General features: G+C 49.4%; 2 protein-coding genes and 1 long non-coding RNA gene across 8 annotated transcripts; 2 read left to right on the top strand and 1 right to left on the bottom strand.

Moving 5' to 3' along the window:
- Positions 1 to 8,756: 8,756 nt before the first annotated feature.
- ZDHHC3 (zDHHC palmitoyltransferase 3) lies at positions 8,757 to 62,068 on the bottom strand. 5 transcript variants are annotated; one of them, XM_077859201.1, is made up of 8 exons: positions 61,837 to 62,068; positions 44,826 to 45,155; positions 32,286 to 32,410; positions 25,786 to 25,882; positions 25,042 to 25,123; positions 24,836 to 24,931; positions 22,084 to 22,214; positions 8,757 to 10,968 (listed from the first exon to the last, which is right to left on the bottom strand). In XM_077859201.1, exons 2-8 carry the CDS (start codon positions 45,129 to 45,131, stop codon positions 10,711 to 10,713), a joined length of 1,095 nt encoding a protein of 364 aa, XP_077715327.1. In that variant the 5' UTR covers positions 45,132 to 45,155; positions 61,837 to 62,068; the 3' UTR covers positions 8,757 to 10,710. The 5 variants fall into 5 exon arrangements, with proteins under 5 accessions (XP_077715327.1, XP_077715326.1, XP_077715328.1 ...); XM_077859200.1 differs by lacking the exon at positions 61,837 to 62,068 and adding an exon at positions 56,185 to 56,537; XM_077859203.1 differs by lacking the exons at positions 8,757 to 10,968; positions 61,837 to 62,068 and adding exons at positions 17,894 to 19,538; positions 56,185 to 56,537.
- LOC144290215 (uncharacterized) lies at positions 12,137 to 19,454 on the top strand. Of its 2 annotated transcripts, XR_013358000.1 has the most exons (3): positions 12,172 to 12,412; positions 12,640 to 12,774; positions 16,209 to 19,454. It is a non-coding gene; the product is annotated as an uncharacterized LOC144290215 (long non-coding RNA). The 2 variants fall into 2 exon arrangements; XR_013357999.1 differs by having other exon boundaries at positions 12,137 to 12,774.
- Positions 62,069 to 62,126: 58 nt separating the features above from the next.
- EXOSC7 (exosome component 7) lies at positions 62,127 to 97,478 on the top strand. The gene is made up of 8 exons (XM_077859199.1): positions 62,127 to 62,232; positions 70,580 to 70,681; positions 70,984 to 71,078; positions 79,886 to 80,051; positions 86,294 to 86,364; positions 92,449 to 92,572; positions 94,061 to 94,216; positions 97,238 to 97,478. Exons 1-8 carry the CDS (start codon positions 62,176 to 62,178, stop codon positions 97,340 to 97,342), a joined length of 876 nt encoding a protein of 291 aa, XP_077715325.1. The 5' UTR covers positions 62,127 to 62,175; the 3' UTR covers positions 97,343 to 97,478.
- The last annotated feature ends 4,754 nt before the right edge of the window (positions 97,479 to 102,232 follow it).

The following is a 102,232-nucleotide window of genomic DNA, read 5'->3' as shown; positions in this document are numbered from 1 at the left end:
TGCCAGGGCCGAGCGGGTGTCACGGGAGGCAGGGGCACACACCAGAGGTACCATCCACGTGGTCCTCTGGACACAGAGTTTGTAGTGTCCGGGCAGCCAAGCAGGACCTGCACCGGGCAGGATAGGCCGACACTGCGTGGCCGCCCGCCGTGAAGCCCCCTGCCCTGGAAAACTCAGTCCAGACCCAGGACTTCAGGGCAGATGCTGCGGATGTGGTTTACACAATCTCTCACTGTTTGTGCCGCTCATTTACCCAGTGAGCTGCCTGGAAAGGATCGACCCCTTTTGCATTAATGGGGACAGCTGCATTAATGAGCCGATGGTCTTCCCAACGTGTGCGGACCAGGAGGAAGATGAGGGGGAGAGGGGCAGGCTGTCAGTGTGCTGTGGCGAACTGCGAGGACTCTGGAAAGCCGGTGGTACCCTGACATCCCTCTGGGGTCCCGAGTGGCCTGAGCTGGCAGGAGCATGTGGGCCCCCGCGATGGGCCTCCCCAGCCCGCAGCTTTGGGCTGGAACCACAAATGAGGAACACAGCCTTGGCGTCAGAAACTCGCTGGATTTCACATGGTCTCAGCGGAGCACAGGCTCCTTCCTGTGGGCATGTGTTCGTGACCCGGCAGGGCCAGCCTAGGATGTCGTCATAGTTCAGGGGCTGCACGGAGGGGTGTCCTCAATCAGCCCAGGTCCTGTGTGCTGAGCCCGAGCTGTGCTGCTGACAGGTCTGCAGGTTCTTGTCACCGACGTCCTGAGAGAGGAGCACGCCGTTTCTCACCTCGCTGCGGTGTTCCAGGCAACCAAAGGTGTGCCAAGGGCAGGTGCTTTACCTGCGGCTGCTGCTCGATCCGGGCCCGAGGGCCTGGGCCCACCTGGAGCCCCGCTCGTGGGGGTCTGCGGGGGTGGCCGGTACGCAGAGCACGCGGGTTCCGATCGGCCCTTCCAGAGCAGCCAGAGTCAGGGGTGCCCTCGCCTCCTTGATCCTGTCTCCCCACCTGGAATGTAGGAATGATGTGGGGACAGTGAGGATGGAGTGGGGGACCGAGGGACGAGGCGGGGCCCGGCCCACGGGGTGGGAGGCCCTCCATCCTCAAATGCCCGGGTTCCTTAGCCAGGAGCAGGGCTGGGCTGGGAGGGGACAGAGCAGGGAGAGGAGACAGCGGGGCGGGGGGGGCCCTCTGCCTGAGGCGGGCTGCCGCCGCAGCTGTGTGGAGTGGAGGCAAGCCAGCCACGGGGGAAAAGTACCATATTTGGGGCGCAAAGATCATAGGACATGGCTCATCCACTGCTCATGGGGAGGTAAACACATGGGTGCAAGTGCAATCAGGGGACCAGACAGAAAATCTATTAGCTCTCATGACAGGTAGTGGGTAAGGGGAGGGGGGCGGTCTTGCTGCTTTAATGTTGTTTTCGAGTTTTTTTTTTATATATTTTATTTATTTATTCATGAGAGACAAAGAGAGAGAGGCAGAAACACAGGCAGAGGGAGAAGCAGGCTCCCTGTGGCGAGCCTGATGTGGGACTCGATCCCGGATCTCCAGGATCATGCCCTGGGCCGAAGGCGACGCTTAACCACTGAGCCACCCAGGCATCCCAGAACCAATGGTTTTATTTTTTTTATTTTTTATTTTTTATTTTTTTATTTTTTTTTAGAACCAATGGTTTTAAACAGGGACTCCGAGGGGCGCTGGGTGGCTCAGTCGGTTAAGCCTCTCCCTTCGGCTCAGGTCATGATCCCAGGGTCCTGGGATCGAGCCCTATGTAGGGCTCTCCACTCAGTGGGGAGCCTGCTTCTCCCTCTGCACCCCCACCTTACTCATGTTCTCTCTTTCTCTCTCAAATAAATAAGTAAAACCCTTAAAAATTTGAAAAATAAGAAATAAATATAAAGGGCCTCTAAGCGATGGCAGGGTTGGCAGTGGCGTCTGCTGGTGGGAGAAACAGGTGAAGCTGGTTGCGCCGGATTGCCTGGAGGACATCACAAGGCAGATGGGGACATGTGACATGCGTGGAGTCCTGCTTCCCTTGTGGGGGGACCAAGGAGGGCATGGAGAACAGGGGGACAGGAGGTCTGGAGGCCCTGGAGCAGGAGGCAGCTGGCAGGGGAAAGGCTGCGGGGCTCTGGGGCTGGGCCCGGGGCCCCAGGAGCCAGGGGGCAGGTGAGGAGCCACACGATGCTGATGCTGCCTTGTACTCGCCCCCAGCGGCTCGGCGCGTTTCAGGCTCTTTACCTGAGCTGGGCTCTGAACCACAGCACTGTGCCGGGTCACCCCGTCACCCCGTCACCCCATCAAAGTCATCAAGAAACACACGTTTGCCCATAATTGTTCTGAGCGCAGGTTTTCAAGTCGGATCTGAGTTCCAAACCCAGCCTCTCCTGGAGGCTTCCAGGCCCAGCCTCGGCCTCCGGGCTGCCAGTGGTCCCACGGTCCTCCTCCCACCTGCCGCTGGGGCCTCGGGCTGGGTGAGCGGACAGTCTGCCCGGGGTGCTCCTGGGTGCAGGACTGGGGGCCCTGTCCTCCCAGGAACTCCACTTGCCCAGAGCAGAAAGTTCTCAGGCAGCTGGGTCTCAGGTCCCCTCTCTGCTCTTACAGGTTATTGGAGACCCCGGTCAGCCGGTGGTTAGGACGTTTCTATCTGCAAATGGTTACCATTTCGGAAAGCTGAACTGAGAAGTTTAAAAAATATTTGTTTTATTCTGAATGAAGAATCCTACATTCTCCACACGTTACATAGATAACATATTTTTGTGAAAAAGAGCTATATTTTTTGGAAGCCTAAAATGTGGGGAAGAGAGTGCCGTTGTTTTGCATTTCTGTAAATCTCAGTGTCTGCCTTAGTAGAAATCAGCCGGATTTCCCCAGTTGCTTCTGTATTCAATTGTTGAGATGCATTTTGTTGTTGTTGTTGTTGTTGTTGTTGTTGTTGTTGTTGAAATAGATTAAGAAAATCTGCCTTCAGCCAGATACATAGATGAAAAAGGCAGGCATATTTCCTTTTTTTGTTTAAGATTTTATTTTTAAAAATATTTTATTTATTTATTCATGAGAGGCACAGAGAGAAAGAGAGAGGCAGAGACACAGGCAGAGAGAGAAGCAGGCTCCATGCAGGGAGCCCGACATGGGACTCGATCCCGGGTCTCCAGGATCACGCCCTGGGCCGAAGCAGGCGCTGAACCGCTGAGCCACCCAGGGATCCCAGTATTTCCATAGGCTCTTCAGATGATGGTGGATGTCCTTGTTTGAGTCTATACTTGTGCGCTACAAGTGGTAGTTTCTTCATGTTGACGGGAGTGTGGACTCTGAAACTGCATCACTGAGCTTGTCCTATATCCTATGAGGGAATCACAGCGGAGAGGCGAAGAGCGTCTTGGGATTATTGTGCAGATACTTGCTGACCTCTGGACTCCCAGGGGCTCCCAGCCACACTGAGAACGCTGTCCCGGGGCCCACCCAGACGGTAGCCGTATGGTCGTGTTTGCACATGGGTGGTAGGCAGACGTGTGTTCATCGCTGGGTGAGTCTGAAATGCTCCCTGTGCTGGGTGGCTCTGAGCGTGTGCCTGGCACACAGGGGACACTCTGTGAATGGCGGGGGGCTCCTGATCCCTCGTGGCCCACCTGCTCATCCCAAGTTAGTGGCTGGTAGCATTACCACGGGGCCCCCACCCTGACCTCTGGGGTCCAGGCACAGAGCCCACCATGTCCATGGAAAGAAGTGCCTGCTTCTTCCCCTTTGCCCCCATGCTGGCACCTTCTGGCCTGGGAGAAAGAAAGAAACACTGAGGAAGCCTGGGCCATGGGCAGACAGAGCCGGCGACTGGAGGCCCTGGTGCTCAGGGGTGCAGGTGGACTTGAATGCACCTGGCCACTTCCTTTCAAGCTCTGTGATTCTGGGCAAGACTCTGACCCCTCCGGGTTTCCATCGTCTCATTGTCAGGGGTTATTATGAGGATTCAGTAGCACATAACCAGTACCCAGTGCAATGCTTGGCACGGCCAGGGCCTGCTGGAAGGCTGTTTGTTCCCAGGGGAGTCTTGCTGGTGTTGGAGTTTGGGACGCAGTGGGCTGAGCCACTGCCCATTCAGGAGATGAGGAAACCAGCCCAGAGAGATGGGGCCGGGAGCCCAAGGCTGCACAGCAAGGTGGTGCAGTGCTCCCTCCTGACATCCACCAAGCTGTGAGCCAAGCAGGGGCAACCAGAACTCCCAGGTGTTGCGAGGGTCACATCCAAGTTTAGGTGATGAAAGATGAGGTCCCATGTTTGGGAATCTCAGAAACGCAGCTGGCTTTAGGAGGTCCTCTGCTGGAGGCCTGCGACCTTCCCCTCTCCGGCGCCCTGTTACTATTTCTCCTTCACCGCTAGAGATACGTGGCCCTCTGTGGGCCTGCTGGTCCACTAGGAATCCATGACTCCCGGGGGGGCTGCTGGCCGGGGCTGTCTAACTAGGGCTCCGACGTCGGGCAGTTAGAGTATTCGTTACCTGCTGCTGTGCCACATATTACCCCACCACCACCATGCAGTGCTTTCAAACCACAACCGTGTGTCTGTGTCATCTGCAGCCAGGGCGGCCAGCTGGCATCACCCAGGGCAGAGGCCGCAGGCCCCTTGTAACCTCAGAGGTGACATCCCATCGCTTTTCCTCCATTCTTAATTTTATTTCTTAATATTTTATTTGTCAGAGAGAGAGAGAGTGAGAGAGAGTGAGAGAGAGAGAGCGCACAAGCAAGGGGAGCAGCAGGCAGAGGGAGAAGCAAGCTCCCTGCTAAGCAAGGAGCCTGATGCAGGACTTGATCCCAGGACCCCAAGATCATGACCTGAGCCCAAGGCAGCCGCTCAACCAACTGAGCCACCCAGGTGCCTCCTGCATTCTCTTTTTAGAAGCGAGTCACCAGGTCCGGCACACACTCTAGGAGAGGGGGTTCCACAAGGCACGAGGTGTGCATCACTGCCCAGCACACTTGGAAGAGGAATTTGCTTTGTTCCACAGGAATGAGAATCGTCCTTTGGGATTTTTGCAACTGTGAGTAGCCTTGGGGGCTCAGCATCACTCCACCCTCCCCTTCCTTTAATTACTCTATAGCCAGCATGGGTGGGCCCGAAGGCACGAGGCATGAATAGGCTGGGGCCACGAGGCAGGACAGGAGGACAGGACAGGAGGACACTGCAGCCCGGAGCAGAGAGGCGGCAGGGCCCAGCGCTAAGAGTCTCTATGTCCCTCTTCAGCCAGACCCTTCACCTCTTTTCCATGTATTTGCGTTCCTCCTGGCCGCTCCAGGGCCTGGGGGTGGCCTTTGTTCTCTCTGATGGGAGAGGTCGCTAGAGGCCCGGGCCACACTGTCTTTTGCGACTCCTTATAAATTAAAACTGAACAGCGTCCAAAACAGGCCTTGGAAATCGTGACATATTGTAAAGCCCCAATCTAACAAACTGCTATCTTTCCTGTTCAGGATACAGGGGGTGTGACTGTCTTTCACCAGGCCTGATGGAGTTTGCAAAGAACCATCCTGTGCCGGCCAGGAGGGGGCGGGCTGGGGGTGGAACCCAGGCCACCGGTTCAGAGATTTGTGACAAGTGTCATCTTTATCCCATACCTGCCTCTACAGCCTTTTATAGAAATTACATCAAAAGTCTAAATTAGGGCCCTTTGCTAATTTATTTTTACATGATTTACAAGCGCTTGTTGTAAGTGCTTTAAAAGAGGAATTTAAGGGGCTTTGCCCTTTCTCTGGTTTCAATAAAGTGGAACGATTGTCCAGCTGGGGCTCGTCAGAGGTTGAGAGATGCAGGCCACTCCCAATTAATTCCAAAGCAGGAGATGCCCCAAACAGGCCTAAACATATCGTCTGCAAAACAACCCCAAAGGTAGGTGTTCTAACGCTCCCATTTCACAGAAGAGGAAACAGAAGCCCAGACAGGTGGGTGTCCGTCCCAGGCCACATGGTGGGTAGGTGCCCTGGGCCCTCTGCGCTCCCTGCCTGTCTAGACAGGCCATGGCCTCCGTGTGTTCTGCTACGCACGAGGCGTGTGGCCGGGCCGGGCTGGCCTGGGCTGGCACCACCTTGTTCCACTGGGTGTGGACACGGATGCCTCCCCCTCCCCGCCTTCCCCGTGCCACGTGTGTGTCAGATGAACGTGCAGGACGCGCAGGGCGTGCTCGCTGGGAATTGGTCAGGGAGCTCCCAGAGGGGCAGGCCCGGACCTGCACCCCCATCCATGCCGGGGCAGCCCCGCAGCCCGTGCTGGGTGTTCTCCGGGCCCCTGACCACAGGTAGGCAGGACACCAGGGACGAGAGGGGAAAGGCCCCCTGGCCCTCGGTCGCTGCTCGCTCCCTGCCCCCCGCATCATTTCTTGGCCGAGAGCCTGGGGGAGCCCAGCACCCAGAGGCTACGATTCAGATGGTGACACGAGAACCTCAGCGAGGACGTGTGCCTGAGCGAGATGGGCGACACCAGAGACTCTGGGCTGGTAGGGGCAGCCCCCTCCCCCGCCTCCCTCTCCCAGGAATCTTCTAGCAGGAGCCCAGTTGCCAGACCCCCCCAGCCCCAAGACTCCACAGTGGGGACTCTCCAACCTTTCAGAAACTGGTCCGAGCCACAGGCAGGTGTCCATTGCTCCTGAAATCCAGTAATTTTCAAAACGTGGCCCTGGACCCTCTGCACTGGATTCAGCTGGGGGTGCGTGTAAAAGCAGTCCCGGACTGGCGCCCTGGCCCCTAGCTAGGGGTGCCCCTAGGGCCATCTACATTTAGGAGCCACACCTCCCTCTGTAGCAAGGCCTCACTTGGGAACCACAGGGGACGGGGCCTTTGGCTGGTTTATGAATTTGCTGGATCTGCTGCGTCAGTTCTGTCTTCTCCACTCCAGCTCTCGAGGCCAAGCAAGTCCCAGGTCCCCCAAGACCCCTCTGTCCTCCCCATCCCCTGCTCCCCAGCAATCAAGCTGCCTTTGGGGCTTCCTGACCAAGGGGCACCTCACTTGGAGCCTCCGGCCCTCCCGCCTCACCCACCACCTCATCTTGCCAGCGCTGGTGGCCCCGAGACACCCCAGGCCTGGAGACAGGCTCCTGGCAGGGACACAGGCTGCCCCGGGTAGAGGCTGGCCCAGCTCGGGAGGGGTGGCTTCCCGGGCTCAGAAGCCTCGGGCAGGCCCAGGGGAGAGAGACCTTCCCTCGAGGGGAGTTGGTTCCCCGGGGGGGCAGTCTTCCGGGAGGGGGTGCCTCCTCCTGGCAGCTCCTGGCGCTGAAAGCCCGGCTTTGTTAGCTGAAGCCTCTGCTTCTGGTTCGGCCCTCCGGAGACTTGCTCAAATGATCAATATGCTTTTAATTAAACTCTGACTGCTTCACGAGGACTGCGTGGTCCCCTGGGTCACGTTTTTCTTTCTGCGAACAGGCTTCTTAAAGAACCTCGAGCGGCGGATCTCGTGGGCCCTTGAGGAGCCATCTGATCCTCGGAACTTCCCAGGTCAAGGGCCTCTCCGGGGTCCGCTTCCTCACTGGGCCTTGGGCCGCACTCAGGACGCTGGCGGGGGGAGGGGATGGAGGGTCGGGGGAGCTTCTCAAAGGCTTTAACCCCAGGGACGAGCTTTGGCAGAGGCCTGGGTTGAGTGGGCGTTATTCTAGGTGTGATTGGCATGACATTCAAGGGCAGTGGCCTGGCTTTAGTCAAAATCCTGGGCACCTGGGTGGCTCAGATGGTTAAGCATCTGCCTTTGGCTCAGGTCATGATCCCAGGATCTTGGGATCCAGTCCCGCCTCAGACTCCCTGCTCAGTAGGGAGCCTGCTTCCTCCCTCTGCCTCTCCCCTCTGCTCTTAGTCTGTCTCTCTCAAATAAAATTAAAAAGTCAACCCCCTCAATCCCGCCCCAAATGCCCACCTCCCTGGCCTGTGGAGGCCGAGAAAATTAAGGCCATTCCACTTTAAGTTCAGTGTTAGCACAAGTGCAGCCATCCCAGGCCCCTGGGAATAAGAGCTGAAATTTACAGTACTTCAGTTACAGGAAGAAAACAGTTTACAGCTTAAGTCCTAGAAAGTCCCATATTAGAATGAGAACAGAGCTCAATGCCCTTGAAAGCCCCATATCAGAATGTAAACAGAACTTGAGAAATTCCTCCACCCCTTCTGAAAATCCCCTAGACCAGCCTATAAAAAAACCCAGCTTTGGACAGCCCCGGGTGGCCCAGCGGTTTAGCGCTGCCTGCAGCCCGGGGTGTGATCCTGGAGACCCGGGATCGAGTCCCACGTCGGGCTCCCTGCATGGAGCCTGCTTCTCCCTCTGCCTGTGTCTCTGCCTCTCTCCTTCTCTGTCTTTCATGAATAAATAAATAAAATTGCTCTCATTCTGAATGAATAAATAAATCTTAAAAAAAAAAAAAAAACACCCAGCTTTAACCCACTTCGGGGTCCAAGTCCTGCTCCGCGGTGTCGGGTATACTGTAAATAACCCCTCGTGTGTTTGCATCGGTGTCGGCTCCTTGTGGTTTCTCGGATACGTAATCTTGGGCGCAACAGGCCTACGGGAGGTGTGCAATAAGTGCTCTGATGAAATGAAAGGTGAGTTTTCCATCTGCTGGAAACACCCGCTGGGAGATGACCCGGAGAGGTCTGGTTAGTTACTCTCCACCCACATCCTGGACGTTCGCTTGTCCTTCTCCACCCGCGGGGACAGAGGTGCCCTTGAGGTGACTAAGCCCAAGGACCCTGCTGCCCAGGGGTCTGGACTGGGATTTCTTGCTGAAGACAGGAGACTCCAGCCGCCGAAGTCAAGCAAAGAGCTTTTTATTCAGAGCCCGGAGGTGGAGTGTGCGCCCAGCCTCCCTCCCCGCAGCCCTCCTTGGGTTTTGACAGCGGTTACAGTCCAGTGTGAGGCAAGCACAGTGTTATGCTGTCGCCGTGCAGTGAGGACAGGAAGCTCAGGGTTGGACGGGGCCCCAGAACCCGGTGGGCTGCGCTGAGCTCCAGTGCAAGATGAGCCCACTGTGCGGGGGGAGCCCCGAGCAGGAGCGTCAGCCCCCCTCCGACCAGGGCCCGAAATCCATGGAGACGGACATTGCCAGTGGTGACCCTAACTCTACGTGCGGCCTCCTCGGGGCCTCCAGGGGCGGCACTGCTTCCCCCCGCGTGCGGAGTCTTTGGTATACAGTCGCCGTGCTGCACCCCTCTGAGCCCCCCTGCCTCCCGGCTGCCTCCCGGGTTAGGACAACAAACCACAGGCCTCTGTGATCCGAGAACGGCTCTCCCAGAGGGGCCAGCGGCCGCGTCCTGCCCAGACTGCGAGTCCACAGGCTCGGAGCCGACCAGCCCCCCTGCCCTCGTCATGAATAAATATTAAAGCTGATATAGGGACGCCTGGGTGGCTCAGCGGTTGAGCGTCTGCCTTTGGCCCAGGGCGTGATCCCAGTCCCGGGATCGAGTCCCACGTCGGGCTCCCCACATGGAGCCTGCTTCTCCCTCTGCCTGTGTCTCTGCCTCTCTCCTCTGTCTTTCATGAATAAATAAATAAAATCTTAAAAAAAAAGCTGATATGGACCAAGATGGGCCTACGGCCTGGCTGCTCTGTCCCTGTTAGAGCCTCACCATCAGCCCCTCGTGGGATGTCCTCCGGGGGCTCTGAGCAGGGCTTAGCACAGGTGGCTCTGTGAACACCGGCCCTGCTGGGTAGTTAACCCTGGGGTTCAACCAGGCTCATCCTGGCAGAGTGTGTGTGTGTGTGTGTGTGTGTGTCTTTCTGGCTCGTCAATCTGTAGTCCCCGGCCACCACCCATCCTCTCAGAGAAACACAACAGGCCCTATCTTGTGAGAAGTGGCTTAAAACACAGGCCAGATTTCTGGTCGGTTCTGCTGCCCACGTGGGTTGTGAGACTCTCTCCAGAGGGATAGTTAATTAAGCTATGGGGCAGGGGCGGGGCCGGGGGGCGCTCAGAAGGTCCCCAGCAGCTCTAAATAGGTCCTCTCCCCCATCCCTACCTGTGAATGGACAGACCTGGAGCCACCAGGCAGGACGGCTCCAAGCTCTCCGACTCAGTGACAGTTCTCGTATCCCTGGGACGGGATGGGAGCTCAGCTTTGGCACCACTGCCACGACAGTTACGGTCATAACCCGCTTTTTGAGCCTGGGCATGTCCCTCATGTATGCGTGTGTCCAGCCCAGTGAAGGGCCTCCTCAAGCCAAGCCTGACCCTCAGGTCTGACCTTGCAGGTGGCTGTGGCAGCCGTGCCCCTGTCCTAGGTCAGACAAGCCTTCCTGGGGAGCAGCCGGGATCCTGAGACCTTTCCAGGCTGGTCTCTTCTGATGTCACTGTCCCAGCCCGGGGTCCCCGCGGCCAGCCCTGCTCTGTCCTTCCATCATAACATCATGGCCTTCGTTCTCCAAGAGAAGACAGACATCCCAAGAAAGGCCAAAGGCAAGTTCTTTCCTGACCCTGGGCTGCCCTGTTCGGAGCTTCCTTTGCTGGCGAGGCTGTGCCAGATGCCGAGGACGCCCGGTCTTGGAGGGACGTCCAGGCCCGCTCTGGGCAGACCCTTCCTGATGGACTCCGAGTCTCGTCCTCTCGTCACCCCTAGTCCATCCCCCCAAGACCCGGCCCGACCCGGGGAGAGGATGAGGCGGTGCAGGGGATGGCAGTGGCAGCGGGCGGTCTGCGGGCGGCAGCGGGGTGCAGGGGTGCGTCCAGGTTGCCTGAGGCTTTCGGGTGACGGGCTCCCCCCATGGCAGCCTCACTCATCTATCACCTCCACGGAGTCCTCGTCCTTCCTCTCCTCCGACTGCTCCTCCGTGGTCTCCGTGTTGTCCGTGTCGGACAGCGAGGCCGCCTGCCGCACCCAGGCCCTGTCACTGAGAGGCTCGGGGTCGCACGGTCCGGAGAAGGGGTTGAACCAGTTCGGGGAGAAGTCCCCGCCGAAGGTCTCCTTCACGGACTTCCAGCTGCCCCTGCGCTCCCTGGGCTGGTGCTTTCGTTTGAGGCGCTCGATGCCCTGGAGGGACAACGGGATGAAGAGGGTCAGTGGGGTTTGGGCTGCGCGCCCCCCGGCACACCCCCAGCGGGGCGGGTGAGGTGAGGGGTGGAGGAGCCGGGACACAGCCAGCCTGGGCCAGGTCAGGGCTCCGGGGGCCCCCGAGGGCCGGAGGGGCCCAGTGGGGAGCGGCGGGGAGCGGCACAGCAAGCGGGGCCTTCATGGGGATCTGGCCTGTGTCCCCCCAGCCCGGGACCCCAGGCCTCTGCCCTTTCCCCCTGCTGCTGCCGGGGTTCCCCAGCCTCACTAAGTCAGGCCAGGCTGCCAAGGGGTCCCGGGTTGGGGAGTAACATCGCAGCTGCCCTGAGAGCTCTGAGAAGACGAACCCGCCCCCCTCCAGGCTTCTGGGCCATGCCCCCCAGCAGGTGCAGCAGACTTAGCACGAAGAAGGGGTGCGGGCGGTAGCAGGGGAGCATGGGGTACAAACAACACCAGGGCCAAGGAAGCAGATCGCGTGCACAGCCAGTGCCAGCATGCGGCGGGCAGCCGGGGGCGCACAGGGTCGGGGAGGCCTGGGTGGGCGTCAGGCCCCGCTCGGGGGGGCAGACTGCCCTGTGGCTTCTCCCAAGCTGCCCACTCACCTGCCTCTGGGCATCGGCCACCAGGCCACAGAAAGAGGGTGTGGGAGGGGGAGAGGCCCACGGGAGTTAGAGGCACAGCCGGGTCAGCTCTCCAGGCCACAGCACCCTCCAAAAGGCTTTTAGCCCCACTGGGGCCTCTTCCGGAAGCCAAGGGACATTGCTGTGGGTTTGCCCGGCACGGGCACTGCTCATTCACACGACCCATTCCACCTCAGAACGATCTCTGAGGACCTTGTCCTAGGTTTTCTCTTCTTTTCCACACAAGAGCCTTACATAACTGGTATGATCCCTTGTGTTATGCAGAGAGAGAAACTGAGGCACACACACCAACTGAGGTCTGCCCCGTCCTCCGGGCCAGGTCGTCTCCAGCACTGTTTCTTCCCCCTCCATCTCAGAGATTTACGTTTCTTGGCTCTTGAAAAAATTGTAGGAGTCAAGAATCTGATCTCAAAGTACGTCCCTTGTAAGGTACTAATTACAAAGGTCAAACCAGCGTGGGAGCTTCGCAGGCATCGCCTTAACCAGCTCGGAAGTAACATCGCCGATAATGAGATGTGTTAACGTCGCACGACCTCAGGATGTGACGCGCCCAGGACACCACCTCAGTGGTTTTCCTGCCAGAAACGCGTAATCTAGATCTAATTGCCAGAAAACAGCAAACGCAAATTGAAGGGTAGACACTCCACTGAATACCTGGCCTCTGATCTTCAAAAGGGTCAGAGTCTGATGAACACACTTTGGAACCGGACAGAGGTGGAGGTGGCACGGCCTTACGTCCGGACTCCATGCCACTGAACGGCACGCACCAAAGTGGTGGATTTTATGTTATGTGAATTTCATCTCAATTCTTAAAAAAGATTCTATTTATTTATTCACGAGAGACACACAGAGAGGCAGAGACACAGGCAGAGGGAGAAGCAGGCTCCTCGCACAGAGCCTGCGGCGGAACTCGATCCCAGCACCCTGGGATCATACCCTGAGCCAAAGGCAAATGCTCAACCGCTGAGCCACCCAGGTGCCCTTCATCTTACTTTTTTTTTTTTTTTTAAAGGGGGTCAAATTCATGAAAGGCGAAGAAGGACCGGACAGCACTGCAGATTGGAGCAGACTCCAGAGAAGTGACAAGCGACACAATGAGACAGAGGAGGGTCTCAGCGGGACAACCGGACAAGTCTGAATAAAGCAGGTAGACCCGTTAATGGTATCGTATTGATAAGTTCCCAGGTTATGTCTTGTGGCCATATAAAATGTTTACGTTTAGAAAGACCGATGGAGGGGGGATATAGGAGCGCTTTGTGCTATTTTTGCTGCTTCTCTGTAAGTCGGAAGTTATTTCACAGTGAAAGATGAAAAAAATAATCTGAGACACAAAAATGTGAGCGATACGGTCTTGAACACCGAGTTACAAGGTGACAAGCTGGAAACAATCAAAATGCCCACAGTGACAGCCAAGTCAGCGATCCTACAAACCGAACCACAACACAGCTGTGACAAATGGTGTCCACAGTTTTACAGCGCACCGGAAGATCCTGTCCAACGGTGTCAAAGGAAGACAGCATAGTTAGTTGCACACGACATCACGGGACCCGAGATTACCTCTGGGGAGGGATTTGGGATGATTCGTATTTATATCTGTGGACTTCCCGTACGTTCCAAGCTTTCCCCACTTTTGAGCGGGTGTTACTGTCGTAATCAGAACAGAGGAGCCGTTTCAGGAAACAGACCTTGCTGACAACTTCTGCGGGAGCCTCATGTACTTAGGTCAAGAGCACCGGATGCTGTGCCGCCCACAGACTGGCCCCTCGCCAGGCGCCCCCTACTTAGCAGAAGCAGCGGTGGCCAACTGAGGGGACTTGCTTTGGGGATCCTGCATTCCCTTCCTGGGCAACCCTTAGCAGCCTGTCAAGAGAGAGGCATTTTAAGAACATGATTTCAGGGAAGCTGTGACATCATGAGGTGGCAGGGCAGGCCACAGAGGGGACACCCAGAAATGGCAGACTGTATCCACACTGACTGGGCTCACTCAGAGCCATGATTTTGGGTCCTCGCACCACCCTGAGAGGAGGCAGGTGTTGGTACTGACACTTGGAAGATGAGAAAACAGAGGGTCTGAGAGGCCACTGCGGTAGCCAAAACTTGTCCTGCTGGTCGTCAGAACCGGGGCGAGAACCAGTGTCTCCCCTCTTCCCAGTGCATTTTCAATCCTCCTACAAATTCTCCCTCTACCCGTGCCGATCACAAAGGCAGAGGGAAGCCAGAGCCTGCAGGATTGCTGTGTCCATGCCAGTGGCGTGGGCCCAGTGAGCACCAACTTCTTCACCAAGCTCATAAGAACATTCTGGAAGGAGCCCATCCCGTCCACCAGATAAAGTTCCTGAGCAGAGAGATGGACAAACATCCAGGTGTATCAACTCTGAGTCTGGACAGAAGCAAATGTTCCGAATGCATCTGAGGCATAAGAGAGGCCTGAGAGTCTGAACCGCAGGTTCAGGAGGATCCAGTGGGGTTCGTTTCTCCTGGTAGGACTCAATTTTGAGTTTCGTGTGGATTTAAAGACGTGCTGAAGGCAACCTTCTTGAGCAGGAGGTTTGTGGCGGCAGCAGTAATACCCACTTCAGGCCCAGGTGAACGAGAATGGTTGATTCCTGGGTAGGAGGCAGTGGCTGGAACCAACGTCTCTTGTAAGGTGTGGTGTGTGTGATGGGGGCTTTGGGGCCCCTGTGCCAGGGTGGCACAGGAGCTGTGATCTGCAAACGGACCCACCCAAGTCCCTAAATGAACATACTAGGACTAAGGCGTCCGAGGGAGCACAGGCTTTGTAAGGCTCGGCTGAGACCCTCGGAGCAAGAGATCATTGCCCCTGTCCCCCCACTCTGCTCCCCACATCACTGGAGGGAGAGTTGGAGAGGCTGCCACCCACGTCACCTGCCCTCCTCCTTAGAGGGCCAGAGAACACTCTCGCAGCTTTTTACTACAACCCACAAAGGGCGATACTTTTCTGTGCAACCTGGCACCGCCCCCCACAAAGTTCCATGAAACCATAGTTACTCTACAATTGTGGCGCATTTTTATTTATGTACTTTTTTTAAAAGGCCACAGCACACCAACAAGCATCTCACTAATCGTGAACCGTTGTGAGTGGTTTGGGAAGCGGAGGTCTAGCAGAGCTAACGTGGGCTGAAGCCACGCCGTGCGCCAGACGCCACCCTCACTGCCGGTCACGATGCCCCTTTAATCCTCGCTCAGCCTTGTGATTTAGATGAACCTCTCTGGTTTGACACATGAGGTCGTGGAGGCTTAAGTCAGCCGGGGCCCAAAGTCACACACACAACGAAGCAGCCGAGCAGGGACTTGAACCAGAGCCTGGGAGAAGCCAGGGCCTAAGTGCCGGGTCGCCGGGCTGCGTAACCTCAGCAGGAGGGGGACTCAGGGCATCCTTGCGTCCGGAGCGGGTGCCACCCAGGGGCTTCTGCAAACTCCTGTGCGTGCGGATGGACCCGGGGCCACTCCGACTTCTAGGGTACCCACGGGGGTCATGCCACCGAGGACTTCCTCCTGAGGGAGAAGGTGGGAAAATGAAGTCTCCGTGTGGGGAGGGCAGAGCGGCCAGCGGCTTGTATCCGTGTCACCGTGAAGCCTTTAATCCGGTGAACCCCTTGGTGCAGAGCCCAGGCGGACAGACTGAACTGTGCAGGCAGATGGACAGACAGATAACGGTCTGGCTCCCCCTTCACGCGAACAGACCTTTCTTGTTTGCTCAGCGTTCATTTGTCGGGGAGGCTGTGGGTTGGGGAAGGGGGCGCCCAGTCGGCACACCGGCAGCACCACGCGGGAGACCCCTGCACACCCCGTGGGGCTCCAGGCCTTGAGAGACGGCGTGTCAGTCACCTGGGACCCAAGGTGCGCCCCGAGAGTTTGGGGTTGGGCTGCTCTGCCGTGCCCTGGGTGATGCTGACGCTGCTGCTCCGGGGACCCCTCGGAGGTGCGCTGCCTCTGGGGGAGAGGGATTCCAGCAGAATCGTCCTCTCTTCACACTTCTTTGGTATTTAAGGGCCCCTCCTACGGTGAGACCCCTGGCTCACCCTTTGGGCGATGCACCTATAAGCCACGAGGGGGGAGGAGCTGAAGGGCCATTGCCTGGCTGGGGGAGCCCAACGCAGCCTCCCCAAGCCCGGGTTTCTGCGCGATGCCCACCTGACACAGGTGGTCCAGAAACACTTCCTAATCCGCCTCATCTGAAAGATCCCTGAAACAGGACGGTGGACGGGGACTTTCTCAGCAGCCGAGGCACGGTGAATGGAAGCTGGTCATTGCAGGTGGCTCACTTGGTTCTCCAGAAACAAACTATTTCAGAGAGGGATCAGTGCGACTAGCAGAAGACGGGAACACGCATTGCTACCCACGCTCACTTTGTGGGGCATGAGGTCCCCAAGCCCGGGCACAGGGGCAGAGGTTTGCTGGGATGTGGGCCTTTTGCGTGTTCAGCACAGTTGCTGGGATCCCCTGCCTGAGGCCGACAGGCCGGCAGGAGTCACCTGATCCAGCTCCCTGTGTCACCTTCCTCTTTAAAAAAATTTTTTTGTCACCTTCCTCTTTATCCTCCCTCCCCCCACTCTCCAGGGACCCATCTTTGGAAGACGGAAGCCGCTATAGGCTCACTTCCCAGGCGCACAGCTTCAGGGCTGCAGACAAAAGCTGGGGCCGCCCTGGTGCAGACGGTCCTCTCTCCCCATCTCTCCCCAGCCGTGTGTGAAGCCGGTTTCTTCCCGTGTGGACGCCAGGCCCGGAACCAATCACTTTACTGCAAAGACAGCCACATCCCTAGTCACTGAACTCCAGGCAAAATGCCTTCCATTTCAATGGAAGTGATCTAAGAAAGCCTCGGGGATCTTGGGGTATTCCCATCTTCCGAGGGCCTGAAGAGCTGGGGAGCATTCCTTCTTTCAGCCAAAGGGCTCCGTAAAAGCCCGGAGGTGGAATCACGCAGGAGGCCGAGAGCAACCTTTTTTCTCTGGGAAGGATATGCATAGTATGCGCGGGTTTAAACGATGAATTTCTATTTTTAGGGCTTACCAAAAAAAGAAATCAATACATTTTCAAAACTCTCTACTGCATTCCTCAGAAATTCCACGGGAAAAAGAACCAAACTGGGTCACTTAAAAAAAAAAACAACAAAAAACCCCACAAAACCTTGGAGTGTTTGGAGGGCATCCAAATACTTAAAAAATATTCCCCGGCAGGACCAGAGGGCAGCGCTGCCTCCCAAGGGATGGATCCCTGACGGGCGGGAGCGGGCCAGAGCCTGTGACAACTGTTCTAAAGTCACTGTACGGTCACTGTGGCCTTCACATACCTCAGTGAACTGTTGAAAAGGAAAACAAAAATCAAAAAACCTATGGGAAACACACAGTATTAAAAAAAATAAACCAACACTTCGGGGGCGCCTGGGTGGTTCAGTCGGTTAAGTGTCTGCCTTCAGCTCAGGTCCGGATCCCGGGGTCCTGGGATCCAGCCCACATGGGGCTCCCGGCTCAGCAGGGGGTGTTTCTCCCTCTGCCCCCTGCTCGTGCTGCCTCTCAAATAAATAAAAATACAATCTTAAAAAAGTAAAAACCACTTGAGGTCTCAGGCTAGACTTAGGGCATGAAGAGCCCGGTCTCAAGAGGCGAGCCTCAGGAAGGGTCCTGGAGTTTTCTGGTTACACGGGAGGGATGAGAAGGAGCGCCTCAAAGGACTGGAACGTTCTAGCGACTTCCTCTGGCTCCACGCCGCTTTCTGCTGGGTGGGGAGAGGGAAAGGGACCTTTCTCTCCCCCGTGGCCGGCGCTAGAGGCCACGCTGCGGACTTGAAGGCTTTTCTGTAGCCGGGAGCTCCCGAGGGGGTTTCAGGCAGCAGAATCCCTGCAGCAGAGGCAGGGGTGGGGGGCAGGCTCCGTCGAGGGCATGTGGCTGACGCGTCCTTTAAAATCAACACAACTGGGAATCCCTGGGTGGCTCAGGGGTTTGGCTCCTGCCTTTGGCCCGGGGTGTGATCCTGGAGACCTGGGATCCAGTCCCACGTCGGGCTCCCTGCATGGAGCCTGCTTCTCCCTCTGCCTGTGTCTCTGCCTCTCTCTGTGTGTCTTTCATGAATAAATAAAAAATAAATAAATAAAATCAACACAACTGATGCCTCAGTCAAGAGGAGGAACGGAAATAAATGTCGTTTAAGGGCAGTGGAGCAAGGGCCCTACCACCACACGCTCGCCTCGCCCGGACCCTCAGCTCTCCCCGAGGGTAGCGCTGTGAGAGAGCACGGCTCAAGGACAGGTTTTGGAAAAATTTTATTGCATTTTGTTTCCATGTGGAAGCACGGACAGAATCGAAAAGAGGCAGCATGTTCCACGTACTGTTCATGGAGAATCACATGGCTAGATGAATTTCCTCCATCCTGCACTGAGCTTCACAAACCTTCCCCACCCCACCCGCAGCACAAGCTAAAAAAGGAGGTTTGTGGTGATCATTTAAAAAACCTCAAATCCACGTGTACAAATTCACAGATGCTCAGCACTCCGAGGTCTGTGATGTCTGCATCCCTGTCCGTCTCCTCATCTCCCCACTCTCTTCAGGCCTCGTGCCTCCGAATGGCAAGGCCACTCTGTCCCCGCGCTGCCCGTTCCCGTGAGCGGGACGGCCACCTGCCAGCTTGCAGAGGCCTGCGGGCCGCGATGTCCACCTTACACCCCGGTCAGCCCTGGGCCAGATGACGGCCTCCCAGGTTAAAATACAGATAAGACATGGCTACGTGCACATTTAGGTGTCTAAAACATCAGAAAGGGTACCCACTTTGGAGATTTACAAAATGGGGCAGAGGGGGGTGATGATGGGCTGTGCGCCTTGGGGGCTGTGGTTGTGTCACTCAGCATTAATGCAGCTGACTGGCCACCTTGCTGGGAGAGGGAGAGAGAGGGGGAGTGAGGGGGGGGGGAGAGGGCAGGAGGAGATGGAGGGGGAGGGGTGCTAAGAGTAAGCAAAGAAAACCTGAAATAGCGTGATTTTTTTTTTCTCCTTTTGACTGTGTAAGGCATTTTGAGCTGAAAAACTCTCCTTCATACTGTTCCAAATAATCAGTGGGAATATAATTGGTGATTCAGAATACAAATAAGACCCCTTTGATCCCACCCCACCCTCCAGAAGTCACTCTACACACCCAAGCCCATGGAGTACAAGGAGGCAAACCGTGTCCACATGGGGGATGAGGCCACTGGGCCAAGGGCCCTTCTTAGGGCTCTGGCCCTGGTCCCGTCCCTCTTGGTCACAAGGTGGTAAGCATCTGTCTTCGGTGACGCTTTAAGTCCCATTGGGGTGCCTGCCACTGCCTCCTGGGCAGCGGGAGGTCACGGCCCCCCTTGCCTCTCCCACGCATCCCTAACCAGCGTCCAGGCCGGTCCATCTGCGCACCGGCCAACGGCTCCCTGTTAGTAGAGGCGGGCCGGGAGACAGCACCCTCCACGTTAGTCAGGCCAGACAGACAGCAGAGAGGAAATCAGAGGCCAGAGGAGTGATTTTAAAAAAGGAAAAAAAAGAAGAACAGCTTCGGTCACCAAAAAATAGATAGGATGATCTTTTAAAAATAAAACATGGGGACATTTTTTTTTCTCTGCAACGCTCAGCCATTTTACTGGAGACATTAAAAAAAAAAGTTTTAGAGTAGTTGGTTTGCTTTTTCTCGATTTAAACATTCGTGAGAACGGACAGGACGGTAGTGCTGTGATGTGGTTTGTGTCTGAGTGGCAATGCTGGTCAGGGTCCTTCAGACCACATACTGGTACGGGTCTGCCTTCCCTTGGTCTGGCGTGGCAAAGGGGCTGGCCCAGCCTAGAGAGAAGGGGTGGCCAAAAACGGCTTTCATGTTCATCCATTTTGTTTTTTTAGCCCATCTTCTCTCTTCCTTTTTCAATTGTTCTATTCCCTGAAAACAAGAACAATCATACTTTCAGTCAAGCACTTTATTGCTGTGGATTTTGGGGACGAATGTCCGTTAGCTTGAGATGAATGGAGTAAATGCTTCCTTGTCAAGCCACAGAGCTACCTATATGATACATGTTTCTTCTCTTTCTCTTATAAAAAGTGTCAAAGGAAAAAAAAAAGCGTGGTTTTTTGTTTTGTTTTGTTTTTGTTTTTTGGTGGTAGTAGCGGTGGGGTGGGCACATATTTACAGGTCCCTCCAGGGAGGGAAAAGTGAGCAAATCCACAGGCCGCTGAGCCAGGATTCCTGGGCATGCTGATCCAGTGTGTTTCACTAAGTGGAGGAGCACGTCTACCCAGACTGGGCTCTGCGGAGGCGCTTCCGGCCTGGTGCTGGGCCCGGCTGTGTGCAGGAATGCTGTGAAGGCTTGGATGCACAAAGCCTCAGGGCTGGCAGGGGCTCGTGATCATGACAGCCAATGTTGGCCTTCGATTTGGGTTGGTTCAAGTCTGGCACTACTATGACCACTTTGCAGACAAAAAAAAAAAGGGAACAAATCAAATGACTGCTCTGGCATCGTTAGTCTCACCAGCCCAGGAGGTCAAAGAAGCACCCTGCTCAGTGGGGCTGGCGAGGCCAACCTGAGGAGGCCAGACAGGAGTAGGAGACCGTGGGTGAGGGGAGAAGCCACCACAGAGGAGGAAGGAAAGGGATTAGTATAGGTTAGAGGGGCTGCCTGGACAGACAGCCAGCCCCAGGCATGGCAAAGGGCTTCCCGGTGCTCCTCAGGGAAGAAGCAGGAGCAGAGGCCATCTTGGTGGTTGTCTACAGGCTGGACTACTCCCCTACTAAGCCTCACGGGAAAAGTAGGCTAGGGAGGAAGCCAGTTCCCTCCCTTCGCCCCTCTTCCGATGGAGCTGGTCAGTGGGCAGGGCCTGAGGATGTGGCGCTGCCCAGAGGAACAGGAGGGAAGCAGCCTGGCAGGAGCCTGGCTGAGGGTCTGTCTGCCGTGGTCTCTGGTGAGGAGGAGGAGCGGGGAGGAGCCGGAGGGGCCAGCCTAAATGGAGTCTCTGTTCACGGAGAGGGAGCTGGGAGGGTCCAGGCGGAGGGTCCATGCGCTTTCCCAAGACACGCCCTTCCTTCTTTTCTGCTTTCCTTTCCAACACAATTCCCTTTAGGAATGGCCTTGAAGGGGGAGGACAGCTAGGACAGGGCTGTGTGAGTTTTCCTTCTGGCTCCCTGAGCCCAAGGCCTGTGTGGCCTGGCCGTATGCAACAGTGGGCGGGGCCAGACGGTCACCCATGGGTTCCCTGCGGGTCTTAGGCAGAGAAGCTGGTCACATTTATGGCTTGGACACATAGCCAGATCTACACCATTGACTACTATTGTTACAGAAACTCTTACAATGATGTTACTTCTTAAAAAAGGTATAAAAGTTGCTGAGAGACCCCCCAACATTCTAAACCATCGGGAATTCCCATGGATCCAAAAGATGGCGCCTTGCTGCTGAGAAGCGCCAAACCCGTTTTTCCACACCCCCAGGGAAGGGCCTGGGGGGCAGTGACAAGGAGTCTGTCTTCCTACGAGCCTCCATCTGAGGCTAAGTAATCAGCAGGCCCGAAGCCGTCCCACAGAGCCCCTGGATGACTGAGATTTGCCACCTGAGGGGGACCTTGGGAAGCCAGGACCTCATGCCTCTGCTCCCCAAACTAAGTGCTACCTCTTCCTCTTGGGGCTCCTCACCTGGAACCCAAAGCCAAAAAGAAGAAATGCCCACATCACAGCAATGGATTGACCACCTTGAGGCTTCTGGACACTTGGGGCAGCCAGACAATGGTGGTGGCAGTGGCACCAGGGGAGTGGGCTCCAGTCCTCCCAGCCAGCAGCCTCGAAGTCTACAGAGAAGGAACTGTGGGTATGGGTAGGGGCGGGGGTAGGGGCGGGGGTGGGGGTGGGGGGAAGGCAATGGACGAGAACCAGAGCTGGGCCAAGCGGAGGGATCTAGTGGCCAGGTGAGGGCTTGATGCCCACAGCTCGGGGCTGCCTCCTGATTCTGCCCTCTGGACCTACTCATGCGGCCACCTCCTTCAGGATGTTGACCCTGCCCATTTCAGCTGGATTAAGGCACCCTTTGTCCATCATCCTCTCTCCAGGCCTCTAGTCCTTGGAGGGGAAGGAAAGGGTGTCCCTGTGCCCGGTAGAGTGCCTAACATGGCAGTGCGTAGAAGATAGAACCAAAATGGGAGGATGGAAGGATTTTGGCAAAGGGCACCCTTCACCAAGGCTGCTAGGCCCCATTCCTGCTGTGACCTGCTGGGCCTGCCCCAAGGGAAGACTCAAATATGTGGGTGGGTGTGGGCCTGTGTGTGTGTGTGTGTGTGTGTGTGTGTGTAAGATCCAGTGTCACTGTAATGGAGGCGTGCGCCCTGCACACCTCACACCTGGCCCTGGTCACAGGTCTGCCTGCACACACCCCTCCCAGCAACACCTGCCCCAGGGCCTCCCCCCAAGCCCAGGAGTGGATGGGGTGGGCAGGCCGCCCACGTACCGTTTCATCTGTACAGATGGAGTGCACTTGGGTCCCAAACATCACTGATGTGAATATGAGGAAGAGCAGCCCCTCGAAGCACAGGAGGATGAGGAGGATCACTGTGGTAGGTGGCGAGAAGGAGCTGCACTCTGAAAGGAAAGGGACATGTGAGACTTGGGGCTGCTGGCCGCTGCCCACTGCATGCCACTCAATGCCCCCAGCCCCGCATGGCCTGGCACCTCCCAGGTGCCACACGTTGTCTGGCGTCTAGGCCCAGGCGGCCACTGTCCTGCCCCACACCTGGTTGCACAGCTTGCCCTCGGGCAGGTTCTCCAAGGGCCAGGCCCCTCCTGGGGCCTCCCCTCCTCACACCTGTTACCCCTGGCTCTTTTCTCAGCCAGCATCTGTATCCTGGTGCCAAGCATAGTGCCAGGCACATGGAAGGCCCCAGAAAGGCCTCAGGGCTGAGGCATGAAGACAGGGAGACCCTCCTCTCCACAGAGAGCACAACATGGTTGCACAGGTGGAGGGGCCTCGGTGTGGTTCTGGTTTGGCCATGAATTTTCTGGACATTCCTACACCTCTGTCTGCTTCTGGGTGACAGGAAGGGGCCAGGTCCAGAGAATCGCTCAGGGGTTTTGGGATTCGAAGTTTATGAGGGGTTCAGCTGCTGGCCTTGGGCCTGAGCTGGGGGTGAAATAAGCCCCAGTGGAAATGCCCTTCCCAGGAGCATTTGCATCACAAGACGGTCAGTCCAACCAGAGAGCTGCAGGACCCAGAGCAGGTGCTCTCCCTCTCCTGGCCTCTCTGGGCCCAGGCTGCCAGGGGTGTGACCTGATACAAGTCCCTGTCCCCGCCCAGGCCTCTGCCCCCTCCTCAGTAGAGCAGGGAGGTTGGACGAAATGGGTGGTTCTGTTTTAAGCAGTAGAAACCTCCGTCTGGGCCAAGTCTAAATCAGAAGCACCTCCAAATGGAGAGCAAAGCAGAGGTGCTGTGGGTAATGGTGGTGGAGGGCAGCGGGGCTGCCTGGGGGAATGTGGACAACACTGGGAGATGGGGGTCCCAGCTGATGATACTCACTATCCCAGGACCCTGGACCCCACTGACGGCCACCTCGACCCATTAGTCTGGTTGTGCATGTTTCTCATTGCCCCAGTTCTCGGGCCCCTTGCCCTGGTTGGAGGGGTCTGATTGGCGGGGGAGGGTTGGGCTTCACTGGGCTTTGGGAACTCAGAACCTGGGGGTTCAGTGCTCCCCTGAGCAGCCCTGCATGGGGGGTGGTGGTGAGGACCATCTCATCCAAATGCCTTTATCACCTCATGCCTCCCTTGGGACTTAATGCCTGTAAATGCCTTCCCTTCTGGGTTCCTTGCTGGCAGGGCCTGGTGGGGCCAGCTCGGGAGGCTCTGGGTATGGCAGCTGCCTTCCTGGGTGCTGGGCAGGGTGGGCAGGATGAGGGTTCCACAGTCAGGCAGCCACAGCAGGGTGAGGATCCTGGAGCCAACTCGCCACCACGGGCTCTTGCTAAGAAGCCCCCACTAGTATTGTCTCGCCCCTGCATCCTTCCCACCCCACACGCCATGGAATCACGTTTGTTCCCGTCCTTGCGTGCTGACTGCCTTGCTCACGACACCTCCAGCCCCAGAAGGTCGGGACTTTGGCTCCCTGCTGGACTATCAGACTTGGAGTAGTGCCTGGTAACAAAGGAATGTGGGCACAAGGCCGGGGCTCTCTGAACTTTAGTTCTCCCTTACGTTGGGTGGCATGGTTGAGAACACGCGAGAACATCTGCACAGGTCATCCCGGGGCCCTGCATGTGCACACGGCAGGTGCCCACTGGAAAGAGGCGCCTTGCTCCTTCTGTCCTCACCTTGGCTGCCCCGGGGCCGGGCAGGAGGCGGAGCCCAGCACCATGGCGTGCTCTCCATCCTCACACAGCTACACATACCCTTCTCCTCCTCGACTGGCCCCGGGAACTATGTGAATGGAGTTGGGGAGGCAGGAGCCAGGGCCCAGGAGTGTAGAACTACCCCTCTACCCTTCTTCAAACCTCAAGTCAAAGTGCCCTGATTCTGGGGACACCCCCTCCCCTTCTTACACAAGCTGGATGTGAGGCTGAGCAGTGATGGTAGGCGTTTGTCTCACAGACTGTGTGTGTCAGAGATCTTGCCCAGCATGTGGCCTCTCAATTCCTCCAGCATCTACTTAAAATTTTTTTCTTCCCTCTTATTTTTATTCTTGTTTAAAATCATAAAACTGCATTCATTTTTCACAGCAGCTATTTTTTTCCCTCAGGATTTGTGTGGCCTTCTGGCTGGGGTTCCTTCCTCAGTGCCTGTGCACTGAAATGGATACCACTACAGCAGGGAGAGCTGCTCTATCACCTTAATGTAGATCGGTAATTAAGCAGTTAAGAAACCATCACACACACAAAAAATCAAAAGTTCAGAATGGATTTCTGTGAGACTGGAATGAAATGACTTTTGATTAAAGTGCCTCTTCTTCCTTTTTTTCCTTCTAAAGTAGACTCCACACCCAGCATGGAGCACAATGTGGGGCTTGAATTCATGAGACCTGAGCTGAGATCAAGAGTCGGATGCTCAACCGACTAAGCCACCCAGGTGCCCCTAAAGTGCCTCTTCCTAAAGACAAGGAGACAAAGGTTCTCTCCATGGCAGGGCTCCCGTGCCCTGGGATGTGCTTCCTGTGGGGGCCTGCATTTCCCCTGGGGACCCTCAGGCTAGAGGGTCTGTCCCACTCACTACTTTACCTGTGGAACTGACTTTAAGGGGCTGCTTTTTTTCATGAAGAGAGAGTCGGGCCTCTGCTGTCCCTTCCCTGGTCAGTCCGTAGGCTTGCAGCAGATCTAATAAAATGGGGTTGGCCCCTGGCACCATGACACAAACCAAGAGCCCGCCCTGCTTGGGTCGCACACCGCCCCTTGGAGCAGGGAGGCAGGCTCCGGCACATACTCACTTGTCCAGTCTTCTTCAAAGCAATGCAGAAAGTGGAATCCCACCATGATGAGGGCGTGCAAGGAAATGAGAGCTATGTACATCTGAAACAGGAAAGCAGTGCAGACGCCATTGTTGTGAGAACCTTCTGACCGTGCAGGCTCCCGGGACAGGGGCGCTCAGAACCTCCCGTTCCGGAACACTCTGGCTGAGGGCTGACCAGGAGAGAGCCAGAGAGGCACCTGGTGATTCCTCTACTGGTCTCCCATCCCAGTTCTGGGACTGGGGTGAGCAGCACTTACTAGGAGTATGTGGAATAAGATAGAAACCAGCGCCTGTCGCCAGGCGTGACCTGGGCCCTAGGTGGGCCAGGGTGCTCCAGGCCTGTGGCTTCCCTTCACTTGAAAAGTCTGGGCGCTGACTGCCAAGGGCTCTTGCAGCCCTTGTGCTAAATATTATCTATATCTACTCGCAGGGAGGGCTTGCAATCACCACCCAAACGGGCTTCTGTAGCTACTTCGACTGGACTCTTGGGAGGGGAGCTCAGTACAAGGCCCTTGCTTATAACCAATCAACTTGAGCCAGTTTTCTAGAAGCTCAAGTGGAGGGCATAGGAACAAGCAGGAGTGCTCTGGGAGGAAGGCAGAGGAAGGCCAGGCTATATTCCGCACAGCAGCAAAAAACACCGTGAGTGCCGAGAATTTCCAAAGGACCACAGCACTCCATGGCTCCGCGGAGGTGGGGCGCGATTCGGAAGCTGACTTACTGTAAACAGGACGAAGTACTTCTGGTTGTTCTCGCCAACACAGTTATTGACCCACGGACAATGGTGGTCCATCTTCCGAATACACCGCTTGCAAACGCTGAAAGGGCCCACAAGGCAGACCTTTAGGGGTGTCCTCACAGCAGCAGGGGCCCGAGGGGAGCAAAGAACCCACCCCCTAGCTCTACTCCGTGCACGGGGCCTCCTGGGCACTACCTGCTGTCCCACTGGGCGTGTTGCAAGGGTCCTAGAAGGCGGGTCAGGACCCCCATGGTCACACTTATTCCAAACAGGGGATAGTCCTACGTCAACGAGGCCCCTTCTCGTTTAACATGAAACAGGGTGGAACTGAGGGGCTGAGCAAGAGGCTGCTCTCCGGTGCTAACGGAGAGCTGTGAATCCGGTTTACTGACAGGATGGAGCGAAGAAGCAGTTTCCACAACGTGACAGTCTGAGATAGGATACAGAAAACAGTTGCTCCCAACATCCCCCGAACACCCAAAACCCAAGGGCCAGGCGCTAGCAGGGAGGGTGTGGCTGACCGCAGAGGGCGCCGGAATAGGCAAAGCGGAATAGGCAAAGCGGGCTCAAGTGCAGGATGTCTAGGACGATGGGAAGTGCCCCTCAAGAACCTTCCAGCTCTAAGATAACAACCTCTTAGCTGCAGAAGCAGAATATATTTGAGCTTAAGTGTTGATCAGAAATTCCATTAATTTGCAAATTACTAACTTGTAATTGGGCTCATATTGGGACTGAGACTGTTTCAAGTTTATTGATTACCAAACACCCTCCTCGCCCCTTTTTTGGAAGAAATAATCTGAAACAGGAATACAGGCTCACAGGGCCTTGAAAGCACCTACCCCCAAAACTCAGGTTTAGAAACACTCCTTTGCCAATAGATGGGCTCGCCAGAAATTGGTCCTTTCTCAATTTGCTAACATAGGCTCCTTGACATTATTTTGAGGTTGTTATCTGCTCAGAACAGTTTAAAATACTGTAAATAGAAGCTTGGAAAGAATACAATTAGGAACTTTACTTTTTTGGAAGCCCCTTAGTTGACACTAGCTTTTCTTTCCATCCGTTTCCACAACTAACTTTACCTTGGGTTCTTAATTTTTTTAAAAAAATATTTTATTTATTTATTAGAGACACACACAGAGAGAGAGGGGCAGAGACTGGCAGAAGGAGAAGCAGGCTCTGTGTGGGGAGCCTGATGTGGGACTCGATCCCGGGTCTCCAGGATCACGTCCTGGGCTGAAGGCAGCGCTAAACCGCTGAGCCACCAGGGCTGCCCTACCTTGGGGAGAGAACTTAGGTGCACTGTGGGCCATGACAGGTGGATGCTGGTGGAAGGGCTGTGTCACATTCACACGTGGTGAGCTCACACTCACTGAGCTCTGATGACTGTCAGGGCAGGGAAAGCACAGGAGGAGCTCTTCTGGGAATGGAGTTTAGGTGCTCCCCAGACTGCAGGCCAGGAAGCACAGATCACTCTGAATGAGAGCCCCATGGCGAGGCCATGGCTGACTTGGGGCTGTGGGCTCATCCACACCCAAAGGAGGACCTGTGACCTTTTCTGAGCATGGTGTGAGCTTCGGTGGCAAGGTAGGCCTGGGTCTGAGCTACCTTGGTCAGACTGACCAAACTTGGAGCCTCAAGTTCCCCACTCACAGGAAGTAAGTGTTGGAAGCACAAGGTGAGAACTGATCATGGGGGCCTGGCCAGTCTTCACCTTGTTCTTCTCCACAACTTCGAAGGTCCTCACTAGCATAGGGGGAATGAGCACATCTTAGAGATGCGGCCCAGCTCTATAATCTTCCTGGGAGCCAGGAGGACAGGGGAAGAAAGAGGCATGAAAGGGACACGGAGGGATATAAAGAGAAAGTCAGGTATCCATCTCTCTCTGTATGCATGTGTTACCAATTAAAACTACATATGAATATGCATACTACAGATTTCAGTTGATAACACTTGTTCCCAGGATAGAATTTTAAGAGTACAGACAAGTAGACAGTGAAGACTGAGCTGCTCCCTCCACCAGGCCCCACATTCCCTCTGCAGAGTCACCTTGCATGTCCTTCCTCAGCTCTGGGGTCTTAGCTCCCTCCCAATCTAGGGACCATACTCCAAGGGTCACTCCTTCCCTGCTCTGGGCTCCTGACTGGTTTCTCTTCCACCTGTGCTTCCTCCTGCAAGGGGGTTCTAAGTGGGTGCTCTAAAGCAGTGTTTGGTCAGCAGCACAGATGTGCCAAGTGGCCTGACATCCTCTAAAGGCTGCCCAAGTTTCAACAAGCTCTTAAGCAAATCCATCCTGTGCTCTCCTCTCAGCCTCTAAAGAGACCCAATGGGCACCCCAGGAAGTGAGTTTCACAACGGGCTACGTGTCACTGGGCGGCCATGCCAGAACACTCCTCTTCCTCCTCCAGGGAGCAGCAGGGACAAGCAAGCACAGCTGCTGAGAGCTGCAGAAGCTGGCCCAGAGTGCCAGGCTCTGAGCTACCTGCCTGCAAAGACATGGAATGCCCGGGTGGTCCTCCCTGCAGCGTGTGGAGCTGTTCAGAAGCAGGCTGTGGGGTCAGGCGAGGGTGCATGTGGGTGGGGGGTCCATCCATGAACATGGCGAGAGGTCCTGACCAGGGGCTGTCTCACCTACGGCTTACAAAACCACCAGCTGCAACGGTTCTGCATTTGAGACCTGGAGTACACCAGAGGTGAGGCCAGCCCCGCAGCCCATCCAGCTGCCTCATCTTGGGCACCAACCGTCACGAGGAAGAAAAGCTTCCCTCGACCCCCAGATACCCTGGTGGGGAATCCCGTCATCTCAGAGCCAGCCCTTTTCCTGTTCCACGCGGCTACGTGGGCAGGACGGCTCTGCGGTCCCCTCCCCAGACACAGGAGCTGAGGGCGCTTTCCCCACTCTTGCCACTGGGGAGAACCTCTTCTCTCTGACCTCCTTGCGCTCCTCCCTGAGTGCGCTGGCCCTCTTCTGGGACTCCTCTCAGGCACCACTCGCTGCCCCTCATGTGAGAGCTGTGGGCCAGTAAGCTCCTGGGGCCACGGGCACCGGGGGCCTGGTAGCATGTCCTAAGCCTGCGGGAACAGTTGCTGCACAGCCCTAAGGTCTTCAATGCAGGCATCTGTTGATGTCCCTGACTTTGGAGTTTCCCAAGCCCTTTCTGTGTTTTTTAATCAATGTTCTAGAAGAGGGCAGTGCCTCTCCTTCCCTCTTCCTCCAGGTTCCCTGCCATTTTTCAGGCCCGGAAGTGCTTCCTTCAAAAGCTTGGTGGATTCCAACGAGCTCATCGGCTCACAGGCGCTTGGGCCCGTGGCTCTTAGCCCCCAGAGTTGCTGGCTGAGGCCCTGGGCCAAGCCGGGGTGATGGCCCACCATGGAAACATAGCTGTATCTGTGAGGGCCTGTGTATCTCCTTACAGAGCACTTACCAAACAGTATCAGGGTGGGAAAGTGCATCGGCCCCACCTGAGTGGGAAGCCCCAAGGTCAGGGCCATGTCTAATCCACCACTACAGCCCAGGGCCAAGCCTGGGACCCCTTTGCAGAGAAGAGCCAGCCTGGGAAGTGGCTCCACCACATCAGATTGGGAGGCCCAGCAGGGCAAGAGAAAAAGGCACACACAGCAAGAGGACACCAAGTGGACCATACTCTGTACACAGGTTTTCATCCCACATCTCCTTCACTGTGATTAACAAATTATAAGCAAAAAAGTATCTACCACATCTTGGTCCCAGCTCAGCAACAATTCTGGGTAAGGAAGTCCAGTGTAGCAGTAAGAACACTGCTCTTAGATCCCCATGTTGGGCCCTGGGCAGAGAAACTTAGCTTCTCTGAATCGCCCTCTGCAGAATTAGTCCTGATCTCTCAAGATTAGAGATGATGCAGGTGAAATGCTTTAAAAATACTGCTAGTGCTATATAAATTTTATCGGTGGTAACAACCATGAGAGAGACAAAGTGAGAATCTAGCAGGGACCCTAAGCACCCCATGACCATCTCAGCCTCAGTGTGTATGTGTGTGTGAGGGGTGGGGAGTGTGGAGGGTGTGAGGCTTTTCCAGGGTCATGGTTTCCACCTCCTTGTGCAAGAGGAACCTAGTGCATAAGCCTTGCTGTCTTCATTAGCAAGAATAGCTCCCTCTACAGGGTTTCCACATTCCTCCATGGTTCTCAATGCCAGGACAAAAGCAGCCTGGAGTTCCAGAGTGCCTCTTGGTGGAAAGAGGATCCATCCACACACCAACCACCAGGCTGGAAAGAACATCTACCCATCCAGGGTCAGGGAGCGTCTGTGGTACCCATCAGAGCTCAGGGAATGGGGATAGTTTTAAATTCCATGGGACTCTGTTGGGAGGACAAGATCCAAAGAGCCAGGTGCGTGCTCATGCACGCAGACATGCACCTTCGCCCCAGCAGGGACACAGACACTGACTCTCTCAAGCCTGGCAGCAGGCCCCTTGGCTCCAGCAGTCACAAACCTAGCTCTGTTTGGCATGCTGGGGATCGGCTTATCCCAAACCGCGGGTTCCCAGATGGCCTGGGCCGCCACGAGCCCTCACAGAGGAGCAGTTGTCAGCACACACTTCCTGATGCAGGAGCAGGCGACACACAGGCATCCTCACTCAACTGCATCTGAATCAGCAGCTCTTGTTTTGCTGAAGCTGATTTGTTTACTAGCACTCAAGAATACCTCCCTCGGATCATCCTGGGGAGAGAGGCGAGGAGGAGGCGGTGAGCAAAATGCCAGGCAGTGGAGGCAGCCCGGGGTTCAGGGAGGAAAGAGAAAGAACCACTGTGGTGACCAGAAAGTTCTTTCCTGCAAAGCTCGCACCTCCCTGTTGCTAGTCCAGCCTATAAACCCATCTCGCTCTGCCACATGCACACACTTCTACTAACCAATGGCTTCTCCTGGGGGAGCCAGTTGACTCATATAGTTATTCATGTCTAACCCTCACAACAAGCTGCCAGGCAACAACTCCCTTCGCAGAGGACAGCGCGGAGCTCAGAGGGAGCCTGGTCCACGTCTCACAGCGTGGTGGGAGCACTGGTGGACTCTGAGCGCTGACCTCTCCAACTCTGAGTGAAGTGGGAGCCTGCTCCACCACACTGGGCTGCCCGGAGTTGGGTCCTCTTTACTCAGGGGATGACAACATCTCGGGTGGCAGAAAAGGCAAGACAGGTGCCTCCACCTCAGGCACAAGCAAGCCTTGAGTTTGTCTGTAACACAGACCTCAGAGGTAAACTGACCCCATGGTGGGCTCTGTGCAAAGAAACTCTGCTTCTCCAAACTGCTGGACACCTCATGGGAGACAGCAATCAGCACAGGCTCTGTCCAAGCTGCTCAGCCCTCACTCTCACTAGGGGCCAACTAGTTGAGGGGGTCACCACCTTTCTCTCTCTCTCTCTGATAGCAAGACATACATATAATTACATCAGGCCACACAAGTCACCCCCAAACTGGAGTTCTAGTGGGAAGAGCCCTGGAAAGGAGCGCACACACTGGGCCCCAAGTCTGTCTGTGGCACTCACTAGCTGTGAGCTCCTCCCACTACCCACTCCCCCCACCAGCCTGAGAGAAGGACCAAGTAACATGTTTGTCTTTCTGTAATGTAGTGTTTAAAATTCCCTTGTAATAAAATGCAGTTTTTAGCTAGATGTCTTCTTGTTGAGAAGACTCAAAACAATGAAGAAATCTGAAAACCAAAGGGAAAAACCACCACAGATGAGATGAGGAAATGGCTTTTTTTGGCCGGACTCTACAACTGTCAGTCACAACCTCCAGTTTTGTTTTAAAGAAACATCTTCATTCAGGCACAGCCCTTTCATTTCCCTCTGAAAGTTAAGGGAATAGGGCCCACCTCTTAAATGGGTCAAGTACTGAACACTCTGAACGATTTTTCCAAAGCTCTGTCTCTTGTGACCTAAAGTAATAAAACTGTGAGGCAGAAAGAGCAGGAAGCCCCTTAATTTTATAGATACGGAAAAAGAGCTGGAGACAATCAAGGGCCTGGCAGGGTCCTTCGTCAGGTGTGGGACATTCAAGTCTTAGGACAGGTGTCCTGAGCCCGAACCAAATGCCCTCTCCAATCTTTTTTTTTTTTTTAAAGGTTTTATTTATTTATTCATGAGAGACACACAGAGAGAGAGAGGCAGAGACACTGGCAGAGGGAGAAGCAGGCTCCATGCAGGAAGCCCGACGTGGGACTCGATCCCGGGTCCCCAGGATCACGACCTGGGCTGAAGGTGGCGCTAAACCACTGAGCCACCCGGGCTGCCCTGCCCTCTCCAATCTAAGTGAGCTCCCTGGGGGTTGGGGTTGGGGGATAGTCACAGCAGCCACTCTGTGCCCAGAACAGGGGACATTCAGAAGTCCTGTTGCTGATGGCACCCGAGTGAGAAGCAGGTGCGGGAGCATGTGAGAGGTGAGGGAAGGGAGGAAGCAAGCTGGGGGTGCATGTAGGGGGCGATGAGGAGTGGGGACCCATGTGTACCTGCAGTGGTGGGCTCGGTCAGGCTTGATGCTGCAGCATTTGGGACACTTGTACACCACCTGTCCAGGCTTCAGCTGTAAACTCTCGATGAATTCTTTAGTGGCATTTCCTTTGGGTACCGCCCCCTGTCAGAAAGAAGAAAGGTGTCAGGGCAGGGCAAGGAGTTCCAGCAGTTCTGACACTGCAGTAGAGACGGTCACTTGGAAGCAGTGACTGTACACATGGACAGGACATTTTCACCCCAACAACGTATGTGTTCTGAATTATGCCAATACTGATGGACACTTAATGACAGAATTTTCCTGAAGAAAGTAAATGATTTTTCTGAAGTGAACAGTTACATTGTTCCTGATGATTTTTTAGAAGATTATTTATTTGAGAGAGTGAGAGAAAGACAGGGAGAGAGCACGAGTGGGGGTAGGGGCAGAAGGAGAAGCAGGCTCCCTGATGAGTTCGGGAGCCTGACTCAGGGCTTGATCCCAGGACCCTGGGATCATGACCTGAGCTGATGGCAGATGCTTAGTCAACTGAGCCACCCAGGCACCCCATGTTCCTGATGATTTGCTAGCTAGTCAAATAGTTTTCATTGAGTCCATTCTTTCCTATGTAAATACTACAGTGAGGATTTGACTCACAGATTACTTTTTGGTTTGCATTAAAATTTCCCAGTAATAGCTTTGGCCTTTTCAAATTATTTTTTGGCAGGCATCACACCCAACAGTTCAGTTTTCCCAGGTCAAACTTTGCAGCTCTCAATGTTACTGGCTACTGTTTTTTGTTTTTTATTTTTTTGTTTTTGTTTTTGTTTTTTTTTTTTGGCTACTGTTTAAACTAGAATCGAGTTTTATTTACGTTGTTTTTTTTTTTTTAACCAATCCTATTGTTATGAAGCATTGGTAATCTATATTCGGTTCTCATAAATCCAAAAGCAACTGGGAGGGACACTGGGTGGCTCAGTGGTTGAGCATCTGCCTTTGGCTCAGGTCGTGATCCTAGGGTCCGGGGATCGAGTCCCGCATCAGGCTCCCCTCAGGGATCCTGCTTCTTCCTCTGCCTACATCTTTGCCTCTCTCTCTCTGTGTCTCTAATGAATAAATAAAGAAAATCTTAAAAAAACAAAACAAAACAAAACAAAACAACTGACTGGAAGCTGCTGCCCTCAGATTTGACTTGCCTCTCGACTAGAACTCCAACTCGCTATCCCATCCTTTTCTTATGCTTGTGGATACTTTGTGATTTGTTTTAGCTGTCAACACCTTGGGGTGACAGACCCAAAGTGCCACCAGAGTTTACTGGGGCTGTGTGCCTGTCTGAGCAGAAGGAAAACAGGCCATGCTCAGGCCTAAGCCAGGTCCCAATAATTGATCTTCAGCAGGCGCCTACTGGGTACTTAGCCTGTGCTCTGGTGCACACTGCTATAGATTCAGGAACCAAACGAGGTCTCTGTCTCAGGAGGCTCCTGGTCTTTTGGAGGCTAACAACAATTCTAGAAGACAGCTGTGTTGCAGGAGCACAGAAAAGCCACTGCCAACTAGCCAGGGGAACCAGAGAAGTTTCAAGAGGTTAGGGTTGTTTTTATGTTTTTAAAGTAGGCTCCATGCTCAGTGTGGAGCCCAATGTGGGGCTTGAACTCAAGACCCTAAGATCAAGACCTGAGCTGAGACCAAGAGTCAGATGCTTAACTGACTGAGCCTCTCAGGTGCCCCTGAAGAGGTGAGGTTTACAGGTGGTCCTGAGGCATGCACAGAGGTTTGCCAGGTGGACCTGAGAGAGAAAAGTGATTCTGGCCAGCAGAGGGGCATAGGTAGAGACATAAAAGTGAGAGTGAGCACAGGACATCTGGGGCACGGTGAGAAAACCAGCATGGCAGAGCCCAGGGTATGCAGTGTCAGCAGAAACGCTGGATAGAAGGGCAGGGGCCAGCTTGAGAGAAAATGCCTAAAGGCTGGGACAGGATTTTTCTTCATAGGCCACCCAGAGCCATCAGGTAACATCTTTAGGATGAGAACTCAGTTGCCTGTATGTGTGGGTCAGATCAGAAGTGGGAGAGAAGAGAAGCCAAAGACCAGTGAGGAGGTTACTGCTGATGGCCCAGTAAGCTAACAATCAGCTAATGAGGCTGAAGGAGAAGTGGGGAGGAAATTCAGATCTAAACTAAAAGTGTAGGGAACCAGATTTATCCTGTGGTAGTAGAGAGGGTATGAGACGGGAGGAGATGAACAAGCTCCACGCAGAGCAGCTGGTCAATGGCAGCATCTTTCACCACTTAAGAGCACAGGAGAAGCAAGGTCTGGGGAAGAGCTGATAGGCTCACTATTGGATATGGGAAGTCTGAAGCGCCTGGGGGACCCCCAGGAGAAGGCATTCAGGAAGGTGGTTGGGAATATGGGCCCAAGAAATAGGAGAGAAGAATGGTCAGTGGCACAGCAGTAAGGGCTAAGAGGCTGGCTTGAAAGTTGGCTGGCCCTGCTTTAAATCTGGGTTCCACATTTGTGGGGTTTTGGTGTTTTGGTCTTTTTAAAAAGATTTCATTTATTTGAGAGAGAGAAAGAGAGAGAGAACAAGCAGGCAGAACAAGCAGGCAGAGAGGGAGAAGCAGATGCCCCACCAAGTGGGGAGCCTGATGTAGGGCTGGATCCTAGGACCCCCCTGGGATCATGACCCATGCCGAAGGCCGATGCTTAATTGTTGAGCCACCCAGGAGCCCCTGGGTTCTACGTTGGTAAGTGGAGTGCCCATTGAAAAGTTGCCTCTCTGTACCTTACTTAGTTCCCTAACCGGTGAGCCAGGACCCATTTTATCCAGTTCTTAGCACCACTGTGAGCGTTAAACTAGACATAGATGCAGACAACTCATAGAAAGGGCTCAGATGATGCTCCCCACAGAGACAGTGCTCAGCACATGGCAGTGCAGCAAACTGAATGTTTTGTCTCCCCCAAATTCATAGGCTGAGGTCCTAACCCACCGTGTGTGGTATTCAGAGGTGGGGGCCTCTGTGAGGTGATTAGGTTATGGGGTTAGCACCTTACAACAAGCCCTCAGAGAGCTCCCTTACCCTTTCTACCATGTGAGGACACAACGAGAAAATGTCCATCTATGAACTAGGAAGTGAGCCCCTCCCCAGACACTGAAGCTGCCAGGACGCTGATCTCGGACGTCCCAGACTCCACAGCCAGGCTGTACCCTTGGTCATGCGCTGGAGGCAACAGAGCAGCTTTAACAAGCTACGGATGCCTAGACTCTGATGTGGTGCTGCTACCATGCAAGAACCATCAGTGGTGGGGCCCAGGTACTAGAATTAAAAAACAAAAACAAAAAACAAAAAACAAAACTCTCAGCAGGGCTGAGAACTTCTATATTATTGGACCAGGAGCTCCATGACTAGGTCTACCTTGTTCAGCACCAGAGCCCCTGGCCTGGAAAAGGTTTATTGGTTTCCAGCACGGGGTGAAAAGCGCAGTGAAAGTAAGTGGAACAAGCAAGAAGGGAGCAGAGTGTGCCAGCCTGGGGGCTTCCAGCAGCATGGCCCGGCTCCCTATCAAGAACTGGGCCAACACTGAGTCAAATCATGTTATGGGATGGGCCTGCTCCATGCCCTCCATCCAAGGTCTGGGCGACACCAGGCCACACTCATAGGTGGGTAGCCACTAGATGCCACCATCAGGGAAGCTGATGTAACGGCTGAATAACAGAAGCTGGGACACGCCCAAGTCCCGGAGGGGCCCGAGGTGAGGGACTGTGGTCTACTAGGGTGGGTAAAAGGGGGAGTTCAGGGCTGACAGAGCATTCCTGGTCTCCTTAGAGCGGGGGTCATGGCTTCTAGCAGGCCAAGGGAGGGGGTCCCAGGGTAGAAGGGGTGAAAACTGGGTGTCAGAACCCTTCTCACAAAGGAGAAATTCTGGGATGCGAAGAGCTACTGAAGAAACAGTAAGAATTTGAAATGCCACAACTGGACATCACTCTTGTCTCACGTACAAAGGAAAAACCCTGAGGAACGCCACTGTCCAAGGAGATAAAGCAATGGAGCTGACTTTTCCTAAATGAAGGCCCCGGTTGTTTTTCACCCTCTACATCCGTTTTTAAGGTCCCAGCCACCAGAGCTTGCTGGAAACCTGGGAAGACCACACATAAAGGGCTACAAGAGGGAACCCCGATACTGCCAAGAGCATCGGGGCTCTCATTTGGTACCCTCATTATCACCTGCTATTCCAGACCACGAGGGGAACCTAACAATGCAGCCTTTTAGAGGTCTGTCCCTCCAGCAGCACCGCATGTACATAAGCCCCAGGAAAGGCTCATTTCCTTCCCCAGCGAGTCTCCATCTGCCTAGGGAGTCCATCTCGCAGAGCCAGAGACCAGCCGGGCCAGTCCCTGAGACTGACCAGCCTGTGACACAGGCCCTTCCCAAGCCTCTGGCTCAGAGGTCTCTTGTCTCTTTCTTTTTTTTTTTCAAAAGAATATTCTCTTCTGTGCTTATCTCCACAGATTTCAGAATTTCCTGTTATTAGTTCACGGTAAGGAGTTTTGTTCTGTACAATTCTGGACAGACGGCAGGGAGTCGGAAGGCCTGCTGAGACATTTCTGCCAGTGTTGTCACACTGGCGTTACTGAGAACCGCCTACTCCTCATTCTTACGCATCTCACAGGGATGTCTTGAAGCTTCCATGCTACTGCAGCCCGGGAGACCACAGCATACCGATTATTTTTTTCTCATTTCCACAATAATACTTGTTCATGATTTAAAAAAATAGAGAGAGAGGAGAAAATTGAAAAGGAAAACCCACCCTTTGATTTCACCACCCATAGATCTGTACAATTAACATTTCGGTGTATATCCTTCCAGTCTTTTCTCTGTGCACTTGGCAAGCTAAAAACACTGAAGAATTTATAGGTCCGTCATGCTCATATATTTCTAAAATATGTATTTGGCCCTGTAGTGGCATCTGTTTAAATCTGGAGCAGGGAGGTGTGATACGTTTCTATCAACCATTCCCCTCAGGGGTTAGTCCAAACTTCCAGTACCTTCCTTGACCCCTACCCACTTCCTTTCCTATTTCAGAAAAAACTGAGGCTGCCAGGATAGGCCACCAGCTTGGAGGATGAGGGTCCCAGCTAATCCTGGTCTTCAGGGGCTGCAGACTTTTACCTCAAAGCTTCTCCTGGGTGTTGTGCCCACACTCCAGGCTCTCCCTTGCAACGAAGGTTCTCAAGTTTGTGCATACTTCTGTCTCTGCTACCTCTCTCTTACCCTAGAGTTCACTGCTCTGTGGCACCCAACGTCCACACCAGGAACACCTCTCACCAGGTCACTGTACAACTTCCTGTGACCAAACTGAAGATTGATTCTATGCCCTCATCTCCCTCGAATCTCCTGTGACCACCAGTCCCTCCTGTCACTCTCTCCTGAGGCTGCTCTGCACCCCTCTGGGTGTCCTCCTGCCTCTGGGGCTGGGCCACTTGCCCTCCCTTAGGGTGCTGCCCACCCTGGGCCCTAGGGTTCCTCAGGGATCCCCCTACTGGTCCTCTCTCCTCATTCTGCTTCTCCCTACCCCTGCCAGTCCTCCCTGTCACACCCAGTGGTGATGCTCAATTGGCAGCTCCAACTCAGACCTCTTTTCGAGCTGTAGACATCTCCACCTGGTTGTTCAAGAGGCATTAAAGCCAAAGAAAACCAGCCCCCTAAATTCACCATGCTAGAACTGAATCTGTTCCTTTTGCCCCAGTTCACCCCTCCCATTCTCCCATTCTCCCTTCTCTGGCCTGTGGTTCATCCGTTTACTGTGCATTCAGGGTAGAAATCCAGCAGTCATCCCCAGCACTCTGAACCCTCTACCCCACATACTGGCTCCAAACTGTGCCTCAAATCTCACGTCCTCCCCTCCATGCTGCCATCATGGCCTTCATTCTGGCCCATCCTCACTTCCCCCAGATGTTAGAGCATCTCCTGCCTCTGCCCATCCTCCTTAACTATTTCCCAGAGTAAACTTTCTAAAAATGGAATCTGGCCATATTATTCTCCCTGTCTGGATGCCTTCACAGGCTTTGCAGAGCCTTCACAAGGCCCAGCGTCCAAGCGTCCACACAGGGCTACCACAACCCAGGCCTGGACCATTGATCCAGTGCCCCCTGGTACCCCACCGCCAGCAGTCCCACCCTGTGGACTACCTGCAGTTTCCAAAGGCACTGTGCTTTCCAAGTCTTCCTCTTGTGCTTCTAGGGACTCTGCGTCGGCATGTCCGTCCAGCCTGTCAGATACCTGCTTGCCTCTTGCCCTGGAACCAAACCCACTCAGAGGGATCACCTCCTCTGCCTTCTTCCTCACAGCCCCCAGGCGGCACCCAAGGCAGAAGCCATCACTTGGCCTTTGCTGCCCCGGCCTGTTTTTATTTGTCTTAGAACACCTATCATTTAAGTACATGGCTGTAAATTTCTGGAGGACAGCAACAATGTCTTTCAACCTGCATTGCCCAGGGCCTGGCACAGAGCATGTATTCAGTAAACCCAAGTGAAGGATAATGATGATACAACAGACATTTATTGAGTGCTCCTATGCCAGGCACAATTCCAAGAGCTTTACTGTATTTTCTCAGTTAATTCTACCAATGAACTTGTGAGGTGGAAACTCTATTGTTCCCCATTTTACAGATGAGGTAACTAAAGCAGAGAAATCAGGCAATGTCCCAAGATTATATGGCTAACAGGAAGCAGAACCAGGATTCGGACCCTGGCAGTTTGAGTCCAGAACTCTTGTCTCTACCAGAAGGCAACTTAAGTATTTACCAGATGTTGCTGTTAAGTGACTTGAAGAGGCTTTTTAAAATTGCCTTAAAAAAAATTGCCTTGATGCTATAATATCATTCTCCTGCCAACAACTGCACACAACATTAAGACTGAGTCAGGCCTGTTTCAATAAGTACTTAGGATAACAACAGTGTAAAAAGGACACAATGGAAAAGCACCAGAGAAGGTTCCGGAGAAATACCAACAAGTCCAAGGACTCAACATCCCCATGCATTTTAAGCAACAAGGATGAAACCTGTTTAAAGTGTTTCAGGGGCCCTGGGATTGAGGCATGAGTGCACCTGCTGTCCAGGCAGAAACTCTCCCTCGATTAGTTCTGCCATGAACAGACTAGCCCCAGGCCTGTATCACAGGCCACCTATCTCCTCCACAAAAAGGTGGGAGGTAGGTAATCCCCAAATGGGTCACTTTCCTCTCTCTGGAGCCAGAAGGATTTTTCAGTCAGAGTTTCTAAGTTGTTTAGTAGCAGGTACGAGAAGTTGCCTGGCATGAAGAAGAATGTAACAGCCTGCTCAAATGACCTCCGAGGAAACTGACCTGACCTGGGGAATGGGTCAGTACTTCTGGCTGCACCCAGCCCTGGCTTATTACCCAGCATGCTGTGAGAGGGCCCAGTGGAACTGCCGTCATGCTGCCATGCTACTGGCCCAAATACTTGCTAACCTACTCTGTACACAGTGTGTAATCGATAAGGTCACCGAGAGAGGCTCCAGAAGGGAATACCAACTGCACATGGATGAGTTTTGGCAGCTGAAACTGAAATTAGTGGCCCCCAATGGTCTGGGACATCATGTGAAGTCTCTTCATGGCGAGGTGTTCACAAGATGGGACTCAAAAAGAGGGAGGAGCAGGCTGACAGATGTAAATTCTTTTCCTTAACAATGTGGTTAAATTGATTTATATGCCTCCTGTCAAATATTAGATTTGGGATTATTTACCATGAGGTTATTAATTGATTAGTTAATAAATGATCAGAAGGGTTTACAGATTACTGCAATTGTGCAGCACTTGGCTTTGAGATTCCTGGCAGCCAGGGCAAGAGACAAACTATGCCTCTTAGCTTAAGAGGCTTCCAAGAGACATACATTGTTCCAGATCCAAATTTTCTCTTATTTATTTATTTTTTAAAAGATCTTACTTATTTATTTGACAGAGAGAGCACAAGCAAGGGGAGCAGCAGGCGGAGGGAGAGGGAGAAGGAAGCTTCCTGCTACACAAGGAGCCTGATGTGGGGCTTGATCCCAGGACTCTGGAATCATGACCTGAGCCGAAGGCAGACGCTTAACCCACTGAGCCACCCAGGTGTCTCCCAGATCTAATTTTAAAGGGACTCCTTCAGGATTCCTGAGGAAGCTCACAGGATGAAGAATTAAAATGTGTCTGCAAAGGGAAAGGAAAAAATGGCGATGCTGGGGGTGGGGTGGGGAGGGAGACATGTACCACGATAAGAGTCTCCAAGTCTGGTTTGTTTTCAAGAGGCTGCCTCCTCCGGGCTCTCAGAGCCCCTCTAGACCTCTGAAGTGTTTCAGGAACACAGAAAGCTCCTTGATACCACACACCGTCAGAGTGAGTGAGGAGAGGGCGCCTAAGACCAAATACTGGTCTGACTTGGGTGCTGCCCGTGCCATGCTGCCTCTAGGCCAGGCCCCTGGTCAAGTGAGGCCCCTTTGGCCTCTTTCTCACTCCTTCTAGGCCTATCTCCTTCACACCACTTCCCACGGGAGCTTCACCTCCAACAGGGCTCCTCACACATTTTTGAGCGATTTTCCTCTTCCCTTTTCTGCTTGAGCTCTGTATGGACCCGTTTCCTACGGGACAAGAACGAGAGGAGGAACGGGGTTCCTACAGGACCCGTTGGAGGAGATGACTACTAACTGGTCCAGAAAGCTTCGGCAGTTGCAGTTGTTCCGATTGTACAACCAAGGTAAGAATTTCGACACTGGAAGTGGTCTATAATGGTTTGGAGCAGACTAAGAGATTCTTTCTTTTTTTAAATATAACCTAGTAATACTAACAAACCCAAATGATAAACAATGCATACATTGTTATACATTGTTTATAACCTGTGGAGATAGTTTTTTTCTGAAGAGCTATATAAGCAATGTGAAAGACCAAGATACAAAACATTATAATCCTGTTAAGGAGCTTCTTAGGCCGTGCAGTGACCCCTTTCTAAAAACACACTCCCCCTCTCCCCCTACATTGTTAATAAGGAACCCCTAATTGATGTGTTTTCAGTGTGAGATAGAGGCTGCCTATGCTGCTGCCCCAGGGCCTCCCACCCCTCTCTGGACACACTGCATTTTGCAGGACATGTCATGTGCAGGGAGAGGAGAAAGGCAGGTGGCTGAAGAGCTTAAGGTGGGTCATGCCTTCGGGATATGTTTGAAATGCTTCCCTTATTAATGGTAGATGTTACGTTTTGGGGCCCAGTTTTCTTTGGGGCCACCAGCAAAACACTGATGAGAAGCTGACTGGCATGTGGGGTATGGTCTACAGTTCTTACTCATTTGGGAGTAGAAGCCATGAGAATCATTGGCTCCTGCATCCAAGTGCAAGGGGCTAGCCTGAGGAGATCTCAAGAGAGGAGGCCACAGGAGTCATGTGGGATAAAAGGACGCATACATGTGAGAGCAGCTGGAATGCCAGGCCAAAAACCCTCCTGCCGCCCTCCTCTCGACATGCAATTCCCTGACTCATGTGCCTTCTAGACACCGGTGACCTCACCTGAAGCTGTCTGATCCTGACCCTCCACCAGCCCTAAACCTGGCTATCTCCTGCCCACCTGGCATTTCTGCTTACATGTGATATAGACACACCTGTCCAGAACAGAAGCCTTGATTTCTCTCCAAAATCTGTTCTCCTGGATTCTCCCATTTAATAAATGGCATCAGCAATCCCCTGGTGGCTCCAGCTAAACACTCTGGAAGGCATACTCTCTAGTCCCTCTCCATTCTGTCCACCCTTCTGAAGAGTGGTTCTTCACCCCGATACCCAGGGCTCTATCCCAAACCAATCAGAGCAGAACCTCTGGGGGTGGGGCCTCCTACTTCTTCATAGCTCTCTAAGGGGTTCTCATGTGTAGCTAGGTTGGAGAATTGGTGGCTTAAAACGTACTTCTATCCAGTTTCTCTGCTCCCACTTTGGTCTAAACCACCAACCATGTCATGTGTGGGCCACTGTCATCCCTCTAGTACTCCCAGGTCTCTGCCCCACCTTGAACCCCCCCCCATTACAAGCACAAGGCACTGATGGTTTCCCACAGCATTAGAGTAAAGAGCAAAGTTCTTGTGAGGCCCCTAGGGTCCTGCACAATCTGGCTTCTGAGGTCCTATTTACATCTCCCAGCTCCTCTTGCCCTCACTCACCACGCAGCCATCACTCTGGTTTTAGTCCTTTCCTCAAACACACCAAATACATGCCTCCCTCTGGGCCTTTGCACCTACTCTCTCCTCTTCCTGGAAGGCTCTGCCCTCAGGGTTTCATTTGCCTGACTCATAGCTACATGCCATTTAGGTCTCAGCTCGAATGCACCACTCAGAGGCCTTCTTAGATTCCCTGGAGCTGAAGCTTGCCCCCTGCACCCCCCCAGAAATCACCACTACGTCATCCTGATTGCACTCTTTCATTGTCTTTAAAATACTCATCAGTGTTCACCTTCTGTGCTCCCATCTTCACTGCCTGACCCCCTCCCTACATGAGGATGTGAGCTCCAAGAAGGCAGGGATTTTGGTCTGTCTTGTTCATGGCTGTATCCATTGTTCAGAAAGGACCTCCCATATAGTAGGCACTCAATGAGCACATCGTTTACTTTATCCCATTCATCAGTGCCCCCAGGGCCCTTCCTCCTTGCTGCCAGGGTGATTCCTATAAAATGACAGCTAGATCTTGCCATTCTTTATTCAAAATCCCCAGGGGCTCTCCATGGCCCCTTGTCATCCAACTGCTCCTCTGCTACGTTGGCACTCTGCCCACACTGCCAACCCAAACCCACTCTCCTCCTAAGTTCCCACCGTCCCACAGGGCTCCTGGGTGCCTCGAGGAGACACATGCCTGCATTCCCGTGCCTTCGTGCACGCTGCCCTCCCCTCTTCCTGGCACGCCGTCAGTGTCTTCCTGCCCTACCACTCTATGCTTCTCTTGCAAGAACTGGCCGGAGTGCCACTGAGCAGCAGCCATCATTGTCTAGCCTGGTTAGCATCCTCCTTGTTTTTCCACAGCAACCCGTGCTTTCCTCTGCCAAAGGCTTTTGTTGCATGGGGCTGGCCTCCTCTGTCTCCTCTGGGCAGAGGGCACTTCGCCTGTAACTGTGTACAGGTTTCCACTGCTTTCCTGAGTTTGTGTTCTGTCACTTTGCTTTTTTCAAATTTTTCAAAATTTTAAAAAAGATTTTATTTATCCATTCATGAGAGAGAGAGAGAGAGACAGACAGACAGACAGAGACACAGGCAGAGGGAGGAGCAGGCTCCATGCAGGGAGCCCGACGTGGGACTGGATCCCAGTTCCCCAGGATCACACCCCGGGCCAAAGGCAGGTGCTAAACTGCTGAGCCACCCAGGGATCCCTGTCACTTTGCTTTTTATGAAAGACCTGCTTAGAACCTGTTTTTGCCAACTGAGAGAAATCAGAAGAGGAAGTTTGCTTTTACAAAATGGTAACTGCTTCCTTGCTTTATGCCATTTCAGCTCACGGAAGGTTTCACAGGAACACCACTTTCAGATGGTGGGGTAGACCCATGCGGCACATCCCTCAGGTGCCAGCTGGTCCATGACCCTGTCAATGGTGCTAGCACGTGCAGAAGAGGTGCTATCCGGACTTGCTGGTGATGTGTGACTGAGCCAGGAAAGGGGCTCTCCCCGGGGCGGTTAATGATCCACCGCTGGAACCAGTGGAAGTGGAGGCCCTGGAGGAGGCAACCTAGCCCAGGACCCAGAGTCTCTATCTGGCTTTCCCTGGGGCTCTGTTTTGCTGTGTGGCCAGTGTCAATGCCAGCAGCAGAGCTTTCCCCTTTCTTAATTTAAACACACTTGTCCTACGCACTCAAACAATCAAGCTGCAGGAGGTCTTTATCGAATCATGCACTCTCACTTTTCCCATACGAGATAATGAACAGGAAGGAGGATTTAATGCCAGGGTACACGACATTCAACAGCCACTTGCACAGCTTGGTATATTTAGCTAAGTCATTGGCTAGAACGCCACTGCTTTACCCACAGATATTCACCAAAGGGCACTTGCTGCCGCCTGAAACAGGCTTGTCCAGCTTTTCAGGAAAAGATGAGCCTCGCCCAAACAAAGTGAAGGTCATTTCCGTGTAGGTTCCTGGAATTGGATATGGCTTAAATTTCAAGAGCACCTAGTCCTGTATCCACTGGGAAGCCCTGCCCCGACCCAAGCCCCCAGCATGCTTTCCACTCTGATGATCTGTCCCCCATCTCCATGGTTGCCTGACCCTGCCTTTCTAACTAGAGGCTAGGTTTCCCCCAGACCAAACTCTTCCTGTAGCAGGCTCTGTTAACATATACACCAATGTATGTATAGACTCATTCAACCAAGATAGACAGTGTCCCCTCGGGAGGGGTAGGGGGGTGGGGAGGGAGGTGAGTTCCTTTTCCCACCCCAGCCCTGGCCCTCCTGTTTTCCACGCTCCCAAGGTCTGGGGGAACATGCAGGCTGTGGCCATGCCAGGGCCAGAGGAGGAGAGTGTGGGCTGGTTAAAACAAGCCCAGACATACTCACGGGGTCCGTCAGCATGGCCCGGCAGTGAGAAGCCAGGGCCAAGAAGGCCAGCAGGTTGAACACGATTCCGTTGATGATGCTGTACACATAGTCTCGGGATGGAATCAGCATGACAAAGAGGACCACAAATTCCGCATAGAGGACCAGAAACCAGGTGACAATGGCACAGGCAATGCCACAGCCGTCGCGGATAAACCACATGGTTCCCACAGGACTGGGGTGGGGTGGTGGGACACACTTCTCCGGCTGGAGGTATTCTGGCTTCCGCTCAATGTCTCGGAAGTGGTGGGTGGGGATAAGCATCATAAGCTATTCTGTCCATACTGGCATCTGGAAGAAAGAAGAAAGGACCCAGAAAATTGGTGGTGTCTTGTTATCAAGGAGACTTGACAAAATTACCTTTCTAAAGTGAGCCATGAGTATCTATGTGTGAACTTCCTGCAGAAAAGCTGCCTAAACCTTCTGTTCCTTTAAAATGTGAGTTCTTGGGGTACCTGGGTGGCTCGGCCCATAGGTGTCTGCCTTCGGCTTAGGTCGTGATCTTGAGGTCCTGAGATGGAGCCTCACGGGCTCCCTGCTCAGTGAGGAGTCTGCTTCTCCCTATCCCTCTGCCCACCTCCGCCTCCTGCTTGTGCCTGCTGTCCCAATAAATAAAAAATATCTTACAAAAAATAAAGTAAAATAAAATGTGAGTTCTTGGGACACCTGGCTTGGTCAGTTGGTAGAGCATGTGACCCTTGATCCTGAGGTCATGAGTTCAAGCCCCACGATGGGTACAGAGTTTACTTAAAAAAAAAAAAAAAAAAAAAAAAACAACAGGTTTGTTAGTTCTGTGGCTAAAACAGTAGATTTTCTAGGAATCAGAGACTCCCTCTGTACTGCCCTCTTTGTGGGCGATGGGGTCAAGTGGAGAATGTTGGATGATGTGTCCAAAGATGTTTTTGCACCACCTGGCTGTGGGGCTTCATGAACCTTTGCGTCCTCACCTGAGGAGACACCCCCTTTTCAGCCCCAGCCTCCTCCTCCCAGGGCTGGTGAGGCTCGAGGGAGTCAGAGGTGCTTGTGATGAACGCTGTAGACTGTAACAGCCCACACACCATGGACTCCAGACTCATTCTCTCTAGGAAAGACATCCATTCCTTCTGAAACAAGTACTGAGCAACATGCCCCTTCTTCCTAACAGCTGCAGCCCGTATCTCTGGAGACCGCAATGAAATAACTCAGGATCGATAATAAAGTCTATCTGTCCACAGCACGTTCTGCAAGATGCAGAAAGTACAGATTTCCCTCCTCTGATTCCCCTTATCTTACTCAGAGGCTTGTTGCATCACCAGACCAGATTCTCAGTCAGAAACAGTGCCGGCACAGGCTAGCTCCAGATGGAGGCACCATGGAGAGACCACCAAAGCAGTCTACAGCACAGCCAGTGACATCTCAGGCTTCTGAGAGCTTCAGTCACTTTGTTGCAGAGGAAATTATTCCTAAGCACCACTGGCTATGCATGTTTTCTGAAGACGGGCTCTAAAGGGCACGGGCAAACCTTCAATGGTTGTGTTGGGCTTTCCTTACCCTTTTGCCTTCTTCCTCCCCTCCAACAGAGAAAGAGCATCTGAACTGAATATGCTATAGTCATGACAAGTAAGGACATGTCCAAAAAGCTGAATGGGCAGAGCAGTAACAGCTACTCAAAATGACAGACATTCTAGAGTCAAGAGTTGCAAAGGCTAATGATGGAAGAATAAGGCCAGGGCCTCCCCTCCCCAGGGTGGCAGAGAATTAATAGCTGAAAGGCAGTTAGATGTGTACCATGTACTTGTCCAGAGAAATGTTGACTCAATAAATAGAGTGACTATCACATGCTGGGTACACTGTGTTGGGAGCTGAGGGACGGGAAGTCATGACGTATGGAATAACCATCCCAAGTAGAGTAAAAGCAGTAGTTCCCGACAGGCCGTCAGCCAGAATCTTGGAATAAAGCAACCTTGTGCTCTCCGCAAGACAATGGTAATTGGTGCTGCCAGTTACAACCTATAGGCATTAAAGATGCAAGGACACCCTCTGAGGCAGTCCTTTCTTAGAATGGAATATTTTGTAAAAATTAAAAATTATATTGGGGAAGAATATTTAATCATATTGAAGTATATTTATTATATATTATCAAATAATGAAAGCAAATTAAAGACAAAATGTAAAATATCCTATGTTGATGGGGGAAAAATGTATATGTGTGCCCAGAATAAAAAAAGAGGGGGAAGCCAAAAAAAAAAAGCTCACCATTTTGACAAGCATTCTCTTGGTTCTTCCTGCTGCCATACAGATTTGTGGTACTTAGGCTCTAAATGCATAAGGTTTTACTGGACCACAGCCATGCCCCTCGAATACATATTGTCTGTCTGCTTTTATGTTATGATGGCACAGCTGAGCGGTTGTGATGAGGCTGTACGACCAGCAAGCCTAAAGTACGTATGCTCTTTTTTTTTTTTTTTAAGATTTATTTTATTTTTCAAGTAATCTCTACACCCAATATGGCGCTCGATCTCATGACCCCAGGATCAAGAATCACATGCTCTGGGCAGCCCCGGTGGCACAGTGGTTTAGCACCGCCTGCAGCCAGGGTGTGATCCTGAAGTCCTGGGATCGAGTCCTGCGTCAGGCTCCCTGCATGGAGCCTGCTTCTCCCTCTGCCTGTGTCTCTGCCTCTCTCCCTGTGTCTCTATGAATAAATAAATAAAATCTTAAAAAAAAAAAAAAAAAAAGAATCACATGCTCCGCTGACAGAGCCAGTCAGGCATGCCTTCCCTTTAGCTTTATATAAAAGTTTGTGGACCACTGGTCCTAGGCAGTTGTTACCTACCAGACAACTGAGATCTGTCTTGGCTCCAGCTTTCCCTTGCAGAAAAGCTCAGTGTGACTGGGATGGTTGGTTACAACTCACCCCACCCCACCCCACCCCACCCTGGTCTGTGGCAGCAAAGCCTCCTGTCATTTGCAGCCTGAGGGTCATCTCACTGAAACCCATGTACTCTGTCAAACTGTTCTTCAATTATCATAAAAGGTGTGGTTTTCTGAAATGGATGATCACTGAAAATAAATATTAGAGTAACGCTACTGTTTAGCAATTTCCAGTGATTAAATTATGCTCATGGTATATTCAGACTAGTTGACTGTATTCTCCTCTGACAATTACTCATTCTTTTTTTTTTTTTTTAAGATTTTATTTATTTATTCATGAGAGACACAGAGAGAGAGAGAGAGAGAGAGAGAGAGAGAGGCAGAGACACAGGCAGAGGGAGAAGCAGGCTCCATGCAGGGAGCCTGATGAGGGACTCGATCCCAGGACTCCAGGATCATGTCCTGGGCTGAAGGCAGGCGCTAAGCCGCTGAGCCTCTCAGGCGTCCCACTCATTCTTGATTGTACACATGGCAACAACTTGGCTAGAGTGATGCTTTGCATATGTGGTTTGCGGAGGAATAGACCCTTCCGTGTAAGTAAATTTCCCAGTAACTGTGACTTGTTCCTGAGCAGATACACATTTTAACCATTAAGATGGTTAAGATGGAGGGATCCCTGGGTGGCGCAGCGGTTTGGCGCCTGCCTTTGGCCCAGGGCGTGATCCTGGAGACCCAGGATCGAATCCCACGTCAGGCTCCCAGTGCGTGGAGCCTGCTTCTCCCTCTGCCTGTGTCTCTGCCTCTCTCTCTTTCTCTCTGTATGACTATCATAAATAAATTAAAAAAAAAAAAAAAGATGGTTAAGATGGAAATGAAAAATAAAAAATGGAAGTGAAATAAAAACCAGACCAAAAAAAAAAGAGACTATAGCTTTTCTGTCTTAAGTACAATAACCATCCATTTCTTTGGAATGATGCACAGTTATCACTGGGAACATCAGTTACTGGAGTGTGTCAGGTCATGATGTCCTCGGAGGTCATGGGGATTCACTGGGCTCTCGGCCTCACACCAACTGGCTTGTTGAGACTACTAGAATTCTAATTCCAATATTTCCTTTGTATGGTTGTCTTTCTCTTCTGTTCCTGGCTACTGTCATTTCAGTGTCTACAGTTACCAATTTCCCCGACAAATTCTCCATTTATGACTGCTAATTGGCTGTAGGCTGGAAAACAAATAAATCTACATCATGTTAGCTTTATTTGTTAAAGAAGGGTATTTATTTTAGATTATAGGCCTTTAGGGACCAGCTGCTATGCTCTCCTGCCATACAGTTCTGCAGGTTGGAAGCCCTGTCTTTTATTAGCCCTGGGCCTGGCATGTAGTAGCTGCTGACGGTGTGTGTTCATTATACAAATGCTTGAGTTAAGTAAAATGCCCGAGCTTTGTGATCCCAGATCCCCCTCTGGAGGCCCTGTATGCTTCCTTTCAGGGGTGTGGCCATATCCTAGATGGTGGATGATGTACCAAGTAGGACTCTGAAGTAGGTGGACTGTGACTCTTAATTTAAGTAACCAGAATATTCCATCCCTCAAACAATGTCAGACGGAAGAGTGTATAGAGGAGCTCTGTTTTCCCACTGCCCCTCACTGGTGAGGGAGAATCTATGATCTGGGCAAGCACTCAGACAAGGCACACCTGGCAAGATTCAGACACCAAGTACTGAACTGAAGTTCACATTCCACCCCACACTTTAGAGTTTCAAAATATCCTGTTCAAAACCAATCAAGGCATACCACTATAGAAAATTTATTTAAGCCCAAGGCCCGAGCAATGGAAGTAGCTTTCCAATAAGGATTTGTTCCTTAGTCAACTGGAAATCTGAGAAATATGAGGAAAACTCCACCTCGAACAAATTATGCACATTCCCTTCACACTGCCCCTAATGACAACAACAGCAGGAAAGGCAAATGTTGACCTCTTTTCCTTTCCTATTTTGAATTAGAGAAACTCCAATCCTTGGGGTTGAGGAGTGGCTCTTTGCCCATGACCCCACGAGTCCTTGCTTGTGACCACTGGGCAGAACTGCTTGCTTAGGCCAAGCTGTTCACATAAGGAAGCTGGTGGGTCCCAGGGCCTTTATTCCTGCCCACCAGCTCATACCCTCAGAGGGGTGGTCTCCTCTAGTCCTCCTCCACCACATCTCTTTCATTCCATTCCTTTGCCCTATTGATCCTCTCAATTCTCCTGCCTTTTTTTTTTTTTTTTTTTAAGATTTTATTTATATATTCATGAGAGGCACACAGAGAGAGGCAGAAACACCGGCAGAGGGAGAAGCAGGTTCCAGGCAGGGAGCCCGATGCGGGACTGGAGGCGGGGCCTCCAGGATCATGCCCTGGGCTGAAGGTGGCACTAAACTGCTGAGCCACTGGGGCTGCCCAATTATCCTGCATTTAATTCAATTCAAAAAACATATTCACGGAGCAGCCATTAAATATAAGGAACTGTGTAGGGGGTTCACACACAAGGGATCATGAGGACAATAATTTGTGTGTGCTGCCCAGTTCGGGTCCTCCCATTCTCCTCTCCCAGTTCCCAGTCTGCTAAGACTTGTCTTACTAGCTTTGTTCTACTAACCTGCAAGTCCTATTTTGTTTAGCATTGGAACCAGGTACCTGGCATGAATATATGCTCAGATCGTTATTTCTTGAGTGGATGGATGCAGAGACAGATCTACCTCACGATGACCCTAACACATAGGTTTCTAATGAACAGCACAACGGAGAAGCAAATCGTACCTGCTCCCTGCAAATAAACAAAGCCCAGAAGTGGGATAAATAGACTTTTTCATGGCCAGGGAATCCAAAGGGAGTGGATCTGAGCAGGGCGTGGAGCCAGGTGAAGTGTTCTGCTCTGAAAAAGGCAAGGACAGTGGTGATGCAGGTTGTGGGGCTGGATGTCCCGGGCTGTGTGCCTGCGTGTGTGCATACGTGGGCTGTGTTGGGCATAGGAGGTGGGGGCGCTAAGTGGAAATGAAGCTTTAAAGGTAGGCTTGTTACGTAGGCTATGTTTTACAAGGCCTTGAGCTTTAAGATGAGTTGGGAGTTCACCCTGGAGGTATTGGTGAGGCACCCCAGGCTCTAAGGAAAGCTATAAGGACTGTATTCGTGCTATAACAATGCTGCTCTGGCACTGACAGGCAAGACAAGATGAAGCAGACAGGAGGGCTCGGGGTCCATCAGAGGCCAACGAGCCCAGAGAGGCACTGAGGGAACAGGCCAGAGTTCCAGTTGGGTGGAATAGGATTTTCTGCTCCTCTTCCATCTTGTTTCCAAAGAAAGATCAAAAACAATGATCATTTGGCAATTTTAATCATAGTAACCTATGTTGTATTTTTTTGGCCAATGGTTCTGGAACATTAAAAAGAGTTGGCTTTTCCATATGTTAATAATCCATGCCCAAAGTAATTATTCTTCTACCCGGCAAAGGAGCACCCTGATGCCCAGAAAGGTGAAAGGACTAAGCCTTGGGGGTAAGGAAGTCGTAGGAGGATTCACAGTGCCAGAGGAGTTCTGGAGCTCCCAGGAATGAGTGATCCAGATGATAAGGAAGATGAAGTGTCATGTCAGAATGACCTTCTGAGCTCTGTGATATCTGAGTATGTGGGAATTCTAAGGAAATCATCTAGTCTTCCTTCTTTTTTTATTTTTATTTTTTTAAAATTTTTATTTATTTATGATAGTCACAGAGAGAGAGAGAGAGAGAGAGGCAGAAACACAGGCAGAGGGAGAAGCAGGCTCCATGCACCAGGAGCCCGACGTGGGATTCGATCCCGGGTCTCCAGGATCGCGCTCTGGGCCAAAGGCAGGCGCCAAACCGCTGCGCCACCCAGGGATCCCTAGTCTTCCTTCTTAAGAGTTTCAGAAGCAAAAAACTGAGAAATGACTGAAAGGAGTGATAATTTTCTAAAACAAAAGCAAAACCAAAACCCCCCTACATCTGGCCCAGAGAACTGTCTCCAGATCTATAACTCACATGCTTCATTATACCTGACCACAAATGGGTCCTTCCACTAACCCAGACAGGCAGACACAAATATATTTAGTGAAATGCAGTCTGGGGCTCTACAAACCCCAGAGTTTGGGGTACCGGGTTGGCTCTGGGGTATGAACTCATGACTCAATTTCCATGCTGCCTATCCATGGCTGAGCAACACAAATGGGTTTGAAGGGTGATGCTACGGCCAAGATCACAGGTCCCATATCAAATTGTGGCCTATCTACATGCTGGCCAGGCTGGATGCCTAGCCAAGTGTTAACAATTAGTGATGGCAAGAGTCCAGATATAGTGCCTGTAGTTATCATTTGTTGAATGAGGGGGAAATCCTCATAAATCCATCACCTGCCCTAAGAAAACTGACCCAAAGCCCAGGCTTTATGCGCAAATGTCAAAGCCACGACCTTCACATAAAACATATAAGTTCTGTATTGGATATACTGGAGCCCCCACTGCCTTCTCCGGCAAGTGTCCTCAGGAACCACAGATCCTCTCAGATTGCCAACTTCACCAGCTTTCATGAGATAAGATCCTGCCCCAAGTCACGGATTAGTTCAGCTAGATCTAAAATCCTTAAAAGCATCTCAAAGTACTTTGTGAAGATTACTTTCCTAAGACACCACACCCACTCACATTCTCACATCCACACATGCATTCATGTACAGCACAGAAGGTTTTGGGGACTGTACAGATTAAAGTAGCATTAACACATCCAACCACTAAGGCCTGTATGAAATACATAGACTGGCTGAATAAACTCAAATCAGATGTAATTATTTACCCTTGGCTTAGAGACAAAGGTCATCCAAATACTCAAAAAAAATTTTTTTTAAGGACTAAACTTTCTGGCTCCCTACTAGTAGGAACTATGCAGTTGACACTCAGTTTCATCAACTCCTTAGCTAACGTCATGAACATCAGCAAGGCAGTAGAAACCCTTAAATCAGAGGCGTTTAACTTAGGTCAACATTTGTTTCAGGTGATAGTTAACATTTTAATAATTCTAGTATTATGCCGAATTGTTGTTGCGGGGGTGGGGGAGAGGGGCTAGTCTGGTATCCTCTTGAACTTGCCCTAAACACTGAATTCTCACCTAAACGAAATTTTACTACATTAAAGAACTCAATCTATCCCTACAAAATCACTTAGAAGGACCCCTGAAAGAAGACAGCATTTTTTCTGGTACTTCTATCATCTTTCTCAATTGAAATTCATCTTAACGAGTACATCAATAACCTTGGATGGTTTAAATCCTCCTGTCTCAAGAATATGGTGTTTGCCTCTTTTAGAACTTCTCATATTTCAGAGTGATAGGACTTAAAAGCATTCAAAAGCCAGCCCTACAACTTCAAAGATGAATGAATGGTCCAGGTCCTAGACACTTTAGAAAGGTATCTGAGGAAGTAGAAAACTAAGTTATCTAAGCTACAATTCTCTTAATTTGTGAAGGATCTAAAAGGCTTGTTAATTTTATACCCATTTTTAGATGGCTCTCAGAAAAACAAAGAATGAACCATGAATTCTTATGTTTGGAATCTTTCATTAAAAAAACCAGAATGAGGGCAGCCCCAGGTGGCTCAGCGGTTTAGTGCTGCCTTCTGCCCACGGCGTGATCCTGGAGACCCAGGATCGAGTCCCACATCAGGCTCCCTGCATGGAGCCTGCTTCTCGCTCTGCCTGTGTCTCTGCCTCTCTCTCTCTCTCTCTCTCTCTCATGAATAAATAAATAAAATCTTTAAAAAAACAAAAACAGAATGAGTCACTAAACTTTTTTTCCCAAAAGGTAAGGGTGTGGTTCAAAAGAAAGGTGCCTTATCACTTGCATCACAACCTGCCAGCCAAGAAAAGCGTAGAGGCAGGCAGAGCACCCTGGCCTGTTCTGGAAGATCGTCACCAACAAGTCTACATGATTTCTCCCTCTGCAGGAATATCTGTCATGCCCTGCCTGTCTCTTATCTTCTGACATACTCAACCTTGAGCAAAACACTTACATTAAAAAAAAAAAAAAAAGTAAAACATCACACTCCCAAACTGAACCCTATGGGTGTTGAAGTTGACCGAGAAAATCAGGGAGGGGTTGGTAAGTTTAATTTACCTTCTTGCCTCCTAACTGGTCACCTTCTTATAAAACAGACTCATGTGCATACTCAGATTTCTAACAGTAGGCTTTCATTTCAGAACAAAGTCTGGGATTTGGACAGCTCACGGACGCTAACACTTCTCTCACTTACCACAATGGACTATTGTACTACACCTGGCCAGGTCACCTCCTGACTTCTAAATCTACCGAAAAAAATACATACCCACATAGAGGATGCCATAACTTATGTCACAAACAACTGGGGATTAGTAGAAACTATGTTCATCTGGGTAACACGGTCTACTCCACCCCCCCTTTTAAAGGACTGATTGATTGATTGATTGATTGATTTATGAGAGAGAGAGAGAGAGAGAGAGAGAGAGAGAGGCAGAGACACAGGAGGAGGGAGAAGCAGGCTCCACGCCAGGAGTCCGATGCGGGACTGGATCCCGGGACTCAAGGATCGCGCCCTGGGCCAAAGGTAGGCGCTAAACCACTGAGCCACCCAGGGATCCCCTACTTTCCCCTTTTATAGGTGTGCTTTATGATACGTTATAACAAGGAGGAAAATGAATGAGACTTTTAAAACAAGACCGTGCATTAAGATTCACTGGTTAAAAAAAAAAAAAAAGGTTCATTGGTTCAAAATAAAAGATCACAACCTTGAGTCAGAATTTTGGAGCTGGAAGGAGCCTTAAAGACCACCTATTAGGGACGCCTGGGTAGCTCAGCGGATCGAGCCTGCTTCTCTCTCTGCCTGTGCCTCTGCCTCTCTCTCTTCTCTCTCTCCCTCTGCGTGTCTCTCATGAATAAATAAATAAAATCTTAAAAAGAAAAAAAGACCACCTCACCTATTAGATTTTAGCCAAACTCCCTCTGTTTCATAGATGAGGACATCAAAGTCCATTTGAGATTTTGTCTAAAACAGAAGTTTTAGGGCACCGACATGAACCAAATGCCTAAGATGATTGAGGACTTAGCTGAAGCACCTCGTTGTAACTCTTACAACAACCCAGCACCTTAACCTCCTTATACCTCAACTCGATGAGGTACATTAGTCTTGGGTGATATTCCCAAGGTCATACAAAGCGAGGGAGTGGTAAGGCCAGGATTCAAAACCAGCTCTGCCTGCAACCACAGCCTGAGCACAGCACATGACTTTCTTTTCTTTCTTTCCCAGAGGGGGAGGAGAGGGATGACCAAGCAGGAAACACGAGTTCTGCTTCCTACTCCCTCACATACTTGATGGGACCTGAGGAAAAGTCACTTTAACTTCACTTTGATGGCTTCATCTCTAAAGTGCGTGGGAAGGACTCAATCTCTAAGCTTTGTGACTCCTTTTGAAAAAATCCAAGAAATGGACTCTAAACAGACTTTGCTTCCACTAGCTCCTGGAAGCCTACTGTACCCATTCTTTAAAAAAAAAAAAAATGTGTGTGTGTGTATATATATACACACACACACATTTTTTAATATATATATATATATACACGCACACACACTTTTTCTTTCTCCTCTGAGCCATTGGACTGAGTTCTAGCAGCTGTCTCTCCAGCTCTTCAACAGATCATGACACCCAACAGACCACCTTACACATGCTGGCCCTTGAACACATGGCCTTTCAGAGAGACACTGCAAGGATGACCTGACCTCTTCCAAACTCTCGTCCAGCTTGTTCTATAGATGAGTAAAGAAATGAAACTCAAGGAATGAGCTGCGGTTCCATAAAATGTTGAGAGAGGTGACTAACTTCCCCTCTTGGTTTAATGGATCCTATTTGCCACTGGCTCCTGCTGCCAGCACTCTGCATGAACTCTTCCTTCCAGATGTCTGACACCCAGCAACAAAAATCCTTCCAAAGGCAACAATGTATCACCAACCCAGCTACCTTCAATACAGCTTGTCAATGAATGTGTCACTCTCACAGTATGTGAATCCTTGCTAATCAGGGGCTCTGGTCTCATCTGACACTGAACTGCCTTCTGGCCTCTGTCAGGGTAGGTTCCATCTGGGCATTCCTTCCTGGATGTCCACTACCTGCTAGGCACTGGGGCTGCACGCTAGACGCATCTCATTCTGTGCGATCTTCACATCTACTCTACTGTGTAGATATAAATGCTGGCTTTCCCGTCCCTTTTGAGAGGAAATTGAGGCATGGAGAGATTTGCCTAAATTCATATTTCTGAGAAGCAGTGGGACAGGGTTACACTCCCCAGCCTACTCTCATTACAGGGCCTGCTTTTTATTCTTCACTACAACCATTAATTTTGCCCAGTAACTAGAAAAAAAGGGAACGGTGTGCTGGTGCTTCCACCATGATCTTGGGTTACTTACCATTTGGCTCTCATGCCCACACATGGTTATATGGAGATGGCACTAGTGGATGGGCCACGTGTGGCGGTGTTCACAGGCCACAGGCCTGAACTTAAGCATTCTGTCCTCTAAGGTGGGGCCCTGGCTGAACACCAGCCAACATTTGATCTTGTCTTAACCTAGGAAGCAGGAGGGATGTGAAGCTTCAGCTAGGACAGTCACCCTAGGACTGAATGCCTAAAATCTGCCTCTGTTGGGGAATGCTTCTTGTAGGGCTGAGTTCAAGCGTGCTGCTTTTTCGCAGAGAAAGCCCACCCATGCTAGGCAGAAGACCAGCCAGCAAAGGGTCCCACCTGAGAGTGCTGAAAATGGCACTTGACCCCACATTGTGCCATGTGCAGACATGCAGCCACTGTGACATCACCCAGGCAAGAGTTGAGCTTTTTTAGGGACTAAGAGCAAAAGCCCTTGGAGGGATCTGAGAGAAGACCAAGGGGAAAGAAAGAGAACCAGTTCCTCCAATGGCACCAGGCATAAGAAGGGAAGTCATTTAGCTTCAGATTCCTGCTGATGCCACTTATCCCTGGCACCAGTAAGTGCCACGCAAAAGTGGGGCTTTGGAAAGAGCTTGGGACCAAGGAACTACGCTGTCCATGTCCACAGCCCCGGCCTACCAGGCAACAGGCTCTCTGAAATCTATTTGAGGACTTTGAAGACAGATGGAAGCCTAGTGCTAAGTGAATACAGACTGGGCTTGGAGTCAGGAGGCCACAGTTCTACTCCTACTCCTGTGGCTCACTACCTCCTGATTTCTGGCAAGACAGTTGCCCTCCCTGGGCCTCAGTGTTCTCATCTATAAAACGAAGGAGGATTGAGCTGAATGCTAAGATCCCTTGCAGGGTTGAGATTCTGCTTCTTTTGTTCTCATGAACAAATTCAGTATTTTCTTTGCTAATTTCTTGGATTTTTTATATGTTTATCAAAAGTGTCCCTTAACTTCCTTTCCCCGTTCTTTGTTCATATACAGGAGGAAATCCTCCAATAATGTTAGCCATTTTCCTGAGCATGCTCAGTGTTTCAATCAATTACCATTTCCTTTTGTTAATTCACTTAATTTTTTTTTCAGAGTGACAAAAAGCACTAGGAAGATGCATCAAATATTACAAAGTGGTAAAAGAGAGAAATCTTTAAAGTGAAGCAGGACCATTTTTTATTGTTTAAATATATGTATATCCACATCGGTTCTGAGCTTTACCATCTGGTAAGATATATGTTTTGGGTAAAATGAGGCTCAGAACGTTTAACTGACTTGCTCAAAATTGCAAAAAATGATCTCTGGCTAAGCCCAGATTGCTGGAATAGACACCTAGTAGTCTGCACCAATAGATCATTATCTTCCTAATCATTTTGCCTTTCTAGATTTTCTGCTGCTACTTCTTGGTTTAGAAATGTACACTTTGTAGCAAAGTCAAAAGTTATTGCAACAGAACTGTGGCTAGAATTGCATTTGTCCCACTAGGCTTATTTTTCTAAGGTGAGGTATCTATCTCATCCAAAGGGATTCTGTCCCCACAGACCCTGACCAGGAGAAATTCATGTCTCAGGTAACCTAGAAAAATCAGAGTTCAACTGCCAAATTTCTACATACCAGGAAGGTTACAGTTTGGAGGAGATTATGAAAAGATGGGAGTCTTCCTGGTATTCTCTGGCATTTCTTGGATGGATAATTGAATTAAGTGGGGCATGGAACTGGAGCCTTCTTACCTTTACAGTCAAGAGCCAGGAATAACCTGGTCATTTGTCTCTGGAAATCTGCTTCCAAAGAGGAAAGCAAAGGATTAAAAACATGCAAAAACAGAAAGAAACTCGAGGGTGCATGGCCTCTGTTTCTTTTTTTCTCCCCCAGCAGGTCAATATCCAGACTTCGCTGTTCCATTTCTATTTGAATTTCTGTGGCTGTGAGCATGTGTATGTGTGTTTAACTATTTCCAGATTTGCTAATCAGAATCAGTGACCCCCTTTGTTCACACATGCCCTAGTGAAGAGACATAAGCACCCTGCTACCCTTTCAAAATGAAACACACATGAAAACCGTTCCTCTAAATGAGAATAAGCTTAACCCACATAGTTCTATCAATTTTTCTACCACTGTAATTACAAGTTGTAATTTCTAGAAAAGCAAGACAGCCCCAGACCTGCCGGCCTGACTGGATAGGTTATTTATACTGAGTGTTTCTTCAAACAAGGCACAGGGAGGACAAGTCAAAATATTTAAAGGAAACAGATCTGTAGGGAAAACAGTCGTTTGCTTCTGCTTTTCTGCCGTGCTGGGCTAATTGTGAAAATGCAAAGGTAAAGGCCTAGCACTTGGCTATCTCTCTGAGACTGGAAAGATGTTCCCTGGCTGGGCTTTTAAGAGCTCTCTGCCAACTTCAGCACCACGGACTCAGCATGGCCCCAAGCTCTTTTCTAACCAGCTTTTATTGCTTTAATTAACCAAGGTTAGGTGGGACACGGTTTACTCCACCTCTGTAATGTCATTGTTGCCTGCTAGTGGCTGGCGGCAGCTCTTTACCTCTCGCCCTTGATGCCTGGCCTGCACAATTAGCACCTTATTATAGGTTGGCCTCCCGTCTAATTACCACACTGGCTCAATTGGGCACTTTATTCCTTGTCTTGTTTATGCGCTAGTTTGAGTGCCTGGGCTCCCCAGCTACAGTAAATCCTCAACTCCTTTTAGGTAGGTGTGCTTTCAGCTTCCCATCTCTGGCTCCACAAGAACACGAGACACTCACGGGCATACAAACAAATACTTCCGGTTTGAAGAGCTTCTAGATATCTATTCTGGGAGTAAGACATAGCTGGAATCTGGATCTCTGTGCCTAGCTCCACCATCCGTTCTAGATCCATTGGCCTTCTCTGTTGCTGAGGGCTCTTCTTAGCTACTGTGAGTCAGGTTCTACTTGGCCTACATGTAATCTTTTCCCTATCTAAAAGGGTTGGCTGAAACAGACATAGGAGCATATCCTCAGCACCACGTTCAACATTCCTTTAGAGTAAGGATTCAAGGGATGTGAATTTATGCTTGAATAGACTCCCTGCTTTGGGAATAAAAAACGAACTACAGCTTACAGGGCAGCTACCAATTCCATAACAAACAAAGACTTCCTTCACCAAATACTCTGGCAAATGAAGTGGAGTCTGGTGAGGAGTCTGCACAAAGGGACTTTAGGAGTGCAAGTATGGGAGCTAGATTGCCTGGTCTTAAATCCCAGCTCTGGCACTTTCTTTCTAGTCTGTGACCTGTGACCTTGACAATCAACCTCTCCACCTCAGTTTCCCAATCTGTAAGATACGAATAACAGTACTTGCCTCATGGGCTCTTGTGAGGACTAAATCAAGTAATCTTTGGAAAGTGCTTTAGAACAGAGCTTGGCCTGTAATGAGCACATGTCAGTCAGTGTTAAGTAAAATTAATAGAGTACAGAGATTCAGAATGGATGTACCTACAAAACAATATGCTTCCCCACCCCATGAAGACCCTCACAGTGATGAAAAAATATGCTGGTTTTATAGACTAAGGTGTTGTCCTTGGCTTTTTGATTTTTCTGGCTAACATGCATTCTTTGACTTGCTTCAATAAACCAAAAAAGAACTCTGAATTTATGAGTTTTAAAAATGTCTAATGCATTACCACAACGAACGATAAAAAATGTTCCACCGGTTTTGAAATATAACGGTTAAGGTGTCATTGTTTTAATAGAGAATTTAAAATAAACATTCCGCTGTTTACACCTCTCAGACCCGCTTTGCCTAACATATCAGACATCATTCACAATAGTATTTCACAATATTATTTAACAAATATACCAACTTTTCTCCAGCAAGGAACCTTTAGTCAATTGATCAATAGTCAATTGTCAGGGGAATGGTTCAAATTTTCGTTCCATATTTTGAAGACACATTGAAAGATTTTCATGAAAGATGATTCTGTGGCATCCAACTCAGACTCTTCTGTCTTTTCTGATCTGTCCATTTACTGCCACTTTTTAAATCCTCAATCCTCTTAAATATCCTAGCCGCTAAAATTCCATGTTCAGGGTCTCCACTTTCTGGGCAATCTCTAGAACAAAATATCATTTCTAACATCAGCAGTCCCTTGTCTCATCATAAAGCTCCTCACATAGAAACCAGGTGCCCAACCACACAAAGATGCCTATGTGCCACAACAGGTGGGGCACCTGTGCTGTTATTCAGAAGGAAACCCTTCCAGCTTCATCTCTCAGTTTCCCTGGAGGGCAAAGTCCAACCCTGTAGGCTGTCAGGTGACCTATAAGAGAACTATGTAGAGATACACAAAACAACTGATGTCCAGTCTACCAAGAAGCGATCACTTATTTTGGAACTCAGCAGTTTACAGCTTAAGAATATAGGCAGGTACTTCTCTCTGTACCCCCCTCTGATCCACCTCCCCAATTCCACTGTGCTCGTGGGTGCCATCATTGTAGTTCTTAACCGTGTTCTGCGGTTATGTTGACCCTAGAGCCTTACCCTCTGCCTGGGGAGCTTCTCTGGGCAGAAGTTGTGTTTTATTTGTTCTAGCATTTCAAAGCTGGCACAAAGCCATCCACAGTAAGCTCTCAATAGTTACCTGCGAAACGAAACGGTATTGAAGCTACAAGCTGGGAAATACATTCTTTAGAGGATCGAGCTCTCAAGGGTTACTGCATTTTCACTTTTAAGAACAGGGAGGCTCCTTAAAAAGAGGGACATTTGGAAGAGTCATCAGATCCCCTTGCCTCAATCACTCAGGGTTAACCTTCCCTCATTTATCACATGGCCTCTTTAAAATCCGTACCATACCCTACCTTGCCTCACCTTAATGGGCTCCTTCAGTGACCCTATATTCACCTTGCAGGTATCCCTTCTGGATACCCAAGGCCCATACTCCCACTTGGCCACCGCCAGGACTGGCTTCTTTCTTTTCGGGGCAGCTGTCTACAGCTCCCAGCGGCCACACTCTCAAGCCGAGGCTTCCAGCCATCACCGGGAAGCGCTGGGGATGCCTGGGTACTGTGCCCCTCACCGGTGCCAGTTGCCAAGACTCGAACCCCCGTCCTCTCTTTGAGGCAATCAATGCTCCAGCGACCACCTGGGGCAAGGGGATCCTGCAAGGTTTGGGGTCAGCGTCTGGTCAGCCCCAGGGAGAGGCGGCAGGGGTGGAATCCTTGGAGGGGAGTGAGGACGCTTCGGGGCTAGTGGGCACTCACTCCCAGCCCGGACCCTTCCTACCGAGAACGAAGTTCATCACCTCTTCTTTTCAATCACCCTGGGGACTAGGGAAATGCAAGACGGAGGGCGGGGGTGGGGGGGAAGCGGGGAGGAGAGCAAGGAGACAGCCCCTCAGACCAATCACGACGTCCGCCTCCCCTCGCTCGGGGTCGGTCTCTCTTTCAGGTCTCTCTCTCTTCCTCAGGTCTCTCTCTGTCTCTGTCTTTCTTTCGCGCGCACACACGCACACGCACACACACACTCTGCTACTTCAACTCCAGCTCTGAGCAAACTGCGACGCGCGCCTCTCCCGCTGCAAGTCCTAAGCTCCGGCCCCGGCCCGCGCCTCTGGCCTCACCCCAGCCTTTTCACTCAACCCCGGTCCTCCCTCTCTCAACTGACCGTGAAGCCGGAGGCAGTTCCCCAGTCCCGGGCCCCCGGTGGGGCCCCAGCCGCCGCCGCCGTCGCCTCCCCCTGCAGCCCCCGACCCGGGACCCGGCCTCGGGCTGCAGCGATGGCTCCCCGGCACGAGGCGCCGCGGCTTCCTGGACTCGTCCAGACACGGGGCGGCGCGCAGGAGAAGCCCATCGAGCTGCCGGCGGTGGCGGCAGCAGCAGCGGTGGCTGCAGGAGCGGCCGCGGCGCAGGCTGATGACACACGGGCGCGCGGGGCGGGGGGGGCGTGGTCGGCGCGGGGGCGACGCGGGTGGATGACGTGTGGCGAGCGGGGCGGCTCGGCAGCATGGCGTCCGTAGCGCTGAGCGAGGCGGAGAAGGTGTACATCGTGCACGGCGTCCAGGTAGCTACGCCGCGGCGCCGACCACCGCGTCCCCCTGGCGCTGCGGGTGGCGCTGCGGGTGGCGCTGCGGGTGGCGCCGCGCCCTAGGCCCGCTCGGAAGGAGGCGGCCGGGCGGCGTTTCCCGTGTGGCCGCACAGCCCGGCGGCCGGCGTTCGCAGCCCGAAGCCGGCGACGCGGGCGTGTTTAGGACCCCACGGCGCGGGCAGCCCACGACTGTGCGCGCCGGCAGCGACCCGCGGCTACAGGGTTCCGAACCTGGGTGGGGAGGCGCGCCCCGGGGCCTGTTTTAGCGAGGGAGCCCGGCCCCTGGGGCCGCCTCTTCAGCCTTCGCGCGTCGCCTCGCTGGGCTGAGCCTCGCTTTTCCGTGCTGGGGAACGGGGGTTGGCGGTGGGCTGGTGGCTGTTCCCTACCTCGTGGTTGGGAACCGCAGGGAGAGAGGACACTGATGTGAGGGCGCTTTGAAAATGCACATTTCCTTACAAATAAAGGGGAAAAGATCCGTAGAAAGCGGCCCTATACCGGTGGCACTTAGTTCTACGGTGCAGAAGTAAAGATTCAGAGGCAGCTGTAAATGTGTTCAGATCTTCCGTGGTCTTCAGCCCCTAGACTTGACCACACCGGAGCAAGACTTGGAGGATGTCGGGTCGTAATGAACTCCCAAAGGAAGCCGTGTGTGTGTGTGTGTGTGTGTGTGTGTGTGTGTGTGTCCTTGTCTGTACTCTACCCAGGTTAGAGACCGTCCCAGACCTCTTGGTGAAGTCTAACCGGCATTCGGTTCTTGCCCCTAGAAACCCAATCATTTTGTGTCTTTCTTTCGCTTTTATTTATTTTTATTTTTTTAAGAAGATATTATTTGTTTGTTCGTGAGAGGCAGAGACACAGGCAGAGGGAGAAGCAGGCTCCTCGCAGGGAGCCGGATGCGGGATTCGATCCCAGGACCCCGGAATCACACCCTGAGCCAAAGGCAGACGCTCAACCCACTGAGCCACCCAGGTGCCCCTCTTTTCTTTCGCTTTTGGTCCAGTATGCTCAAATTCAGCTTCCCTTTCCATCAGCCGTTTATTCTTTTATTATTTCAAAGATGAATAAGTACTAGAAAAGGCAAAGTAACATATATGCAAAGGGAGTGGTAGAGTTAGTAGAAGTCAAAGGAGTTCTACAATATTGGGGCCTGTGATGCTCTGAAGGCTTCCCTAAGGATGTGGAATTGCTCCCTTTAATCCATGTCAGGTCTTCCTCTGTGTGTTTTCAGGACTCTGTGTTCATTCATTCAACCTAGAATTAAGCTGGACTCACAGATAGGAAGGAGCCTGCCTACTTATATGGAGCTCCCATGCTAGAAGGAAGAGACAGAAATTACAGATCTGTATATGTGTTTGTATGTAAAATTGTACTGATAGCTGTGAAGGAGAAAAATCAGGGACCTGATCTGGTCCAGTAAGTCAGGGGAGACTTCCCTAGGGAAATAGCATTTGAGATGAGCTCTCAGCATACTTATGCTCTCTGTGTATGTCTCTCATGAATAAATAAATAAAATTAAAAAAAAATCTCCCAACACTTTATGAAAATGTCCATTCCCAGGCTCCAATCCCTGGGTTAACAATACAGTATATACCATGCACTATTTAAAGTCTCGAAAATGAAAAATAAAAAATAAAAAAATAAAGTCTCGAAAATGGTATGGGGAGGAAGGGGGGCGGTGGTGGTGATGGTGGTGGTATCCAGAATTTCCCTTCCTCTTTCCTATTTGCTCATAGGATTCCAGAGGAAAGAGAAAGAAAGAGAAGTAGAAAAGGGGATTCTCTTTGGCCTTTGCTTTGGGATCTCTATTTAAGGACCATAAGACAATGGCTTTCACTGCAGTAGGAAAGCAGCATGAAAGTCGAGGACGGGCTCTGCAATCAGATCTGGATTTCTGTCCCCACTCCATTACGCACTCTCTGTGTGACCTTGGACAAGTGACTTACCCTGTCTGAGCTCAGTTCTTTGTCTGCAATGTAGAGATAATAATGTTTACCTTCAAGCCAGTTTCAAAGATTCAATGACATAAAAATTATAATATAATATATACCTAACAAGAGTAGGACATCTCAGCCTTCTAAGGGTGACAGGGAAACCAATCCAATCATCTACTAAGAATTCTGATTGATCAACCTTTCCATTTATCCTGTCCCACTTCCTCAGATCCATTCTCTTTTTTTTTCTTTTAAAGATGTTATTTAAAAAAAATAATAAAGATTTTATTTATTTATTTATTCATGAGAGACACACAGAGGGAAAGAGAGAGAGGCAGAGACACAGGCAGAGGGAGAAGCAAGCTCCATGCAGGGAGCTCAATGTGGAACTCTATCCCGGGCCCCCAGGATCACACCCTGGGCTGAAGGCGGCACTAAACCACTGGGCCACTGGGGCTGCCCAGTGTTGGGAGATTTTGATGCTGCCAGCAGACGCTGGCTTACGGGCAGACCACTGGCCTGGCCCAGCTGAGAGTCTGCTTTGGAGTCTCTGCTTCTGCCTACTTGGGGTCATATGGTCTTCCACTGTGAACCAGACTGAGCTCCTTTCCCAGCTACACCATTCACTGAGGGATTTTACCTGAGTTTCCCATCTAGCTCACTCTGGTAAAATGAGACTGTATCCATTTGGGGGGCAAAATGGGCTCGTGAGGAATGACATAATGAGGAAATATAGAGCACTTGGCATGTGATCAACCCTAAAGAGATGTTGTCTCCTTGTCAAGTTTGTTTTTTCCATCAGAAGTATGGCTTTGTGCTGAACCATGCATATTATATTCCCAGCCTTCACAGTGACTGCCAACAGCCTGTGGCTGTTGAGGACCAGAGATTATTAAATTATCTCAAGAAAAAGGGGATTTGTTGCAAGGGCTAGAAAGTCCCAAGGCTGCTCCAGGGTACTGCATCTCATGGGCTCCGCAGTGAATCACGTGGTTTGTGTGACTGCTTGTCTTTATATCTATGGTGACACATCCACTTCTCCTGAAGTATATCTCTTTGCAGCGTTTGCCATCCAACTTCCCTTCATCTTGGTAAATCTGTCTCCACTGCTTGCCCCCCACCAACCCCCATACCTTTCTTCTATGTGGCCTCTCCAGCCTCCCTCCAACCTCACTGGTCAGTTCCTCTTTCACTCCCTTCTCAAGTATTTTCCAGGTCAGAGATCAGATTCCAAGGAGAAAGACAGTTTCATGCCAGAGAAGCTGGTTGCTCTCTGGATTGTATGCTTGGGCTTGTGTACCTACCACTGGCTCTGGCTGTTGGAGGTAGGCAGTGACTGAGTCATGTGGCTTCAGTGGAGCTGGACGCACACTAGGCTTTCCAGAGGTCTGCTTAATGGTGCTGTGGTCGTGGCCTGGATATTAAACTGGCCTTCATAAGTTCAGGTCAGACCCTGGCAGTGGATTAGCCCCACCAAGAGGCTTCCCCCGAGGCCTTATCAAAGCCATTTTATGGAATTTTTCCTGGCAATTGAAGGGAGGGTAGCTCAGCTCACAGTTTCGGTTTCTTTTCTGTGGCTCTAGCTTTCATTGTAAGCTCTGTTAGCAGAACAGTGCAAAAGAGCAGGAATGGGGCTGAGATTGGAGTTGTTAGCTATAAAACCAAGTAGTCTATACTCAGCCGTTCAACCTGGCCATGCAGAGCTGGAGTGAGCCCCCAGGACTCTTGATTTTGAGCCCCGTGCCCTTTCCATTTGCAAGCCCATGGCACAAAGAGCCTGCACCCCAGCAGTTTGCAAGGTGAACAGAATCACATCCTTGAAAGGAAATGCAGACTACTCAATATGCTTGGAAGATGAATGAGGATTGACATCTGGTTTTCCCTTCTGTGACTTGGGCCAGGGTCTGTAGAACTTTATTTGATGTGGTCCTTCTCCTAACTGGAGTTGCGTTCTAGTAGGTGAAGCATCCTAGTCTCCGTTCTGTAGCAGGTGTGAGGTGTTGGACACATCAGAGAGAGGTAATGGAGGGTTAGCATCACTGCCAAGGCCAGGGTCTAAATTCTCCCAAGTGTGTTATGTTAGTAGAGCCAACTTGTTAGCTTCCTTTAGTGAGTGATAGGACTGGGTTACTTCCACTCTGCCACAGGCACCTCAGTGACCTACCTCATTGATAAGCTCTCTGCAGGGTGGTTTTCGAGGATTTGGTGAGCTGATCCTAGCCCCAGAAGCAGGAGAAGGAAACTGTGCAGGGGGTACTTCTGTGTGCTGCACTGTGCTGAGGGTCCCCTAAATGATTCCTGGCTTTTGGATTCTTCTATATTTCTATGAGGTGGAGTGATTCCTGCTTTCTAGACAAAGAGATGGACTCCAAGCTGTTAGAAACTAACTTGCACAAGGGCACAAAGCTGGTATGTGACAGGAGAGATTTATGTAGAGGATGGGGGTACCTGGGTGGCTCAGTCGGTTGAGCGTCCAAATCTTGGTTTTGGCTCAGGTTGTGATCTTGGGGTTGTGAGATGGAGCCCCACATCAGGCTCCATGCTCAGTGGGGATTCTGCTTGGGATTCTCTCTCTCTTCCTCTGCCCCTCTCACAAGCATGCTCTCTCTCTCTTAAATAAATAAATCTTAAAAAAAAAAAAAAAAAAAAAAAAGATTACATTTGCCACTCCATGGTGTTGTCCATCACTTTTTGACATCTCTGTTGATTTGTTGGATGGAGCTTTCACTGCAGGGCAGCCCCTGTTTAAATGTTCACACATGGATTCATTCCTTTGCTTCTGAGTACTACTGGTAAATAAACATTTTGGTAAGATGTCTGGCTCTGAGCCAGACCAAGCAGGTTTGGGTAATTTTTAAGCCTTTTATGAGGAAAGCTGGATTAAAAAAAAAAATTCTGAGTGCAGTGATTCATGGACTAATTTGTTGTGTTTTTTTGTTTTGTTTTGGTTTAGTTTGGTTTTGGTTTTCCTCCCATTCTCTTGGGTGCTTTTTTTCTATGAAAAAAATACATACTCCGCATCCTTGGAAAGGGAAATTTGTAGATTTTTCTCTTTACTTGTCACCTGAGCCTTTCCCAGTGAGCCTTTGCCAGGGAGCAGAGAGTGATTTTAATGGCCTGTGTTTTTTGTTTTTTTTTTTTTTTTACCCCTCCCAGCCCCCTCTTGGAACAAGGGGGTTATCACTACAAAGGGTTGTGACTAGATCTTTCCAGATAAGTGGTATTTTATTTTATTTTATTTTATTATTATTTTTTTTTTTGATAAGTGGTATTTTAAAGCTGTGGTCGGAAGCCCTGTTACCTCATGGCCTCCTTGCATTCAGAATTGTTTTCTCCATCATTAGGACCAACTGGTGGAGCCAGCCGTTCACCCTTTGAGGGAGGCCTGCACTGTCTGTCTCCTGTTGCACAGTGAGAATGCAGGGAAGCATGTGGAATTCTGGCTTGGAATTAAAGTGCTCCTTACTGGCTATGTGACCTGAGCCCAGACGTTTAGAGTCTTTCAACCTCTTTCCTCATTTGTAAAGAGGAACAACAACAACAACAAAAAGCTATCTTACAGGGTTATTTTGAGAGTAAATGTGTCAACTGTGTAGCATTCCTAGCACAGTATCCCAAGTAAAGTAGTTGCACGTTAGAGAGTAGCTGCTATTTGTTTTTGCAATAATTGTGGCTGTTTTAACTTATAGATCTGTAGAATTAGAAAAGTACATTTGAGGCCTTCTAATTCAATGTCCATCTTTCAACAAAGGAGGAAACTAGTCTGAGCATTTTGTCCTCGGTCAAGCAGCTAGGTATGGCAGGACCAGGCCTGGAGCCCATGACTAATACTCCTAGTGATTGCTCACGCATACACCTGACCTGCGACTCAGGCAGGAAGGAGGTCTTTGTAAATGATATTTCTGGGCCCTGTTTTCACATTCCTCACAGGGCACTACTGGGGGATGGGGCATCAGAGATTGACCTAGGAAGAAGCCTTTCCTGTTCTATGGGTGAGTTGTTAAAGAGATAGTTACATAGTTTGGGGATCCTCCAGTGAAGAGAGATCACTTTATGGAGTTGGTCCTTGGAGTTCATTTCCTAGACTTGAAATTCTGTTGCTTTTTAAGTACAGATCTCCCCAGACTCAAGATGGGGACTGCCTCCAGGGAGGGGATGGCCTGGGGATTGGATGAGCAGCAAAGGGACTTCAAGCTGACCTGTAATGTTTATTTTCTCTGCATTAACAGGAGTTGGGATGGGGAAGAGTAGGAACAGAGAAGGTTGGAGCTGGGCAAATGGTGTGCTTTGCTGGATTTCAGTATCTCAAAATCAAAAGTCAGTCATATATGCAGTGAGCCAGGCAGTTTAAAGATAAATTTGTGACACATAGCTTAGAACAGTGTTTTTAAACATTTTGAGGAGCATTAACCCCTTTGAGAATCTGATGAAGCTGAGTCTTTTTCTGAAAGAAAAAAATGCTTTGAAAAAATGTTTACAAAAAATGAGGAAGATCTCCATGAGCTGATGTGTAGTGATTTCCTGCATATGTATTCTTAAGTGTTTAAAAAAAAAAAAAGCAGAAGTAGCAAAGTATAAAACAGTATCTCTAGTATGCTTCTCTTCATGTAAGAAAGAAGCGGGTATAAAAAATATTCACATATCTGCTCGATTATGCAAAGGAAGTACGGGAATGATGAACCAGCAATTAAACAGACTGCCTGGGGTGGCTGGGAAAGAGCTAGAAAGAAGGAGGGCATGTAAATAGGGCTGAGGGAAGAGTGGCCTTTCCCTGAGCACACCTTTTCTGATAACTTTGAGCAAAAGAGTCATGGCGATAAGTCCACGTACCCAAAAAGTAAATAAATGATTAAAAGTAGCCACACTGGAGCACTGACAGCACTAGAACCTCACAGGGGTGCAGAGGAATAGAAGAGCCAAACTGAAGGTTGGGGAAGACACCAGGAAACAGGGTTCCAGATGGGACTGTAAGGCTAAAGACAAAAGAACTGGACCCAAGTACTGTCCTCCATTAGTAAATTTGTTTCTCAAGATTTCACAAATACATAAATACATTGTGGATAATGAGAGCCAGGTTTCTCCCTTTCTGAGAAAGAAGTTACAAATAGGAGGAGGAAGGTTAGAACCAACTTATCAGTGTGAACACATGGCCTTGTAATAGTTATGTGGATATAATAGGTGTGTAGATATAATTATTACGTGGATGGACATAGAAAGAATTACAGCTGTGTGGGTTAGTGTACATCAGTGTTACCTAGTTCCCTTTGCAGAGAAGTTCTGGAAGCAATGATATCCCAGTGGCAATGAACTTACTTAGCAATCAGATCCTGGATTTTAAAGCACTGTTCTTCAATGAAAGGAATCATGACTCCTCAGAAGAAGGGCTAATCCCAGGGCTGGGGCAGGGAAAAATTCAAGAGGCTGGAACATCTTGTCAGAAGTAAAGATGTTCTCAAAAAAGGTTGCAGGCATGTCAAAAGAATGTAGGAACCAACCCAAAGGAACTCCCAGTGGCCAGATCTGGAACACTTTGAGCAGCAGGATAAATAATGACAGTATTGGATTATAACTACAGCATAAAACAGAGATCTGTGAGTTATATTGGTATAAGTAACTAATGGAAGAAGTAAATAAAAGGGGACAAGGGATACGTAGCATCGTAGACCACTCTGAAATCTATCTTCTGCAGCAGGAGTCGACAAACTTTTCCGTGAAGGGCTAGATAAGATTTGGGGCTTTCAGGTTATAAGATCTGCGTCACAATCATTGAGTGTGAAAGCAGCTAGATTGCCTCAAGGAACAGGCGTGGCTGTGTTCCAGGAAAACATTTCAGAGAAGCAGGTGGCCCTCGGGCCTAAGTGTGCTGTCCCTATTCTAGAGAATGCCTGGCTTAGAAGATAATGGCTAGTTATTTTTGTCTGTCCGCAGAGTGGATTTTGTTGAGTTTAGGGGGCAGGAGGGCTACAGCTGAGACAGTTGTACCCGTAGCTCTGACAATACATACTTCCTGGTGCAATTTTGGCATGGCAGATTTGGAAAGAGGCAGCTTATTTTGTCTCTTGTTCAGATTTTGTCTGTTTTGTGTGCCTTTTCGGTATAGGGGGGATGTAGTACGGACTTTGCACTTTGCCATGCCTGGGTGGAAGCCCACCTTTGGTCTGTGTCACCAGCTGTGGGACCTCAGATACACTGCTTTACATCTCTGAGTCTTCATTTCCTCCTGTGTAAAATAGTAATGTTGTTCCTAGCTACAAGGATAGAATTTTGGATGATTCACTGAGAACGGGATGCTGTAATGCCTAGTTCTCCTGGGAGAAATGGCATGAATGAGTTTAGTAATCTGTTGGTGGTTTGGTTGTGGTTGTATTACAGTTGTGGTTCTTGCACTTTAGGAAGACCTCCGTGTGGATGGCCGTGGCTGTGAGGACTACCGATGTGTTGAAGTAGAAACTGACGTGGTGTCTAACACCAGTGGGTCGGCCAGAGTCAAACTAGTAAGTACTGTGGCTATAGTTCATGCCCATGGGGAGGATCGGCAGGCCCTAGAGAGCCAGCTGCAGACTCCTCTGGGCTTTGGGAGGCATATTTTTCTAGGGAATCCAAGACCCAAGCCAAACTCTGGGAGGGTGTCTGTCTAGGTCTGAAGGACCCTTTACCTTTTCAAAGGGCCACTTCCCAAGTTCCTATGCGCTGCTCCTAAAATGGTACCCCAGGGGCATAGTCTGTGAGAGAAGGGAGGTGGTTGGGTATCTAGCTACCTGCCCTGAGTGAGGACCCTTCTTGTGTGTCTCTGCAGGGTCACACAGACATCTTGGTGGGAGTGAAAGCAGAAATGGGGACGCCAAAGCTGGAGAAACCAAATGAAGGCTACTTGGAGTTCTTTGTTGACTGGTCAGTACTATGTATATATGTATGTTTGTTTTTTAAGTAGGCTCCACACTGGGTGTGGAGCTCAACATGAGGTTTGAACTCATGACCCTGAGATCAAGACCTGAGCTGAGACCAGAGTTGGACACTTTTTTTTTTCCATTTGCAACTATTTACTTCTGAAACACATTATGATAGTCACCATTAATTAATTGCCTACCACATAGCAGGCAATGTGATGAATGTTTTACATACATTATCTTTAATAAGAGTTGGACACTTAACTGACTGAGCCACCCCGGTGCCCCTATGCATATGCTTTTAAAGAAAAATGATTTATTTTATTTTTTAAAAAGATTTTTTTTTGTTATTTGAGAGAGGGAGAGAACACAAACATGAGCCAGGGGTGGGGAGGGAGAGAGAATCCTCAAGCAGACTCCGCACTGAATGTGGAGCCTGTTACAGAGCCTGAGCTCTGTGGGGAGTCTGCTTGATTTTACCTCATGCAGCTCTGAGATCATGACCTGAGCCGAAATCAAGAGTCAGATGTGTAACCAGCTGAGCCACCAAGGTGCTTCTAAAGAAAAACAATTTGAAAGAAGATTGAGAGACTGGACCTCTTGTTTCCTGTTGAGCCCATTTTTATTTTGTATTCAGTCATCATTCCTGCAGCCAGTAGGTATTTCCTGCATTCCTTCTAGGTGTTGGGCACTGGACTATGTGGAAGAAAGCCTTGGCTCAAGTCCTGCCCTTGTGTAGTCACCTAGCCTGTGCTGGGCCTCATTGTCCTTGTCAGAGAGGAGGGCATTGCCAGGCAGCCCAGCACATGGTGGTCCTGAGAGTAGCAAAATGGTGGGTTTTGTGGTGCTTCAAAAAATATAAAATGTAGATAAGAAGGGTCATTTGGTCTAAATGCCATGTTTCTCTTCCTGCTCTAGTTTTGCAGAAAACTTTTCATGACTTGCTTGGCAGAGAAAGGATAAGGGCCAGCCAAACCACCCAACAAACGGAGGGAGTGGCAGTGAGGCAGGCAGTGTGGGTGCTGGGAAGAGCCAGGACTCTGCACTTTCTGCAGCCAGCCAGTCTTCTCTGGCCAGCTATGTGATCTCAGGCTAGTTACTTAGTCTCTCTGTGCCTGAATTTCTCTATCTAAAAAATAGGGATAATGATACTGTTGCAATGATGAAGAAAGGAAATGAGGAAGACAGAGTGAGCACCACCACAATGACTGGCTCCCAGCGGGTTTAAAGGAAGCACCCCCAGCCCTTGCCTCCCCTTTTTCAGGCTCAGGGCTCTTTCCTGGGTTGCTGGCCCAATCCCATCTTCTGTCTATAACTTTGCTTCTAACTAGGTGGTGACAGCAGGCTTTCTTAAAGTGGGTAAGGATCTCTATTAGCTCATGCTAGGTGCAGCTATATAATATTGATTCTGTATGGGAGTCCCCAAGACCCCCATATTTGGAGATTTGCTAGAGGGACCCACAGGACTCAGCATATAGTTGTACTCATGGCTGAGATTTATTATAGCAACGGAAATGCAGCAACATGCGTGTGATGATTCTGTCCAAGAAAGCCCATTAGAGAGTTGGCACCCGAGATTTTTATTGGGGCCGGTCACATGGGTACCCTCTCCTTAACACATACCAAATTCCAGAATCTTAGAAAGAAAGCACATATTCACCTTACCATATTATTTGCACAAATAGTCTAGGCACAATGGACCACAGTTCACTGTTAACTGGGAACGCTCTGATTGTCAAGTTCCCAGATGCTACCTGAGGGCCCACCTTACAAGCAGGCCCTTCAGAGGTAGCAGCCTTGGGCCTGCTGTGTGCACCTTTTCAGCATAGGTGCTAACCCCCGTTTATATAGTGAGTTAGTCTTTCAGACTCAAAGTTTGGTCCTTGGAGTGCCTGGGTCGCTCAGTTAGTTAAATGTCGACTCTTGATTTCAGTTCAGGTCGTGATCTCAGGGTCGTGGGATTGAGTGACGTGTTGGGCTCCATGGTGGGTATGGAGCCTGCTTAAGATCTTGTCCCCCACTCTACACACACGCACACTAAATAAATAAAATAAAAAGAAGTTGGTCCTCACAACATTGCTATGAGAGAGACGACCAATGGAGTTGAGGGTGGGTAGGTGAAATTCCCCAGGGTCATAGAGCTGGAAATGCCAGCTCAGATTTCTCCCAGTCTAAGTCTTTGCTTGTTCTACTTCATGCAGTCTGCAGAAGCCAGCTTTCCAGGGGTATTGTGCTCAGAGTTCTGAGAATGTATCTGCATTTAGCTTTCCGGCCAGTTTCCTTCCAGCACATTCCTACAGCCTGCCCTGCAAGACCCCCCCCACCCCCGCCAGGCAATCTCCTCTCCTGGTTGGACCTGGCTGCTCTCACCAGTCTGAGTCATCCAATGGGACTGGCCCATCCTTTAAGTTTCTGTGACCTTGTTCAGGCCTCCAACTTATCCCATTGCTCTTGGTGGCAGAAAAATGCCTCTTCTGGCCTTGATCTGCCTAATTCAGTGCAGTAAATGGTCACTGAGGGGCAGGCAAAGAACTGTAATTTGTTTCTCTTTTTCACCTCTTCGTTATCTTCTACCTCCTTCACTTAGGCAAACCACAGATAGCCCAACCACACCTAAGGGAAGGTGTTGCCCTCAGATGCTTGGTATAGGGGACACAGTTCATTGTGGCTCTGTGTCTGAACATGACTCCAGTTAGCCTGCTGCTCTTGTTCCTTTCTTATCCCAGCTGTAAAGGGAGGGTGGCTCCAGGATGGGAGGAGGCCAAGATCTGCCTTCTAGGAGTAGCCCTCCTGGCCATACACGGCTGCCTGCTCCTTTCTTTTGTCCCTTTTTAAGTCTCAGGAGACCCCCAGCAGGCCCAGAAGCTCCAGTTCCCAAGGAGTTCTGACTCTTTCAAAATGGATAATCGTAAGGTGGCATGCCTTAGTGTCTTCAAGTGGCTTGGTTAATGTGATCAGTCTAGCAGGTAGAACTGATGTAGTTTTTGAATATGTATAGGGGAGGTTTGGTGGGGTGAGATCTGGAGCTGATGGCCAAGAAAGAATTCTTAAGATGTCTTTCGTACAGAATGGTGGTTTTATTAATGCCGGGGGATAGGACCCATGGGCAGAAAGAGCTGCTGCTGCTGCCAGCTGCCCTCTGCTGCCCCTGGATTGTGAGGAGTAACTGATTATATACTTTGAGGTTGGGGAAAGTAAAGATAAGGGAAATTCCAAGAGGATCTTCATATGCTAAAGAAGATTCACCTAATACTGGAGGCCTTGCTATTGTCAAACTAAGGTTGATTTTCCCACTAGCAAGGCATTAACATTAAGACATTTAGGAGAGGATCCCTGGGTGGCGCAGCGGTTTGGCGCCTGCCTTTGGCCCAGGGCGCGATCCTGGAGACCCAGGATCTGGTCTCACGTTGGGCTCCCGGTGCATGGAGCCTGCTTCTCTCTCTGCCTGTGTCTCTGCCTCTCTCTCTCTCTCTCTCTCTCTCTCTGTCATAAATAAATAAAAATTAAAAAAAAAAAAAAAGGACATTTAGGAGCTTCCTGGAGGAACCTTATACTCTGCCTTCCTCAAATATTTGTCAATGGGCTGCAGGTTGTATGGACATTTAATTTTATCTACATTTCCTTCTGCCTTTGTTTACCACATCAGAATCACCATGAGAGATTCACAAAATCTTGTATTCCTACAGAGGAGGGAGATGTTGATTTACCAGGCACTGCTGGCTGCCACCTTTATTGGAACCTCATCTGAGTCTTCAAAGAGCAACTCTGAATTGCACAAACAAACCCTTTTATTCTCATCCAGTGAACAGGAAGGGCTTCTGGACCTTTATGGCTGTGCCCAGCACTAAGGGGGATACCTTCCAGCCCCTCTGCTAGAGAACCCAATGCACTCACCCACCCATAGGCTGAAGCAGAGGTGGTATTCAGCTGGAGGATAGTAGTCGGGGTGGTGTGGGGTTGTCAGTTTGAGCCCAATGTGACTTAGCAGTAACTTCCAAAGTTTAATCATTTACATTCCCAGTGATTAGAGAGGTCTCAGAAAACGAACTGCTTTTCTGCTAACTCATTCTACTTCACTAGGAATAATACTTGGCACCTGAGCTAGATGTTGCCTCCCTCCCCTATAATATTCCCTATGTCTTGGGAGTGCTGCTCTTTGGGGCAGGTACCCAGCTGCGCTGACCCTGGCCCCGTCCCGGTGGAGTAGTAAAGACTTGGGGTTCCTGAGCACTGCCCGGGAGATGCCTGGCAGCACACACAACTCAAACTGGGAACAAACTGGGACCTTCTAATTCTTGTCTCCTGTCTTTGGTTTGTTAGCTGTAACTTGAGAACAGGCTGTTTTAAATAAGAACTTTGAAACTTTGGGAAAATATGGTTTCCATCTGAGGCCCAGAGGAGGGTTAAGAATTTAGGGAGCTGGTATGTCACTCTGGGCTACCACTAGGTGGCGGTCCATCTAGTCTCTTTGTAGCTCAGACACCATGTTGATGGGGGAGTATCAGGAGGAATGGTTTAGCCTCTTCTAGAGGCTTCGGGGCTTTTCACTGGGGCAGTTGAGAACATTTTTCATTCATAGACTTTTCAGTGTGCCCAGCAGTTGCCACTTCCCTATGGGATCTTAACTACTTTTCATTGTGATCACTCGTATTTATCACTCATATTGAACCAGAAGCTTCCAGCCCTGCATTGGTAAATGGAGCCATTGATCTCTGTTCCTTACTGCTTAGTGCTGCTTAAAGGGGATACTGTTAGTGCCTAGTGGGCTGGGGTGGGGTGGTGGGGGATAAAGCAACAAGCAACCTGCAGAAGTCAGTTGAAGCTAGCTATACTCTGGAAGTCTTCAGAACTAATTAACTCTTACAGAAACTTCAATCAAGGGCTTACAATGAAAAGCTCAAAGTGTGCGACTGTCCCTGTTCCCACTTAGAGGGAAGCTTTTGCAGGTTCAGGAATGAGCACCTGTACACCTAGGGGAATGGGAAGAATTGGGGCATGCTGCAGGGCTAGATGACTGACCAGTGGTCTGGTAAGGCCCAGAGTTAGCCTGCCCCACAGACCCACTGAGTCATTTTTTTCTGCCATAGTCCTGACCTGATTCGGCTGTAAGACTCCAAGGATTTGCAGGCTAGATTGATCCCAGAGGAAACAATGGGTCTAGTGTGTGAAGTCCTGTCCCAGGTAGACATGTCCTTGATCTCACCCTATCCTAGTTAAACCAGAGAAGTCCCAAGCCAGAGGAGCAGAGTAGAGGTGATGAGTCAGGAGGGGTGGAGAACTGGGAGGGGCAGCGTTCCCAGGATTTTTACTAGTTTATCTGCTCAGTAAGCAGTTTCCCCACAGCCCCAGAAGAGGGGTTGGGTCATACTTTATGAGGGATCTGAATTGGTTTTGGCAGTTGTAGATACAGAAAGAACTTGGTTTTATGTCCCAAGTGTAAACTCTGCTACTGAAAGAATGTACTGTGATACCTCTGAGCAGGGGCTGATTTATCATCCTGTGTGCACGTTCTCTCTTTCTAAACTTTGCATTTAATAGAGAAGCTTTTTATGTAGGACTCCTTTGGTCTGCATTCTTGACTACAGTATTTGTGGTCTAGTAAGAAGTCCCAGGACCAGAGTATCCATTCATTACCTTGACTCACATTAGGTTATATAAGCCAGACATGCCACATAACACATTCGGTGAGAGTCCACTGCTGCCTAGCAGGTAAGGGCCGGGCTGCCTGGGTTGGAATTTTAGCTCCGCAGTCACTAATTGTGTGAGCTTGGACAAATTATATAACCTTCCTGAGACTCAGTTCCGTTTTCTCTAAAATGGGCTCAGAAATAGTGCCTACCTCAAAGGGTTGTTAGGAGTATTGAGTGAGCTAGTATATTTAAGATGCTAAAAGTGTCTTCAAGCACATAGTAAACATTCAAAAGAGCTGTTAAAGTTTTTCTCCTTGTAAAATGAGAAAGTTGGACCATGTGAAGTCTCCTTGTTCTCCCATAGGTCAGAACCCACTTGTGAGATATTTCACTAACAGTTTGTTTTCAAATGTGAGTTAAAATGCCTTTAGATGGGCTAGAAAGTTTGTCAGAGTCCCCATCACTGCCTGTTAATCACTGGTAGCTCTTTGTTCAGAGCATGTGCTTATCTGGCTGGACCCCTGTGGGCATTTGGTTTCTTGTCCTCCGACAGGGTCTCTGAGGTCCTTTTCCAGGTCTGCATCTCTCTCTCCACCTCTACCAAGAAGTGTCCTTGTGCTAGGAGCATCCCTAGTGATGGGTGGGGGGGAACCCTCAGTTCTCTATCCCAACCCTACTCTTCATCCTTTGTTAGAATATGGGGTCTCTGACTTTTTTCATGTTACCTGAAGTTTTGTGCCCCTACCCCCTCCCAGCCCTGACAATTTCCTTCCATTTTTCCAGCCTCCTCCCCAGAGGCACTCCAAGGCTTAGGCACCATCCAGACACAAGAACTTTCCACGGTCTCATGAGCCTCTAAACCTGCCTCTCTGCCTGGCTACCAGCTATGCTGAAAAAATAGTGTGTTTAAAGAAAAAACCTTTAGAATAGGAAAAATTCCCACTTTAAATTAGTTCAGTGTCAAAAAACCCCCAGTGGGGCATGGTTTTGTGCGTAGATTAATTTAGCCATTTGGACCTGAGAAGTTCTATAAGCTATCCCCTAGGGCTGTAAAAGAACGAATACATCATCCCCGAGTAAATTAATTAGTGCCCCCCCCAGGAGGGTGTGGCCCGCAGCAGTCAGGAAAAAGTACACGTTGTAAGCATAAGCACCTCTGGCTGGATTTGTCTACTCAGATCTATATAGATGTGTTTTTAAACACTTAAAAGATGGATCTTAATATTGATTACTTAGTGCATAAATTAGAAACAGCTTTTGTTTTGCTGGCTGTGCAAAATTATTGAATTGATTCTTGGTAACTTGATTATTTCACCACAAATGAGCTGCTTTTCATGGCTCAGTGCCTGAGTCCCACAGAAGCAGTGAGGGAACACTGAGGCTGCTGTAGGGGTGAAGTTTCTCTTAGGGATTTTAAGTTGGGACTCTGCTGGCTAATAGTGCTAAGGGAAGGCTATATAACTAGAGAAGCAAAGTTACTATATAGTGGACACTCTGTCTCAGGGGCCATCCTTACACCTATAGTAGGATGACATAAGGGATATTTAAATATATTAGGTGAGATTTCTTTCAGCATTACACAGGGGTGGGCATAGCCTAGAGCCTTCACATGGGTTTTGCTTTGCATGGAATCCCCCTACCTGTCTGCAGCCTGACCGACATGTGCTCACATTCGGGTTTGAGGTTTCCTGTAACCCCCAGCACTGGTCGACATCCTCCCCAGCCCCACTGCTGCTGTTTTCTCCCTGTCATGAAGTTCTCCCTGATTTTGGGACATTGCCAACTTAGGGCCTTCATCTGCCTTTTGTTCAGGTTCTCCTTCTCCAGTGCCTACTGTAGAGCTGGTACCTTCTGGATGAGTGAGTGCATGGACCAGAAAGCTTCAGTATGTGATTTTGTAGAGAACATTGTGAAACAGCTGGTGTCTTACCTTTCTGGACCTTATTCATTACAGTAACATGATTACTGGACTGTTAACTTATGTCAGATGTATTGAGGGTTTTTATTAAGCCAAAACCCTCAAAAATTTCCCATTAAATGGGAATGTTGTGGGATCCCTGGGTGGCTTAGCGTTTTGGCACCTGCCTTTGGCCCAGGGCGTGATCCTGGAGTCCCAGGATTGAGTCCCAGGATCGAGTTCCGCGTCGGGCTCCTTGTGTAGAGTCTACTTCTCCCTCTGCCTGTGTCTCTGCCTCTCTCTCTCTCTCTCTCTGTGTGTCTCTCATGAATAAATAAATAAAATCTTAAATAAATAAATAAATAAATAAATAAATAAATAAATAAATGGGAATGTTGCTTAGGGCAGCAAATGTTGATAACTGTTCCTTCTTTGTTGAGATAATTGGGCATATGATTCAAGAGGCCGGGGTACCTGCCTTTGGCTTGGGTTGTGATACTGGGGTCCACATTGCATTAGGCTCCCTGCTCAGTGGGGAGCCTGCTCTCCCCCCCACCCCGCCTCTCCCTCTGCTTATGCTCTCTCAAATAAATTAAAAAAAAAAAATTCAAGAGGCCAAATGGAAAAGGTTTTCCTCTTGAAAAAACAGCAAATAAAGTAAAAGGAATAATCTGATATTTAATCAGCTGGTAGCTTTTCTCTCTCATTTCACTTTCCTGCTATTCAGTACAGTGATAGCTAAAGTGTGTAATAGAACTAGCATACCGTCATACAGATCTTCTAAATCATTCTGGGAGGGTCACTGTGCTTACGGTGTGGTTTTGGTTTTGAGAGTTTCGGGGTGCATTCTAAGGCTATGCAAACCCAGGATGGTGTACATAATTTGACCCCTTTATAACCAGACTGCTTGACTCCCTAGGCCTCCTGGCTTCCTGGGCCTGCCTGAGGGAAGTATTCCACTCTCCAGAGAGTTCGTTATTGCTGCCAAGGTTCGCTTAACTATTGTTCTCTTGTTTCTCTTTGGATAAAGATGGCTTCTGTTAGAAGTGGGGGGTGGGGGAACCCCCATCATGTACACTGACAAATCCAGGGCACAGTGCTTACTGATCTGGCTCACTGCGCGTGTCTGGAGGGTGGACGAGTAGCATCCTTGCCTACTGCAGTGACTTTCCCTATACCACTGACCCTTCCATCTTTCCACAGGGAGACTGGAACAAAGCCTTGTGCCTTCACTCTTTGTATTTGAAAAGACTCACTCACCTTTTCTGTTGCCTCTCTATGTAGTTCAGCCAATGCTACCCCTGAGTTTGAAGGCCGAGGAGGTGATGACCTTGGCACAGAGATTGCTAACACCCTCTACCGGATATTTAACAACAAGAGCAGCATTGACCTGAAGTCCCTCTGCATTAGTCCCCGGGAGCATTGCTGGATTCTCTATGTGGATGTGCTGGTACGTATCACGTTGCTGTACTGGCCACACTGTCTGCCTCTGCTGGAGGCCAGTTGGCCTACTTTCCTGCTGGTGCTTTTTTCCTCTTCAAGTGGATGAAGTTCCTTCAACTTTCAGCTTCCAGGGGAAGATTAGACTGAAAAAACATGATGTCCTATAATAAATTTTTATTTTATTTTATTTTTTTATTTTTATTTTTTTCTATAATTTTTAAAATTAAATATAATGCACATACCATAGCATACATATAATACCGTCCTATAGCAAAAATCACAAAACAGTCCTATCATGGTAGCACCTAAAATTACCCACTGGGTTTGTCAGGGAAGGAAAGAAAAATAAAAAACAAGAGATGCTCTCAAGATGGTATCAGATGGAGGTGACGGGCAGAAGTTAGACAAGTTGGTGTATTCTACTTGGAATGAGGATGAGCTTTTTTTAAAAAAAAGATTTATTTATTTGAGAGAGAAAGTGCACACGCGTGTGCAGTGGGGAGGGGCAGAGGAAGAAGGAGAGAGAAACTCTAGCCGACTCCATGCTGAGTGCCGAGCCCTCTGTGGAGCCAGATCTCACGACCCTGAGATCATGACCTGTGCTAAAACCAAGAGTCGGAGGCTTAACTGACCACACCCCAAGGATGAACTCTTTATATGCATTTTCATGTAGACCCTTTGGCTCTTTCATGAGCAGGCACTGCTGTCTTCCCCACTTACAGGTGAGGGAACTGAGGCTCGGAGAGGTACAGTGACCAGCCCAAGAGGTCTCAGCTTATGAGTAGTGGTGTCGGGGTCAAAGCTGCGTCTGTTTAATGCCAGTGCCTGCTCTTGATCTCACTAAGCCATCGTCCTTTGAAAGCACCCTGTAGCCCACCCGCTTTGTGTCCCTGGCTTCCTGAGGGCGGACTCTGAGACCCTGCCTCCTCCTCTGATTCTGCTCCTACAGGAGCCTCTCTGGTCCAGTCTGCCATTTCCTTCCTGGTGTCTTCCCTCCCAGATGCTCTGCAGCCTGCTTCTGGGCACTGGACAGTAATTTCTCATACTGCTGGCACTAAATTCGCCACTTGCTTGTTCATGTAAGGATAGACTCTTGTTGGATCTATTTTATTCCTTTTAGTTAAGTTTTATGAACCCGGAGATTAGTGACTACATCTTCTACTTTAGATTGAGGTCACAAGGCTAAACCATTGACCCAACAGATCCTTTAATGATTCTAAAGATAAAGCAGATTTTGTGGACTGAGAGTGAACTTGGTTATGAGGAGCAACCTGGCTTGTCTCTAAGTGTTGGCCCTGTATGAAACAGGGCAGGACTTTCCGGATCCTTTTTCTTTTTCTTTTTTTTTTTTTTAAAGATTTATTTATTTGACAGAGAGACCTACAGAGAGAGAGAGAGAGAGAGAGTGCACAAGCGGGGAGAGCGGCAGGCAGAGGGAGAAGCAGACTCCCTGATGAGCAGGGAATCTGACACGGGGCTCAATCCCAGGACCCCGGGATCACAACCTGAGCCGAAGGCAGACCCTAACCGACCAAGCCACCCGGGTGCCCCTCTAGATCCTTTTAAATTAATTTGATAATGGATGAAGTACAACTAGCCAAAAGATAGCAGTGGTGATCATTGTCCAGCAGGTTAGGGTTGTTCTGGATGCTGGCCCTAGTGGGTAAAAATAATGAAATGACAAAGTCCGTTTGCTTTTCCTCACCTCCAATAAGTGGGATGTACCTTTTCATGCAGTTCTACCAAGCGGTTAATTTTTTAAATCCTGGTTTTGAGGAGGCAGGAACTGGCAACCTACAATCCCTACTGAATAAGAGGCAGGTTTCTTAGCTACCTGGGGATGTGCAGGCCCACTGTGTGAATTGCAAGGTTCTACCCTGTGTCTGAAGAACATTATATCTTTTCCTTTCTCCCAAAAAAGCTGAAGACACGAGGGTTGTGGTGCATGGCACTTGTCCTCTGGTGATCCTGCTTTTGTTCCTTGTCTGTATTTGTGCACACTCGTGGTTTTGTAGGAGGCTGGCCCAGTGAGGGGTCCTGATGTGTGGTTTAGTCAAGAGGCCTGTTCTCTCAGTGTAGGCTTTTATAAAACGGCTGAAGATTGGGACGTTGTCTCAGCTTAGCACCAGCGCCCTCCCTCCATGGGCAGAAGACAGATGGTAAGCAGGTGTCTGAATGGTACACTGTGTCCCTGTCATCTGCAGACCTTTCTTTTAAGACTCCTTGCATTTGGATTTCTTCTCTAGTATTTTTTCCTCAAGGCTCTATTTGTTTTGGAAATAAGACATAAACTTTTGGAATGTTGTCATCCTCAGAAAAGTTTTCTGAGGGGCACTTGGGTGGCTCAGTGGTTGAGCGTCTCTTTGGCTCAGGTCGTGATCCTGGGGTCTTGGGATTGAGTCCTGCATTGGGCTCCCTGCATGGAATCTGCTTCTTCCTCTGTCTATGTCTCTACCTCTCTCTGTGTGTCTCTCATGAAATCTTTAAAAAAAAAAAAAGAAAGAAAAAAGTTTTCTAAAAGCCTTGATGGGGATGTGCTTTGTGCGTGCAAGTTGGAGGTTTGTCTTGGGACTAAATTTTTATCTTACATCTAAAAATATATGGAATACATTGAGTCCATGTTTGAAGCAAGATGGTAGAAATCCAGTCTTGTTACAGGAATTAAAAAAAAAAAAAAAAAAGAATGAATCTCAGTTTATTTTTTACCAGTTGGTCTGGATAGTCCTTAAGCAGAGCACATCTTTCAAACAAATACTCACTGGGCAACTGTCCTTGTTTTCATGCTTTTATTATAGGTACATTTACTATTCTAGTCAGATGTTCCCCCTATTTCCAGTATTATTATTATTATTATTTTTTTTTTACCTCATTTGGCTTATGAGAGTAGAAATGTAACTTCCTGGAAATGTCACCCTTCTTTGCTCTTCGTACTTCTTTTTCTTTTAATATTTTATTTATTTATTCATGAGAGACACAGAGAGAGAGGCAGAGACACAGGCAGAAGGAGAAGCAGGCTCCATGCAGGGAGCCCGATGTGGGACTTGATCCTGGAACCCGGATCACACCCTGGACCAAAGGCGGGCGCCAAATGGCTGAGCCACCCAGGTGTCCCGCTCTTCGTACTTTAGTGTCATGGTTTTTACTCTATGTGGGATACCTTTTAGGACTTTGTCACACTGGCAGTGTGTAGGCGACCTTTGGTGGGGAGATCAGTCACAAGGCTGTCATGTGATGATCCCTGGGAGTAGTGATGAGGGACTGGCACATGGTCCATGGAGCTGGGCCTGGGGAGGACAGAGAGAGTGGGGGAGTGACTGCAGCACCTGGCAGCTGGCTGTGTGTTGTGCCAGGAGGCATCCAGCCCGAGTGTCTGAGAGGATGTTGAGAGGAAGTCCGGGAGAGCAGGTGTTTTGTGGGGAGACATGTTTTCTCCTTTTGCTTCCTAGCAGTGTGTTTTGGAGGTTTGCCTTATGAAAAGAAAGCCCTCATCCCCAGAAGGCCAACAGAATAAGTTGTGTTGTTCCCCTAAAAGAACATTCTAGGGGATCCCTGGGTGGCTCAGTGCTTGCCTTTGGCCCAGGACGTGGTCTTGGGGTCCCGGGATTGGGTCCCGCATCAGGCTCCCTGCACAGGGCCTGCTTCTCCCTCTTCCTATGTCTCTGCCTCTGTGTGTGTGTGTGTGTGTGTGTGTGTGTGTGTGTCTCATGAATAAATAAATATAATTTAAAAAAACAAAAAACCAAAAACCAACATTCTAGAATCTGTGCACCTGACAGGGATGTGATTGTGATTGTGTGTATCCTTCTCTTCTCCAGTTCTGCTCCTTTCCCACCTATGTTACAGGAGGTATTTTTGCCCTGGAGAGGGCAGACACCCATGTCCTGCTCCAGGACCACAGCCCAGGCCCTCTGTAACACAAGTCATCCCGCACCTCCTGTTCTCCCCTGGCTTGTCTGGGCCTATTCTCAGATGCGTTCAGGCTGCTTTGGGTGTCCACGTTGCACCCACTGTCCCCTGCTTCCTGGTTGTACCACTGTGTATAGCAGGAAGATTCCTGCTAGGCTGCACCTGCTTGGCAGCAAGAGAGGAGGCTAGGGTCTTTGAGCCCATTAAGTGCTGGGAATGGTGAGGACATGATCTCGTTTAGTCCTTGCAGTCATCCCATAGAGAAGCAAAGCTTTGCTCTACTGATGGAGAACCTGAAGCTCAGAGGGCACATGGCCAGCAAGTGGCAGACCCACACTGCCAGACCTGGGTTACCCCATTGTATGGCGCACCAAGAGGAGCCTGAGTGGGCACACCTGAGGCCTGGATTGAGCTCGTCCTTTGCACCCCAGGGAGGAAGGTAGGCCAGCTGGCACCTGCCCTTTGGGCAGATCGGGTTTAGCATTCTGCCCTCTTGATTTCCTCTCTTGCTGATAAGCCAGAATGTTGAAAATCAAAGTTTGTAGTAGGCCACTGTGTCATGAGCAGGAGGGCTTCTGTGCCCCTAGCTGCCAAGAAAGGGGGGGGTGATGTGTTCTCCAGGGTCCCTTCCTGTAGGGAGACCAGACCCCCCAGCTGCTAGAGCAGATGTCAGCATTTCCCTTGGACCTTCTTTGCATGAAGCAGGCACTGTGGGACAGCAGAGTGTGAGACAGTGGTCTTCAGCCCTGGCTAATCATCAGGACCATCTCAAGTCTGGAGTAAAATGCACACACCAGAATGTCACTGTGCATGTTTCATAAGCTCCCCAGGTGATTCTGATGCACAGCCAGGGTTAGAGACCTCAGCTGTCAGTGATGCAGATGGAAAACGTGCAGCACACTTCCTCAGAAAGTCTGTGAAGATGGCAACGGGGAAACGAAGGCACAAGCCAGTATTCTTTAGAAGCACTCAGCTCATGCTTACTGTGTGCTAGACACACTTCTAAGGGCTTTACAAATATGAACTCATTCAGCCCATGTAACAATTCTGTGAGATGGTTGTGATTTTTACCCTCTGTGAGGCAGAGAGAGGTCAAGTAGCAGCCAGCTGACCAGCAAAGACAGAAATCCTAGCAGTCTGACTCAGGAGTCCAGCCGGAGCTCTTTGCTGTGTGGCAGTCTGTGTCTGAACCATGTGGAGAAGAGGTAGTCCCCTGCTAGGCCAGTGAGCTGCAGTTACAAAGTCAGATGGTAACATGGGTTGGGGGTGCGGGTGGGGGTGGGGGTGTCCTGTTTTAATGAGCATAATTCTGCCGTGCTGTGGGAACAGCGGCGTCTGCATAAAGAGCAGTTAGAGATGAATGTGATGTGTGAAGGAGACACACCAGGTATGATTGTCAATTCTGAGTGGAATTTGGAAGGCCCAGGCTTAGGCTGCCTGCTTTCTGTAAGTACCCACAAGGCTGTTTCTTCATGGCAGTCCTTCTGCTGGGCCCTGACGAGAAAGGACTGGACAAACTTGACAGGGTCCAGCCCTCAGGAGAGGAGATAGACTCTAAGCAAAAGCATAAGAGACTACATGACTTTTCTTTCTACATGTGACTGATTCTCCTTCCTTTCTTGGGGCCACCTAGTTGGCTTTGTTCCATAGCCTCAGATCAAGGCATCACTGAAATGAGGACAGAAGGATGTGTCACCTTCCACTTAATATCAGGCTCTGACCTTTCCTGCTGAATGAGCATGCATAAGCACAGTCCATGCTATTGCTCATGGGCAAGAACTTGGTTTTTAGTCTACTGAATGTGCAGCATGGTGTTTGGTCCATGTTCGAGCATTGGCTATGCGTTGGTAATTACACATAGGAGGTAACCACAGTCATAACTGTGAGCCTGGTGGCAGCTGCAGCATCAGTGGCCGCCCTGACTTAACCTGTTTGGAGGCCAAGTTTATGTCAGCACAGGGGAGAGTCATGCTTGCAGTGCAGTAAGGAGCCATTTGGGACCAAATAAACATGATCATTTCCTCCTTGAATGCAGATCCAACTGGCTAGGGGGCCAGTTAAGAGGTCACCCACCACAGGTGGGGGCCTGAGTGGTAGACCCATAGCCCGGACCAGTGGTGACCTCACTTGTGGGGCGTAGGCCAGCACAGCTGCCAAGGTGTCTCTTGCAATGAGAGTGAATGCACCAAGCGTCCTCCAGGACAGCTTCCACATGTTCTTCTCTTTGTTTTGTGAGCACTTGGTCAGTGTTTCGTAGGAACCGGTATCCTTTAACTGAGATGGTACTTAGAGCAAGAAGTGACGTTTGCTTTTCCTCCCTGCTTCACTTCCTGCCTCCCTTAGCTGCTGGAATGTGGTGGGAATTTGTTCGACACCATCTGCATTGCCGTGAAGGCTGCTCTCTTCAACACAAGGTAAGTCTTCCTGGGAACAGCCCCGCACAGAGCCTGAGCAGACACTTATGATGAAACACTTGGGACAGGTGAAGCTCTCAGCACGGGAAGGTAATGAGGGGCTTTAGCATGAAACATGGTGGCACTTCATGGTAAGCTCCAGGTGCGTATATTTCTCTATTTGTTCTTTATGTTATTTTCATAAGTAACCATGTCTCATGTAGAAAAATACCAGGGAACCACAGACAAGCAAAAAGAGTGGAAAGCAACCACAGATTAACTGTGAGATTATTGGATAAAACTGCTCAGGAGCATGAGTTTTGCCTGTTGTGTAGCCTGCTAGATCCCCAGCACCGTGAGCAATGCCTGACACATAGTAAATGCTCACATATTCCTTGACTGGACACAGGAATGTTCTGAAAGCAGGACAGCAGCCTACTCTTGGGTTTAAGAGCAGGAAATGGTTCTGCCACTGTGGTTCAGCTTCCCAACCAGCTGTGTGCAAGGGACATGGCATTAAGCAGTTTAGGAGCTGGCATTTCGTTTGACTGATCATACAGACTTCTCCTCTTCCTTTTTTTTTTTTTTTTTAAGATTTTATTTATTTATTCATGAGAGACACACACAGAGAGAGAGAGGCAGAGAAGCAGGCTCCATGCGGGGAGTCTGATGTGGGACTTGATCCCAGGTCTCCAGGATCACACCCTGGGCTGAAGGTGGCACTAAACCACTGAGCCACTTGGGCTGCCCGACATCTCCTCTTCTATGCACCAGCTTCTTGAAGGAAAGTTGGCAGCATTTGAAAATAAATATGCGGGGCAGTCTGGTTGGCTCAGCAGTTTAGCACCGCCGTCAGCCCAGGGCATGATCCTGGGGACCCAAGATCGAGTCCTGTGTCAGGCTCCCTGCATGGAGCCTGCTTCTCCCTCTGTCTGTGTCTCTGCCTCTCTCTCTCTCTCTGTCTCTCATGAATAAATACATTAAAAAAATCTTTTAGGGCAGCCCCGGTGGCGCAGCGGTTTAGCGCTGCCTGCAGCCCAGGGTGTGATCCTGGAGACCCTGGATCGAGTCCCACGTCAGGCTCTCTGCATGGAGCCTGCTTCTCCCTCTGCCTGTGTTTCTGCCTCTCATTCTTTTTCTCTCTCTCTTTTTTTTTTTAATTTTTATTTATTTATGATAGTCACACAGAGAGAGAAAGAGAGAGAGGCAGAGACATAGGCAGAGGGAGAAGCAGGCTCCATGCACCGGGAGCCTGACGTGGGATTCGATCCCGGGTCTCCAGGATCGCGCCCTGGGCCAAAGGCAGGCGCCAAACCACTGCGCCACCCAGGGATCCCTCTCTCTGTGTCTCTATGAATAAATAAATAAAATCTTTTAAAAAAAAATCTTTTAAAAAAAGAAAAAAATATATTTGGGCCAGGATTTTCATGCCATAAGAGAGCTTACATTAACGGAATGGGGGTCCTAGGGTATAGAACATGAAAATTAGAGACTTCTAGGGCATAGTCTAAGGAATTAATTGGATAAATGAGCAAGGGTATTATTTCTAGGGTGTTCATTGCAGCTTCTTTGTAATGGTAAGAAGTTAGGAACAGCCTGAGTATCCTAACACAGGGGATTGAACTCTGCCCAGCAGCCTATTTAGGGGTTTGTTAATACAGAAAACCAGACACTAACCATGATCCTCTCATCTCATTTGTTTTGTTATATTTTACTTTTGGCAGTTCTTATGAATATGTCTGGATGGATGGATAGATAGATATGTATATCCCCAAATGGACATTGTGATGATTTTCTAGTGCTCCTATTATAGGTGACTTAATATTTATCTATATTTTAGAGGTCTTCTATGGTACATTTAGACTACCTGTGTTATTCAAAGGGAAGTTAAATAAATTTAAGTCCGACATTGCAGGATGGAATATTTGCTGAGAATGAAAGCTGTATAAGTCCCCCACCCTGAGCAATGCCACTAGACTTGGGGCTGAGATCAGTCAGGAGGTGGGCCTAGTACTCGTGTCCACAGTGGGGCCCAAGCACCTATGCCATTGCAGCAGCCTGTGCTGGGGTTCTATTGGAGAAGAAAGGAAGTTGCCATCTGTTGTGCCTTGAGCTTCAGAAATCACTACCCATCTGCCAGCTGGTTTCCATGGGCACTAGGAAAAGGAAAGAGTAGAACCAGACAGGCTGTTTAGCTGTGGGGAAGTGTTGGGCAAACTGTACATCAGGATGGTGAAACCCAGCTGCTCAGGTTGGGGAGGACACCTGTTGTGGGCATAGCCATCAGTCTCCTCCCCAGAACAAGAACAGCCCTACTGTAGCAAGGAATGTGGCTATGTGAGGTATTGGGTCCTGGTACATGGAAAGACGTTTTGGAGAATCCATGTCATTTAGAAGAGGAAAGGCCATTCTCAGCCCTTCAGCTGAACCAGGTTGGGGCCAAAGTATTAGGAAGATATGTGTGTGTGTGTGTGTGTGTGTGTGTGTGTGTGTGTGTGTGTGTGTGTTTGCATACACTCATTTTTTAACGTACCAGTCAGAATTCAAACTGGTTACCTGACTTGCTCAAATAGAATGTTACTTAATACTTAACACCTAGGTGCCCCTGACATGGAGGCTTTGAGCTAGGGCAGACCCTGGCAGGACCCCTTGGTTCCTGCAGACATTCCCTGGCTGCAGCTCATCTGCTGTGGATGTGGCCTTGTGTAGGGACAGCCAGCAGGGCTAGACTCATAGAGAGCTTTTGTTAGAGGAGCAAGGCAAAGCACCAACACTGTTTCCATTACGTAGCTGAAAGGACCATCTCTTCCTTCCTGACTCCTCTATCCCAGATGGGGATGGATGGACTCTACGGGTTAAATGTGTTTTCCAGCACCCAGCTCAAGAAACAGAATGTTGCCAGCCCTACCCCCCAGAAGCACTCTCACCATCCACCCCCATGCAATCATTACAGCCACTGAGGATAACCATTGTCCAACAGTAGAATGGTTTTGTACTTGATATAAATGAAATTACACAGTGAGTTCTCTTTTGTGTCTGCTTCATTCACTGAGCATTATGTTTTGAGACATCTGTATTGTAGCCTGTAGTCATAGTTTGCTTTATGCTGCATGGTGGCCCATTGTGTGACTGTGCCACAATTTATTTATCCATTCTACTGTGGATGAGCATCTGGGTAGTTTCCAGGTTTTGGCTATTCCAAACATGAACATTTTTGTATTTTTCTTGCACATATTTACCCACTTCTGCTGGATACGAGTGAAAATTTTGGATCATGAGACATGGCTATGTTTGGTTTTAGTAGGTACTGCAAAACAGTTTTCTAAAGTGCTTTTACTAGATGGTACTCCCACCAGCATTGTATAAGCGTTCCGGGTTGCTTCACATCTTTGCCAACTCCAGTTTTTTTGGGGGGCAGAAAGGGGTTTATCTTTTTAGTATCTGCCATTTTGGCATATGTCCTAGTATCATATTGTAGTTTTAATTTGCATTTCCTTGATGAATTTTTAAGTTGAATACCTTTTTGTGTGTTTGTTGGCTACTTGAGTAGCCTCTTTTATGAAGTCTCTGTTCAAGTCTGTCTTTTTGCCTATTTTTCTGTTAGGTTGTTAGTCTTTTATGTTTGGTAGGAATTTTTTTTTTTTTACCTGCAGTAGGAATTTTTTACATAATATGTCAGCTCCTATGTATGCACACATGCACACACACACATTTGCAAATATTTCTCCATTCTGGAATATCTTTTCAACTTTTTTTTTTCTTTTTTAGATTTTTTTATTTATTCATTTGAGGGAGACAGAGCAAGTGAGAACATGAGCAGGGAGCCCAACATGGGGCTCAATCCCAGGACCCTGAGATCATGATCTGAGCCAAAGATAGAGGCTTAACCAACCAAGCCACCCAGGCACCCCATCTTTTTAACTTCTAAATGATGTCTTTTGACAAACAGAAGTTCATATATATTTTTTTTTTATTTCAAAACATTATATAGAAAGAGGGCCATTGAGAAAATGATTTATTCTGCCTAGAGGTGATTATGCTCTTCTGAAAGTAGTACATCAGTCTGAGGTGGGAAGATTGTTTCATTTCTTTTTTTTTTTTTTTTTTAATATTTTATTTATTTATGACAGATACAGAGAGAGAGAGAGAGGCAGAGACACAGGCAGAGGGAGAAGCAGGCTCCATGCACCGGGAGCCCGATGTGGGATTCGATCCCGGGTCTCCAGGATCATGCCCTGGGCCAAAGGCAGGCACCAAACCGCTGCGCCACCCAGGGATCCCGATTGTTTCATTTCTAATATCCATTTAATCAAGATGAAAAACAATAAGTGCAGCTTGTGTTCAGAGGGTCTGGCCAATGAAATGACACAGATCATGTTTATCCCTTTTAGACCACACTGGAGAAGTCCCCAAGGGGGAACTTCTCCACTAGCTTATATAGCTCTTTCCAGAATAAAGAATGTTAGCTATTAATGTTTTCTTAGGCCTCAGGCTTTTTCATCAGTCTTCAGCAGCACTATCTAATACTTTCCAGAACGTGGTCTTCACTTACATGGGTCTAAATATGTTAATTTTGACAAATGTGTATCTAAATATGGAGCAGATGGACACATTGATGGTATTTATGGGCAGAGAGTTCTCAGTGGTTGCCTTGTGGTGACCCATGCTTTATTTTCATCATTGCTTTATCTTCATCATCTGTTCACCTGCCAGCATGTTGAAAGTGGAAAGGTTGGTCAATTTCAGAGAAAATACAAACACACCTACATTATTCTTCTTCGGTTTTCTAGTTTCTCTGCCCTTGCATAGGCAGGTGCTATTATGCTAGCCGTGGTGTGGAGCAAACGCTGCTGTGGGGGCTAGAAGGCCTGAATTTAGTCTTGGTTCTAACAATCATTAGTGCTATGATCTTGAACAAATAATTAAATCTCATTCAATAAATGAGTCCCTCCTTGTGTAAGATAGTGTGTTAGACTCTAAGGATGGGGAAATGAGTACAATATTGACCATAGTTTCATTTGTCTTATTCTGTCTTTGGGGGAACATAACTGAATAACAGACAATTAAAATGTCCAGCTCTGGGATCCCTGGGTGGCACAGCGGTTTGGCGCCTGCCTTTGGCCCAGGGCGTGATCCTGGAGACCCGGGATCGAATCCCACATCGGGCTCCCGGTGCATGGAGCCTGCTTCTCCCTCTGCCTATGTCTCTGCCTCTCTCTCTCTCTCTGTGTATGTGTGTGACTATCATAAATAAATAAAAAATGAAATAAAATAAAATGTCCAGCTCTGTTTCATTCCTTTTTTTTTCTTCAGTGAAATAATAATAAACACAAAAGCAGTAAACTCTAGAGGATTATCCAAATATATGATGTTATTTTATTGTAGCTTATTCTATAGGCACACATAATTTTCTGTATTCAGAATACCTTCAATGCAAAGGCTTCAAATGTCAAAAGTTTCTGGTTAACAAATTTCTACATGGAAGTAACAAGATAAAGACCAAAAAGAATCTCATGTAATAACTTATCACATTCACTAACAAGTCCCTTATTTCCCTTGTATAATTTTAGTATGAAGGGATTCACTTTTAGGTTAAGATTCTTTGCTTTGTTCACAGATGGCACAATATAAAAATCTGTGCAGTAGATTTCTTCAACATGATTGAATCTATTGTTTTTTTTCCCCTTATTGTGGTCATTTTGTGCCCTTTTTGTGGTCTGTTCAAGAAATCTATTGTCTACTCCAAGGTCATGAAGATGTTTTTAATTTTTCTTCTAGGAGCTATATTTTATCTTTCCTCTTTCTCTGTAGTTTATTTGGTATGGATTTTGTTTATGGTGTGAGATAGGGGTCATTTTTTTTTCTCCATGTGCATATCTGATTGACCAAGGATCATGTTTAAAAGTCCTCCTTTCTTCAGTGCTCTGCAGGATTGCCTGTGCACTTTTCACAGAGATGGTAGAGATGAGAATGATAAAGTACAGGTGGGGTGTGACTTTATCTTGTAAGATGCAGGAATTCTGACTCCTATTCTCAGTCTCAAGAAAAAGAAGTTTTCTTTCTCCTCACAGTAATTGGGAACTTTATTTGTGCTTCTGCTCCTAGGATACCAAGAGTTCGTGTTTTAGAGGATGAAGAGGGGTCCAAGGACATTGAACTCTCAGATGACCCTTATGACTGCTTCCGGCTAAGTGTGGAGAATGTCCCTTGCATTGTCACCCTGTGCAAGGTATGTGGTTGTATCTGATGGTTTTTGAATTCCTTGTGGGTCTCCTTCAATCCCAACCCATTAAGCTTATTTAATAGGTTGAGAAGTTTTAGTGTCACAAACCATGTAGAAGTAACTTTAATCTAAATCTAGTAATTTGGTTATATTAGAAACCACTATATGAAGAAAAAAGAAACCACTACATGAGCAGCTCTTTCTTTTTCTTTTTTCTTTTTTATTTATTTATTTATTTTTAAAGGATAGTCACACAGAGAGAGAGAGAGAGAGAGAGGCAGAGACACAGGCAGAGGGAGAAGCAGGCTCCATGCACCGGGAGCCTGACATGGGATTTGATCCTGGGTCTCCAGGATCGCTCCCTGGGCCAAAGGCAGGCACCAAACCGCTGTGCCACCCAGAGATCCCACTTTTTCTTTTTTAAATTGGAAGCTATGATGGAGTCCCAGGAGTACAGGAGTGAGTTCATAGTAATAGTAGCCAGAATTTGTTAAGTTCCTCCATACCAGGCATTTCACTAAAACAGCCTGTGTGCTCATTTCCCTTAATTTCCTCAATTCTATGGGGTCTAGGCTGGGTGAATAATAATAGGGAGATTGAAAGGTGAACACTGTCCCCTCTGTAGGCCCCAGCGTCCACATCTATGAACTGAGGGGTTGGAGCAGGATCTGGGTATCTATTATGTCAAGTGTGTTTTTGTTTTTTTAAGATTTTATTTATTTATTCACGAGAGACACAGAGAGAGAGAGAAAGGCAGAGACATAGGCAGAGGGAGAAGCAGGCTGCATACAGGGAGCCTGATGTGGGACTCGATCCTGGGTCTCCAGGATCATGCCCTGGGCTGAAGGCGGTGCTAAACCGCTGAGCCACCCAGGCTGCCCAAGTGTGGTTTTTACATTAACGCAGAGGCCTGTGGAGCCTAACCCGTGGCTGATGCTGTTGTGTACTGAGGCCTGTTTTGGCTGAGACTATCCCTGATTCCACATAGGATTCATATAAAAATAGGACTGAATGAGTCACGTTTAATTCCCCTGAAATCACTTCCTGAACCTGGGGTATGGGGAAGCATTGGGAGTGACCAAAGCTACCTACACTTGACTCATTATTGAGCGTGCCTCTTAGCTTACACCCTCTTGATTCATCTTTGTCGTCAGTGAAACATCTATGTGGCTTCACGTGCCAGTTTCTTCCCGCGCCCCTCTGTTGGAGACTCTTAGTAGCCTTTGACTTGGATGATCTTTGAATTATGGATCTCACCCCACCCCCATCCCATATTATTTTCTCATGCTTTTGTAACTCTGCTTCCACAGTGGTCTGTGATAGAATTGTTGAGCATTGCTTTAGGTGTTTTCCATATGAGTACAATCTAAAATAAAATCTTGAATGGCAGTACGGGTTCTTCGCTGGTGTAGATATTCCTTCACAAAGGTATCAAAGGTGGGGATCTGGGATGTGTATTACCCATTTGTGTACTCTGCCACCCTGACTTTGCAGATTGGCTATCGGCATGTAGTGGATGCTACTCTTCAGGAGGAGGCCTGCTCCTTGGCCAGCTTGTTGGTGTCTGTGACCAGCAAGGGAGTCGTGACATGCATGAGGAAAGTGGGGAAGGGCAGCCTGGACCCAGAGAGCATCTTCGAGATGATGGAGGTGAGGCTCTGACTCTGAGGCAAGTGTTGGCACCTGACCAGGAGTGCCTGCTGGTTCTTGCCCCCTCGATTGCACCCTGGGAATTCTCCTTTTGCATCCTTGACCCTAGACTTAGAGCTTGGAGAATAGCTGGTATGAGTTGGTTGTCTACTGACTTAGCCAAGGGTGGAGGTGGTGAGGGCCCTGGACCGGGAGGTAAGGAACCTGTCAGTAATTGTTCCTTGTCCTCTCCCTCTCTGATCTCACACTTCCATGTCTCTGGATGAAAGTGTTGTGCTGATAATATAGAGTCACTTGTAACTCCAAAATCCTTGGCTTTTGTGATCTGATGAGGGAACTGGATTCCTGCCTGACTGCTTCCTGTCCTTTGAAGGGAGTGAGTAAAGGTGGAGCCAGGGGCTGAAGGATGGCCGTCTCCCCACTTCTTCATAGGTCTAGAAGTGTTCAAATGGAGACAAATGGGAAATCCTTCCAGCTGCCTCAGGGTGGATCACTCCCCACAGGTCTCAGGCTGTTTGACCACACCGACTATTAGGGTGCTTTCCAGCTTAGTGCTGATTGGTTGATGTGTGTGTGTGTTCCTTACTGGCCTGAAAGCTCCCCCGTGGCAGGGACCACCTGTGTCTTCCCAGACTCATCTTCCCCCACATCCACCTTGACTTTCCAGAAGTCTTCGAAGACCCGGACACAGCCCTGCTGAATTACTGGGGACAGAGTCAGCTGGACCCAGGTTTTTTGCTTTGGGTAACCACAGCTCACCCTCTTTCTTCATTCTTAGAAATAGTGACTTTTCACTGAAGACGTTAAGCATTTAATGTCCGTTTTCTCTTCTTATCGTCTTACTTGAAAGCAAAACTGGGCAGTGTATATGGTGTCAAGAACTCAGGCATGAAGATGTACTGCCCCACTGTACATCCTGGCCCTGGGCCACAGCTCGCTCCATCTCAGAGGGAGTGTGGCAGCAGTAGTGGTGCCTGCCGTGAGCGTGTTGTGAGGAGCCAGTGAGGGTGTGGAGGTGAAGCATATGGCACAGTGTGGGCCTGCTCGGAGTACTCAGGAAACGTCTCTGAGTGCTCTCTTCAGCTCCCTGAGCTCATGTGTCTGTAGCCATGCGTGGCAGTGGTATTCTTCATGGCCGGTTGGTTATTTGGTTAGTTTTTTTTTTTTTTTTTTTTAACAAAAACACTTAAAATACTTTATAAGTTCTGCCAAAAGCTTCTCTAGAGAACTGGCTTGTCTTAGAAGGAGCTCTTTCCCCACCCCCTGGAGAATTTTATGAGAATTCCAGTGTGTAAAACAACAAAAGTGATAAGTAATAGCGAAATTTTATTGTGTGCTTAATGTGTGTCTGGTACCCTGTTTTTAGTGCTTTAAATGTATTATGTCATTGAGTCTTCAGCCATCCTTTGAGGCAACTACTATTGTTATCCTTAATTTTATAGACATGGAAATTGAGATGTGTAGCAGATGAAGTAACTTGCCTATGGGGTTCCCAGCTCATAAATGCTGGTGCTAGGATTCAAACCCAGACGGTGTGCTTCCAGAACCGTCCCCCCACCCCCTGCAGCCACACTGAGCTATTTTCACCTTATACACCAGGTCTGCTGTAGCTGCCGTGGTCAGAGCTCCATCTGGTGAGCCGAGCTGCATCCTCCTCTGTGGCTCCATGAATGAGGTCTACAGACGCTGCTCAGGGGAACCATAGCCCCATGGCCCTGTGTCACTGCTCTGGCCTCATAGGGATGCACTAATCCAGAAGTGCCTCTTGCGATGCTTAAAACATTGCGGTGGCTATGCAGGCCACTTTCCCAAACTCTACCATCACATTCAGACCTCCCAAGTCCTGATGTCCCGTCTCATCCCCTCTTATCCTCACTCCCCACTTTCATTTATATGAACAGTCAGTACCCTTATCTGATTGACATTTTTTCTTTCTCTTGTGTTACGGTAAAATAAATCTTTCCACCGTCACTTTGGCCCTTCAGCCTGACTTTGCATTTCATACAATTGATCATTTCCCACTTTTAGACTAAGATATTTTCGTATAAGTTTCCAATAATATCTGGAGTCTCATCCCGTGTTACAGTTAGGGGCTGGGGATAGGGTCCCTGTAACTGAAAGATTGGGGCGGGGGTCTAGGCCTGGAGATCTTCCTCGCCTGACATTGCTGAGAATGGAACCAATGGCGCAGTTGAATTAAAACTGCTATGGAAACATAGAAGACTCAATGACATGGAGACTTGTTGGTTCATCATAGTCTTAAAATGATCTGTGAGCTCAGAATAACAGTTTCATAAAGAAAGATTTTTTATATATTAGTTTTGTTTTCAAGTGTTTCCATGTGGCTCCTGTGTCAGGCTATTTAGGAACTCTGTGGGTCGTCTGACCTCTTGACATGTCTCAGTTCCAACATTCTGTTCCTTTAGCATCTCTGCGTGGCAGCAACGCCTAAGACCTGATCCTGGTGTCAGCTCAGTCCCATCTGAGCTGCTCTGTGTAGAGATTTGGTGGCAGGTGAATGAGAAACTGCTTGTTCAGATGTGTCCCCAGAACCGTCTATTCCTTCATTAGACAGACTCTTGATTCCCCGTGGCCTCCCTCTGCCTTCTCACTACAGTACAGTGGGACTTGGCAGTACCAGGACCAGATTTGTGTTTTGTTTTTTTGTTTTTTTTTTTTCCCCAGGACCAGATTTGGTTGACTGTTTTGCTGCTTGTTGTAATGGCAGCAGGAGTGCTAAGCATGAGCTAATGGCTGAGGCTGCCTTTGCTGCTTCCTGCTGGCCGCCTGGGGGTGGCATTTTTTTTCTTTGTTTTTATTTTTAGTATGAGAGTTTTCCAGAATGTATCTGTTATGTTGTTGTTGGGGGTTTGTTTTTGTATTGATATGGTCCATTAAATAAAAGCCCTGTAAGGCAGATGGAATGTGTACAGTTGGGAATGGCTAGCAGGCATAGAGGGAAGCTTCCCTGGCCAGTGTGTGTACCTCACCGGTGGGTATATGCCTTCTTTTGTCCTGCAGACTGGCAAGCGAGTGGGCAAGGTGCTGCACGCCTCCCTGCAGAGCGTCCTACACAAGGAGGAAAGCCTGGGGCCCAAGAGACAGAAAGTTGGATTCCTGGGGTGACTTGCACATCAACACAAATGTGAGGTGTTTGTTATTTTGCTTTTCCTCTTAAGCCGCAGTTTGTATATATTTTTCTTATCTATTATGAATTTGAGCTGCCATTTGTACCTGTAAAATTAAAGTATATTTTCTAGTTTGGTTTGGTACGGCTAGAGTTCTTCAGCAATAATCCAAGATGCCATTTTGTGACCCCCTATAAAGTCTGGCCCTGGTCTAATGAATGATAACCAAATCCAGAGATCTGCTCCCAAGGAGATTTCTCTGGCAATGCCTCTCCAGTGAGGCTCATTTATCTCCTGCTATAGGAATTCAAAGCAACAACAAAAATACTAGAATAAGGACCTACCAGAAAGTTCAAAGGAAATGCTTATGATATATAATGTTTCTCCTGTAGAGCTTTCAAAATAAACACATATACACACACACACGTACACATGCACACGGTTCATTCTCTTTGTGGATTTGGTGCTTCTGAAGGAGAACAAAGGAGGCACATGCCCCAGGTACACACCCATGGCTTCTACCTGGCTGGTGAAGCTACCTGAGTCCTGGGGAAGCCCAGTTCTTGCTTCCTGCCCTCCAAGAAATCCACAATGAGCTCCCTAGGGTCCAGGGTTTTAGCGGCTACGTTGGTCCTTAGCCAAATGTTCTTATCACTCTTGTTTTGAAATTGCTCAATATTTTATAACCACTCCCTGGTGTTTCATAAGATTTCCTTGTTTTATCAGCACGAAGAAGGCTGCTTTAGAGATGTTGTCATTTGATTACTCAGCCTGCCTTCATACTCTGGGGTCAGAAGGGAAGGCCATTCTTGATGGCCCCACAAGGCTCCTTATAAGCCTGTATTCTACTCACAGCACAGTGTGTTGGAATTCAGTCTGTTTACAGGTTGAGCAATCTTTAGTTTTTTCCAAACAAACTCCCCAGTCAATCTTAAAAAGCCCTGGGGAGGGAGCTGATTCATGAAGGGTGAGTATTTCAGCCATAGCATTTGCTCTCTGTGTTTCAGTGAGACAAATGGGGTGAGGAGTTAGGAATTTATTGCCTAATGGAAGGAACATAATGTGAGCTGAAGCCCTTGAAGCCTGGTTCCAGAGGTCCTGGCATGGATACCTTCTGCTGGCATGGCAAGGTCCATCCCTATGGAGAGAAACAGCTGCCTTGGCTCAGACTTGGAGCTGCTGCCCTCTTGAGAACACAACCTAGGTTTTCATTTTTAAAAAATGTTTTTCCAGTGATTTTTCCCTCCAGGCGCTGTGACAGTGCTCTGACAAGGCAGCAATTAGTCTGTTACTCCTCCCCTGTTCCTTGCTGACTGCCTGTGATGGAACAGGGACAGTGGTCAAGATGCAGCTAGTTTTCAGTCAAGTTCAGAAGCTTCAGTCCTGATGATTAAAGATATCAGATAGATGAGTCTTTGCCAGGCTAAGCAGTTATAGTGAAAATGGGGGCAAGAAATAAGTTAGCATCTGTCTCTGCCACAACCTTTCCTAAGCCACCCCTGTGTGTAAGAAACATACATCACATGTGATATGGAACCCCCAGTGAGCAAGATCTGTCCAGGAGAGGCATTTATTGGAAATGTGTGATTATTGCAGCTCTCAGAATAAGGAAAGAGACTTGGAAAAATACAGTCCTGGAGAGACCCAGTGCTTCATCCAGCAGAAGCAAGCAGGGCTGTTGTTAGTGGCCATTAAATAAACATCAAGGAATGCAAGGTTACAGAATATTCAGATTGGTTCTATTGTTTTTGTGACTTCTCTGTCTCCCAAATCGTGTCAATTCAAGCCTGCAAAATACATCAGTTTAGAATATTAGCCCACTCAGCCTTGAAGTATGCGCGGCCCCAAAGTGCTGGGGACTTACCGCCTCCCAAGGCAACCCACAGCCACTAGGGGGCAGCAACCAGTGGAGAAATGCTGCTCCGTTTGATCCTTGGGTGGACAGTTCTGAGAGCTGTTTTGGAACATTCAACAAGCCACACCGAGCCACGCTGGTGGTGCTCATGACTGTGGTAAACCCTTTCCTTCCTGGTTTACCCTCCTCAGTCCTTCCCTCCTGTTCCCTGTGGGACCACCTCCCAGATAAACTGCCAAACACAAGCCCTTGTCTCAGGCGCTGCCTTGGGGAGTGACTCCGACTAAGCCTTTGGTACTAGAAGTGGCCTTGAAAAGCAGACCCTCCATATGTGTCTTGAAAACAAGAACGACCCGCCGGGATCCCTGGGTGGCGCAGCGGTTTGGCGCCTGCCTTTGGCCCAGGGCGCGATCCTGGAGACCCTGGATCGAATCCCACATCGGGCTCCCGGTGCATGGAGCCTGCTTCTCCCTCTGCCTGTGTCTCTGCCTCTCTCTCTCTCACTGTGTGCCTATCATAAATAAATTTAAAAAAAATAAAAATAAAAATAAAAAAAGAAAAGAAAACTAGAGCAGTCATTGGCAGATGGCAGCAAAGGCCCTGTGGGTGGTGGCAGGTGTGTCGGCGATAAGGTAGGCCATCCTGTAGTTGTCAGCGTTACCAAGTCTGGCCTCTGGTGGGTTGGAATGAGGTCCAGGGGAGGAAGTGTTGGGCTGTGAAAGAATGCTCTACCTCATGGAAGCATGGAGTCAGAGGTAATTATAAGAGTTGTTTAGTTGAACTGGCTTCTATTAACTATGGAAAGCCATTAAAAAAAAAAAAAATGAAAGGCTCATCGGCTATCAACTTGTGGTGTGTTCTGAAAACCAGAGGGCCTTCACAGTACAGTTTAAAGAGACGGGCCTGCAGCTGCTGGGTAGAATGTGCTGACATTCACATTTTGTGCAAGAGCTTCAAAGCCATGAAGGAGATAAGCTGCCTTCTGGGCTGGCTTTCCTTGCCAAAGTCAGGGCTTTTGTCAGCACAGGAAAGGACTTGGACCTGGGTTAAAGAGAGGATCTTCATCCCTGTAATGTCCTGGATGCTTTGAGCAGCCAGCCGCCATCCCCTAGCTGCGAGAGTGCAGCTGTTTCCTGAGAGTCTCTTTCCATGCAGAGACTATACGTGAGGCAGATGTCTCAGGAGATGGTATTTGTTAACCTCTGTCCCACCTCCCTTCATTACCAGACCAATGATTAGGGTCCTATGACAGCCCAGCCTGAATAGGGGATTATAGTCTCTGTTGTGGGAAGAAATAGATTACTCACTGAAATAATTTCAAGACCTGGCTTAGCATATACCAGCGAAATAGCAGCAGGGGTGGCTCTTGAAGGTACTGGACCAGGGCCGTGGCTGAAAAGGAGTTTAATGTCCTGGTAAGGAGGTCTGGGTTGTTCCTAATTCGCTGCTGGGATAGTCCCCTGGAGTTGAGACCTGGTGATCACCGGACCAAATGAGGAGAAGATACCAGAACTGAGCACACGGAAAAAGCTATGACTCTTCTCAGAGATCCCTAAGAGACAGGAGGTCCCAGAGCAAACTGTTGCTCCTCCCATCGGAGAGGCCAACAAACAAATACAGAGAGCCACAACTTACTGGGAAACCAGGGAAGAGAAACCTTGACTATAACTGGCAAATTGCTGGAGGTTCGGTGTAGATGGCTCTGAGAGTTAAAAACTCCAGGGGGACCCAGTCACCAAGGACCCCCATACTTTTGTGAGTTTTATCTCCAGGAGCTCAACCTGCTTCTCAGTTTCAGAGAAAAATCCTCTCATGCTTCTAGCAGGTGGTGGTGGAGGGGTGGGGAGAGGAGGGGAGGGATGATTTTGCAGTACAGCAGAGCACTCTGTTCTTCATAAGGCCTGCCCCTCAGGAGAAACTGCTTAACCAGAGCCTAACTGACTTGGAGGAAGGAAATACCCAGCTCAAGCCCAGTCTAGCCATCCTGTCCCACCTAGGGGTATGAGTGTGTCAGAGTTGCGGAGCTGAGAAGCAGTGTGAGAAGCAGAGTTGCGGCTCTGAGAAGCAGTGTGAGGTTTACAGTCCAGGGGCATAGGTACACTAAAAGACAAACCTGGCCATACCATGAATCACTTCCCCTCCTCCACACCTCATTGGCACATTACTAAAGGCCTATTTACAGCAGTTCCTTTCACCCATCATGTTTGGCCATGAAATGACAAATATGAAGCATACTGAAAAGCGAAAAACTCACTGGAGAAAAAGAGCAAGCACCAGAAGCAGACCTGGCAGGGATATTGGAATTAACAGACGTGGGAATTTAAAACAACTATGATTAATACGTAGGGGCTCTAATGGATAAAGTAGACAGCATGCAAAAACAGATTGGAAATGTAAGCATAGAGATGGAAATCCTACAGAAGAACCAAAAATAATTGCAAGGAATAAAAACACTTCATTAACAGAAATGAAGAATGTCTTACGGGTTTATCAGTGGACTGTGCATGGCAGAGGAAAGAATCTATGAGCTTGAGGATATATCAGTAGAAACCTCACAAAGTGAAAAGCAAAGAGAACAAAGACTGAAAAACAACAGAATATGCAAGGTCTGTGGGACAGTGATAAAAGGTATAACATAAGTATGATGGAAATAGCAGAAAAGGTGAGAAAGGAACAATAGAAATATTTGAGACAATAATAAACTGAATATGTCTCTCACATTAATGTCAAACACCAAACCACAAATCCATCAGTCACTTGGGTACAATGGACATCTGCAGACTACTTCAACAGCTGACCACATTTTTCTCAAGCTCATCTGGAACATTCAAGATAACAGATCAGTCACATTCCGGGCCATAAAACACACCTTAACAAATTTAAAAGAGTAGAAATCATCATACAATGGCCTGCTCTCAGACCACAACACCATTAAACTAGAAGTCAATTTCAGAAAGCTGGGAAAATCCCCAAATACTTAGAGATTAAACAATATACTTGTAAATGATACCCAGGCCAAAGAAGAAATCTCAA

Source organism: Canis aureus, chromosome 19 (assembly GCF_053574225.1).
Source record: "Canis aureus isolate CA01 chromosome 19, VMU_Caureus_v.1.0, whole genome shotgun sequence".
In the NCBI taxonomy this organism is placed as follows: Eukaryota; Metazoa; Chordata; class Mammalia; order Carnivora; family Canidae; genus Canis; species Canis aureus.
Note: the sequence above shows the minus strand (reverse complement) of the source record. Positions and strands in the feature narration are given on the sequence as shown.

Excerpts from the sequence above, each read along its gene's own strand:
- ZDHHC3 (XM_077859201.1), bottom strand. The coding sequence starts at position 45,131 with ATGATGCTTATCCCCACCCACCACTTCCGAGACATTGAGCGGAAGCCA. Across the intron at positions 32,411-44,825 it reads GGGCCATGCTGACGGACCCC|GGGGCGGTACCCAAAGGAAA; the intron begins GTGAGTATGTCT and ends TCTTTCTGACAG. Across the intron at positions 22,215-24,835 it reads CCTTAAAGTCAGTTCCACAG|AGTGCAGCTCCTTCTCGCCA; the intron begins GTAAAGTAGTGA and ends CTTTCCTTTCAG.
- EXOSC7 (XM_077859199.1), top strand. The coding sequence starts at position 62,176 with ATGGCGTCCGTAGCGCTGAGCGAGGCGGAGAAGGTGTACATCGTGCAC. Across the intron at positions 70,682-70,983 it reads GGTCGGCCAGAGTCAAACTA|GGTCACACAGACATCTTGGT; the intron begins GTAAGTACTGTG and ends GTGTCTCTGCAG. Across the intron at positions 94,217-97,237 it reads GCATCTTCGAGATGATGGAG|ACTGGCAAGCGAGTGGGCAA; the intron begins GTGAGGCTCTGA and ends TTTGTCCTGCAG.